General features: G+C 45.8%; 4 protein-coding genes and 2 long non-coding RNA genes across 12 annotated transcripts in view; 4 read left to right on the top strand and 2 right to left on the bottom strand.

Annotated features, from left to right (window-relative positions):
* Window positions 1-263: 263 nt before the first annotated feature.
* Window positions 264-17,696, top strand: Pigz (phosphatidylinositol glycan anchor biosynthesis class Z (Gwada blood group)). 5 transcript variants are annotated; one of them, XR_013043710.1, is made up of 4 exons: window positions 264-1,116; window positions 13,855-14,058; window positions 15,867-17,523; window positions 17,634-17,696. XR_013043710.1 is itself a non-coding variant. In XM_076548705.1 (4 exons), exons 3-4 carry the CDS (start codon window positions 13,941-13,943, stop codon window positions 17,420-17,422), a joined length of 1,674 nt encoding a protein of 557 aa, XP_076404820.1. In that variant the 5' UTR covers window positions 265-1,116; window positions 7,547-7,827; window positions 13,855-13,940; the 3' UTR covers window positions 17,423-17,696. The 5 variants fall into 5 exon arrangements, 4 of the variants coding, with proteins under 4 accessions (XP_076404820.1, XP_076404819.1, XP_076404816.1 ...); XM_076548705.1 differs by adding an exon at window positions 7,547-7,827 and having other exon boundaries at window positions 265-1,116; window positions 15,867-17,696; XM_076548704.1 differs by adding an exon at window positions 7,547-7,827 and having other exon boundaries at window positions 265-1,116; window positions 13,858-14,058; window positions 15,867-17,696.
* A 1,543-nt stretch (window positions 17,697-19,239) lies between these two features.
* Window positions 19,240-29,081, top strand: Ncbp2 (nuclear cap binding protein subunit 2). The gene is made up of 4 exons (XM_006974499.4): window positions 19,240-19,969; window positions 24,920-25,101; window positions 26,721-26,859; window positions 27,323-29,081. Exons 1-4 carry the CDS (start codon window positions 19,385-19,387, stop codon window positions 27,392-27,394), a joined length of 978 nt encoding a protein of 325 aa, XP_006974561.2. The 5' UTR covers window positions 19,240-19,384; the 3' UTR covers window positions 27,395-29,081.
* Window positions 29,082-29,112: 31 nt separating this feature from the next.
* On the top strand, window positions 29,113-36,403 carry LOC143268107 (uncharacterized). The gene is made up of 2 exons (XR_013043711.1): window positions 29,113-30,134; window positions 30,167-36,403. It is a non-coding gene; the product is annotated as an uncharacterized LOC143268107 (long non-coding RNA).
* Senp5 (SUMO specific peptidase 5) lies at window positions 31,343-69,751 on the bottom strand. 2 transcript variants are annotated; one of them, XM_006974500.4, is made up of 10 exons: window positions 69,526-69,751; window positions 58,220-59,747; window positions 52,242-52,347; window positions 51,972-52,110; window positions 51,703-51,750; window positions 47,543-47,620; window positions 40,169-40,306; window positions 37,273-37,356; window positions 35,800-35,850; window positions 31,343-35,105 (listed from the first exon to the last, which is right to left on the bottom strand). In XM_006974500.4, the coding sequence occupies exons 2-10, from the start codon at window positions 59,715-59,717 to the stop codon at window positions 34,995-34,997; spliced, it is 2,253 nt and encodes a 750-aa protein (XP_006974562.2). In that variant the 5' UTR covers window positions 59,718-59,747; window positions 69,526-69,751; the 3' UTR covers window positions 31,343-34,994. The 2 variants fall into 2 exon arrangements, with proteins under 2 accessions (XP_006974562.2, XP_042115102.2); XM_042259168.2 differs by having other exon boundaries at window positions 69,150-69,751.
* LOC121821700 (uncharacterized) lies at window positions 45,890-46,678 on the top strand. Its single transcript, XR_006062505.2, has 2 exons — window positions 45,890-46,061; window positions 46,161-46,678. It is a non-coding gene; the product is annotated as an uncharacterized LOC121821700 (long non-coding RNA).
* A 29,621-nt stretch (window positions 69,752-99,372) lies between the features above and the next one.
* Window positions 99,373-142,747, bottom strand: part of Pak2 (p21 (RAC1) activated kinase 2) — a 64,699-nt gene continuing 21,324 nt past the window's right edge. For both annotated transcript variants that reach the window (XM_042259169.2, XM_076548706.1), the window contains exons 2-15: window positions 140,717-140,924; window positions 128,581-128,681; window positions 126,113-126,260; window positions 125,182-125,213; window positions 124,189-124,296; window positions 122,278-122,410; window positions 118,905-118,968; window positions 117,074-117,122; window positions 116,219-116,331; window positions 112,691-112,808; window positions 108,101-108,200; window positions 105,348-105,544; window positions 102,896-103,033; window positions 99,373-101,264 (exon numbers count right to left, since the gene is read on the bottom strand). In XM_042259169.2, the coding sequence (XP_042115103.1) occupies window positions 101,178-101,264; window positions 102,896-103,033; window positions 105,348-105,544; window positions 108,101-108,200; window positions 112,691-112,808; window positions 116,219-116,331; window positions 117,074-117,122; window positions 118,905-118,968; window positions 122,278-122,410; window positions 124,189-124,296; window positions 125,182-125,213; window positions 126,113-126,260; window positions 128,581-128,681; window positions 140,717-140,903 (1,575 nt within the window). In that variant the 5' untranslated portion in view covers window positions 140,904-140,924 and the 3' untranslated portion in view covers window positions 99,373-101,177. The remainder of the gene's footprint in view (window positions 101,265-102,895; window positions 103,034-105,347; window positions 105,545-108,100; window positions 108,201-112,690; window positions 112,809-116,218; window positions 116,332-117,073; window positions 117,123-118,904; window positions 118,969-122,277; window positions 122,411-124,188; window positions 124,297-125,181; window positions 125,214-126,112; window positions 126,261-128,580; window positions 128,682-140,716; window positions 140,925-142,747) is intronic.

The raw sequence follows: 142,747 nt of genomic DNA on the forward strand, positions 1-142,747 counted from the left end.
AGCTACCGGATCCCGAGTGGTGCATAGATCTGCGGGGGGGAGGGGGGGAGGGGGCGAGCTGTGACGGGGCTGTGACGCGTCCCTGCGTGGTGGGCACCGCATCGCGTGGCTCCGCTCTGCGCACGGCTCTTCTCGCATAGGGCACCGATGCAAGTCGCCCCGAAGACCCCCCCCTTCCCCGCCCCGCAACACAGGCGGGGCCAAGACTCCTGCGACCCTTTTCTCTCCAGCCGGCGGTTGGGCAAGTAGCAGGTCCCCGCCTGCACCATGCACAAAGGGACAAGCATGGTCCTGCGTCCTCATGGAAGGCGCTGCCTCCGGCAATTGCCTGGAGGGCTCAGCATCCTGAGAGAACTGAACCAGCAGCGTGGGCAAGGGCCAGTTACTAGTCCCGTTCCCTTAGGCGATCGCCGCGCCTGGCACAGGAAACTCCGCGGCGTTCATCTTAGTTTGGTTTGGTTTTAGTGGGATTTGCTTTTGTTAGGGGCTAAAGAGGAGCCCAGGACCCCATACACGCTAGGCTAGCTCTCTACCCCCACCCTCACCCCCCAGCACAAGGTGATTATTTCCAACCACCAAAGAAGTGTGACCGAAAACTGGTGTGGTGGCGCACGCCTTGTAATCCAGCTCTCGGGAGGGCGAGCAGGAGGATGGCGAGTTCGAGGCCATCGAGACCCTGTCTCAAAACAAGCCAAACAGAATGTACGGCGAGAGACGCTCTGGCGTAACCATGCTAGCACTAAAAAAGGAAGCTTATCGGGCACAGGTTGACGAGGAGGGGCTGCTGACAGAACGCACTCACAGCACAGGCAAAGTGGGATCAGTCCCTCGGGAGTCCCCACCGCGACCACTGCAGACTGCGGGACTGGGGGCGGGGGCATGCACAATTGTCCCCATCCTTCTCCGCCCCGCCTAGCGAGTTCTGCCTGATCTCTTGGCCTAATTCCCTGGTGGAAGTCCAGAGCCGGCTGTGGAGAGGGAAGGCCATCGCCCCACCCCGCCCCGCGGTCCTCTGTCCCGCAGGCGCAGGGCCTTAGGGCCTCCTGGGGTGCAGGCCCTCGCTCCGGGTGACCCTGGTAGCCAGCGCGGCAGGTGCAGCCCCGAGGCAGCGCGTGGGTGAGTCAGACCCGGCCTGGGAAGAGTGGCTGGGGACGGGATGAGGGCGCAATGGGGCAGGCAAGCGGATCCACCCTGATCTTTGCTGGCAGCCCACAGACCAGCAGGGGAACCAGCAAGCTCACCCGCAGCTTTCCCCCAAAGAGATCTGCAGGCTGTGAGAGCACTGACCGGCCAGGAACCTAGGGGACAACAGGGGACTCATGATGACATTTTCCTGGAAAGGGAGGCTCAGGGTACTTTCCATTTTAGAGCACTGGCTTAGGGTCCGGAGAGGCCTAGCTAGGTATGCGTCCTCTCCTGTTACCAGACTTGTCTGGGGAGCCGGGGTTCCTGGGTGGTTTCACAGCCATACTGAGTCTCAGCGTCCCCACTTATATATAGCACAGCAGCAAGGTCTCTGTGGAACTGAAACTTAAATACGCTGCCAAGTGTGGAGAAAGGCGTCTGTGTGCACCGAGAGATTTCCCCTAATTTTAGCGAGGAAAATCAAGCCAGGCCTGCTTTTCCCGCAGAGAGAATGGGACCCAGGAGTCCCTTGGGGGGAAGGACAAGGGAGAGGGGGAACCCTGTAGGCCAGCGCAGAGCTTTCTTCGTGGTGGTCGTGGAGGTCTTTGAAACACAGTCATCATGGCAGGGACAGGTGCTGCTTCTGGTGAAGAGGACATCCTCCCCCTGTCCTCAAATGCCACACATCTCTTCCAGACACCTTTAACCTCAAACCATTGAGAAGCACTGTCAAGATGGTCAGGGCCTTGAATTTTCCTGGTACAAAGTGGAGCTCCCAGCTCCCGTTTTCTAGTCTGGAGCTGCGAGGGTGTGGATAGTTAAATGCCTAGTGGATGGGGCCACCTCGCTCTCTGCCACTCTCCTGATGTGTTGAACGCAGACGGACTGTTGTGTTCCGTGTCAATCAAAGAACAACCCGTCCCTTCTGGCAACCTAAAGAAGGTGGCTTTAGAGGCAGAGCCCCCCTGCCGAGCTCAATGCAGCCTCGGGGTCAAGGTGAGGGTGACTGAAATGCCAGCCAACAGGAAAATGGACTTAGGAGAGTCATTCTCCTTCTGTGTCGGACCTGGATCCTGGAGACTGAGCGAGTTCTTAGCCTTGAAGGACCAGGAGCATTGGGTGATCGCGCTGGGGCCCTTCTCCCGCGGCGTTAAAAATTCCTCCAAACGCTGGGTCCAGGAGGATCCATCCTAAGGACCTCCGCCCCTCCCATTAGCAAGAACCCAGCAGCTATGTCAGGGAGATTCAGTTTGAAGGTAGGGGACTTTCACTGGACTGAGCCACACAGAATTGCAGCCCCCAGAGCCGGTACGGTGCCGCACACACATTGGGCATCAGAGAAACACCAGGTACCAACCAGGAAGCGGACCCAGGTCTCAGACTCGGCGGGCAGTCTCTTGCTTCATCCCTTCTCCAGTCCCACAAATGGTGACCTCTTCCTCAGCCCCCCTCCCCCCTCCCTAACCCACCCCCACCCCGTCCCCGGCGCTGTGGTTCCCGCTTGCTGTACCCCTGCCACCAACATGGTCTCTCCCTGCTGCCTGCCCCGCACCTTGACGCGCCGGTAGTCCCCATCTTCTTGGTCATCGCACGCACCCACTCTCTCGTCCCACAGTCTCATCTTCCACGTCCCTTTAACCCAACATGTCCCCTGCTCTCGGGGAGACTCACAGTCGGGGGGCTTCGGGAGACGGGAGAAGCAAGGATTTGGACCCGAGCTCGGGGCAGATGTTTGTGTTCAGTTGCGTGAACCAGCAGACTAACCCGGGTTGGGTGAGATTTGCCAGCGCCCCCCCGGCCCCGCGTTGACTCCGCCCCTAGGATGTCTGCCGGAGACCCTAAGACCGCTTCCGTAACCTGGTGTCGACCTGGGGAGCTGCTGGGGGTGTGCTCCGGGTCTCGAGATTCTGGCACCTGTGGTCAGTGTCCCCCATCTTGCCACCTCCTCCTGGGGACCTCCTGTTATTCCTGACAGATGTCCTCAGTGGGTCCACCTAAAGTGGACTCTGGGCTAGGTCTAAGTTGAAGCCCAGCGGATCCTAACCTCGGAGGAATCTCAGCCCAGTAGGGCAAAGAAATGACCAGATTGGCAAATTCAGTGAGCCGCAGGGTTCCGCACCGGGAGCTTTGCAAGCCGGCTAACAGAGTTGAAGCAAAATGGATCCGAAATCAACTGCTTGTTACCCCTGCCTTATTTTATCTTTTTTTCTTTTCTCCACAATGCTCAGGTAGGCACTCATTCACAGCCGAGATATAAACTGGGGTTTTGAGACTGAATGCTTGTTTTACCACCAGCAAGTGACAGACAGGGCAGGGACTTGAACCCCAAGCTGCCGATGCCACAGCTGCTTTTATGCTCCATGTTATCAGTATAACAAGCAACGGCAGCAGCAGTAAGCAAAACAGCTTTGAGAAATGTCTCAGAATAGAGAAGCTGTAAAAAAAATAAAAGAGTGTGGCTGGAGCGCCAGTTCCACCTAAAAGGGCTCTCCAGAAAGCAATCTCGGCTCTGCACTGTGCCCAAGCCCTGAGCTTCCCACAGGGGTCCCATAGAGATCTGGTCTCTAGCTGCAGTTGGAAAGAGGACACAGCCAGGAGAGAGGGAGCAGAAAGTGAGGGCAAAGAGGTGGACGATGTCTGCTTCCGCTCCTCTCCACCTCTTTCTCCTTACACAAGCCTGTGTGCCGTGCATGAAGAAGAAGGCTGAGTCCAGCTCCAGGCGACCCACAGGAGGGCTTCAGCCACCCAAAGCCCTGCTTAGCCATCTCCAGGGCTGGGGAATGCCGGGCTACGTGTACAACAAGGTCATAGCACACCTGGATTCAGACAGTGGCAGTGGGATGAGGAGCCACGTTAGAGCAATCTTTAAAGCAACATTGGTGAGGGGTGAAGAAGGGGAGGAGCCTGAGTTGACTCGCTTGGGGAAGCTGGGGCTCTGCTGAGCTGGCTGTGCTCAAGGGAAGTCCAGAAAGCTGCAGGCTGGGTGCGAGGGCCTGTGTGGAGTCAGCCAGATGTGGCCCAAGTCCTGGTTTCACCACTTTAACGGTTCTGTTGGAGCTCAGGCCAAAAGACCGCGGTTTCTCTATAAGGAATAAAGCAGCTGCCGAGATGGCTCAGTGGTTGAGGACACTTGCGTCTGTTGCTCTTGCAGAGGACCCTGGGGGCTCTAAGTTGGATCCCTGTAGATCATAGGCCTCGGGGAATCCCAGCCCAGCAGAGCAGGGCAAAGAAATGATGAGACAACTGCCTAAGTCCAGGGTACCTGACACCCGGTGGTGGCTCACCGCTCTCCATTAACTCCAGCTGTGGGAGATCCTGCGCTCTTTTCTGGCCTCCATGGGCTCTACATGCATGCATGTGGTGCACACTCTTTTCTGGCCTCCATGGGCTCTGCATGCTCCTGGTGCATAGACACGTGCAAGCAAAACCCCCACACATGGTTTTTAAAGGGGGGAGGGGATGATAACAGGGCTAAACAATGTGAGAATAAACTGAAATAGTGAGCAGCGCGTGGTGGCATGTGCCTGTAGTCCCGGCTAGAGAGCTGAAGCAGGAGTTGCGAGCCCAGCCTGGACACTATAGTGAAACACCATCTTCCAAAACAAACATAAAAGAGATCATTTAAGACGGTGGTTTGGGGATAGAGGGGTGCCTCAGCAGTTAAGAGCACTGGATGCTCTTCCAGAGGACCTGGGTGTAATTCCCAGCAACCACATGGCAGCTCACAATTGTCTGTAACTCCGGTTCAGGGAGATCCTATGTCCTCCTCTGACCTCCAAGGGCACTGCATGTTCATGGCGCATAGACACACATGCGGGAAAACACCAATACATGTAAAGTTAAAATAAAGCTAAAAACTGTGTGTCTTAGTTAGGGTTTCTGTTGCTGTGATGAAACACCATCACCAAAAAGTAAGTTGGGAAGGAAAGGGTTTATTCAGCTTACATTTCCACATTGCTGTTCATTACCAAAGGAAGTCAGAACAGGAACTCAAGCAGGGCCAGAACCTAGAGGCAGGAGCTGATAGAGGCCATGGAGGGGTGCTGCTTACTGGCTTGCTCCTCATGGCTTGTTCAGCCTGCTTTCTTATAGAACCCAGGACCACCAGCCCAGGGATGGCTCCACCCACCATGGGCTGGGCCGTCCCCCATCAATCACTAATTGAGAAAATGCCTTACAGCTGGATCTCAGGGAGGCCTTTCCTCAACTGAGGCTCCTTTCTCCCTAATGACTCCAGCTTGGGCCACGCTGACAGCTTATGCATTGTGGTCACGCCTATGTGAATATTCTACAAGCCATTTTTATGTGGGTGATTTTGCATGGTATATTAACTACATCCCAATGAAGCTATTTTAAAAAGGAGATGGTCTTGCTGGGCATGGTAGCACACACATGCCTTTAATCCCAGCACTCGGGAGGCAGAGGCAGGACGATCTCTGTGAGTTCGAGGCCACCCTGGTCTACAGAGCGAGATCCAGGCCAGTCAGCCCTGCATAGTGAGACCCCGCCAAAACAAAACAACAAAAGGGGTGGCGGGGTGGGGACAGCCTCCAGCACAGGCTCTTTTCCACGTGGTCCGGTCTGCACAGGATGGCGAAACCGGTTCAGCCACCTTGCCACCAGCAGAGGAGCCTTAGATGCAGCGGCTGATCCTGGCAGCACAGTGTGACTCTGAGTTCTCATTGCTGATATTGTTTGCCAACAACTACGTATTTCAATTATAAAGGAGATGAATGTGGAGGACTGCCACTTATATGAGATGACCAAGCTCTCAGCTGTGGCTGCATCTCCTGAAATAACTCCTAGAATACCACAGAGCGGAGGGGAGGAGAGGGGATACGGTCCCTGTCTCCTATAGGAGAATGTGGGCTTAGCTCACCACCATGGGCACTATTACAGTCAAGACTACAGTGCTTTCTTTGGGGTCAAAGATCACAAAGCCACTGGCAAAGCATCAGAGCTGCCTCTGTCCCCACAGCCAGCTGCTGAATGCCATCAACTGTTCCTTCAGAACAGTGCCCTGATCACCAGGAGCGGGAAGGATGGTCCTAGTGGGAAGGGGATGGTCCTCACTTGACCTCTGTTTTCCAGATGTCTCTCAGCTACTGTCCAGCATCATTGTATTTTGCTTCCATCTCAGATGTGTTTGAAATTTGTTTTTCCATCTGTCTGATACAGACCCTTTAGAATCAGCCAAAGGTCTGCTTTTTTTGTTTGTTTGTTTTGTTTTTTTGTTTTTGTTTTTCAAGACAGGGTTTCTCTGTGTAGTTTTGAAGTCTTTCCTGGATCTCGCTCTGTAGATCAGGCTGGCCTCAGACTCACAGAGATCCATCTGGCTCTGCCTCATTGCTGTGATTAAAGGCGTGTGCCACCACCAACCAGTCAAAGGTCTGCATTTGATGATCTATGAGTTTCTGTTTCTTTGAAAATCTTGTTTTGCCCTCATTATTTGTTTGGTTCAGCTTTTTTTTTTTTTTTTTCTAGTTCTTCCGTTCTCTTTTCTCCTCTCTGGCTCGTCCTCAAGTTCTCTCATGTAACCCAGGCTGGCCCTGAACTCTCTGTGTAGCCAAAGCTGGCTTTGAACTCCTGATCCTCCTGCCTCTGCCTCCAAGCCTGCTTCACTGGCTGCCCTTCCAGAAGACCTGCGTTTACCTCCCAGCACTCACATTGGGCAGGTCATAACCGCCTGTAACCCCAGCTCGAGGGTCCGGCGCCCTCTTCTGGACTCTGCCAGCCCCTGCACAGACATACATATGTGCACATTATTAAATTATGAAAATAAATCTTGTTAAACAGGGCTTAGCAGATACAGCTCTTTTTTTTAATAGTTAGGAGTATGGGAGACAGAATGGACCTGCCACACCTACAGCCTAGAGAGATAAAGATTTGGAGCATGTGAATCAAGAAGTTTAAAAGTCATCAAGAGCTGACGCTCGCCTGCCTTGACTCCAGCACTCAGAAGGCTGAGGCAGGAAGATCGGGAGTTCAAGGCTAGCCTAGGCAACACAGTGTCTTCAACGACAGTTTGAGCTACATAATAGGGGCTTGTCTCAAAAAAAAAAAAAGAGGGGGTGGAAAGATGACCCAGCAGCTGAGAGCACTGACTGCTCTTCCAGAGGACCTGAGTTCAATTCCCGGCACCCACATGGCAGCTCACAACTGTCTGTAACTCCAGTTCCAGGGGACCTGACACCCATGGCAAAACACGAATGCACATAAAATTGAAAACAACAACAACAACAAAGACAGAACAATCAGTTCCCTCCGTGAACTTCAGTTTTAGTTCTGCCACAGAATTGCGTCCAGTCCGACTTCCCAGTGGCCTGTCCTACAGATCCGGATGTGTCCAGCCAGTCCCTTTTAATGAGGTCCCTCACAATGAGTCTGAAGGTACATTCACTATTGTGGTTCTCTGACACAGGGCAGATCTGCGGAACGGTGGAGCTGGAAGAACAGAACTCTGGGGTTCTGGGGTTAAACCTGGCGTCTTGTGCCTGCTAGGCAAGTGTCCTCTCATCAAGCTACACCCCAGGCTCTTAAAAAACCATTTGGTTGGAGACAGGGTCTTCATAAGTTGCCCAGGGTTACTTATTGTATGGACTAGGCTGGCCTCAAATATGCAATCCTCCTGCCTCAACCTTCCAAGTACCTGGAATGACAGGTGTGTGCCACCAAGCTCTACAGAGGGGCAGAAACTTAAGGGTGAGTTCCCTGAATGGGCTGTGGGATTTGGGGGAAGGGTTCTCTTGGCTGAGTAGGTTTAAAGGCCATAATGACCGTGGTGGCTGTTCTTGTTGTCATCTTGACTATATCTGGAATGAACTACAATCCAGAAATGGAGGCCACACTTGTGACCCAGACTTTGAGGCTGGAAGGCCGCACCTTCTGCTGGCAGCCTATATAAGGACAAGGGAAGAAGGACGGGTTCACTCTTCTCCTACTTACCCTCACCTTGTTAGCACGTCCATTCCTTCACTGGCACTGGAGCTGACTTCTTCGGGATTCCAGCACATACAGAAGACCAGCTGAGACTCCCAGCCGCGTGGGAGTGAGCAACCACTAGATTCTTAGACTTTCCATTCACAGCTGGCCATTGTTGGACTCAGCCAGGAAGTCATTCCAATTATATATGTGTGTGTATGTATATATATGTGTGTATATATATATGTGTATATATATATATATATATATATATATATATATATATATATATACACACATATGTATGTATATATGTAGCTAGAGTTTTCCTGCTTTGCCCACAGTCAGGACAAATCTTTGTCACCCGCCAGTCCCACAGCCGCTCAGACCCAACCAAGTAAACACAGAGACTTATATTGCTTACAAACTGTATGGCCGTGGCAGGCTTCTTGCTAACTGTTCTTTTATCTTAAATTAACCATTTCCATAAATCTATACCTTGCCACGTGGCTGGTGGCTTACCGGCATCTTCACATGCTGCTGGTCATGGCGGCGGCTACAGTGTCTCTCCGCCTCAGCCTTCCGCATCCCAGAATTCTCCTCTCTCCTTGTCCCACCTACTTCCTGCCTGGCCACTGGCCAATCAGTGTTTTATTTATTGACCAATCAGAGCAATTTGACATACAGACCGTCCCACAGCATATATATATATAATGGAGACTGTGGGGGTCCTGCTTCTCGATAATCCTCTCCCAGGGTCCAGGAAGAATCTACGACCAGCTGAAAATCTAATCTTTGATGATAAGAAATGAATCTATGTACATGAAACCCCTTAGTCCATACACTTTATTCTTCTGAGTCAGTTCTCTCTCCACAGTTTCTATTCTGCTCTCATGCCTAGCTCCTTTTCTTGCCTGATTCTCTCTACATCTTTCTGCTATCTCCTCTAAGTCCTATCTTAATTCTCTCATCTTAATTTTGCCTCATCTAAGTTCTTATCCATCTTGTTCTTTCCCATCTTATCTCCTCTCCCATCTCCTCTCTCATCTTGTTTTTCCTTATCTTGTTCTTCCCCATCTGGCTCTTCCTCATCTTCCATCTCATTCCTCTAGTCCTCTCTTGTAGCCCTTCAATCCAGTTCTTCCCATCTAGTCCATTCCTCACCAGTTCTTACCCATCTAATTCTTCCGTTCTCTTTTCTCCTCTCTGGCTCGTCCTCAAGTTCTCTCGTCAAAATCCTCCTCTAAGTCTCCTTATTCCTCTCAGTTCTCCCCAAGTCTCTGAGGTATTCAGTTATAAACCCAAGCAATAGCAATCCTCTCCCTCCAGCCAGGTCACCAGACTTGAATTCCTACAGGGTCATAAAGGCAGGTAAGAATTGTCCTCAGACAGTGACTGTCAGGCTTTCCTTCACAACCCAAAAAGGGAGTGGTTAAAGGAAGGGGTCAACTGAGAGCTAATATCGGTTGGTATATCAAAGAGGGGATCTATGTGCTCAATCTACAATCCTAGAAGTGGATAGGTAAGAAGTTAAGAGGCTGTAATGTTAGTAAGTTTGTATAAGAAAGAAGGGTCTCAGCTTATTGCACAAAAAATAAAGCTAGCTGCCTGACCTAGGAGACAGGCATGTTTCCATAAGGGAAACCTTAGTTCTGGAGATGCTTGATAGGTATTTTAGATAAATACACTGTTAGGAGTTCTTGGAAGCATACATAGCATACAAGAAAACCATTGTAGGAACCAGCTAATATATATACAAAAGCTAAAAATATCACCAAGACTTCTTTTTTTTTTTTTTTTTTTTTTCCAAGACAGGGTTTCTCTGTGTAGTTTTGCGCCTTTCCTGGGACTCACTTGGTAGCCCAGGCTGGCCTCGAACTCACAGAGATCCGCCTGGCTCTGCCTCCCGAGTGCTGGGATTAAAGGCGTGCGCCACCACCGACCGGCTCACCAAGCGTTCTTAAGCCATGACTTGACCTTTGGAAAAGTCCTTGACCTTTCCAAGTAGCAGCTTTTGTGATAGTAGCTGGATTCCATTACATTTTCCTGCGGCTTGCAGCATACGTACATACATACATACATACATACATACATACATACATACATATACATAGAGAGGTTCATTCTATAAGTTCTGTGACTCCAGAGAACCCTGACTAATATAATAATGACTATAACCCAGCACACCAGAGGACAAGGCAGAAAGACTATGAGTCCAAGGCCAGGCCAGCCTGAACTACATATCAAGACCCTACTTGTCTTAAGGTTTCCTTGTTGTGAGGAGACACCATCACCAGAGCAGAGGTGTGTGACCAGATGGAACCACACAGCAAGTTCCAGGACAGCCAGGGATGCATAGTGAGACCCTCTCTCTCTCTCTCTCTCTCAAAAAAAAAAAAAAAAAAAAAAAAGTCCAAAGTCGGTTTAGTCAGAGCAAAGTACCAGCAAAGACAGCTCACGACCATCTATCTGTCTTTCATTTCCCCCAGTTTCCAATGTTTGGGATCCCATTCCTCTACAGTTGATGTTCACCACATTCACAGCAGGCCCCTCAGATGTCCACAGCAGACCCCCAGATGTTCACAGTAGACCCCCAGATGTTTACAGCAGACCCCCAGATGTTCACAGTAGACCCTCAGATGTTCACAGTAGACCCCCAGATGTTCACAGTAGACCCCCAGATGTTCACAGTAGACCCTCAGATATTCACAGTAGACTCCTCAGATGTTCACAGTAGACCCCCAGATGTTCACAGTAGACCCTCAGATGTTCACAGTAGACCCACAGATGTTCACAGCAGACCCCCTCAGATGTTCACAGCAGGCCCCCTCAAGGCCGGGGGTTCAGTTTGATGAGGTTTGGGCGCTGGTCTCCAGCCGCCTCATCCTTCCAGCTACAGTAGAGAGAGGCGTGGAAACTTGCAGGCCATTTTCTGACTTGTTGAGATTGAGTTGTTGTTCGTGGTCCTCCTCTTCCTCTTTCTCCTGCTCTTCTCTTGTGAAAGGGCACTAAAAAAGCTTAGAGCCCAGTGTGGGGGTGCACAACTTTAATCCCAGCACTTGGAAGGCAGAGGCAGGCAGATCTCTGAGTTTGAAACCAGCCTGGTCTACAAAGCAAGTTCCAGACAGCCAAAAATGACACAAAGCTGGTGAAGATGTAATTGAATGAGGGGGCCATGTTCCAGCCCCAGTAGGCAGCAAAACTTGGCAGCTTTGGCCATGTCATCCTGGCTTTAGAGTTAAGGATAGAAGAAACGGACTGTGGAATTTCTCTCCACGCCTAAGGAAAGGCACTGAGGCCAGGCATGTGTCAGGGGCGTCCCTGAATGGAGGCCTAGAGAGGCCATTTCGTGAAGCTGTGAAGTCGAAGCCTGGACTGCTTTGGAGAGCCCAAGATGTCAGAGATGCCAGAGTCGTGGGATGCCTGCTGAGGAGAGCTGCTAACGGGGAGTGGAACCAGCCCAGGAGAAAGAAGTGTGCTGCAGTCAACAAAGCTGAAAGGAGTTGGAGACCTGAAGAGTGTTTCGACATTCCTTTAATTCCACTTGGGAGGCAGAATCAGAGGCATCTCTGTGAGTTCAAGGCCAGCCTGGTCTACAGAGTGAGTTCCAGCACAGCCAAGGCTGGCTATACAGGGAGACCCTGTCTCAAAAAAAAAAAAAAAAAAAAAGGAGGAGGAAGAAGACAAATCCAGTCTTTCCCCGATTCCTCTGTTGACTTGATGTCTTAATTAGGGTTTCTATTGCTGTGATAAAAAATGACCAAAAAGCAGCCGGGCGGTGGTGGCGCACGCCTTTAATCCCAGCACTCGGGAGGCAGAGGCAGGCGGATCTTTGTGAGTTCGAGGCCAGCCTGGGCTACCAAGTGAGTTCCAGGAAAGGCGCAAAGCTACACAGAGAAACCCTGTCTCGAAAAACCAAAAAAAAAAAAAAAAAAAAAAAAAAATGACCAAAAAGCAAGTTGGGGAGGAAAAGGTTTATTTGGCTTACACCTTCATATCACTGTTCATCACTGAAGGAAGTCGGGACAGGAACTCACACAGGGCAGGAGGCAGGAGCTGATGCAGAGGCTGTGGAGGGCTGCTTGTTTCCCCTGGCCCACTCATCCCACGCAGGACCAACGGTCCAGGAATGAGGGCTGGGTCCTCCCCCACTGATCACTAAATGAGAAAATGCCTTACAGCTGGCTCTCAAGGAGACACTTCCTCAGCCCCAGGCTCCCTCCTCTCTGATGACTCCAGCTTGGGTCTCGTTGACACACAAAACGACTCAGTACACTTGGAGTGTGGGTATGGAGAGATGCCCCCCTCCCAAATGCCCTCTAATCCCAACATCGGCAGCCTCAGTTCTGAAGAACTCATATGGGGACCCAGAGTGCGGGCGAGAAGGAAGAACGGAGGTGTACTCTCCAGCGGAAGGCAGACAGACCCAGCCCGGAATCCACAGCAAAGCGTGGCCTCCAGTGCTGAGACCTGCAAATCTTTATACGCCATGGCTCCTCCCATTGTCCATCGCTGAGGCTGTCTTGGGGACTGCTTCCTGGAAGAGGTGGAGATTTTCTTAGAAACCATCCTTTCCTACAATTCAGTCTGACACAATTAAAGGAATACGTATACAGGTGCAACAAGCCATAAAGTGGAGAAGCTGACTATGGAACGGGCAAGGGTTCTTGCAGAATATATATATGTGAAGTTAACTATCCCAAAAGCTTAGAATTTACTAGGGAAAGGACAGTGATGTTTTGTACCTGCTCCTGGAGGTGGGGTTCTTCCTGGGGGTGGCACTTTCTGGGATCCTTCCAGAGTCTGCTGGGTAGAGCCTTGCCCTTCCTACCTGGTCTGTCTCATACAAGCCCTCTTATTCACCTTCCTCAGTTTACCAACCTTGCCATTTTAACCCTTTCATTTTCTTTTTTTTTTAAATTTATTTATTATGGATACAGTGTTCTGCCTGCAGGTATCCCTGCAGGCCAGAAGAGGGCACCAGATTTCATTACAGATGATTGTGAGCCACCATGTGGTTGCTGGGAATGAACTCAGGGAATTGAACTCAGGACCTCTGGAAGAGCTGCCGGTGCTCTTAACCTCTGAACCATCTCTCCAGCCCCTAATTTTCATTTTCTTAAAAATTTATATATTTTATTTCTTTTTACATGTATGAATGTTTTGCCTGCATGTGTACCATGGTGGAGGTCAGAAGTTGTTGAAACTGGGTGGTGGTGCACGCCTGTAATCCCAGCACTCAGGAGGCAGAGCCAGGTGGATCTCTGTGAGTTCGAGACTTGCCTAGTCTACAGAGTGAGTTCCAGGACAGTCAGGGCTACACAGAGAAACCCTGTCTTGAAAAAACAAAACAAAAACAACACAAAAGAGGTCGTTGGACCCTCTGAGACTGGAGTTATAGGTGGTTATAAGCCACGCTGTGGGTGCTGAGAACCCAATCTGGGTCCCGTCCCCCCCAGGAACAAGAAGTACTCCTAACCACCCCTAACATTCATTTTCATTGTAATGTGGTTTTTGTTTTGTTGGTTTCTGACCTGAGCTTTCTACGTCTGCCTGAGGGCTGGGATTACTGGGCGCACTACCATGTCTAACTTTTTTGTTTTTCCGTTTTGTTTTGTTTGAGACAGTATTTCCCATGTATCCCAGGCTGACCTGGAACTTGAAATCCTTCTGTGTCAACCTGTCAATCTCTGCCATGCTGGGGTTACAGATGTGTACTAATCACATCTTATCATTATCATTTTTACGTTGATATCTTCAGACTGTGGTATAGTCTCCGTCACAGTAACTACCGAATGTCATTCTCAGCAGATGCAGATCTCCAGAGTGGTACCCGTGACAGCCGTGAAGTCATTCCAGGCTGTCAGCCCTGTGTTTAACCATCTGATGTGAAGATGGCAGCCAGGGTGATCTGGGGTAGCCTCGGCCTGCTTCGAGTCTTGTGGTGTCTCCTTCCCCAGACTGGCTACATACACCCAGATGAGTTCTTCCAGTCCCCCGAGGTCATGGCAGGTAAAACCCCCATGTCCTGCTAATACGATTGGGGCACCGGTCCCTATGTGGTGGGGAAGGACATGGCACGTGGGGATGCATGAACGGGCAGAGTTGCAGCCTCTCTCTGGGATTAGAACTGGAAGTGGGGAAATGGACATTTTCCTCACCTTCTGGAGGATGGTTATGAAATACCAGCCTCTTCCTGTTTTCCTGCTTGGGCCAACAAGTCATTGAGAATGATGGTTCTGCTGGACTTGCCAGCGGACTGACTTCAGAGGTAGGCTCTCCCAGTGGCTAGGGAAGCTTGCCTGGCATAGGAAAGTTGTAAAGTTGTTTCGTGTAGGCTCAGGAGGAAGCGTCTCCTCCCTTAAGACCATGTTTAGTAGTCACACACAAAACCCTTTTTCTTTTCTTTTTTTCTTCTTATTTATGTATTTTTTTTAAGGTATGAGTGCTCTGTCTGCGTGTATGCCTGCAGGCCAGAAGAGGGCATCAGATCTCATTATAGATGGCTGTGAGCCACTGTGTGGGTGCTGGGATTTGGATTCAGGTCCTCTGGAAGGGCAGTCAGTGTCCTTAAGCTCTGAGCCCTCTCTCTAGCCCTTCTTTTCTTTTTTAAGACATGGTCTATGAAGCTCTGGCTGTACTGGAGCTCACTACGGCCTCAAACTCAACAAGGTCCTCCTACACAAGGTCTCCTGCAGCCCAGAACCCCCGATTCTCTGGCCCCCACTTCTAGAGTGCTGTGATCATGCCACCATGCCTGGTTTACGCTGTACTTGGGATTGAGCCCAGGATTTTGTGCACAACGGGCAGGCAGTTTTTCGTTGTTGTTTTTTGAGACAGGGCCTTACACTGTAGCTCAGGCTTGCCCTTAAAACTCACAGCACTGTTCCTAGCAAGGTTTTTGGGAGCCATCACACACACCTGACCCTGTTCAACACTTCTATCCCACTGGCTGGAATGTATCACATGTCCACATTAGCTAAAGAAACAGCTGGGAAATAAAGTCTGTATATCCGGCCATGTGCCCAGCTAAGAGACCAAAGGAGAAAGGTTCAAAGACCCTTGGCTTGGCTTGGCTTTCTTGCCCTTTTGAGATAGCATCTGTCTAGACGGCTAAGGCTGGCCTCACACTCACTGTGCAGTCCAGGAAGGCCCCAAACTTGTAGCAATCGTGACTCGGCCCCCAAATGTTACAGGTGCGCACCAGCACACGCAGCTTGAGAACAAGAACCATGGCATGGGGGGCCTAACTCCGCCACAAGGCTCAACAGGTAGATTTGAACCGTGAGTTGGAAAATCCAGTCTCCTTTCCTGTTTTTAGATGAGTCTCTCTCACATGCCGTAGGCTAGTCACAAACTCACTAATAACCTTAAACTTTTGATCCTCCTTGCCTCTGCCTCCCATGTTCTGGAATTCTAGGCATATGCCACCATGCCTGGCTTCCAAGCTCATTCTTGTTGGCAGAATTTTATTCACTTCGCTTATGGAACCCTAGGTGTTTCTAGAGGTCAACCACATTGTCGCTGACAGCACCTTCGTCCTCAACCAGCTGGGACACATAAAATCCTTTTCCTGCTTTGTGTCTCTGCCTGTCTCCTCTGCATGCAGGTGGAGGCTCTCTGCTGTTAAAGGGCTAGGAAGAGAAGACAGCCACCTGAGACTCCCACGAAGTAGCTTTACCCAAGCATGAGTAAAGCCCACCCCGTGCAGTTCCAGGGGTTGCCCACTAGGGGGCCGTGCAATCCTGGTGCCGACCCAGAACTCTTCCCGGCACAAGCCTAAGCTTGGAAGTGGCTCACCCCTGCCTCTCTCTCTGCAGAGGACATCCTGGGAGTGCAGGCTTCGCGGCCCTGGGAGTTTTACCCCAGCAGCTCCTGCCGCACCGTGGTCTTTCCACTGCTGACCTCTGGCTCTACCTTCTGGTTGCTCAGGCTCTGGGAAGAGCTGGGGCCCTGGCCTGGTCTGGTGAGTGGCTACATGCTGCTGGTGGGGCCCCGACTCCTCCTCACTACCCTCTCCTTTGCCCTGGACTGGGCTATATACTATTTGGCCCCCGTGTGGGGGGCAGATCGCTGGAATGCCATGTGCCTGCTGTCGGGGTCCTATGTCACCCTGGTTTTCTACACAAGGACCTTCTCCAACACCATCGAGGGACTGCTCTTCACCTGGCTGCTGGTGCTGGTGTCCCCTTATGTGGCACGGGGTCCCAAATCAAAGACGCCTACCCCAGGTCCATGGTGGCACCGCTGCCTTCTTGGCGCTATCGTGGCGGCTGGCTTCTTCAATCGGCCAACCTTTCTAGCCTTTACTCTGGCCCCCCTCTCTCTCTGGGGCATCCACAGGGCCTCGGAACCTGGCGTCAAGGCCTTGATCCGGGAGGCCCTGGCGCTGCTGCCGGGGGCTGCCCTTGCTGCCATGCTGTTTATAACCACGGACAGCTGGTACTTCTCCAGCCTCTCGACATCTGGGAGCCTTGTCCTCACGCCTGTCAACTTCTTGGCCTACAACCTGGATCCCCAAAACCTTGCAAGGCACGGCACGCATGCGCGGCTCACTCACCTGGCGGTCAATGGCTTCCTGCTCTTTGGGGTGTTGCATGCTCAGGCCCTGCAGGCTGCATGGCAGCAGCTCCACCGCTGCCTCCGTGCGCTCCCGCAGACGGGCTTCTTGGGGGTGCTGGGTGCACCGTCTAGCTCCAAGTCTTATCTCCTCCTCCTCTACTTTACACCCCTGCTCCTGCTTTCTGCCTTCAGCCACCAAGAGGCCAGATTCCTGATTCCCCTCCTAGTCCCGCTGGTCCTGCTCTGCAGTCCACAAACCCACCCTGTACCCTGGAAGGGGACCCTGGTCCTCTTCAATGCTCTAGGGGCTCTCGTCTTTGGCTGCCTGCATCAGGGAGGTCTGGTACCCGGCCTGAAGTACTTGGAGCACATAGTCCACGCGCCCGTCCTGCCAGGCACGACCACCCGCTACACACTTCTCTTCGCTCACACCTACATGCCTCCCCGGCACCTCCTACACCTCTCCGGCCTGGGGTCGCCTGTGGAGGTGGTGGACATGGGTGGCGCTGAGCACTGGGTCCTGTGCCAAGCCTTGAACAACTTCAGCAGGCAACCAGCCTGCCAAGTGGCTGGTGGGCCACAGCTCTGCCGACTCTTTGTGGTAACTCCCGGGACCAACAGACACGCTCTGGAGAAGTGCAGCTTTCCTCTCAAGAACGAGACGCTCTTGTTCCCCCACCTGACCCTGGAGGACCCTCCAGCCCTGTCCTCTCTGCTCAGCCGGGCTTGGAGGAACCACCTTAGTCTCCACGTCATAGAGCTGGAGGGGAAGCCTGTCGTGACAAAGGAGCCATGGCCCAGGAGACAGCCATAGAAGGGGGCCACTCCACCTTCTACACGGGCTGCTGGGCTGGGACACCGGAACAGGACTCCCCCTGCTGTCTCTTCAGGGCACAGCCACGGGTGTTCCTCCAGGTGAGCCCACATCCCTTCCCCTTAGCACCAAAGATCTGACCAGTCCCGGTCCCAAGGCCAAGGTCCCCAAGGCAACCTGGCAATACCCACTGGCACATGTCTCTTCCCAGGCCGTCACCTCCAATCGCTGTGTCACGGTTCAAATACAGAGTAGCACTGCTTATCAAAGACAATGAACGGCTGATGACATCCCCGAGTGGCCTCTCCCAACTCCCACAATGCCTGACTTCTTGCTACCATGTCAAGAAATCCTTTGAGGGCGGTGGTGGCGCACGCCTTTAATCCCAGCACTCGGGAGGCAGAGGCAGGCGGATCTCTGTGAGTTCGAGGCCAGCCTGGGCTACCAAGTGAGTCCCAGGAAAGGCACAAAGCTACACAGAGAAACCCTGTCTCGAAAAACCAAAAAAAAAAAAAAAAAAAAAAAAAGAAATCCTTTGATGTCCCATCTGGCTTTCTAAGCAAAGGCAGTGTGAAGTAGGGACAGCAGGTAGCTCACATTCAGCTCTAGTCCCTGGTCTTTGACACACAAACTGTGATCTTAAGAAAGTCCCTTCCACTCAGTCAACCCACCACCCAATCTTACAACAGATCGGAGGGTCCTGAGGTCAGCGTCAGCCCTGGAGCCTCTAGCGCATGTCCCCTAGTTTGATAAACACATTTCTACAAGGGTCTGTAACTAGGAAACAGTGGTCCTGTCTTATTTCACGGCACCTTGGAGCCTGTGGACTCAGTGTTTGGGTATTAGCAAAGCAAACCATTCTAGAAAATACCTCCCTAGCCTCTTCTGCTTCTTTGAGGGCAGTGGAGGGATTTTTCCAGCCATTCTCTCAAAGACTGGGTAATGTAGCTCAGTGGTGGAGTTCGTATTTAGCATGCTCAAGGCTGATCACTCTCCCACAATGGAACCCAGGTGTTCTCCCTTCTTAGTGCTGTTGTGAGGCCTTCTTAGCCTGCCCCAGTGGGAACTGAGAACACAGACTGCTCAGAATCTGGTACTCAGTTTAAAAGCTTTTCCAATAGCTGCAAGCCTTCTAGATGCTAAGGTTAACTGAGGGGCTTAAATAGGTCTAGAAACTGAGTTAGGAGTCTCACAGTGACAAGGCAGGTTACATGCATGGGTTCCCTAATCACAGTTGAGTTAGCTGACCATAGCGAGGACCCCAGACAGACCCTCCAAATAGAGAAGATGAAACCAAGCATCATGTGCCACGGCATCAGAGGCCTTAGTGCTCAGTAGTGATGGAAGAGCAGCTCCTGAGTAGGGTAAATCCTGCAGAGTAGGGAGTGATCAAGAACACAGGCCTTGGAGTCACATGCCTGGGCTCACCTCACTCTGCAGGGCTTTGGGCCTCCATTTCCTCACACGAGTGGGGTTTTAAGTCATAAACCACACAGAATGCAACAGCAGATATCAATCAGCACAGAGGCTTAACGTGTTAACTATTATTAGCAAGATCCTACAGACTTATCACCAGCTTACATATTTAATCAGATTTGGCAATCTTTAGGGTTGTCATTCCATCCATCATCTTCCCTGGTATTCTCCTGAACCAGTGCGGATGCAGCAGCATTCATTCAGCTTCAGTCCCGCTTGTAGAAGGCAGGCGCTCTTTCTGGTTGTTTATCCATGGCTCTCAGTCATGCAATGTTCTGGTCTAGTCACAGGACCAGCACGCACAGGCCCATTTGACCGTAGGCATCTGCATGTTGACGATCCGAGTCAGGATTCGAAGCCGTGCACCGTGCCCGAGATAACTCACGAACACTGAGGTCGGTGTAGGTCACTGAAGGGAGGAGGGGACGTGGCTTCGGCCCGGGAGAGCCCAGTCTGTGCTTACGCGTTGGCGCCCGGGCCCTTCTGATGACCTGGGGGTGGCCCTCGACGGTCCCGGAGGCGGCGGCGGAGTTCCTGGCTGAAGGTGTCCTTGAACCGCACGACGCGGCGACCCAAGGAGCCCGGGGGCTGATCCGCGAGGGCCCGCAGGCGGCGGGCCGCGTCGTGGCCGCGCAGTTGCAGCTGCAGCAGCGCGAAGGCCGTGAGCTGCGCCGCCCGCCGGATGGGCCGCGACTCGGAAAGCCGCTCCACCAGCTGCGGGTTGTGCAGCAGGGCAGCCAGCAACCGCCGGAAAACCATCGTCCTCCGAGCTCCCCGGAACCCGGGCCACGCCGCACTCGCCTTCCCACCGGCCACGCCGGCCGACGGACAAGCCGACGCCGCATGATGACGACACCGCCGCCCCAGGATGGGCCCCGACCACGTCCGCTTCCCGCAGCAGGGCCGCACACGCTTCCGTTTCCGCCGCCGCCGCCGCAGCCGCCCGGTCCTTCCAGCCGTGGCCGCGTCGTGGTTCGTGTCTCTCTCTGCACCATGTCCGGTGGCCTCCTGAAGGCGCTGCACAGCGACTCCTACGTGGAGCTCAGCGAGTACCGGGACCAGCACTTCCGGGTGAGGCGGGCCGGGCCACGAGAGGGGCAAGCCTTGGGCCCGAATGCGAGAAACGGCTTGCACTTGCCTTACTGGGTCTTCCTGTTTTGTGGGGGGTCCTAGCAGTGTTTGGCGATCACCGAAGCCACTTTATCGCCTAGGGAACTGGAGACCTGTTTTTCCATCCTCTCAATGCCGCTGCTGGTACCAGCACCAAGGCAGGCAGGTGCGGGCAGCGCGGTGGCTGTTTGGTGGGCTTGTCTTGCTCGGGAAAGTGGCTGTCGTGAAGAGGAGGTGTCCCTGCGGCGGCCGAGCTAGACGCGCTGGCCGTTTTTGTGTTTATAATCAGCCAGACCCTGCCGTTTGGCACTGCAGTCCTTTGGGTTGTGAGACAGTCCTGCAGAGTTGGCAGTAAGGAGCCTCCACGTTGAGTCCTGTTTTGACAGGCATCAGGATGGACACGCCACACGAGTCACATGAAGCTTGCCTGGATGGCAAAATCCAGTACAGCCATTGGCTACACAGAGAAACCCTGTCTCGAAAAACAGACAAAAACCAAAAAGAAACTCAACCAGCCGGATTTGAAAATGTATACTGTGTGTCTGGGATGAGTTTCACTTCTACCGCTTTTTACAGTTCTCATTACTTTGAACAGGTCCACATCAATCACTTAACCATTTTGAATTTAAAGCATCATGCAAGGTTAAAGCCAGGAGAGGAGTCATTCATTTCTTCCGTCAAATGCCTGTAGCTCTCTTCCAGCAGTAACAATTTCTGTCATGTGCTTTTTCTAGTGTCTTCTGAATGCAATGTCCAGTGCTGTATTGAGTGTGAAATTAAGTTTCACCGACGCTGTAGACTGTTTGGATTTTACTTGTATCTGAGAAAAGAGCAGCAGTACAAAGTAAATCTGCTAGCCAGGTGTGGTGGTGGACGTCTGTAGTCCTAGCTGTTCTGGAGACTGAGGCAGAAAGATAACAAGTTTGAGACCAGCCTGCACATGTAAAAAGCAAATGGTGAAGGGATTGTTTTCTCTAATGGCTCATCTAAAGTTCTAAGACCTTATGTTCATTTGGTTTGGTGGTTTTGTTGTTTTTTTTTTTTTTTTTTTTTGAGACAGGGTTTCTCTGTGTAACCGCCCTGGCTGTCCTGGAACTCCCACTGTAGACCCAACTGGCCTCGAACTCACAGAAATCTGCCTGTCTCAGCCTCACAAATGCTGGGATTAAAGGCATTCACCACCACCACCTGGCTGTTTATTTGTTTGAGCACACAGTGACTATGGTTCCATAGACTTCACCTGTTCAGTCCTGTAGCGGTCTTAAGGCAATGCGGCAGTAGGGACAAGACCAAATTGTGCTTGTTTTGTGTTTTGAGACAAGGTCTTACTATATAGCCTTGGCTGGCCTGGAACTCAACATGTAAACTAGGCTGGCTTGGAACTCATCAGAGGCCCACCTGCTTCTGCCTGCCTGCCAAGTGCTGGGATTAAGAGTATACCACCATGCTCAGCCCAAGACTAAGTTCAAATTCTGGCTATAACTCCTGTGTTTCACCTTAGGTGACGCAACTGTTTTTTCTCACATGTAAAATGGGAGGGAATGATGCATTAGAACTTACCACATATAGTTCTGATAATTAAATAAAACAATGTATATGTAGCTTTTTGACCTGCAGTCTTTTGAGCCTTCCCCGGGGCAGGCAGAATGACTATTTTATTGTGTACAGCTGCATGTCTGTCTTTTTAAAACTGTAAAGTGGAGGGCTAGAGAGATGGCTCAGAGGTTAGCACAGGCTGTTCTTGAGGACTTGGATTTAGTCCCCAGCACCCACATGATGACTCACAACCATCTCTAATGAATTCCAGGGGATCCGATGCCCTATTCTGCTCTCTGAAGGCACGAGCCACGCACATGGTGCACAGACATACAAGCAGGCAAAACACTAATACGCATAAAATAATAATAAACCTAAACCACAAATCCGTAACTTGGAGATGGGTGTGGTGATCCATGCATTTGGGGGAGTTGGTAGCATGAATATGGAAGTTTGAGGCCAGACTGGGCTCCATGGTCCTATCTCAAAACACAAAACAAACCAATTGGGCTAATAGACATAGCTCAGTAGGTAGAATATTTGCCTGGCATGCACACATGAAGCCCTTGGGTAGATCTTGAGCTGTACATAAACCCAGAATGGTGGTGAATGCCTGTGCTTACTGGAAGGTGGAGGCAGGAGGATCAGAAATTCAGTGTCATCGTGGTTGCATTGTAGGTTCAGTAAAGCCTGAGCTACATGAAACCCTGTCTCAAAAAACAAAATAGCAAACAGGGAATCCTATGCCTCTGGCTTCCAAGGGCTACCCACACATGGCGGGGGAGGGTATAACTTTTTTTTTTTTTTTTTTGGTTTTTCCAGACAGGGTTTCTCTGTGTAGTTTTGGTGCCTGTCCTGGATCTTGCTCTGTAGCCCAGGCTGGCCTCGAACTCACAGAGATCCACCTGGCTCTGCCTCCCAAGTGCTGGGATTAAAGGTGTGCGCCACCACTGCCTGGCCGAGGGAATAACTTAAAAAGTAAACAAAACTACAGAGCTGGAGAGATGGGTCAGTGGTTAAGAGCACACACTACTCTTGCAAATGAGCCAGGTTTGGTTCCCAGTATGCACACCACATGGGTTAGAACTGCTTGTAACTCCAGCTCCAGAGGATCCAACACCCTATTCTAGCCTCCAAAGCACTGCATTCACATGGATGTTCCCCCACACAAACATACAGACATACATTTAAATTGACCCTTCTTACTCTGTCTCTTCTTTCACTTTGCACTCCAACTTGGGATAGCTCAGGGGTTAAGAGCACTTGCTGCTCTTGCAGAGGGCCAGGGTTTGGTTCCCAGCAGTCCTATGGTGGCTGACAACCATCTCTAACTGCAGTTCCAACTCCCTCTCCTGGCCTCCATGAGTACTACATGCAGGTGGTACATGTTCCTGTGCGTGTATGGGCAAAACACATTAAATAAAATTCTTTAAAAACAAAAAACCAACCAAACAAAACTCTAGCAGTTCCTAGTCCTGGAAGACTGAAGCCCCAACTAGAACAAGCTATGGTGAAGTAAGCCAGACTCTTTAGTTTCCTGTCAGTGTTTCCATGTTTCTCCAATATACCACTAAATTTGCTCACATAAATCCTACTATTCTGGGCTGGAGGTTAGGAGCACTGGTTGCTCTTCCACTTCCCAAGTTCAATTCCCAGCAATGATGTGGTGGCTCACAGCCATCTGTAATGAGATCTGGTGCCGTCTTCTGGCCTGCAGGTAAACATGCAGGCAGAACACTATATATAATAAATACTGATAGCCTGAGCTCTGTGCTACAAAGAATTCAGAAGTGATTAATGCACTCATATTCTCAGAATAAAGGGAACTGGATCAACATTTTCTAAGGACTGCTAAATGGAAAATGGAGTGTTCTTGAGTGAATGCCCTGAACATGAGTCTTCTCAGCTACTCTCCAGCTGGATTCCATCATATGGCTAATGTCTGGGCCCTCACACTAGGCTAAAAATGTCTGGTCAGTTGGTGGGCCTGTTGACCACATCTGTATATCTGTGTCCTTTCCAGCGGGAATGCTAGAAAGCGCAGGGATGACACCTAAAATACCCTGCTAGTTGAGTGTGGTAGCTCGTGTGTGATCACAGCATTCAGAGCTGAAGCAGGGTGTTGGAAGTTCAGGAGTCATCTAGGCTACAATATAAGGTCCTAGAGAACAGAAACAAACCTGGGCCTGGGCTTGTTCAGCATGCCAACCTGAGTTTGCTCCCCATCACCATAGTGACCAAATACCGGCTCTGGGCCACAGTGAACCACTATATCCCTGGAGACTGTTGTGTGTTAGCTGAAGCCCACTTAACTCCCATTCCTAGCTTTCTGGCTTCATCCTGTCTTTTAAAGAAAGTGAGTCTTGCTAGGCAGTGGTGGCGCACACCTTTAATCCCAGCACTCAGGAGGCAGAGCCAGGAGGATCTCTGTGAGTTCGAGGCCAGCCTGGTCTAAAGAGTGAGTTCCAGGACAGTCAGGATACACAGAGAAACCTTGTCTTGAAAAACCAAAAAAAAAAAAAGAAGAAGAAGAAAAAGAGTTCTCTTCCATGCCACTCCTAGGGCAGTGTGGTGTAGGAGGAGTTACATGCTCTGTTTCTCCATTAAAAGCAGGCTGTTTTAGAACGGGAATACTTCCAGGCTGGTAGAGTTCTTGCCTAATATGTCACATCTTGTGTTCAATCTCCAACGCCACCCAAAACCAATCTGCACTTTAAAATATATTTTATTTATGTACATGAGCATTGCCTGAATGTACATTTGTGCACCGTCTGCATGCCTGGTGACCAACCCCAGAAGCCAGAAGAGGGTGTTGAATCCTCTAGGACTGGAATTAGACAGTCATAAGCTGCCATGTGGGCAATGGGAATTGAGCAGTCATCTCTGCATCCACCCCAACCCCCGACCCCCCAAAACCACCTCTCATGGCAAGGAAGAGTATGCTAGGAATCAGGGTGGTGAGAGGCTTTAATTTCCAAATCAGAATGGGCTTCTTTATTATCCTTAGGAATAGGACTTTCAGCAAGGCTCAAGTCTGGTGTTCATTTTATGTATGTGTAATGCTTGCGGAGGGCACAGGAAACTTAAGGGATGGTTTCTCACCTTTCACCTCTCTGAGGATTCACTCTTGGCTCTGCTCTGTGTACTCCAGGCAAGGCTGGCCTCAAGCTTCAAGGAGAATCTGCTGTAGTTGTTCTGGGATTTCAGGTGCATGCCACCACATCCAGCTTCTTCTCACTTGGGTTCCAGGGATCAAACTCCGGTTGTCAGGCTTGCACAGCCAGTGCCTTTACCTGCTGAGCATTCGATAGCCCCAGCCCTACGCAGATCTTTTTAGGTTGTAATGTTTAACTTCGTCTCTATTTGATATTCTAGGGTGACAACGAAGAACAAGAAAAATTACTGAAGAAAAGCTGTACATTATATGTTGGAAATCTTTCCTTTTATACAACTGAAGAACAGATTTATGAACTCTTCAGCAAAAGTGGTGACATAAAGAAGATCATCATGGGTCTGGATAAAATGAAGAAGACAGCATGTGGATTCTGTTTTGTGGAGTATCCTTGGGGATCTGATATAACTGTCGAACCAGGAAGGGAAGCAAGAGCCGGAGGACCTGCCTTTTTCTTTTTCTTTTCTTTTTTGAGACAGGGTCTCACTGTGTGGCCCTGGCTAACTGGAACTCGAGCCATCACTATAATCCCTACAGGTTTCTCTCAGTTCTTCCTGTGAGTCATATTCTGTAAACTGTGAAACTGATAGTGCGTTCTTTTCAGAAATTTTGTTCACAGATGAATCTTTAAGAAAAAGTGTCTAATCCCAGCACTTGGGAGACAAAGGCAGGTGGATCTCTGGGTTCGAGGCCAGCCTGGTCCACCTAGTGAGTTCTAGGACAGCCAGGGCTACACAGAGAAACCCTGTCTCAAAAAACCAAAAAAGAGTTCTAGCCATGGTGACCCACACCTTGAATCACTTTAATCCTGGCACTCAAGGTAGTCAGGTGGGTCTCTGTGAGTTTGGGCTCAGCTTGGTCTCTATAATGAGTTCAGGACAGCTGGAGATACAGACCGTCTCCAAAGGGGAAAAAAAGGCATCTTATGTTGTTTCGCTCTCCACTCTTGGGATAAGCCTCCAGGCGGGGGGGGGGGGGGGGGGGGGGGGGGGCACCACAATTTCATGATAAGTGGACAAAAGAAGCCTGCTCTTGCTCACTGGTGTGCTCTTTGTCGAGCATTCATGAAACAAGTCATTAAATGCCTACTGCTTGCTAGGCATTGTCTAGGTGTCGGTGCTGGAATTTCACCAAAGATTTCCCTATCTAAAGACAAGGAAAGACTAATTTAAACCAGCAAGTCCAGCTGTGAATTATAATTGCTTAAGTCAGTAATTAGGATTTTTTAAATTTATATATGTATAAGCATGTATATGTTTATGCATGTATATGAGTAAGATTTTTCTTTTTTGGTGGTGGTTCTTAAACTTTTTATTATATTTAACTTTCTATGTTAGTGCTTTGCCTGCATGTATGTCTGTGCACTACGTGCATACCTGATGCCCTCTGAGGTCCTAAGAAGGCATCAGATCTGGGACCTGGAGTTCTGGTTGTAAACCACCACAGAGGTTCTGGGAATCAAGCCCGAGTCCCCAGAAGAAGCAAGTGCTCTTAACCATCGAGCCATCTCTCCAGCCGCCACCCCCACCCCCTTTTGACATTGTTTTTGTTTTGAGACAGAATCTTGGTCTGTAGTCCAGGCTGGCCTCACACTCACAGCAATCCCACTGCTTCAGCCTCCTGAGTGCTAGGATTATGGACATGAACCACTACGTCCAACTTTATCATTGTTCTAGCATAAGAAGTTTGTGGTCGAATATTACATTGACCATATTTTTCTATTTGCAAATCAAAACATGGACCAAATAATTATTAGCAGATATACCTAGGAAATCATGACTGACCCAGGTCCGGACAAATGTCATTTACCTATCCTTTGTGTGTCCCTAAGTGCAGTTGGAACAAGGTTGAACTGGCTTCTACAAAATGAGTATCTGTAATTAGTCTGGTTGGGCTAGCTTTTCACTTTTCATTTTTTTTAGCAACTCTGCATCGTTAGATGTGTTGCTTCCTGTCTCTTGTTTGAAGCAATGCTGGTGGTGTTCCTTAATACTTCCACTTAAGATACTATTCGAGAGCGGACGCAGAGAATGCCATGCGGTACATAAACGGGACTCGTCTGGATGACCGGCTCATCCGCACAGACTGGGATGCAGGCTTTAAGGAGGGCAGGCAGTATGGACGTGGACGATCTGGGGGTCAGGTATGCATCTGAGCTCATCTGCCTGGGGTTCCAGTTGTAATACAGGTGCTCTGTCAATGTGTGGAAGTCCTTTTCTATGAGCTTGTGCTTGTTATTATTGATGGGGTGTTCCTGAGACAAGATCTTGGCCATGTAGCCAGACTGGCATCAAACTTGAGACCCTCTTGCCTCTGCCTCCTGAATCTTTAAATCACTGATGGGTGTGCACCAGGGCCAATGATAAGGAAATTTCAGACTTTGAAATATTCTGTACATTTCTTTAAGTGTTACTGAACTCATGCTAGGGGCCTTCCTCCTGCAACAAGGTCTGGAACAAAAGCAGAATGCACGTAAATGAGTTTTACTTTAATTTTTATGCCCTGCTCGTTCGTGGACATCTGAAAGGGTTTAGCTATGCTGCCATGATTGTTTGTTGTATCAACAGCCCATGGTGCTCTGTTCTTGTTTGTTTGTTTTCAATTAGGTTCGAGATGAGTATCGGGAAGACTACGATGCTGGCAGAGGCGGCTATGGCAAACTGGCACAAAAACAGTGAGTGGAGAGAGCCCAGTACAGCTCACTCTTGACTGTTGATGAGCGCGACCCAAGGATCGGTCAGATCTCTGTGGCATGGAAGCCACTTCCGGTTTTCTTCTGAAATATTAAAAGACAGAATCCAAAAGAATGCCTTTAATTCTGGTCTTATTAGGTTGACTTTCTGTTACTAGGTCAAAAACTGTAATCCTGGGCAACAAACTCATTCTGTGCTGATTAAACTGTCAGCCGGAATCTACACTTCATTTTAAGAACTGACTTTATAGCCGGGCGGTGGTGGCGCACGCCTTTAATCCCCGCACTTGGGAGGCAGAGGCAGGCGGATCTCTGTGAGTTCAAGGCCAGCCTGGGCTACAGAGTGAGTTCCAGGACAGGCTCCAAAAGCTACACAGAGAAACCCTGTTCAAAAAACAAGACAAAAAAAAGAATTGACTTTACAAGTAGTCTGGTAATCTTCATGGGGAGTGATGTCATTTTTTACATTTTAGGTTTGCATGTGTATTGCTGAGATTTTGCTATAGTCTGTAGCTTTGCTCTAAATTAGGAACAGGTACTTTCAACTGGATTTGCTTTTTATATTTCAATATGGCTGGCACAAAAGTCAGCCTTAATTACGGTCCTAGGATGCTACCTGCTTCTGTGCTTTATATTGTCAGGTCAGTATCAGGACTTGAAGAATGGTCACTAAACACATTCCTCAAAAGATACAAATGTTTCACTGACAATTTAAAACAAAACAAGAAACAACAACAGAAAACCCAGAAACAAACAAAAACCCTCAAGGACTTTGTTAGAGAGTCTCTGTTATCCTAAGAAGTCGGGGAAAGACACTTGTCAGCAGGGAATGGAATGAAAGTTCAAACACTGTCTGGACATGGAAGCTGTGATTGGGCCATTGGATTATTGTTTCCTATTTTCAAAATGACTTGGACTAGAATGGGCTTTTAAAGGGGGCTTCAGCCAGGCCTATAATCCTGGCTACTTAGGAGGCTGAAGCAAGAGAATCAAAAGTTCAAGGCCAGCTGGGGAACCTTTGAGTCTGCCTCAAAATAGGAACAGAAAAAGGGTGGGTGGGGGGCACAGTGGTTAGGTACTTATGTGAGTGGTTCTGGGTTTAGGACTGCCTAAACAATAAGAGTTTGAAACTGGGAGTGTTTAACAACAGAAAGCCTCCTCCAGGAAATGTCTGTTGTAACTGGTACAATTTCTTCAGTCTGTTTTCTTTTTTTCCCTCAAATTGTGCTTGCTGAGGCCCGTGCATTAACAGTAAGCTGGAGGTCTCTACAGAGAGAGTCTAGAGGATTTTGCATGTTCTTTCTAATACTACATATGAGTAATTTTTCAAGATACAAAAAAAAAAGGGGGAAATCTTTTCATCTGTTACTTTTTTACTAAAGCATCTTCTAATTCTCACTAGTTTTTCAAAGTTGGGGCAGAACATCTTTGAGGCTGAATTAAGTGTGGTTTCTTGGAGCTGTAACTACTGCAATGGACCAGCTTAGGAAGCCCGTTTGCAAACTTAATGAGGAGACACTTGAGTTTTAAAATAAAGGTTTTTGTACTGTAGTTTGAACCGTTTATCATATTCTTTTGTAGTAAAATATAACTCAGATTTCTATAATCTTGTGACCCAAAACAGTGGACATTTTATCTTCTGTAACAAGTTTCAATAAATTTAGACCAACTTATTCTGTGTATATTTCCTTGCCTATAAAAAAGGATGTTTTGGGCCGGGCGGTGGTGGCGCACGCCTTTAATCCCAGCACTCGGGAGGCAGAGCCAGGCGGATCGCTGTGAGTTCGAGGCCAGCCTGGGCTACCAAGTGAGCTCCAGGAAAGGCGCAAAGCTACACAGAGAAACCCTGTCTCGAAAAACCAAAAAAAAAAAAAAAAAGGATGTTTTGATGCCCTGTACCCTGGGAGAGATAATGTACAGAACTCGTATGTCCATTTCAGTCCGACATTTGTAACTACGACGGCAGGGCAAGAGAGGAAGTGTGGGTCCCCTGTGAAGACAAGACGCACCAAGTAACTACTGATGGAGGAGGGCAGAGAGGCCAGTTTTCCCCAGGATGCAGACTCCAGATGATGGGACAGGAAGGAGATGGGGCTGAATTAAGAGGATGATTCTTGGGCTTGAGGATGCTAATTTTGACAGTCTTTTTCTATTACATCTGTTGTTGTAGGGTTTCTATTGCTGTGCAGAGACACCATGACCACGGCAACTCTTATAAAGGAAAACATTTAATGGAGTGGCTTACAGTTTCAGGGGTTTAGTTCATTATCATCATGGTGGCATGCAGGCAGACATGGTGCTGGAGAAGGAGCTGAGAATTCTGTATCTTGACCCGTAGGCAGCAGGAATCTGTGTTCCACACTGGGTATAGCTTAGGCATAGGAGACCTCAAAGTCCAAGCCCACAGTGACACACTTCCTCCCACAAGGCCACACCTCCTCAGCCAATCCCTATGGGGACCGTCTTCTTTCAAACCACCACACTCTTCTTTCCTACTGCAGACACAGTATCTGAACTACATCCCATTTTAATCCAAGAAAGTGAGCTCTCAGAGATGTATGCTAAGCTGGGCGTGGTGACACATGCCTGTAATCCTAATTCTTGGGAAGCTGAGGGAAAAAAACTAGCCAAGGTTACATAGCAAGAACCTATCTCAAAAGGCACAGTCCATCTCTAGCCCAAACAACAGCAACAAAACTACAAAGAAGTACAGTCCACAGAGACAGGTAGGCTGCAGTGTGTAAGTCCACAGAGACAGGTAGGCTGCAGTGTGTGAGTGAAGAGCAGAGCAGCCGTCCTGAGACCTGAGTGTCAATAGCTTCCTATGCACTGTAAGATGAGGTATAAACTTGAGACTTGGATTAGAGCTCTGCTACCCAGTATGGTGGCAGAACATCACCGGTGGCTATTTAAAAATCATACAGTGGGGGCTGAAGCAATGGCTCAGTGGCACCTGCTTCTGCCAGAGGACCTGGGTTCACTTCCCAACACTGATGGGGTGGCTCACAACTCTATGTAACTCTAGTTTCATGGGATCCAATGACCCCCATGAGTACCGACTACATATGCCATGGTACACTTATGTGCAGGCAGAACACTCATAAGTAAACTGTAATGACTTAGCCAGACGTGGTGGTGCACATCTTTATCCCAGCTCTAGGGGTTAGTGGAAGGCAGAGGTAGGTGAGTCTAGAAAATTGAGTTCCAGGACAGCCAAGGCTACACAAAAACCTTGTCTCCGAAAAACCAAAATAAATAAATAATTGTTGTGATTCTTTGTTGTTTTGAGACAATATCTCTCTAGTTAGTCCTGGCTAGCCTGCAAGTCACTCTGTAGACCAGGCTGGCCTCGAACTCAGAGGTCCTCCTGCCTCTGCCTCCTGGGTGCTGGGATTAAAGGCGTGCACCACCACACACTGTAAAAAAAAAAAAAGAATAAAATTAGCTGGGGAGTGGTAGCACATGCCAAAGGCAGGTGGGTCTCTGTGACTTTGAGGCCAGCCTGGTCTACAAAGCAAGTTCTAGGACAGCCAGGGCTATTAAACAGAGGAACCTTATCTTGAAAAACCAAAAATGAAAAGAAAAAAAAAAAAAGAAGAGAAAATTGAACCCTGAGTTTTCAGTCACACCAAGAGAGAATCTGAACCCTGAGTTTTCAGTCACACCAAGAGAGAATTGAACCCTGGGTTTTCAGTCATGCCAAGCACATTTTCTGTACTCGGCAGCTGCATGTTGGCAAGTAGCTATGGTATCAGATAAACTGGGCCGCATCCATCCAGGAAGGCGCTCCTGCTGCAGTGCCCAGCTCCATGGCTAGAGCTAGGTAGGGCTTCCGATGGTCACTGTTCTCCAGTGAGCCTCGTTACCACTGGAATGACCCCAAGAAATACTATCCACCAAGCATTACATGTTATTCAACACGAGAGAACACATGTTTATAAAGGCATTTAGTTTATTTTTCAAAAAAATAGTTTGCTAGAAGGGTTGAGTACTGACTGTAATTTTACATGATCATAATCTTTCAAGTGAACAACTTGTCTAGGCCTGCTTTTGTAACCCCAAGTACAATAGCACTTCTTAGATGCTGTTCCCCAGATCTTAGATATCTACCAGCCAGGAGGCAGAGCCTAGCACACAGCAGAAGTATGTGCTGTATAACTGTTGATTAACCTGGTCTCTTAACAATGAAGCAGAGCAGATAATCAGTGTATTTAAAGCACAGTATGAACTCACTGTTTCTGACCCTGACCCACTCAGACCCCCGATTGCTTCTAATGCATGGACGAAGCAGTTTACCACAACTGCAGAGAAAAGGGATAACTCACATTAGGCAAGTACTGGCTGTGTCCCCAGTTAGGTCTGTTGTCGTATTCCAACGATCAATTCAAGATGACCATGTTATTCATATTCAATAGTAAACAGAGTACAGTGCGAAGTCAACCCGCACTGTGAAGTTATTGGCAGCAACTGCTCTGCTCTTCCTTGAGCAGCCAACTGAAAGTTAATTCTCATGATGCCTACGGAAACTAAAAGATGAATTAAACCTATAGTCATTACTAGAAATTTAACAAAAGGAAAGACCACTGGACAGAAGCAACTACAGCCAGGTAAGTTTGCCGTGAGGACTGGGCAGCTTATTGAAGACTCATCCTATCTACATGAATAGCTCTAAGTCTGTGCAGGGTTTACATTCATCCCAGTGACACAGTCTGCCTACTTTATGGGATCAACAGTTCGGTGCCAAGCCAGTGACAGAAAGCATTCCTGCAAACATCAAGACAAAAAAAATTACAACCTAGGACTTGAAAGCTAAACAGAAATTTACATGTAGTCGCAAAAAGACAAAGAGCAACTATGTATTCTGAAACCAAGTCTCACTAATGACAGAAAGACTTAGAACATACTCAAAACATCCAGCATTTAGGCCAAAGCAAGCTGAGCAGGACACTTGACAGTGCCCTATCCTTTAGAAGGGAAGAGTAACTGGACCTGGACGGCTGAGTTCCTGCATGCCTCAGTGCTGACATGACCATTTCTCAGTCGGGAGATGAGGCAACTCAGGCTCTGGACATTAAGATTCTCCCAGGATTGAAAATGCTAGTGCACCCACGTAATCCAAACATCAGGGAGGCTGAGGCGGAAGGACTGTAAATTTAAGGCCAGCCTGGGCTAAACAAAGACCCTGTTTCAGCAAGATTCTCAAAGGAATACAACTGTAACTTCTCCTGATGGGTCTGTTATTGGGGAAGTGAGATAGATACTTCCTCACTCAAGACACCAAGTACGTCACCTCATTGCTGGCTATTTCAGGATAGGCACAGCAGCGAAAACCCATGCTGTATCTCAGGTATACATTTGGAAGATGCTCATGTTGGTGTGATTATGTCTGAAAGTCTTAAGACCACATCTTTAGCTGGGCATGGTGACACAAATCTCTAATCCTAGCACCGAGAGAGAACTGGGAATTGGAGGTCATCTTCAGCTACGTAATGAGTTTGAGGCTAGCCTGACATTGAGACCCTGTTTCCCAAGCCCCTTCCCTAAGAGATCTTCAAGCAGTCTGGCCTGCAGGGCTGGCCTGTAATTCTAGCTACTCAGGTGTCAGGAGTGTAAACAAGGCCAGGCTCAGGCACAGGGTGAATTCAAAACCAACGAGAACTTCATGAGACCATGTCTCAAAATACAAAAGCTCAAAGAGGGCTAAGGTGGTAGGTAGCTCAGTGGTAGAGCACCTGCCTAGCATACAGACAGACAACCCTGGGTTCGATCCCCAGTACTACAAGAATGGAAGAGACATCTCCCCCATCTAACTTCATCTTCCCAAGTGGTGACCACCTTACCTGTGATAATGACCTCTACTCTCAGGCTCTTTAATAGCCTGAAGCACAACACTGCCTGGTTCTATGCGAAGGACTTTGGAGTCTGGATGACAGAGAGGAGAGTGCCAGGGCCGCTGCCCAGTGTCCATGCTGCGGCAGGGAATCGTGCAGGCAAACTGCAGTTTGATCCAGCCCTCACCTGCGGCAGCAAGCCCTGCTCAGCCATTTCCCCTGTTCTGGTTTTCAAACAGCTCACGCCTAACGAGGCACTCACCTTCTGCCATTTACTTGTAGTTTTCTGCACAAGTTTATTGCTCTCCCTCCTTCAATTCGGAAAAAAACTGACTGGTTAGGCTTAATCTGCATCTTACTTCTTTTCTTGAAAACGTGTCACAAAAGACCAGATTAAAGATGCAGGGTCTACCACTTTCTTCCTAGTCCACAGAACAGGCTACTCTACAGCCGTCCCCAGGGGACGGAGTTAAATAAACAGGGAGTTCTTAAGTACAGGATTCAGACTGCTCTTGCAGAAGCTAAAGACCCCTCGAGCTGCTGGGCCACCAGAGAAGATGGAGGAAAACATTCCTCGTGTGCTCTCTCCCCAGAGACCTCCTCCGTGTCGCCCCTCTCTCCTCCCACCATCTGCAGAAGAACTTGGCCAGTCTTCTACTGTGATGCTTGTATTTCAGATACCTTCAAGTAGAGCCATTCCTGTAATTCTTAAATACCCTGGAGTGCGTGCGTGAGAGGCAACAAAGACAAGTGGGACTAGCAAATTACTTCTATGAAAAGCCAAATTCTCATTTATGAGTTTGATGGATGCTAAGGATTTTGTTTTTTTTTTCCACAAGTCAAACCCAGGAAAAAAATCCAAGAAAATTCAGTGTCCCAAGAAAAGCCTTTATGAGATTTAATCCATGTATTTTAATCCTTAAGACCAAAATGGAAATCTTATTGTAGAGTGTATTGGTATGTACCTATATTACCAGCCCTGGGGAGACAGAGACAGGATTAGCTTGAGTTTGAGTCCAGCCTAGCTACTGTGAGTTCCAGGACAGCTTGGGCTACACAGTGAGACCTTGTCTCAAAACAACAAAACGAAAGAAACCTTTAAGTTAACTGGCCTTCAAGGACGCTTTTTCCCCCTCTCATACCTTAACTCTTCTCAAATCAGCACTGCGCTTGCAAGCACTGTGTCCCTAAGCAGACCAGCCCCTCTCGCCCTCGAAAGGAATGCATCTCATGCTCAGAGACTCGTCTGAGGGACATCAGGCAAAGTGCTGCTGGGATAAGTAAAATGTGACTGGCTTTTTTACAACCACTCCGAGCTCCCCTTTATGCCATAGGGAACATCTATTCTGAGCTACACTGCATCAAAAACATCCTGCAGTTTTAAGTTCTGGGGTTAAATTTTAAACCTGTATTCAGTTCACATCTAACTATGTTTCAAAAGCTGCACCAAATCTACTAGGCTTTTTTTTAATACTCTTTACTGCATGCTCTGTCTATATGCATGCGTTTGGATAATAAATATTAAATATGGGAGGGATGTATGGAATCCATAAAGTTAAAATGAAACTAAACTGAACATTAAAAAAGTACATGATAGCAGGAGAAATGAAGGAGGGCAAAAATAAACTTGAGGTAACAACAGTGGCCCGATACCACCAATCCGAAAGATCTGTAAAAACTCAGTAAGTGTCTGGAGATTCAAGTAACAAGCTCTCTGCTCCAACACGGCCAGCCTTGCGGAGTCCCTGCTGAGCCTCAGTCCAGGAGCCGGCACTCACACAGCTCTTTATAGATTCTCTTCCGCACTCGAGGCATGTCTTCTTGGGAAAACTGGAAAGGCTGCTCTAAGGCGAGGCACTTGCAGTACTGAAAAAAAAAAAAAAAAATGCACTCTGTCCCAGAGACACCGGGTGGCATGTGCGCCTGTGCTCCCCGCCACTGCCTTGTAGACACACACACACACACACACACACACACACACACACACACACACACACACACACCTAACAGTCGAAGGCTGCAGAGTCATGTTTTTGGTTCTTGGAAAATCATGTTGTTGTTTTTCAAGATGGTTTTTCTGTGTAACAGCCCAGGCTGTCCTGGAACTCTGTAGACCAGGCTGGCCTCAGAGCTCTGCCGCCGAGTGCCGGGTTTAAAGGGTTAGGCGGCCATGCTCAACCTGAGAATCAGATGCGAGTCAGCTCTCCAGGCCCGTGGACAGCTGGGCATCCTTCCTCTCTGCCCAAGTGCAGTGTGCCGGTCTGCACTCGGACCTCCCAGGGGAACAAAGTGCAAACTTGAGTTTCCTTATAAGGTGTGAGGTGTACAGTGGGGTTACCCCCCAAGGTCTTGTAAAGCTGAGGTCATATATTTTCCCATAAACACATGTACTTCTCTGACGCTGCTTACTAAGGGCCTTAGGGGGCAGGGGGAGCTCTTCCTAATGCAAATACAGCCACAACAAAGGGAAAGGGATGCCTTCCCTAATACTGGATACAAAGGACTACCATTCTCTCAGAACAAAACAACCAATTCACACACAGTAAACAATAGTATTTACCTGGAGCACAAAGACTCCACAGTCACTGTCATTTTTCTGTTGTGGAATACACTGAAGAGAAAAAAAAAGATGGTCATTAACATAAATCAAGTATCTCTTCACATAAGAAAACTGTTTCCATGGGTAAATGAACAAGAGATGGAAAAACTCGCTCTCTCCCAGATAGCTGGTCTATGTCTCCACTATCCGAATACCTTTATAAGGGAGGCCTATGGCCACATGAAAAGATCTTTCAAGTGGCCACCACAATTTAAATGTGGGAAATGAGAAAACCAAAATTTAAAATCATTTTAAAGACCTAGCTAATTAGCTGTGCTCTCAATTCAATGGGGATCTGGGACATGCTGGGACACGGACTTCCATACCTCTGGGTAGAGACACCATGTGACCTCTGCTGCCAGCTACAGATACAATGTGACCTCTGCTGCCGGCTACAGACACAATGTGACCTCTGCTGCCAGCATCCCCCCCACCGCCGAGAAGACTGTACTCTCAGACTGTGAGCCACATGAAGACTTTTCTCCCTTATCTGACAAGTATGTTGTCACAGCAATGGAAAAAAATTACCTAATAAAGTTCTCTGTTGTCTTAACTTTTCACCTCAGATTATACAATTGTCTGTTTTATTCTTTGAAGTAAATCATAAAGGCAAAGACTGTGTTTCCAAAAGAATTGGTTACTGTATCTAAGGCAGGAATATGAAAGACTCTGGAGGGATGTAGTATACCCAGCCGAGCAGGATGCGTGAATCAGACAGTTTTTCAAAAATAAAACTCTACAAGTTCATTTCTCATGTGAACTAGTATGTAAATTATTAGAAACATAAAACTATGGCTCAGTTTTAAAGTTTAGTATTTGGCTCAGTTCAAAGATGAACTAATCTTCATCTTTTGAGCTTGGGTTCAACATTTGTCAAGACCCTGCCTCTAAAACTGGGCCAATAACCTAGACAGACCTGAGTTCAAGGACCTACCTCTAACAACAGTTCCGTATCCAGTTTTCTTGTCTATAAAATGAAGAGGCTTCCTAGCCCTAAAGAACTGCCCACCACACGGGCTGGAAGGATCACATGAGATCATCACAAGGAAAAAACTGGGGTTCCATTTGCCCCGGCACTTCTGCTCCACGGAGAGCTGCTGTACTGTCTCCGGGCCAGACACACTGGGTCTTAACTACATTGGTGGAAAGTACCCATCCAGGTCCCTTTGTGGGCCCCAACAGTCATTTTAGCGTATGTTCGAGTCTTTATGTATCACACGGAAATATAGATGACATGATTTATGCTACCTGCTCCCAGCAAGGACTGGGAAACGGAGCCTCACGATGATTAAGTACTAAATAAGCTTTATTCTGAGTCGCCGTAATCTCCCGGAGGCTCTTCATCCCCAGGCTTCAGATCTCTCAGCAGGCACCCCCACTTGGGTCACTGCCCCCCATGCACATGCTGGGGTTTCATTTTTATCACACTCTTACCTTTGTAACAGCAGTCTGCCAACCCTGCAGAAATTCAGGTCTGTTTTTTTCTCTGGCTTCAGTCAGCAAATACTTCCTTATATTCTGGTGAAAAAGAAACCACAACACACATCTTGTGTTCCATTAGTTGGTGAAAACGTGGAAACTGCCCACCACCAGACAGAAACCAAGGTGGAGGCTACAGTCTCCAGCTGCGTGACACCTGTATTCAAGTTTCCACTCAGCCTGTACTGAAGTAGGCACTCAAGACTTGGACACTGTATTAGCGCATTTTATGAGGGTCAACTTGCTACATCTCAAACCTTGTCTTACATCTAAAGACAGAAGAAAAACATGCTGAAATCATTAATAATGAAAGTGAAATGAACGTTCCAGCTCTCGTCTATTTCTTTCTTCTTTTTTTAAAATGTGCATTATTGTTTTGGCCACATGTCTGTCTGTGTGAGGGTATCGGGTCCCCTGGAACTGGAGTTATAAACAGTAGTGAGCTGTCATGTGGGTGCCGGAAATTGAACCCGGGTCCTCTGGAAGAGCAGCCAGTGCTCTTAACCCCTGAGCCATCTCTCCAGCCTCTCTCTTACCTCTTTCTCAGGCCTTTTCTCAACCCTTACTCATTTGTAGAGATTCGGTTAGTATCACAAACATTTCTCCAGGTCTGCCACTTGTCTGTTAACTTTATGAACCGTGGGCTATGTGTATGGAAAGTCTGTACTCTACCACTGAGCTATAACTCCAAATCTGACATAGACACAGATTTTGTGATACAGTTAAATTTATCAAGCGGTTTCTTGGTGTTTTCTTCTTCTTTTGTGTAAGAAGGCCATCCCTGCTCCCTGAATGAATAAAACATTTTCTATATTTTACCCAAGATTTCATGCTTTTTTTCTTTTGAGTTAGGGTCTCACTGTGTAGCCCTGAACTGGAACTTAGCAAATCCATTTGTATCTGTCTCCTGAATGCTGGGGTTAAAGGCATGGCCCACCATGCCCAGCTTGTGCACGTTCTATCTGTTCTTATAAACAGTACAATGCAAGCCTCTGTAACTTTTCCAAATAGCAACTAGTTTTTCCAGGGCCATAACTGAAAAATTGGTCTTTTCTCAATTTTACTACATATTAATTCTATACACAGACACACTTTTATTGATGGTGGATGTTCCAAACAATCTAAATCCCTAAGCCAATTAAGTAACATTTTAATTTTAAAAATTTGGTAACATGCTCTCACATTTACCAGATGAGTCTCCTTCACTGTTCCAGTTCCAGCTCATGCACATGAATTTTAGAAGCTCATCGGGCCTTTCAAAGTTCTGTTAATGGGCTGGGGATGTAGCTCAGTGAAGTGCTTGCCTAGCATGCCTAGAGCTCTGGATTCAATTCAGCACCATATAAGCCAGATGTGGTGACACACCCCGAACATCTCAGCACTTGGGTGGTAAGGGCAGAACCAGGCATTCAAAGATATCCTTGGCACATAGCAAGCTGAAGGCCAGCCTGGGCTATATTCGACCTCTTCTCAACACCAAGCATGGTATTGTCTACTTATAATCCCAGGACTTGGGAGGCTGAGGGCAGGGTGATCTTATGTTTGGTGCCAGCATGGGCTACACAGCAGTCCTTCTCTGAACAAAACAAAACAAAATCTTGGGGAATTGATGAGATGAAAATTACTAGAAGTTAGTCTGGTAAAAATGGATCTCTTTTCAATACTGAGGCTGCTTGTTTCTCGAGCTACTGAGATTTCCTCCAAACAATAAGCTTTAAATTCTTCACCCTAGAGGCTCTGTACATTCCTCAGTGCAGAAAACCCCAAATGATGGGCTCCAGTACTTTAGTAATAGAACCTGCTTCTTTTTGGTTTTCCAAGACAGGGTTTCTCTGTGTAGTCCTAGCTGGCCTTGAACTTAAGAGATCTACCTGCCTCTGCCTCCCAAGTGTTGGGATTAAAGTTGTGTGCCACCACCACCCAGCATCAGGCATACTTTTCTAACTGGTTCTTCATTATGCAGAAAACCCAGGAAAGCTGATTTTTCTGACTCCCCATCTTGTTGCACTCTTATTGACATTAGATGAACTCCACAGTGTATGATGTCACACCACTACAATTCCCATTTGGGAAGTAGACACAAACCCAGCAAGAGTTCAAGGTCATCTGACCAGCTCTGAGACCAGGCTGGGCTATGCAAGATCATGTCTTTACCTGAACTCTAATAGTTTGTTCCAGAATAACAGTTATTTTGAAGATCTAAGACAATCTTAGCTCTAAAAGAAAGAAGAAAAAATAGTTTCTATCCACACTCAATGAATTTTGTTTTTAAGGAAATGCAGGAAAAAATGAATTTTTCTGTGTTTCCTTAAAAATGCTAAATCCCGGGGCTGGAGAGATGGCTCTCTGGTTAAGAGCAATGACTGCTCTTCCAGGGAACCCAGGTTCGATTCTCAGCACCCACATGGCAGCTCACAGCTGTCTGTAACTCAAGTTCCAAAGAACCTGACACCCTCATGCAGGCAAAACACTAATGCACATAAATTTTAAAAAAAGGTGAATCCAGCTGGGTGGTGGTGGCACACACCTTTAATCCCAGCACTCAGGAGGCAGAGGCAGGCAGATCTCTGAGTTCTAAGCCAGCCTGGTCTACAGAGTGAGATCCAGGACAGCCAGGGCTACACAGAAAAACCCTGTCAAAAAACTAAATTAATAAATTAATTAATTAATTAATTTTTAAAAAATGCTCAATCTCCAAAGGAGGCCCCAGATCTGACAGCTCAGTGGCCCTGCCCTGACCTATGGCCTCTTACCACCCTGAAGCAGCTCTGATGTCTACTGCTCTGCTAGAGCTGTGCTCTATCTTGGTCAATCACAGATGAAAAATAAAATAGACAGAATATTAACTTACCTCTACACAAAATTTAAAATGAATGCCTTGGGAATCATAAAATGAAATAATTCGATTGGAGAGTGTCACAGTGATGAGAGACCAGTGGACCTCCAGGTGGATGGGAATCAACAGAAGGCTCTTTTTAAACAAATCCACCTGATTAAGAGGAAGAAAAGGAGCTATCACCACAGGACCAACAACAGCACTCATCGACCGACCTCTGCCCTGCTAAGAAGTGGTAAGGCAGAACTTGAACCTGCCTCATCTGAAGCCCATGTCTGTAATCACTAAGTGAAAATACTCAAAAGTAAGACAAATATAAAAATGTTCTCTTTCACTTAATCTACAAAAGCCACTTTTGTCATTTGTCTGATATGACTTAGCTTATTGATTATTAATGTGTGAATGTACATGCGTAATGTGTATGTGTGTCAGAGGACAACTTTGTGGGGTTGGTTCTCTTCTTCCACCTTTATGTGGGTTCTGGCTTTTGTTTTAAAACAGGGCTAGGGATCCTAGCATATACTAGGGATAGTATTAAATAGTACTAAAAAGCAACACAGTTTTAAAAAGTAAAATTAAAAAGTAAAGATCATGCAACCTCAAGCAAATCTGATTAAATTCAAATACTGATTCTTCTCCTTTGGCTCTATCTGTTTTATATGCCCTTTATACCCTGATTTCCTAGAGTGTAACATGTAGGAAACAACAGTACCTACTTTATGCAGTTCTAAAGAATACGAGAAGAACATGAATACACATACAAATGTACTTCAGCACACATGAACCCTGCAGTCTTGTCTCTGATGTTAAAAGGGAGAAAATATTCTTGATAATACTATACACCTTTTAGTTCAAATAAATCCTTAAATCCTAACATAGTCAGGCAGAGGTGGCGCATGCCTTTAATCCTAGCACTTGGGAAGCAGAGGCAGGCGGATTTCTTTTGAGTTTCAGGACAGCCTGGTCTACAGAGCGAGTTCCAGGACAGCCAGGGCTACACAGAGAAACTGTCTTGAAAAACAAGCAAACGAAAAGCTCCTAACATGCCCTTTATATTCTAAAACCTGCCTTTTATAACCTGGAAAGGTTGCTATTCTGCTCAGACTTCCAATGGATGGAGACAGTGAGATGGTTCTGCAGATAAAGGCACCTGCCACCAAGCTGAAGATCCGAGTTCAGTCCAGAGAAGGGACTCCCACAAGCTGTCCTCTGACTACCCACACACTCACACATAATGAAGAAATTGGTGTAATGAAAAATTCCAAAGGATAACTCCATAAACACCTATAAAAAGTGAGTGAGCTGGACATCAGCACATCATGTAATCCCAGATTCTGGGAGGTGATAGCAAGAGTTGTCCAAAGTCACCCTCTGCTACAGGAGAGTTCCAGGAGAGTGGGCTCCAAGAGACCCTATCTAAATGGACGCAGTGTCACGTGCCTGGAGTGGGGCAGCACATACGTGGGGCCCGCCTGTGTCACTGCGAACTCCTATGGTAAAGTAAACGTCTGGGGTGCTTGCTGGGCCTGACGACCAGTTCTGACCCGAAAGGTGGGAGAAGAGAGCCTAGTCCGTAGAGCTGTCCCCTGCCCTCCCCGTGTGTGCTGTAGTGTGCAGGCACCAAGCACACTGGAACACACACACACACACAGAAACACCACTTTAAACTAAAAGCTCCTCCCACATTTTGTTACTACTTTATTGTGTCTTCTTTCCCACCTGTTCAAATCCTGGTTGACTTACATGTCTTTCTGGAATTGAATTTGGTGACTACTAGATAATAACGAGATTTAAGGCCATTCATTTTTTTCTCTTCATGTGTTTGGGAAGAACTCACTGTACAGATGATGACCACCATGAACTCCTTTATAACCCTCCTGCTTCTACCTGCTTAGTTTGGATTAGAGGTGTGACCCTATGGCTCCACCAGGAGAATCTTAGGGGTTTTTTGTTTTGTTTTTTGGTTATTTTTTTTATTTGTTTTTGTTTTGTTTTGTTTTTTTGAGACAGGGTTTCTCTGTAGCTTTGGAGCCTGTCCTGGAACTTGCTCTGTAGACCAGGCTGGCCTCGAATTCACAGAGATCTGCCTGCCTCTGCCTCCCCAGTGCTGGGATTAAAGATGTGCTCTAGGGCTGGAGAGATGCCTTAGAGGTTAACAGCGCTGACTGATAGGGGCTGGAGAGATGGCTCAGGGGTTAAGAGCGCTGCCTGTTTTTCCAGAGTTTTTGAGTTCAATACCCAGCGACCACATGATGGCTTACAATCATCCATAATGAGAACTGGTGCCCCCTTCTGGCATGTAGGCATTCCTGTATGGAGAATACTGTACATACGATAAATAAAATCTTTTTAACAAACAAAATAAATTAAAAAATGAAGACATGCTCTACCATGCTGGGCTTTTTTTTTTTTACATTTTAAAATTTACGTGTGTGTGTGTGTGTGTGTGTGTGTGTGTGTGTATGTGTGTGTGTGTGTGTGTGTGTGTGTGTATACAATGCAAGTCACAGGTCATGTGTGGTCAGATGACTATTTCTAGACTGAGTTCTCTCCTTCTACAATGTGGGTTCCAGGTACTGAACTCAGGTTGTCAGGCTTGGAGGTAATCACCTTTCCCATGAGCGATCTCATGAGCGATCTCACTGGCCCACATATTCTCTTTTTAAGGGATATAATGATCTATTAATAATATACCTATGCAAGTCTACTGAATGTATTAAGTTTTGCGAACTTATTTTCTACGAGGTTTACTCATGAGAGACATCTCCCACTAGCAATGTAATTTTTTAAAAAGATTTGTTTTTATTAGTGTGTATCTGAGTGTGTTAAGTACAAGCATATGTGTGCGTATTAGCATGTGAGTGTAGGTGTCTGAGAGGGTCAGAAGGTACTATGTAGACAAGGCTATCCTCCAGTTCTCAGGGATCCATCCGCACGCCTCTGTCTGAGTGCTGGGCAGTGGGGATTAAAGGCACGAATCACCACACCGGCCTCCCTGCTACTTCAGTTTGGTTTGCTTTGCCCAGAACATCAGTTAAGTGTCATTTATTTTTCAAACATTCATTTTCATATTATTTTGTTAATTTCTTAGCATTTAGCATATGGCTGGAATATTTTTAGTTACCCTAATTGGAGAATTCACAGAATAGAATAATATCTTTTCATTTAACAAAGTAATGTTTATTTTGCAAATATTTCCTATGAACATGACCAATGGTCTCTAAGCAATCATGCCTACATAATGACTCTAATGATGGTAGTGTTTGGGGAGCCAAGCATTATATGTCTCCAAAAAAAAACAAAAAGAAAAAACCCAACAACAAAAACACATGTCCTGTGACATGAATTATCCACACACAAAAATATAAATTTTAAAATGTGAAAAAAAAAAAGCCAGGCATGGTGGAACATGTCTTTAATCCTAGCACTGGGGAGGCAGAGACAGGCCGAGTTCGAGGTCAGCCTGGTCTACAGAGCTAGTTCCAGGACAGCCAGGGCTACACAGAGAAACGTTGTCTCAAAAAACAAAAGCCAAAGTGACACTCCCCTTGCGTCTGTTCACTGTCTCCGCAGGCAATCACACTACATTACCCACTCTCATTGGCTTTGTTTCCTGGTTGATCTGTAAGCGCCATGAGACAGAGCAAGGGCTTTATTTTCCCCATCTACTCCTAGAAGAGTGTCCAGCACCCCTCAGCTGGGGCGGGCAGGAGGCAAGTGCTTGTTCGGAGATTGCTCTCCAGGCCACATGGAAGAAGCTGGGTGTGTAAGACACATTTCAAGTCCCAGCTGGAGAGACTGACAGTTACATCCTTAAAGCACACTGCTCAAACAGCTCAGCCTACTTGACAAGATCCGGCCAGTAAGGAGGCCCTGTCTCAAAATACAAGGGGGGCCAGGAGCATGCCTTTAATCCCAGCACCAGGAGGTAGACAGAGGCAGGTGGATCTCTACATACCGAGTTCCAGGCCATCCAAGGCAACATAAACAGCCTGCCTCAAGAACGACAAACAAAGCAACCAGAAAGCAAGGCAGACGGCCCCTGGAAGAACAATACCCCATTCTGTCTCAGGCCTCTACAGACATGTGCACACACAAAAACCAAGGTAGCGGGACTCACTCAGTGTTGAACGACTGAAAGTTGAATTCCAGTGGTGAGAGCCAGAAAAACACTACTAGTACAATGAGCACGGAGGTCTTGCTTTGGGCCTCCTGCATGTTAGGATTGCAGGTAGACCCATGCCACCATACCCAGTTACCTAGGGTGTGTTTTCAGTTCTTACCAGTGCCTACCTTCATGGCATTCACTGCTCTGACATCACTACCTAACACAAAGCCTGCCATGAAAAGTTCACCGCAAGAGAGAGAAGGACAATAAATGCATTCTACAAGCCAGGCAGTGAAATAGACTGGGAAGGAAAATAAGTGAAGGGTAAGAGGAGCCAGGGGAGGTGGCCAGTGATGGCACCTGGCATCCCAGCACTGGGAGGCCAAGCCAAGAGAATGACGAGTTCAAGAGCAGCCTAAGCTACACACAGAGATCCTAGTTTGAGGGAGAAGATAGAAGACAGTAAAGGAGAGAATGAGCCGTTTGTGTGTCTGTGTATACAGACACACTTCTCACAGGAAGTGAGGCGTCTCTGGGACAAAGCCGAGTGTTTCAAGAAGGCAAACAGAGCTGCAGCATGTGGCTGAGGAAGGAGGTACAAGTGAGGTGTGATTTAGCCTTTGGTTTTCAAATTCCAGAAATAAAACTGTTGCCTTCCAACTGTGAAAGAAGGCAGGGTACAGAGGCTGGAGACGCGGTGCGACAGTTCAGTGATTAGGAGTGCTCACTGCTTTTCCACAGCACCCACACGGTGGCTCCTGACCACCCCTAACTCTGCTTCTAGGGCACCTTTGTTTTTACAGATTTATTTATTTTATTTTGTGTGGTGAGTGTTTCACCTGCATAATGTAAGTGTTTTGCATCTATGCCCGGTGCCCACAGAGGCAAGAGAGGCACCAGATCCCCAGGAACGGGAGCTACAGATGGTTGTAGGCTATCATGTGGATGATGGGAACCAAACCACTGCGCCATCTCTCCAGTTCCACTAAAAATAATAAATTAAATTAAAATTAAAAACCTTTAAGAATTAATGACATAGGTGGATCTTTGTGAGTTCGAGGCCAGCCTGGTCTACAGATCGAGATCCAGGAGAGGCACCAAAACGACACAGAGAAACCCTATCTTGGAAAAAAAAAAAAAAAAAAAAAAAAAGATTTAATGGCATGTCTTTAACTTCTGGCTTTGTTAAAACTTTTATCATTTTAAAATATATTTATTGCCCAGTGGTGGCAGTAGCAAACACCTTTAATCCCAGCACTCAAGAGGCAGAGGCAGGCAGATCTCTGAGTTTGAAGCCAGTCTGATCTACAGAGTGAGTTCCAGGACAGTTAGGGCTACACAGGAAACGCCATCTCAAAAAAAAAAAAACAAAAAAAAAAACCAACCAAACAAATATATATATATATACTATAAGAAATAGTGGGGGCTGGAGAGATGGCTCAGTGGTTAAGAGCACTGGCTACTCTTCCGAAGGTTCTGAGTTCAATTCCCAGCAACCACATGGTGGCTCAAAAACCATCTGTAATGAGATCTGGTGCCCTCTTCTGGCCTGCAGGCATACATGCAGACAGAACACTATATACATAATAAATAAATAAATCTTTAAAAGAAAGAAAAGAAATAGTGACTAAAAACCATAAAAAAACTGAAATTCCATGAAGCTGAAGTACCAGTTTATTTAAAATTTTAATTTTACTAAAATTAGCAATCTCATAAGCATCTTTCTACAAATCTTTTTCCAGATTTCTTTAGAATAAAGACCTAGTAATTGGATCATCAAAAAACTGAAATGAGCACTTGGTGAGTTTCCATGTACATCATGACAATCAGCATCTTACTGTGTATTTTACAATGTGTTTAGTGGTTTGCTAAATATAATCTCATTTATTCTCCCAACAGAATAAATACCTTGTAAACCTCTTGATCTACAGAGAAGACTGACTTTCAGGATAATTAAGCAAGTGTGCTCAAGTCACGGCTAGTTAAGTCACCAAACTGGCATATGAATTCTCTCTCTCTTAGATTTGTATACTTCAGACATTGTACTTGATATAATTTATTTCCAGGTCTGGGGACATGGCTCCCTTGGTAAAGTGTTTGCCTCAAATCCACAAAGCCCTGGATTCGATCCCCAGCACTACATAAGGCAGATGTGGTGCTCACACTGGGAATCCTAGCAGTCTGAGGTAGAGGCAGAAGGATCAGGAATTCAAGGTCATTCCAGCTATGCAGGGAATTCCAGGCAAGCTTGGGATGTCTAAATGAAGAAATGAATCTTATTTCCATCGAGTTATTCTTGGTTTTGTTTGGTTGGTTTGAGATAGGATCTCACTGCATAGCACTGGCTGGTCCTAACTCACAAAAATCCACTTGCCTCTACCTCTTAAGTACTAGAATTAAAGGCATGTGTCACCTTGCCTGGCTTCTTTTTAAAATGACAACAAACACAGAGAGAGGTTCACACAGCCCAGACCAGCCTCAACCTTCTGGTCTTTCTACCTCCACACAGGCTACAGAGTCCAGTGAGGACTCACCCTCACTTCCTGAGTTCTCCCAATCAGCTTAAAAGTGAAAAGTATGCCGGGCACAGTGGCCCACATCTACCTAGTACTCAGGAGTTTGAGGCAAGACCATCAGGCCAACTCTGGCTACATATCGAGTGTCAGAGCAGCTTGAGCTACATGAGTCTAAGCCCTTTTGTAAAAAACAAACAAAACACAAAATTATTTCGATATTTATTGTTTGAGTTTGAATGTATTGGTAACTCTGTCAAAAGTGTTTCCACTCAGGCCTCATGAAGAACACCAGTAACCAACACTTGGGAGTCTGGACCAGGAAGACTGCAAGTCAGAGACCAGCCCTAACTACATAAACCAAGGCTAGAGCTGGAGCTCAGTGACAAAGCACCTGCCTAGCTTACGAAAGGCCCTGGGTTCAATCCCTAGTTCACCACCACAAAAAAAAAAAAAAAAAAAAAAGGTTCTGATAGAGTCACTGAAGGCACATTAGATATTTTAGCATTTTATTCTAACACTCAGCAATCTAATTAGACAAGTTAAATGTCCTGTCCAAGTTGTCCAGCAGGCTAAGAGTATTGCTGTAATCATGAACTCCCAGACTGGTACTCCTTCCTTACAGCACATTCTAACCCACATTAAGATAAAAGATATTCAGCAGTCACATGAAGGTTCTAACAGACACCATAATGTTATTAAAGCTCTGATCCTCCAACCAAGAGTAGCTCATCCATTTCAAATTCAGTATAAAAGGAAACCAAATACCTTTTTGGTCCATCTCTTAACTCCATTGTAGCCTTTGGTTACCAGCTGTCGATGAAAAAAGCTGTTGAAGAAGTGGACCTGGGGGAGCAAACACAATCAGCCAGGTTACGGTACGCCACGCTCAGAGTCAACGTCACAAGAAATGGGAACTGAAGAATCGCAAAACACAAAATCAACAAGAGAGGAATGAAAAGTGTTTTCCTTCCTTCCTTCCTTCCTTCCTTTCCTTCCTTCCTTCCTTCCTTCCTTCCTCCCTCCCTCCCTCCCTCCCTCCCTCCCACTCTTCCTCCCTCCCTCCCTCCCTTCCTTCCTTCCTTTCTTATTAAATGTGAGATACGGTGTTTCTGTGTAGCTGTGGGTCTCTTGGAACTCGTTCTGTAGACCAGGCTGGCCTGGAACTCAGAGATCTGTCTACCTCTGTCCCATCACTGCCCCTCGCCCTCATCTCCCCCAGCGCTGGGACTGAAGGTGTGATCTGCCATGCCCAGCTTTGTCTTTTTTTGAATGAAAAGTTGTTTTGTTTTGTTTTTTATTAAAAACCTAGCCCTGGACAGGTGTGGATAAATGCCTTTAATCTTACACTCACGAGGTACAGGCAGGTGGATCTCTGTGAGTTAGAGTCCAACCTGATCTACATAGTGATATCCAGGCTAGCTAAGGCTACACAGAGACCCTGTCTCAAAAACAAAATAAAATAAAACAAATGAGAAAAAAACTCAAGGCCTAGGAATGTGGCCTAACTGGAAGAGTCCTTGCCTCATAGGCACACAACCCTGGATTTGATCTCCAGGACCACAAAAGCTGGGTGCGGCCCCACACACCTGCAATCCTAACCTTTAGAGACAGGTACTGTGGATATCGCTCTGTATAAATAAAATGCTGATTGGCCAGTAGCCAGGCAGGAAGTATAGGCGGGACAAGCAGAGAAGAGAATTCTGGGAAGTGGAAGGCTGAGTGAGTCAGGGAGACGCTGCCAGCCGCCGCCATGACAAGCAAGATGTAAGGTATCGGTAAGCCAGGAGCCATGTGGCAACTTACAGATTAATAGAAATGGGTTAATTTAAGATATAAGAAGAGTTAGCAAGAAGCCTGCCACAGCCATACAGTTTGTAAATTATAAGTGTCTGTGTGTTTTATAAGTGGGCTGTTGGACTGCTGGGGTTTGGCGGGACCGGAGAGAAAACTCCAGCTACAGACAGGAGGTTCAGAAGTTCAAAACCATCCTCAGCTACAGCAGATTCTGAGGTCAGTCCAAGCTACATGAGATCGTCTCACGTAGCTATAAGAGAGGTGGGGGCAAGGGAGGGAAGGAGGAGGAATGTAGGTAGGTCGGTCCAGAGGAAGAAAATAGATTACACAGCTAACAGAAGGGTCTATTCCAAATGTTCATTAACATGATTATTAGCACCCCTTTAGTCCCAGCACTCAGGAGGCAGAGGCAGGTGGATCTCTCTGAGTTCGAGGTCTATAGAGCAAGTTCCAGGACAGCCAGGGCTAGACAGAGAGACTCTGTCTCAAAAATACAAACAAGCAAGCAAAAAGAATTAATGATTACCTTAAACTCCAGGGTAGGAATTATGAAGCTAACCCAATCTGAAGGGTGTAGATTTGGAGATTTCTCTCTAATACCTATGAACACTATCATTTCTTTTCTTTCTCCCTTCCTTCCTTCCTTCCTTCCTTCCTTCCTTCCTTCCTTCCTTCCTTCCTTCCTTCCTTCCTTCCTTCCTTCCTTCCTTTTTATTTTTGAGACAAGATTTCTCAGTGTAACAGCCTGGAACTCTATCTGTAGACCAGGTTGGCCTCAAACTCACTCAGAGATCCACCTGCCTCTGCCTCCTAGTGTTGGGATTAAAGGCGTGCACAATCATCTCTAGCTACAAGAATTACCTTGGCCAATGAAACAGCAAGTCTTACATGCTAAACTTAGAGTTCTTGTTTTAAAGCAGTATCTGCTCATCTGAGGGCATACTCATTACAATTGTTGCCGTGTATTGAGTGCTGGAGACTGAACACAGGCTCTTGTGTATAGTACACAAAGGCTCTATCACTGAGCTCAATCTCCGGTCCCACCGAGTTCTCCTAAAGTGTTCCCTCAAACTTTAACTCCCTTTCTAGTATAGAACTATCCATCCCCTGGGTGCTTGTGAATCTCAGGGTATGGTCATCAGACCAAAATAATCACATCGCTTGGGAATGTAAAAAAATCAAAACTCTCAGGCCCATCCAAGACCTAGTAAAGCTGAAACTCCAGGGTAGGTCACAGCAACCTGCTTTTATATGCCTTCAGGTTAGGTCTAAAGCAAATTCTTTTAAGAACTATGTAACCTGGGCATGGTGGTTCTAGCCTTTAATCCTAGCACTGGAGAAGATGAGGCAGGAGGATCCCAAGGCCAATCCGGATACACAGTGAACACTGTCTCAAAAAAAAAAAAAAAAAGAGCTAGGAGCTGGGCAGTGGTGGCGCACGCCTTTAATCCCAGCACTTGGGAGGCAGAGGCAGGTGGATATCTGCGAGTTCAAGGCCAGCCCAGTCTACAAAGTGAGTTCCAGGACAGTTAGACAGAGAAACCCTGTCTCAAAAGAAAAAAATATATATCCTTAAAAAAGAGCTAGGAGCCCAGCAATTGGGAGGCAGAGGCAGGTGAATTTCTGTGAGTTTGAGGCCAGCCTGGTCTACATAGTAAGACCCTGTCTCAAAAACAAACAAACAAAGAAACAAGAAGAGTTGGGTGCATTGGGGTACATCTATCACTCCAGCATTTCAGCAGGGGCAGGAAGATGGCCTAAAGTTCAATGCCAGCTGACCTACAATAGTGAGTTCCAGGCCAGCCAGAGCTTTATAGCAAGACCCTGTCACAAAAATCCAAATCAAAAACAAAAAAAAGAGCCATTCTGCTTATCATTGGATTTTATTTTATTCTTTGATGTTTTGGTTTTTTGGGACAGTTTCTCTGTATTGCCCTGGCTGTGAGGGGACTCAGAAGGCATCTGTCTGCCTCTGCATCCGGTGTCCACAGAGGTCAGAAGAGGGCATCAGATCTCCTGAAACTGGAGTTATAGACAGTTATAAGACACTATGTGGGTGCTTGGAATTCAACCCAGGTTTCTTGAAAAAGCAACCAGGGCACTTAACCATTTCTCTAGCCCCAAGACTATTATTTAAAATCTGTAATAACTCTTGTTGAAGATATCTTAAAAAAAAAAAAAAAAAAAAAAGCTCAGTTTGGGTGCAAATAAACACACACAAGTAAATAAGGAAGAAAATATGAACACTGTTATTTTATTTTATTTTTTGTATTTTCAAAACAGTGTTTCTCTGTGTAACAGTTCTGGCTGTTCTGGAACTTGCTTTGTAGGCCAGGCTGGCCTCAAACTCACAGAGATCCTCCTGCTTCTGCCTCCTGAGTGCTGGGGATTAAAGGCGTGTGCCACCACCACCTGGCAGAACATTGATATAAAGCAAAAAAATTTTTTTAAAACTTTATTTTATGTACATTGGTGTTTTGCCATGGAGGTCGGGTCCCCTAGAACTGGAGTTACAGAGAGTTGTGAGCTGCCATTTGGGTGCTGGGAATTGAACCCAGGTCCTCTGGAAGAACAGGCGCTGCTCTTAACCACTGAGCCATCTCTCCAGCCCCGCAAAAATGTTTTGTTTTGTTCTTTTTTGAAACATAGTCTTTTAAAGGCCACACTGGCCTCAAATTTGCTATGAACCAAAGGATGATCTTGAACTTCTGACCTTCCTGCTCTACCTCCCTAAGTGCTGGGATAAAAGGTGGTATACAATTGCACTCAGCTTAAGCGAAAAATGATCTCAGAAAATTTGGCAGACTCTAATGTACAATCAAGACATAATCCAACCATTTAATCTAAAGATATCAGATAATTATGTACTGTTTAAAAGTAAAAACAAGCCGGGCGGCGGCGTACGCCTATAATCCCAGCACTCGGGAGGCAGAGGCAGGTGGATCTCTGTGAGTTCGAGACCAGCCTGGTCTACAGAGTGAGATCCAGGACAGGCTCCAAAGCTACAGAGAAACCCTGTCTCGAAAAACCAAAAAAAAAAAAAAAAAAAAAAAAGTGAAAACAAAATAACCCAACACCCACCTCACTATTAATAACACAAGCACACTGGTGAAGAGGGAGCTCCCACTTACTTTGTCTGGGACGGCATCCATTATCAGCTCACCATACATATTAATAACCTGTAAAATTAAAACCTGCTGATGAGTCTTGTACAATTCAGAACATCCCCAGCAGTATGAGTTAACAGGTTGACAGTAGTGAAGGTAATAAAACCTGAGTCACTTCAGTAGAAATTAGAGACCTTGTTTCTAAAGATTAATGGAAAGGCGACCCAAAAGATAGGTTTTGTTGGCCAACATCCTGTGCAAGTTTCTACCCTGAAAGCCCACGATGCACTGACCTGGTCATTCAACCAATTCTGACCATCCAGGGTCACCAGATCATCCATGTCTAGCATGTGCTTATTGTAGAAGATCCGGAAGTTGCACTTCTGATGTCTGGCCCGGTAGTTAGTTATTTCTCTATTGATAAATGGTTTTCTAAAACAGATTTTGAAAGAAAAGGTTAAAATGCATTTTTTCAACATATAATTATTTCTTTTCTCTTAAGGGAAAAGTCATTTTTGGCAGTAACTATCTTTAAGGACTTAACTGTTGCATCACTGACATACCTATTAGAAAAGTCTTCATTAAAGACATCTTTTAATCTCCCAAGGACATCTTTTTCACTGAGTGGGACCAAACTTCCATACTTTTTCATAACCTCATCTAGGAATCCTTACATAAAGGAAAAAGAAAAACATGGGAAATTTTTTTCAGCAAAGTTGTTCTCATAACACATAATACTTACATTTGTTATAGCATACAACCATCATCTGTAAAAACACAGTTACGTCATTTTTTTTTAAAAAGGTGCGTGTTTGGACCTTCACCACTGCGATTCACAAAGAAATGCTTGCAACTATTATTTCACATTGGGTTTTGAGTTATTTCACGGTTGGTCTTAGCGAAAAGCTGGGCAAGCAGTTCGGAGGTGGGGGTGGAGGTGGGGGGTTGGCTGTTTTTCTTTTTTGGAGCCAGGTTCCATATATAAAACAGACAGGGTCTCAATCTCATCTGCCTCCTTGCATGCTAGGGTTACAGGTGTGTGCCACCATGCCCAGCTCAGACTCTATTTTTAAACTACGGACACAGTTAGAGGGGCTAGTCAAGACTAAAGAGAGACACACTGCCACCGTGTGACTTGAAGTGGAAACCTCTCCTAGGACTTGTAAATAGTGCAATGCTCCTGTGGTTCCAGCTCTCGAGAGGCTGATCACTAGAAAATTCTGGGATATGCCGGGCAGTGGTAGCGCATGCCTTTAATCCCAACACTCGGGAGGCAGAAGCAGGCGGATATCTGTGAGTTCGAGGCCAGCCTGGTCTCCAAAGCGAGTTCCAGGAAAGGCGCAAAGCTACACAGAGAAACTCTGTCTGGGGGGGTGGGGTGGAGAAAGAGAAAATTCTGGGATAGCCAGGTGTGGTTTGCACAAGAATGGCCCCTATAGCTCTGGAGAGGCTGATCACTAGGGAATTCTGGGATAGCCAGGTGTGGTTTGCACAAGAATGGCCCCTACAAGCTCATGTATTTGAAAGGATTAGGAGGCTGGAAGAAGTATGTCACTGGAGGAGGGGTTTGAGGTTTCAAAAGCCCATGCCAAACCATGCCTTGCTGCCTGCAGATCAGGATGTAGAACTCCCGGTTACTTCTCCAGCACCATGTCTACCTGTGTGCTGCTACCATGCTTCTCATCATAATGGACTAAACCTCTAAAACTGTAAGCAAGCCCCTATTAAATACTTTTATAAGTTACCTTGGTCCACAGAACAGCGACTAAGACACCACGGTAACATAGCAAGATGCTATATCTCTTAAACAGGAAGAGGAAGGGAGGATGAGAGCTAATCACTTGGTTAAATATGTCCTTTTTCCCTCCAGTAATTAAAGGAGTCATTTCTTTAAAAAAAAAAAAAAATGATTGTCATTGATCATTGTTAATACAACAATGAATTGGTCTCAGTGGCACATGCCTGTAATCCCAGCACTAAGGCGGCCCAGGCAGAAAGATGGGAAGTCTGAGGGCAACTTCATCCACACAGCAAATTTTAGACCACATGGTAAGACCTTGTCTCCAAACAAAGAGCAAACCCACTAACTACTATGAGGGAAGCCTGACAAGGTTAACAGTGAGCAAGGCCTTTCCCTCAGGTGCCTAGGCTGACCTAAGACCTCCCACCTCAGCCTCCATGGCACCTGGGATTACAGACCAGGCCTAGCTCTAGAGGGACCTGGGATTTTTTGTTTTGTTTTGTTTGGTTTGGTTTTTCAAGACAGAATTTCTGTGTAGCTTTGGGGCCTTTCCTGGAACTCACTCTGTAGCCCAGGTTAGCCTGGAACTCACAGAAATCCACCTGCCTCTGCCTCCCAAGTGCTGGACAGCTCAAGAGACCTGTTTTAAAACAGGGAATTTTTAAAAACAATTTTTTATTATTTATTTAGCTGTGGTATAAGAGTTCTCCCAATAGAGCTACATCTACAGCCAAGGAAACAATTTCAAAAGGGACCTTTCAGCCAGATTATAAGGCCATCTTCCAGTCAATTTATGTATATATTCATTCAATGGTTTCAATGATGGCCACTGAGCAAGCCCCAGGAAATAGAACCCCAACATTACTTCTCCAGGTAACAAGAGCTGAGGAAGGTGTAGGGGGTCACAGAGGAAGAAACATGGTTGGGGGCTGAAAAGGAGGGCAACAGCCTCCCAGGCTGACAATTAAATTAAAAAGGGGAAATCGTAACCAGCTCCTCCTGTGGCTCCAAACAGCGGTTTCTGCTAGGCTGTCAATTCAGAATGGACAGGACTCTCTTGCACAGGAAAACACAGGTGAGAACCCTGTGAATCTCCCACCAGAGTGGCTCCCAACTTTCTGCAATGCTGGGAACCCAACCCAGGGCCGCAAACATCTGGACAAACCACAGCCCTGCAGCCCAGCCCTGCCTTCCTCTCTTCATTACATTCATTCACTGTGTGTGTAGAGTGAGGGACACCTGCCAGCAGCACAGGCAGAGGACAAAGGACGGCGTGTGGGAGGTGGCTCTCAGGCCATCAGGCTTGGCAGCAACGCCTTTACCCTTCGCCACGGGGCCATCTCCCCAGCCCAGCCCTACGTTTATAAAAAGCATTACCTCTGATTCTCCACCCACTCTACTGGAGGTTCTAAGAATAAAACACATAACATTTTTAAATTTTTATTTTATTATTTTATGCATATGGGTATTCTGTCTGTATGTATGTCTGTGCACCACAGGCATGCCTGACACCCAAGGAGGCCAGAAGAGGGTATCAGATCCCCTGGAACTGGAGTTACAGATGTGAGCTGTCATGGGGGGAGAGGGGGCTAGGATATATCCTGGGTGTCAGCATAAGCCAGGTCTGTTAACCACAGAGCTAGTTCTCCAGTCCTGGGAGTACTGATGTTTGCTATACTCCCAGCCTGTCCATCTTTTTTTTTTTTTTTTTTTTTTTTTTTTTTTTTTTTTTGGTTTTTCGAGACAGGGTTTCTCTGTGTAGCTTTGCACCTTTCCTGGAACTCGCTTTGGAGACCAGGCTGGCCTCGAACTCACAGAGATCGCCTGGCTCTGCCTCCCGAGTGCTGGGATTAAAGGCATGCGCCACCACCGCCCGGCATCAGCCTGTCCATCTTAATAGCCATCTTGTTTCTACACAGGGGTCTTATGTCTACATGAAAGAACGGCCCCAACAGAAGTCAAGAAACCTTAGTATTTGGAAAGACTGCATTTAAGTGGAGAATTATATACAGGTAGAAAGAGAATATTAACTCCACAAAACTGTCCTCTGACCTTCACCTGGATATGCCCTGCCCACATAGAAACACCATGTATGGTTATACAATAATAAAATAAAAATAAAAATTTGGGGGTTGGGAATTTAGCTCAGTGGTAGAGCACTTGCCTAGCAACCGCAAGGCCCTGGGTTCGTATCCTCAGCTCCAAAAAAATAAAAATAAAAAAATACAAATAAAAATAAAAATTTGAATTGTTTTAAAATGTAATAAGGTTGGAAGGCTAAGCTCAGAGGTTAAGAGAGTCTATTCTTCTTCACAGGACCACAGTTCAGTTCTCAGCACCCTTATTGGGTAGCTCACAATCGCCCGTGAATCCAGTTCCAGAGAATCTGATGCCTCTGGCCTCTACTGGCACCTACACTTGCATGGCGTATACTTACACAGACACACGCATATATATGATTAAAAATAAATTAAAAATAGGGTTGGGGATTTAGCACAGTGGCAGAGCGCTTGCCTAGGAAGCACAAGGCCCTGGGTTCGGTCCTCAGCTCCAGGAAATTAATTAAATTAAAATATATAAATATTTTTAAAATGTAATAATGAAACCCATTAGTTTGTATGCTAACTTATAACAAATATTTTAAATTACAAAATGAAGCCATAAAGAAATTTTACCCCAAAGAAAAATGGAGGGATATCCCAAACAACAACAAAAATTAAATTTTAGGTTCTACAATCTTGATTGATGTTCCTTAAATTAAAAAAAGCAGTCTTCTCATAGAGAAATCAAGCTGGAACTGGCTGCTTTCAGAGTGCTGTGCAGGCTACAGGGAAAGAAAAACTATCAGGGGTCTTGCCAGCACTTGGCCCTGGGCCCTGACTGCTACATTACTGACAGTGGCACCAAGGAAGGCTACGATGTAACCACCGCCTTTCTGGCTGGGTCTGAGCCCACTCCACAGCAAAGGAATTCATCCGTGATACTGAAAACCTGATCAAAAGCCCGTGGGCTGGGAGGTTAAGGCTTAGTGGGGAGCCTCCTACTGTTTGTTTTCTAAATGAACAAGCTGTCAAAGTGCCTTCTAAATATTTATGTTTAGAACCATGGATTAGAACTAAATCTCAGAGAAGAAGATTCTTTTTGCTGTGAACTGTGTTTAACGTAGAGACTCCTAACTGATCAAAATGCTGAGAATAGGCTTGGCGGTGGTGGCTCACACCAGCACTTGGGAGGCAGAGGCAGGTGGGATCTCTGTGAGTTTGAGGCCAGCCTGGGCTACAAAGTGAGTTCCAGGACAGCCAAGGCTACACAGAGAAACCCTGTCTTGGGGGGAAAATGATGCTGAGAATAAATGTCTCTTACGTGCTCAGTCAGCCACAACTGGGACATCTATCACAATTCCTCTAATGCTCAGGGAACGCTGAGGAAGAGGGGGCGGAAAGAATGTAAGGCCAAAGGATGGGAAGAAATGCTGAGAAATGCTGTCTTCTGGACCAGTTATGACCACTGCACCTGCAAGCTCACTGCAGCTATGGTTACCAGCACAAGGCCAGGCCAACAGAATCAGTCAACATCCCAACAGGCAGCACTCTCCAGTCAGGACTCAGTGGGGGGGGGGGGGGAAGCAAAGAGGGCAGAGGGGGGCTGCTGGGGGTCCTAGGGAGAAGGTTAGGTTGTATATGATCAAGTACATTGTAGAACACCAGACGTGGTGGTGCACATCTTTAATCCCAGCACTTGAGAGGCAGAGGCAGGAGGATCTCTGTGAGTTCAAGGCTAGCCTGATCTACATAGCAAATCCCAGGACAGCAAGAGATATAGTAAGATCCCAATTTAAAAAAAAAAAAAAAAAAAAGACACTGTATTGTCAAAGAAATAACAAACAACACTCTATTTAAAAAAAAAAACAGAAGAACAACTAAAATTTCTGTTAAAGCAACAATAAACAACATTGTGGTATTAAAGAATGTTATATTTTGGGAGTGACAATCCTTGGCAATTACAATTAATTTAGCATCTTCACAATTAGACTGATATGGTGTTCCATGGAAGCAGAGATCAGTGTATTCTGCTTGTTGCTATGTTCATAGAAACCAGAACACTGGCTGGTATACAGGAACTTCTCATATATTAATAAAAGAGAAACAATGCAAAGGAAAACTAGGAAAGGAAAAACTATGTACCAATAAAATGCAGTCAAACACACACACAGAAGTCCTCATGGCTGGGGAGAGAGCTCAGTTGATAGAATGTCTGTCTGCCTAGCATGCATGAGGTCCTGAGTTCAATCCACAGCCCCCCCCACCCCCCCAGATCGTGTATGGTGGTAATATACCTGTAATCCCAGCACTTGAGAGGATCACAAGTTCACAGTCATCCTCGATTACATGGCAAGTTTGAGGCCAGACTGGGCTACCTGGACACCCAATCTTACAACATTCTCATCTGTAATCTGTAAGACTGACTGGTAAAACTTAAGTTTAAAAGGTAATTTGGCCACCCAATTAAAATGTTTAAGTATCAATATTCTTTACTGGCAATTAGAATGAAAATTTAACTTAAACAATTGGACAAGAGAGTTCATTGAATCCTTATAGCAAAATCGATACAACTGTCCATCAACAAACCAAGAAGGGAGCTAAGCAACATCTCCATAACGGAGCATCGTAAAAGGCATCACGAACATCGAATGGCTTAAAGGGAAAGCCATGTGTGGGAGGTAAACCAAGACTCTTCTGGAAAGGAAAATGGACACCAAGCGTGGCCAGAGGCTGGAGGGCAACAAGGAACAGCGCATACCCGAAAGGCAGGTGGAGAGCTGCTCGTCATCCACGGGAGAAGCCTTCTGGCTGCTCTTGCCACCCGCCACTTGGCTCTCTACTCTGAGTTCACTGCACACCGCGGGAGCGTCCAGAGGACTTTTACAGTAGGGGTGGTCCAGCAGCTCAGAACTAAGAATGTTCTGCTTGAGAGATCCATCCTCCTCCATCTGGCAGTTCTCACTCTGAGCAGGCTCTTCAGACACAGGCCCATCGACACGGCTCACAGACGCGTCTGCTCCAGACACGGACAGCGCGCCTCTGTCGTCACCGGCAGCGCTTGTCCCACCTTCCCGACCCAGGGTCAGACTCGCTCTGCCCGTTTCCGGAGGGAACTGGGTGCTAGAAGGAAGCTCGGTTGGAGGGGTTTCAGGAACTTGCTCTGTGCACCCCCACTGAGGAGAAGCGGGGGACTGGTCCCAGGCGTATGTGGCACTGCCATTCTGTTGGTCAGGGAATGCTTCATCTAAACTGTGCTCCTTGTCCAAGAAAGGGCTTTCTTTAGTGTGGCCATCAGGCACATGGGAGTTCTTCCCCTTCACCGCAACACTGGCCTCCATGTCTGCAAAGTATGGCTGGCACTGACAAGGGTCTTTAGCTTCTGGGGAAGGGACCGGGCTGCAACTGCTGCCACCCTCAGTGTTACCCCTAAGGTTCTCTTGATGGTCCCCAGTGACCTTCTGCACCCAGCTTCGCTGGGCTTTTCTTAGCTTGCAAACTCTGTTTTTCGTTCTGAAGTGCTGGGATCTCAAAACCCTATACCGAAATCTAATCATGGATAATTTCTCATACATCATAAGAGACACTTTGACTCTTCGATGTTGATTAAGTTGGAACTTTTTTGGAATCAACGGTTTCCCATTCCTGTGGTGCTCTAGCCCTTGGTAGCAGCCGTAGCAAATGCGTTTTCTATGTTTGTTCAAGACCACAATCTCGCCACTCTCCCTTGGACTCTGGCTCTCCCCATTGAACTTCATGGGAAAGTCGGACGCTTGTGCGCCTGTCCGAGGTTTGTGCCCACTGGCCTTACCAAAGACAGTACTTGCTGACAGGCCAGTAACTGCCTTCAGGAGACTTTCCTCTCTGCAGTACTCATGGTCCGAGGTCTTTGCTGACGACAGTACCTTATCTGCTTGGTGTCTCAGGAGACGGCTGGAGGAAGAAGCGAAGTGCTTGGGGTCCTTTCTTTTCACTTTGGCATACAAAGTACTACCACTGTGAGTGGCCCCTCCAGACCCCGCCCTTGCACAAGGCAGGACATCCCGGACCCACGATTTCTGGATGTGAAGAGCCTTCTTACCACACTGGATATGCTTCAGCTGTCCACCCCAAACAACTGGCCTTCCCACCTTAGCTTTCAGAAAGCACAAGTTTTGAGGAAAATAGAACTTCTTAAAGCTTCCAAACCCAGTATTCCATTTCTCAGAAAAAGCTAAGTGAATTCCCTTTTTCCATAGAATTTTCTTCTGCTTTTTCATTTTTCTGATGCATAATGAGAACTGATGTACCTATACAGAAAAAAAAAAATGTAAAGTTAAATTTCAATGTAAATATGTCATAGAGGTACATAGCAGTTCAGATTTTGAACAGGGTAGTGGTGGCGCACGCCTTTCATCCCAGCACTTGGGAGGCAGAGGCAGGCAGATCTCTGTGAGTTCAAGGTCAGCCTGGTCAGAGTGAGTTCCAGGACAGGCTCCAAAAACTACACAGAGAAACCCTGTCTTGAAAAACCAAAAAAAAAAAAGGGGGGGGGGCAGTGCTGGAGAGATGGCTCAGAGGTTAAGAGCACTGGCTGCTCTTCCAGAGGTCCTGAGTTCAATTCCCAGCAACCACATGGTGGCTCACAACCATCTGTAATGGGATCTGGTGCCCTCTTCTGGTGTGTAGGAATACAAGTAGGCAGAATACTATGTACACAATAAATACATTTTCAAAAAAGATTTAAAAAAATGAAAAAGAACATATGCACTCCAATTTATTCTATCAGCCATAAAGAAATCCTACCTTGGGCTGGAGAGATGGCTCAGAGGTTAAGAGCACTGGTTGTTCTTCCGGAGGTCCTAAGTTCAATTCCCAGCAACCACATGGTGGCTCACAGCTATCTATAATCAGATCTGGCATGCAGGTATACATGCAGGCAGAATGTTGTATACATAATAAATAAATCTTTTTAAAAAAAAAAAGGAAGAAAAGAAAAGAAAAAGAAATCCTACCTGATGGAGGTTCCCACTGCAAGGAGAACTGGGAAGAAGGAAGATGTGAGCATTTAACGAGGCCCCATTTTCTCTATACCTGCCACTGATAGGGATGTTTCAAGAATCATTTCTGGCAGGATATGGTCACACATGCCTTTAACACCGGCATTGGGGAAGCTGAGGCCAGGCGGACCTCAATCTCTGTGAGTTCAAGACCAGCCTCTTCTACATACTGAGTTCTAGGTCAGCCAGGGCTGTATAGTGACACCTTGCAACAAAAAAACAAAACTTGCTGGGCAGTGGTGGTGCACACCTTTGATTCCAGCACTCAGGAGGCAGAGGCAGGCTGATCTCTGTGAGTTCGAGGCCAGCCTGGGCTACCAAGTGAGTTCCAGGACAGCCAGGGCTAAACAGAGAAACCCTGTCTCGAAAAACAAATGAACAAAAACAAAACAAACAAAATTTTCTCAGTCTACACCAGTTTTTGTTTCTGTGATCACTTTTATTTTATGTGCATGTCTTTGTCTGCGTATATGCGGTGCACCACTTCCGTGCCTACTGCCCGAGGAGGCCACAAGAGGATGTTGGATCCTCTTGAACTGTAATTATGGATGGTTGTGAGCTGCCATGGGGTGCCGGGAATTGAACCCAGGTCCTCTGCAAAAGCAACGAGTGGTCTGAAATGCTGAGCCATCTCTTCAGCCCACTGCACACCAGTTCCTAATACAACACACAGGCGGCGATTCAGAAGAGAATTGCTGGGCTGTCACAGAATTTCTTGTGTTGACTCTGTTCCTCATTAGCTAAGTGACTTTCAGCAAGTCATTCAGATTCTGTGTTCTCAAGTGCAGAGTGAAAGACAGTAAAGCGAGAGGGACCAGAAACCACTTCAGACAGATTTCATATCTATTTATAACTTGCCCACAGAAAAACAACTTTCGATGGCAGATTTTTTAAGGGGAAAGTATCTTTGGCCCACATAGCCCTCACCCGCAAGGAGACCAGGCTCTGCTTTACACGTCAGAGTCTAAGTGTCCATAAGGAAGAAGACTTCATGTCCGCTGCTCTCATCCAGTGCTACTGGCTCTCAAGTGAATATAAGGACCACAGACACACACACACACACACACACACACACACACACACACACACACACACACACACACACATTTCAGGAACAGCTCATAGAGGTGAGAGGTGAGGAGGAATAAATGAAAATCAGACACAAAGCCAGACTAGTCAGTGCCAGCCTAGCATGCACAGGGCCCTCTGTTCAATAAACAAAACAGGACGGGGCTGCAGACAGAATTCTTGCCTAGAATGCATGAAGCCCTGGATTCAATCCCCAGCACCACATAAAACCAGCCATAAAGGCACACACACGTAATCAACCCTAACACTCAGGGAACGAGGTAGGAAGATCAGTTTAAGGTCTGTGAGAGAAGGTTCGTGAGTCTTACACAGCTGTGAACCCTGTAAGCGACAGCCTGCCAGGCAAGACATGCCTACTGGAGTGGGAATGGCACGAAGGTTGTGAGGACACCAGCCACTCACTTTTCAGTGAGAGCTGAGGTTTGCCCCCACAGAAGGGAATTCATGCCTGGTACTGTGCACCTGGTCCAGGACTGGGGAGGGGACAGGCCCAACAAGTAGCAGAGCTCTGACTAATGCACACAGTATCACACTGCCTTCTGGCTACTTCTGTCCATACCTGAGCCTGGGTCAGAGAGGCTTCTAGACCAGCAGGCAACAGTTAATGCAGACTCCTAAGTGACCAAAGTGGCATAAGTGACTCTCAAAGGGACCTCTGTATCACACCCTCCAAGGCTCAGGGAACACGGAGGAAGAAGGGACAAAAGGTAAGTGCCGTGGAACGCTGTCTTCTGGATGTGACGAGGCTGCTGCCCCCAGGAGCTCACAGCAGTGATGGTTATCTACTTAGGACCTGTAGAGACTGGGCCCGTCAACATTCCACCAGGGATGGAGGACAGGCTCACCCACTCTGCCCTGAGGAGCTAGAGATAATGAAAGGTTACTGGGCGAGGGGATCATATTCTTCAGCAATGCAGCCCCTGGGTAAGTTATTCTTTCTCAAGTAATAACCCCTCACCCATGCTCCTGTAAGCAACTGCAATTAAATGTAGTGGGACTGGGGGGGGGGGATGGTAGCACATACCTGAAATCCCAGCACTAGGAAGGCAGAGGCAGGAGGATCTCTGTGAGTTCGAGGCCAGCCTGGTCTGCAGAGCCAGTTCCAGGACAGCCAGGACTAAAAAGAAAAACCCTGGAGGGAGGGAGGGAGGGAGGGAGGGAGGGAGGGAGGGAGGGAGGGAGGGAGGGAGGGAGGGAGGGAAAAAAGAGAAAGAGAGAGGGGAGGGGGGAGGAGAGATATGAAGTAGGAGGCAGACTTGCAGAGAAGAAGGAGTTCTATGACAGGGGATAAGAAAGGATAATGAGAGATGAATACAATCAAAGTATACTGTGAGTGTTTGTTTATGTATCTAAAATTTCAAAACAAGTAAATAAAGGAAGAGGGGAAAAGGTCATCCTCAGCCACAGAGTTCTAAGTCAGCCTGGGGTATATAGCCTGTCTCCAAACATGAAAAAGAAAAACCGAACACACAATTTCAGAAATTAATAATGTCTCCTATTACTAAAAGTTCTGCAGACACTAGCCACCAAGAGGAGTGGAAGAAACAGCAGACTGTGAACCAGAAACCAACACATGAGACATAATTTAAGTTTGCTAACAATGTATTAAGAAAAGGGCCCGTCTCCACTCCCCCACATACCACCACACACACATTACACCCCCCACCCCCCCACCCCCACTCTGTTGTCATTGTTGTTGTTGTTGAGACAAAGGTTTCTCTGTGTAGCCCTGGCTATTCTAGAACTTGCTCTGTAGATCAGGCTGGTCTCCAACTCGCAGAGATCCGCCTGCCTCTGCCTCCTGAGTGCTGGGATTAAAAGTGTGTACCACCACCGCCAAGCCATATTACCTTTCTAGACATCATTTTCCTGTGAGGGAAAAAACATGGGGGACTAAATATATATTTACCTCGGTCCCTTCTCCAAATCAACTGATAAACACTGGGCTGGGGGAGGGGCAACATCTTTAAGTTACCCAGGCTCGCCTTGAATGAGCCAACCTACTGCCTCTGCCTCACAGATGCTGGAGTTGTATGCAGGCCACCATGCACAGCGAGAGGTAGAGTTCCGTGTGTGTTCATGTGGTTTTGGAGACAAGGTTCCTCTCTGTAACAGTCCTGGCTGTCCTGGACCTCACTCTATAGTTCAGGCTGGCCTTGAACTCTCAGAGATCCTCCTGCCTCTGCCTCCCGAGTGCTGGGATTAAAGGCATAGGCCACCACCAGCCCGATGGAAGTTAGATCTTAAAAAGGCAAAACTCCACTATGTGCAGCAAGCACACACTCCGATAATCCCAGCAGCCAGGAAGCAGAAGCAAGAGGATCACAAATTAAAGACCAGTTTTGGTGCTATATAATGAGACCCTGTCAATCATAAAAATGCATGAATGAATGGGTGAATGAATGAATGAATGAGCAAAAGCCCCAGGGTCAAAGATAATGAAAGAGGAGACAAGACTAATTAAATTTCTAAAAGAAAGTCACACTTGATGGCATACACCTTTAAAATCTCAGCAGAGTCTGAAGAATCTCCAAGTTCAAATCTCTAATGAGTTCAAGGCCAGCCTGGTCTACATAGCAAGTTTCAGGACAGTTAAGGCCATATAGTGAGACCTTGTTTCAAAAAATAAAAAGCAGATAATGAGTAACACACTCAGCAGATCAAGAAAGGCGATGCCATGAAGTAAGCTCCATGACCTCAGAAAGGCCCCAAATTAGAGGTAACAAATACCTATGAAGGTTAGGAACACGGACAGAGCTGAAAAAGGAAGGTCCCAGGAAGTCTGAAGAGGAAGTTCCACCCCAATCCTGCCTTCTACCCTGAGAGAGAACCTGTTCCCTTTCTTGGTGAAGATGAGTCAGGAGAGTCACGCCAGCAGGAAAGCACAGTGCAGAGCGAGCTAAGTGAGTTCATGCTGTGAACTTGCCCTCCTCACCACCACACTGTAAGGATACACTGCCGTGAGGAGACCACTCCAACGGGACAAGAGAAGGTCATTTAAAGAGGAAAGATCATATCTGATGCTCCCCCAAAAGGCCGAACAACTATTCTTCAATGTCTTCTGACGTCAAAGAAATGTATTAGACTCCAGATCCTAATTCCACTGCTCCTTTCTCCCCCAAGAATACAAGTTTACCCTTCAAAAAGGGTAAACAGATGTGAGGACAATTTGAAGGAGAATGATACAGTCAATGAGACACACACTCTCGTTCAACTCATCCTCTGAGACTGTGGCAATCACTGGTTCATCCTCTAGAAAAGTTGGTTAGTTTGTGAAAAAATCCGTAAATCAACACACAGCTATCCCCCAAGTTGGAACCCCATCAGCTAGCCCACTGAGTCCCTGCATTAACTTTTCAGAATGTGATGTGAAGTGTCTTCTAATGAATACTAGCCACCGCACTGGTTCCTTCCATCAACTAACACACTAAGAAACACACACTGTAACCACCACAAAGATGACAAGCCTAGAAAATACAAAAGTTGTATCAATGAAAATTCTATAAAAAGCTTATGGGCGGTTTAATCCTGTGCCTTTAATGCCAGCACTCGGGAGGCAGAGGCAGACAGATCTCTGTGAGTTCCACCAGGCCAGCCTGGTCTACAGAGTGAGATCCAGGACAGGCACCAAAACTACATGGAGAAACCCTGTCTCGAAACCTCACCCCCCCACCGACCCCCCCCACACACACACACAAAAAAAAAAAAAACATAAAAATATCTTCCACTTTACTCTTAAGAAAAAGGTCATGGTTGGGACTATGCTCAAAGAGAGTGTTAACCCACATGTGTCGAAGGTCCAGGTTTGATCAACACTGGCAAAGAAAAAGTAGCACATTCTCCTTCAGGAGATAAGTTACTTTCTTTACAGCTGGCCATCTCTCCAGCCAAAAGATACTTTGTTTTGAACGTATCACTCTGTAGCCCAGACCTACCTCAAATATACAATCTCCTCCCTCTGCCACCTGACTGAAAAGGGCATTTTCAAACTTGGCTGATGGAATTCCAAACTGACATAATCATTATGGAAGAGAATTTGGTAAGATTTCATAAAAACCACAAAAGTATTTATCCTCCAATCTGACACGCTTACTTTAAGCAATCTGAACAGAAGACGCGGCTGTAACGATGACAAGGCTATCTATTGCAATACTGATTACAATAGCAAACACTTAATGCCCACAAGCAAGAGCATGGCTGAATAAACTAGGTTATCGACATGAATGAAGCTTCACTGGAGTGAGGATTCTTTCAGCAACCAGCATGCAGTGCTTTAGAGATCCATCCTTAGGTGACAAAGGTGAATTCAGGTGAGTTCTAAAGGGGTAAGAGGAGGAAATGAGAAGGGAAGGGCTCTTTCTCTGTACGTCGTGTTCCCTGGTCTGGCTTTAGGACAAACCTGCTGCTCCGCATCTCCAATGAACCTAGCTCGCTTGCTTCTCCCCTGCAGCACTGGACTAGGGCCTCATGAATGCCCCGCAGGCGCTCCACCACTGAGCTGTATCTCTTAGCCCCTGGATTTCAAATGACTAATACAACCACACCACAAAAGGAGAAAATGAACAGACCTTAGAAAACAACATTCTGACTACATCAAGAGCTAAAGACAGAGAGTGCTTACAGAAACTGCACAAAGCCCAGCAAATGTGTTTTTCCACTGAAGTAGGAGTCAATTCTGATATTATCAGTATTCAAAGTGGAGCAAATAAGTAAAAGATGCTGTGGATAGTTAAAGCTAGACTTTCCACACTAGAGAAACAATGACTTGTGACATGATGAGAGACAAACTGGAGGTACCACTATGGACCCAGCTAGATACAGATACACACACAGACCTGTCAGTGAAGCAGCGCACTCCCAGCAGAAAGTGAACACCCTGACAACCAGACCTTGGTTTCTAAATATACTCATCTACGGCAAGAAATGGCAGCGTGGTGACTCAAGCCTGAAATCCCAGCACTCTGGAGGCTGAGACAGGAATATAAGGAAATCAAGTCATCACTGGTAACACAGACCATTGGAAAGCCAGCCTGAACTGTAGTCTCCAAAAAAAAAAAAAAAAAAAGATTTCAGAACTGAGCAGAGAAAGCAGAATATGAACCTGAAATGTCACTGTGGTGCCAGAACATACACATAAATAATCTGAGTGACAGAGACAGACAGACAGGATTTCACTATGTAGCCTTGGCTGGCCTAAAACTTGCTATGTAGACCATGCTGACCTCGAACTCTTAGAGATTAGCTTGCTTCTGCCTCTGGAGTGCTGGGATTAAAGACATGTATTACTATGTCCTGTATAATTTTAAAGAGTAGCAAAACTGGTAGAAGGGACATCTTCCTTATACATAATTTCAAATTAAAAAAATACAGAATAAGCCAGGCATGGTGGTACAGGCCTTTAATCCCAGCACTGAGGATGGGGATGGAGAGATTAGAGGCTGGTGGACCTCTGAGTTCAAGGCCAGGCTGGTCTACAAAGTGAGTTCCAAGACAGCTAAGACTGTTACACAGAGAAACATTGTCTCAAAAAACAAACACAAAAACAGAATGAATAAAAGAAATAGAAAAAATAAGATCTGCCATCTCTGTAAGAAGTAACTGACTAGCCTCGAGTGGTGGCCCCAGCCTTTAGTCCCATCACTAGGGAGGCAGAGGCAGGTGGATCGCTGTGAGTTTGAGACCAGTCTGGTCTACAGAGTGAGTTCCAGGATAGGCTCCAAAAGCTACACAGAGAAACCCTGTCTCGAAAAACCAAAATAAATAAAATAAAATAAGTAACTGACTCAGCCAGGTGTAACTACACTCCTATAATCCAAGTACTCAGGAAGCTAAGGTGGACAGATCACAGGATTAGCTAAATCTCCAGATTCTATCTCAGTTAAAAAAGAAAGGAAGGGAGGGAGGGAGGAAGGAAGGAAGGAAGGAAGGAAGGAAAGAAGGAAGGAAGGAAGAAAGGAAGGAGGCTAGGAGATGGATGCCTCAGTGGGAAAAATGGTTGCTACACAAACATGAAGACCTGATATTGGGTCCCCAGGATCCACATAAAAGCTGAGAACAGCAACACATAATCCCAGAACTGGGTAGTAACAGAAGATGGATCCCTAGGGCTTGATGGTCAGCCAGTCAGCCAAATGGGTGAGTCCCACATTTAGTGAGAGGTCCTGTCTCGATACATAGCGTGTAGAAGTGATTCAGGAAGATATCCTAACTTTCACATCATGCATCCCCACACATGCACCCCACCCCACTTGACTAGAAACTAGAAAACAGTGAAGAAATGTCTTCCAAGTTCTGAGGGAAAATTATTCAACATGAGAATTTTAGGCCCATCTAAGAACTAATGACTGAAAACAGAAAAAGGTTTTCAGACAGGTGATTTATCAAAGTATATACCTCCCATATACCTTTTTCAAAGAGCCACAAGATAAGAAGTACCATGACAAAATGAGGGAGTAAATCAAGAAGACATGGGAACTAGGGGCTGGGGAACCGGGCTCAGTGCTCACCTAGCACGTGCAATGCCCTGGGGTCACTCAAAAGTAATAATAACAACAGCAGTAATAATAACAATAATAAAATTAAAGGAGAGGGAGAACGGCAAAGAAAACAAGGACAAAGGTGGGAAGGCAGGGGAGCCAGCTCAGGGGTTAAGAACACTTGTTCTGTTCCCAGCACTCACACAGTGCCTCGCAAACACGCATAACACCAGGTCCAGGGGACCCAACACCCTCTTCGGCTCCCCACAGGCACCAGACAAGCATGTGGTGCACACAGATGCAGGTAACACATGCATGTACAATTTTTAATATAAAAGATGGTGAGGTGGCAGAAATGAGAGCAAAAGAGAGAAGATGTACAAACTGGGCTAGTAATCCCAACAGTAGGGAGGCTGAGACAGGGGGACCACTGCAAGTTCAAGGCCAGCATAATCCACACAGCAAACTGCCTCCCAGCCTGAGCTACACACGAAATGTTTTAGGAGCAGAGTATCGGCAATCTGAGATATAGGTGCAAAGCCCTCCTAAATGGGACAAAATTTCAATCAATCATCTCCCGGGCCTTTTCTAAAGAAATGTGACAGAAACTTACGAGTTATCCTTGCAATACCAGTGTTTTATCAATAAGCACAAGGCATCTGAGTGACTAGGTTTCTTGGATGCTGCACACTCAAAGCACAGATTGCAGTTAAGTTCCAAACACACAAGATTCTGGTATCTCTCCTGGCACCCTTCTCGATACTAAGCTTATTCTGGACAAAAGGCAAAAGCATAATTAGGAATGTACCATGTGTCCTGAATATTCTTTAACGGCGTTTTAACCAGGGCCCCCCAAAATTTCATTCAATTATTCCAACTAATTTGTATAGGTATAAGAACATGCCTATGTTCAGGTGGTGAATTAAAAACAATACCAAATGGCAGGCGAACGCTTCAATTCAGCTTCTCCAGACTCTTAAGTACGAACTCCCATGACCTTTCTGCATCCCACTTGAATGGCCCCACAGTGGAATCGGAGTTAATACTGCCCAGCACAGACAGAATAAAAAAGTAGCGTCACACCAACCTAAAGCCCAAGAGTATCATGCTTAAGCACGGTAGGAAGGAACCAAAGCAAGGAGCAAGCGGAGCTGTCGGATCAACTCAACCCCCCTCGACTTCCGATTCGGCAGGAGCTGGGGAGCCTGACAGCGGATCTTCAGGCAAAGCTTCCCCTGGCTTGGGAAGGAGCGGCCCGAGGAGTGGGTTTTCTGGCTGGCTGGCCCTCGGGGCTCGTGCTGCGGAGGCAGGAGGAGGGCCGCGGTCCCCGGAGACCAGCGCCCACTCGGCGGCCTGCGGCGCGGCCGTGGGGAAGCGTGCGGGCCTCGGGCGGCGCTGAGCTGGCGCGGGGAAGGGCTGGTCAGCAGCGCTGCGGACGCCCGGGCTGCCCCGCTCCGGCTTACCTACGTTCTCTGCTCCCGGCACCGAACCCGCGGCCTGCACGAGCGCCGCAGCGGCCGGGACCGCTGCCTCGCCCACGCCCACACCGGGGGAAGCCCGGCCAGAGACCGGACTCCGGCCTGCTCACGGCCGGCGGGGCTGCCGAGCTTCCTCCCAGCCGCTGCGCGAGCCGGGCGCCCGCTTTGCGCGTCACCTCCTCCTCCTCCTCCTTCCGTGCCCTTCCGCCAGAAGCTCCGCCTACGCCCAGGGCGAGGGGCGTGGCTTCGAGGCGCCTGCTCCTAGAAGCTGGGTGAGCTGCTCGCTGGATCGGCACGGGAAAATGGGGAGGCACTGCAATCTAGAGTTAGCCCAGGCGCCCCAAGGCAGGTTCCCGACTTCCGGGTCGTCAGCTCCCTTCAAGCTTTTGCCGTCAGAAAGGCTAAAACAAGCCGGGCGGTGGTGGCGCACGCCTTCAATCCCAGCACCCAGGAGGCAGAGGCAGGCAGATCTCAGTGAGTTCGAGGCCAGCCTGGTCTGCAAAGCGAGTTCCAGGACAGCCAGAACTATTTCATAGAGAAACCCTGTCTCGAAAAAACAGAAGAAAAAAAAAAAAGAAAGAAAGAAAGCTGAAATAGACCACAGCCGATGTATTATCCACTGAGCCCTCACACTCGTGCTCTGGATTGGTCCCGGCTGCCCCATTCTACTTTCCCGTGTTGATCTTACCCCTTAGTAATGTAACTTTAACATTTCCCCAGGAGGGCAGGGCCTCCAGCTTCATGGTAATTGGCCTACCAGAACTCAGGAAGTCTACAATAAAACTTCTCTTTCTGATAGGGTGCTTCGGCATTCACCCATCACTCAAAAGACTGTTTCTTTAAAGACAGTCTCACTATGCAGCACTGACTAGCCTGGGACTTGGATCCTCCTGCCTCAGCCTCCTAAGTGCTGGGATTAATTACCGGTGTGCACCACTACATTCAACTCAATGAAATGGTTGCGGAAATCTTTCTAGAACAAGCAGTCCAATACTAATGAGAGAGGAAGAGAGGGAGGTATCCCGGGAAACCTAAGCCAGGACTGCTCCAGACAGGTTCAATCTCAGGTCCAGTTTGTATATACTCTAAAACCACAAGGTGGAAAGCAAGCAAGGTTTTGTGTAAGAGTACCTGGCAGTTAGGTAGTTTAGAGCAACAACAAACCATTGTTTCAGCAGGTCGTTCTGTTTCCCTTAGGAGTAAAGTCATGCTCGGCAAATTAGCACTACAAATAGTAAATCACTAGTTAGCCAACAAATACATATCTAATAATTGGTCTTTTTACCTTATTCTATTTCAAAACTATTTTTCATTTTTAAGTCCAGCGTGGTCTCACATAACTGTAATCCCATAGTCAAAGGGCTGAGGTAGGAGGATTGTCATGAAATTGAGGGCTAGCCTGGTCTACCAAGTGAGACTGATGATAATTTCAATTGTGAACTTGATGGGATTAATAAACAGGTAGCCGGGTGGCGGCGGTGGTGCACACCTTTAATCCCAGCACTTGGGAGGCAGAGGCAGGCGGATTTCTGTGAGTTCGAGGCCAGCCTGGTCTACAGAGCGAGATCCAGGACAGGCACCAAAACAACACAGAGGAAAAAAACAAAAATAAACAGCTAGGAAGGAGTGTTGTCATATGCTTTTAATCCCAACACTCAAGAGGAAGAGACAGATGGATCTCTTGAGTTCCTGGCCAGTCTAGTCTACATAGTGAGTTCCAGGCCAGCCTGGAAAATATTTTCAAAAGAATCATAGAAAATTTCCCAGAGTTAAGAAACACGATGCCAATCCAGATACGGGAGGTATTTACTACCCCAAACAGACAAGATCAGAATAGAACTTCCCTTCAAAATACTACAATTAAAACATCAAATATACAGAACAAAGAAAATGTATGGAAGTGGCAAGAGAAAACATCAATTCATGACAAACTCAAGAAGAACTTGGAATGACCTATTTCAAGTTCTGAAAACTAGAAACTGGGGCTGGGGAGTTTGCTCAGTGGTTAATACCACATGTTGCTGTTGCAGAGGACCCAGGTTCAATTTCTAGCACCCACATGAAGGCTCACAACCATCTGCAACTCCAGTTCCAGGAGACCTGGTGCCCTCTTCTGACCTCAGTTACCAGGTACTCCTGCGATGCACACACATACATGCAGACAAAATACTCATACACATAAAATAATGAGATAACTAAATCTAAAAAAAATTTAATAAGGAAACTAACGACTGCTAACCTAGAATACTAAAACCAGCAAAACTGTCATAACTGAAGAAAAATAACTTTTCACCATAAGAGTAGACTAAAGGGAGGTATAGCACTATACCAGTTCTACAGAAGATACTTGAGTGGATCCTTAGGACTGAAGGAAAAAAATAACAAATCCATCCATGAGGCCACAGGAAAGAATAGCCCATATCAGAAGAACAGTTAAGGAAGAAGGGGAGAGCAAAAACCCCAAACTCGATCAGCTCAACAAAATGGCAGGAATCAATCACTGGCCTCTGCTGGGTGTGGTGGCACACGCTTTTAATCCCAGCACTCAGGAGGCAGAGCCAGCTGGATCTCTGTGAGTTCGAGTCCAGCCTGGTCTACAGATCAAGATCCAGGACAGGCTCCAAAGCCACGCAGAGAAACCCTGACCCCCCCAAAAAAAAAAAAAAACCCAAAACAAAACAAAAGTTCTAGTTTTTGAAAGCTATTATAAACTATATAGGACAATCAAGAAGCATAGGTCAGTAGTTAGTTTTTTATAACAAATTTATAGATATGTTAGGTCTGTTTTCTAGGTTAAATAGATATATTTTAGGTAGATGGTCTTCAAATACTTCAAAGACCTATAGAATATGACATTTAAAATGTTTTGTTGCCGGGTGGTGGCACACGCCTTTAATCCTGTCACTCAGGAGGCAGAGCCAGGCGGATCTCTGTGAGTTCGAGGCCAGCCTGGGGTACAGAGCGAGTACTAGGAAAGGCACCAAAGCTACACAGAGAAAACCTGTCTTGAAAAACCAAAATTAATTAATTAATTAATTGAATAAAATAAAATGTTTTGTTAACTTAAGGTTTTTTATGACAATGAGACACATTGGCTCCTGGCAGGTGGGCATTAAAGAAACTCCTGATGGAGTTTGCTTTCACTGTGGCAATGTTAGCCACTGGGCAAAGAAACTGCTCTTTCTTTCTTTCTTTCTTTTTTTTTTTTTTTTTTTTTTTTTTTTGGTTTTTCGAGACAGGGTTTCTCTGTGTAGCTTTGCGCCTTTCCTGGGACTCACTTGGTAGCCCAGGCTGGCCTCGAACTCACAGAGATCCACCTGGCTCTGCCTCCCGAGTGCTGGGATTAAAGGCGTGAGCCACCACCGCCCGGCCTGCTCTTTCTTTTTATTGCTGACAATTTCTGTGCAGCCTGGACATGCAGGGCACACAGGAAAAAAAAAAAAAACTGTTCAAATTTGCCAAAACAAGTCAGGATAGTCTTTCAAAATTCCTACTTCAGCGGGCAGTGGTGGCGCTCTCCTTTAATCCCAGCACTCAGGAGGCAGAGGCAGGGTGATCTCTGTGAGTTCGAGGCCAGCCTGGTCTAAAGGGTGAGTTCCAGCACAGGGTCCAAAGCTACACAAAGAAATCCTGCCTCAGGAAAAAAAAAAGTCCTGCTTCACAGAGGAGTCTGCCAGATGTTCTGCAGGACACGGAGGAAAGTGACTGATGAACATTGCCAACACAAGGCAGGACAGTCCTTAAAATTTCCTGCTTCACTGAAAAGTTTGCCAGGTATTCCGTGCCTGTAGGCTGAAGTATACCCAATGTTGCAGAGGAAATTTGGGTCACTGTCCAGGCAGTCATATGTCTCTGTCATTGCTAGAGTTTTGGAAGTTGTTTACAATGCACTTTTTATTTATTCAAATAATATCATATCTTTTTGGGGATCTTTAGTGGAGTTGAAGACTAAATAGTTATAGTTGTAGTTTTCCTTAGTTATGATAGAGAGTAAATTAGGTGTAAAATTTTGGATTCGCTAAGATAGGATAGATAATGAATTATTTTCTCTGAATATGCTAACTACAAATGGACAGAATATTGTGAATGTAATCCTTACTTGATAATTGTTATTGTATATAGTCTTACTATGTTTAAGTTAAAACCCTTTCATTTTTATTTAGATAAAAAGGGGGAAATGTTGCAGAATATTATTTTAAGGTTTTGTTACTTTTGTTTACGTTGCATTTATTTAACTCTCTGAAGCTGTGTTACTGTGCCTGTCTAAAACACCTGACTGGTTGAATAAAGAACTGAATGGCCAATAGCAAGGTAGGAGAAAGAATAGGCAGGGCTGGCGGGCAGAAAGAAGATATGGAAGGAGAAATCTGGGAGAAAAAAAAGGAGAGAAGTTGTAGCTGGAGAGTTTCTCTCCGGGTCCCGCCAAGTCCCGGCAGTCCTGCAGCCCACTTATAAAATAAACACACAGAGGCTTATATTATTTAAATTGTTTGGCCTAATGGCTCAGGCTTCTAGCCAGCTGCTCTTATATCTTAAATTAACCCATTTCTATTAATCTATACTTTGTCATGTGGCTTGTGGCTTACCAGTATCTTAACATCTTCTGGTGGCAGCTGCTGGCAGTACCTCTCTGCCTCAGCCTTCCACTTCCCAGACCTCTCCTCTCTCTTTGTCCCGCCTATACTTCCTGTCTGGCTACTGGCCAATCAGCTACCCAGCCAGCAATGGAGTAAGAAAGAAAGGCACACAAAAATAGAGAAAGGTAAAAGCCCAGAGGCAAAAGACAGATGGGTTAGTTTAAAGTTAAGAAAAGCTGGCAAGAAACAAGCCAAGCTAGCCAGGCGGTGGTGGCGCACACCTTTAATCCCAGCACTTGGGAGGCAGAGACAGACGGATCTCTGTGAGTTCAAGGCCAGCCTGGGCTACCAAGTGAGTCCCAGGAAAGGCGCAAAGCTACACAGAGAAACCCTGTCTCGAAAAACCAAAAAAAAAAAAAAAAGCAAGGGCATCCTCCCAAGTTAGACACTCTGCTCAGTGAGATGCCCATGTAGAGGAAGAGGGCCGTGTCCACTGGTCTCCGTGACAGGAATAGCATGGTCAGGGGGAAGCTCTGTCTGGCACCAAGGATTCTGGGAAGTCTACCTGGTGGATGATCAGAATGTCAGTTTTCAGAGAAGAGAGAAAAATCTCAAAACTCACTGGGTCTCTAGTGTGTGACAGGGAACCAGGCCCTCGTTACAGAGCAGAGACACAGGAATGGGAAGAAGACTACAATTTTCTCTTTTTGGCCCATGGTTGGTCGTTGCTAGGGGTATCTAGGGAAACAAGATGAGCAGCAGGTTAAAGAATGTCAAGTGATAGACAAACATCTCCCTTGGGCAACCATCACTGGGGGAAGAATCTAGACAAACGAGTTACTTTAGTTTTGGGAACTGTCATTATTTAGCCAAAATGGAGACAGTTTACAAAATGGCATTGTCATGGTGAACATACATACATTTTTACACACACACACACACACACACACACACGGGGGGGGGGGGGGAGACAGAAACAGAGAGATAGAGAGATTAAATTTTCTTTGTTAATGATTTCTTAGCCTGTTATACCCATTTCTCGAAACCCCCAGAGACCACCAAGGAGCCCGTTTCCAATGCAAGCACACAAAGGTCCTTTTATTCAGGTTCAACCTGGGCCGCACACACTGCAGATGGAAGGAAATGAGACAGCAGCCGCGAGCCCAGGTGTAGAGGGTTTTTATAGGGAAAAACCACAAGTCGGGAATTGGCAACTTGGGATTGGGCAGAAGGGATGTGGGGCAAGATGATTTTTTGAAACTATTGGTCTAGACTTTTCATGCAAAACCACATTTGAAACCATTGGGTTAGACTGTTGGCGAGGAACCACAACCCGCTGAGCAGGATTATCTGGGCTGCTCAGCAGGATTATCTAGATATCTCCAAGGGCCATAAACCGCAGACAGGATGTCTGCAGGAGGATACTGCTCTGTATCTGTTCAATTTGTCATTCCTGAGGTCCTTCCTGGAACTGAGTACAGCAGGTGGTCTGAGATGGTGGCCCTTTCCCTAAAATGGGCCTGTAGAGTCAAGTCTAGGCCTTCACAAGCCACTTTGTCACCAATGGCAGGGTCCTGAAGCAAACATTTACAAGCTTTTGCCAAGCAGCATTGGTTACTAGCCTGTACCAAAAATGTACGGAAAAGCTGAAGTAAAGTTTGCCGTCTTCTGCCTTCATTTTGGTCTGGAGTCTGATGGGAGGCACAGTGGTAAGTTTCTTCTTAAAACTTGAATTCTAAGAACAAAACCTTACAGAACAGAGCCCACCCCCACCCCTATGTGGAGACTAGGTGCTTCTCAACCTTCCCAAGTTCCTTCCACCCTTTAATACAGTTCCTCACATTGTAGTGATGCCAGCCATAAAATGATTTCCATTGCTACTTAATAACTGCCATTTTGCTACTGTTACCAATTGTAATGTAAATATCTGTATTTTCCCGATGGTCTTAGGTGGCCCCTGTGAAAGGGTCATTTGACCCCCAAGGGAGTCACAACCCACAGGTTGAGAACCACTGATTTTTTGTTTGTTTGTTTGTTTTGAGACAGGGTTTCTCTGTGTAGCTTTGCTCCTTTCCTGGAACTGCTTTGGAGACCAGGCTGGCCTCGAACTCACAGAGATCCGCCTGGCTCTGCCTCTCGAGTGCTGGGATTAAAGGCGTGCGCCACCACCGCCCGGCCAGAACCACTGATTTATGCGGTTAGCACTGTCCCCTCTCAGACTGACAAGCAATTTAACAATGTATCCTAGCACCCCGCAGGCAGGAAGGCCCGGACCTGACAACAGCTCTAGGGTGGCCGGGACTCCATCTTAACCAGGACCGTTTAATTAGGCACACCACTCGATTTCTATTTAACCGCAGCCCTCATATCAGAGCCTGGGAGACGAACACTGGACTCTCAATACAGATGTGGAACCACTGAGCTCCACTTATTCCCTTTCTTGCTGAGACCACAATGAGTTAAGTCTGCTCTCTGCTTTTCACCATCACACATCTCTGGAATTGGTGTCCAAGAGACAGGAAGCAGAGCCTGGCTTCCGAGGGCTGTTGCCCTAAGAAACTTCAACCTCTTTTATGAGATCTTTGTTTTGTAGACAAAAGATACTCAGAAGGAAACCCAGGAAGGACAATTTTATTGGAATTTAAGAAAGATGCTGGGCAGTGGGGGCACATGCCTTTAATCCCGGCACTTGGTGGCCAAAGGCAGATGGATCTCTGAGTTCAGGGCCAGCCTGGTCTACAAAGCAAGTTCCAGAACAGCCAGGGCTACATATAGTGAAATTCTGTCTCAGAAAACCAAAACAGAAAACAAAAAAAAAAAAAAAAGAAGGAGGAGGAGGAGGAGGAGGAGGAAGAGGAGGAGGGAGGAGGAAGGAAGAAAGGAAGGAAGGAAGGAAGAAGACAGACTGACACACACTTTTAATCCCAGCACACAGGAGACAGAGGCAGGCTGCTCTGTGAGTTTGAGGCCAGCCTGGTCTACAGAGTGAGTTCCTGGACAGCCAGTGCTACACAGAGAAACCTTGTCTTGAAGGGAAAAAGAAAAGAAAGAAAGAAAGAAAGAAAGAAAGAAAGAAAGAAAGAAAGAAAGAAAGAAAGAAAGAAAGAAAGAAAGAAAGAAAGAAAGGGAAGGAAGGAAGGAAGGAAGGAAGGAAGGAAGGAAGGAAGGAAGGAAGGAAGGAAGGAAGGAAGGAAGGAAGGAAGGAAGGAAGGAAGACAGGCATGATGGTGCACACCTGTAATCCCAGCCCTTGGGAACTATATGGAAGTAGAAAGATCTGGAGTTTAAGTCTAGCCTGGGCTACATAACACCCTCTCTAAAAAAGAAAGAAGAAATAAGAGCAAGAGTAAAGATAGAGTGTATTGGGGTCACCTCCAGGAGTGTGGATGAGGAGTCACCTCCAGGAGTGTGGCTGAGGGGTCACCTCCAGGAGTGTGGATAAGGAGTCACCTCCAGGAGTGTGGGTGAGGAGTCACCTCCAGGAGTGTGGGTGAGGAGTCACCTCCAGGAGTGTGGGGGAAGAGTCACCTCCAGGAGTGTGGGTGAGGGATCACCTCCAGGAGTGTGGGTGAGGAGTCACCTCCAGGAGTGTGGGGGAAGAGTCACCTCCAGGAGTGTGGGTGAGGGATCACCTCCAGGAGTGTGGGTGAGGGGTCACCTCCAGGAGTGTGGGGGAAGAGTCACCTCCAGGAGTGTGGGTGAGGAGTCACCTCCAGGAGTGTGGGTGAGGGATCACCTTCAGGAGTGTGGGTGAGGAGTCACCTCCAGGAGTGTGGGGGAAGAGTCACCTCCAGGAGTGTGGGTGAGGGATCACCTCCAGGAGTGTGGGTGAGGAGTCACCTCCAGGAGTGTGGGTGTGGGATCACCTCCAGGAGTGTGGGGGAGGAGTCACCTCCAGGAGTGTGGGGGAGGAGTCACCTCCAGGAGTGTGGGGGAGGAGTCACCTCCAGGAGTGTGGGTGAGGAGTCACCTCCAGGAGTGTGGGTGAGGAGTCACCTCCAGGAGTGTGGGGGAGGAGTCACCTCCAGGAGTGTGGGTGAGGAGTCACCTCCAGGAGTGTGGGGGAGGAGTCACCTCCAGGAGTGTGGGGGAGGAGTCACCTCCAGGAGTGTGGGTGTGGGATCACCTCCAGGAGTGTGGGGGAGGAGTCACCTCCAGGAGTGTGGGTGAGGAGTCACCTCCAGGAGTGTGGGGGAGGAGTCACCTCCAGGAGTGTGGGTGAGGAGTCACCTCCAGGAGTGTGGGTGAGGAGTCACCTCCAGGAGTGTGGATAAGGAGTCACCTCCAGGAGTGTGGGTGAGGAGTCACCTCCAGGAGTGTGGGGGAGGAGTCACCTCCAGGAGTGTGGGTGAGGAGTCACCTCCAGGAGTGTGGGTGAGGGATCACCTCCAGGAGTGTGGGTGAGGGATCACCTCCAGGAGTGTGGGTGAGGAGTCACCTCCAGGAGTGTGGGTGTGGGATCACCTCCAGGAGTGTGGGTGAGGGATCACCTCCAGGAGTGTGGGGGAAGAGTCACCTCCAGGAGTGTGGGTGAGGAGTCACCTCCAGGAGTGTGGGTGTGGGATCACCTCCAGGAGTGTGGGTGAGGGATCACCTCCAGGAGTGTGGGGGAAGAGTCACCTCCAGGAGTGTGGGTGAGGAGTCACCTCCAGGAGTGTGGGGGAAGAGTCACCTCCAGGAGTGTGGGTGTGGGATCACCTCCAGGAGTGTGGAGAAGGAGTCACCTCCAGGAGTGTGGGTGAGGGATCACCTCCAGGAGTGTGGGTGAGGAGTCACCTCCAGGAGTGTGGGGGAAGAGTCACCTCCAGGAGTGTGGGTGAGGGATCACCTCCAGGAGTGTGGGTGAGGAGTCACCTCCAGGAGTGTGGGTGTGGGATCACCTCCAGGAGTGTGGGGGAGGAGTCACCTCCAGGAGTGTGGATGAGGAGTCACCTCCAGGAGTGTGGGGGAGGAGTCACCTCCAGGAGTGTGGGTGAGGAGTCACCTCCAGGAGTGTGGGGGAGGAGTCACCTCCAGGAGTGTGGGGGAGGAGTCACCTCCAGGAGTGTGGGGGAGGAGTCACCTCCAGGAGTGTGGGTGAGGAGTCACCTCCAGGAGTGTGGGGGAGGAGTCACCTCCAGGAGTGTGGGGGAGGGGTCACCTCCAGGAGTGTGGAGAAGGAGTCACCTCCAGGAGTGTGGGTGAGGAGTCACCTCCAGGAGTGTGGGGGAGGGATCACCTCCAGGAGTGTGGGTGAGGAGTCACCTCCAGGAGTGTGGGTGAGGGGTCACCTCCAGGAGTGTGGGTGAGGAGTCACCTCCAGGAGTGTGGGTGAGGGATCACCTCCAGGAGTGTGGGGGAAGAGTCACCTCCAGGAGTGTGGGTGTGGGATCACCTCCAGGAGTGTGGGTGAGGGATCACCTCCAGGAGTGTGGGGGAAGAGTCACCTCCAGGAGTGTGGGTGTGGGATCACCTCCAGGAGTGTGGGTGAGGGATCACCTCCAGGAGTGTGGGTGAGGAGTCACCTCCAGGAGTGTGGAGAAGGAGTCACCTCCAGGAGTGTGGGTGTGGGATCACCTCCAGGAGTGTGGGTGAGGGATCACCTCCAGGAGTGTGGGGGAAGAGTCACCTCCAGGAGTGTAGGTGTGGGATCACCTCCAGGAGTGTGGGTGAGGAGTCACCTCCAGGAGTGTGGGGGAGGAGTCACCTCCAGGAGTGTGGGGGAGGAGTCACCTCCAGGAGTGTGGGTGTGGGATCACCTCCAGGAGTGTGGGGGAAGAGTCACCTCCAGGAGTGTGGGGGAAGAGTCACCTCCAGGAGTGTGGGGGAGGAGTCACCTCCAGGAGTGTGGGTGAGGGATCACCTCCAGGAGTGTGGAGAAGGAGTCACCTCCAGGAGTGTGGGTGAGGAGTCACCTCCAGGAGTGTGGGTGAGGAGTCACCTCCAGGAGTGTGGGGGAAGAGTCACCTCCAGGAGTGTAGGTGTGGGATCACCTCCAGGAGTGTGGGTGAGGAGTCACCTCCAGGAGTGTGGGGGAAGAGTCACCTCCAGGAGTGTGGGTGAGGGGTCACCTCCAGGAGTGTGGCTGAGGGGTCACCTCCAGGAGTGTGGATGAGGAGTCACCTCCAGGAGTGTGGATGAGGAGTCACCTCCAGGAGTGTGGGTGAGGGGTCACTTACAGGAACAGAAATGACTCAGACGCTGCATCACCGGAGCACCTCCTCCCCAGCAGGAATGGCAGCTCACAAAGCTGGGAACCTGGAGCACACTGCACAGCCTGCGGGCAGCTGAACAGAGTGGAGAGCGTCTCTCCTCAGGAAGCTCTGCTGCTCTGAGCATCTCTGATCTCAGTCCTCGCTGCTGCTTATATACGCTTGGGGAGGGTGGGGCCGAACTTGGTTCGTTGAGCTAGACTTGGGTGGTACCCTGACTTTCATCTGTCCATGGTTATCTATCTGGAGGGAGTAGTTGCTTGTTGACATCTCCCTGGGAATATTGTCACACAACACATGTGCACACACACACACACACACACACACACACACACACACACTGACCTGGTTAGCATTGTTAACTTGACGCAGCCTAGAGCCATTGAAGAGGAGAAGCCTCAGCTAAGGAATTGCCTTGATCAGATTCAGCTATGGGGGTCGTCTGAACTGCTGATGGATGAAGGAGGGCACAATCCACCCCAAGTGGCGCCATCCCTTAGCAAGTGGTCCCGGGTTGTATAAGAAAGCTAGCAGAGCATGAGTGAGCCAGCAAGCAGCGTTCCTGGATAGTTTCTACTGCACTTCCTGCAAGTGAGTGCCCTGGTCAGAGGTCATGCTGAATGGAACTGCAAGAAGTCCTGCCTTCAGCCACTTGGAGTTCCTGCCCTGACTTCCTTCAGTGACAGACTGTGACCTCAAGTCTAACATGAAATAAACCCTCTTCCTTCCGTAGGCTACTTTTGGTCAGAGTGTTTTATCACAGCAACAGCAAGGGAACCAGAAACACACACACACACACACACACACACACACACACACACACACACACACACACACACACAATACATGTCATGTTTTTGTTTGTTTGTGAGACAGGGTTTCACTATTTAGCTCTGGTTGTCCTGGAACTCACTATGTAGCTCAGACTAGTCTTGAACTCATAGAGATCTGCCTGCCTCTGCTTCTAGAGTGCTAGGATTAAAGACATGTGCCACTATGCCTGGCAATACATGTAATTTTTAAATTTTTTGTTGTTTCAAGACAGGGTTTCTTTGTGTAGCTTTGGCAGTCCTGGAACTCTCTCTGGCATTAAACTCAGAGATCCGCCTGCCTCTGCCTCCCAAGTGCTGGGATTAAAGGTGCATCACCACGGCCTAGCTAATTTTTTAAAAATTAGAAGAAACGTCCTGGTTTGGGGTTCAAGAGGGACACTGAGGTGCTGAGTTTTCTTTTTGCATGAGAAATTCATTAGAAGAGTTATTTTATAACTTATTATACTTACTTAGGGAGGGATAGATTCCAGAGCATGTGTGTGGTGGTCAGAGACAGCTTGTGGGAGTCAGTTCTCTCCTTCCATCATATGGGTCTTAGGAATTGAACTCAGGAAGTTAGGCTGGACAACGAAAGCCTTTATCCGCTGAGCCGTCCCACCCACCCTGTCTTCTAAAGACACACATTTGTCGGAAGGGCCCTTCACTTCCACACTGTAAATGACTCGGCATGGGCACCCCCTAACGGTTTGTCTGCTCTGACTGAACCCAGGTGATGCCTCAGAAGGATGCTAAGTCTCAGCGGCTGTGGGAGCAGGCAAGTTCTACGGCAGAGACCATCATGAGAGGGAGGGTGTAGGAGATAAAAATGAGAGACACCACCACCACCAGGAATCTCAGAGACAAGGCTAACTACCTGACCAGAGAGGCAAAACGAAACTTTGGAATGACTGGCTGCCTTGGCTCCCATCCTTATAAAACTCAGCATGTTTTTGTTTGTTTCGTTTTGGAGGCAGCCTCACATAGCCCAGGTGGCCTTGAACACACCACATAGCCGACTATGACCTTGAACTCCTGATCCTCCTGCCTCCACTTTTCAGATTCTGGGATTACATCCGGGTGTGTACCACTGCACCTGGCGTATTTGGTAGTTGCTAATGAGCCAATCCAGAGCCTCATCTCTCCCATGAGAGCACCCCACCCACTAAGCTACAGCCCAAGGTGGAGCGGCGCTTTAAAGATGTTAGTGTGTCACCTTCTCACACGGCCAGCTCTCTGGAATCGAGGACCAGCTCAAGGATTCAATGCCTTTCTCTGCTCACTGTGCTGACAGGCCACGCACACTCTGGTACCATGGTTACAGTTACGGGACGCCATCTTTAAAGGTAACAGAATCCAGGCTTCTGTTTCCTTCTCTGCCTCAGCTGAACTTTCAGACTGGAGATGGACAGAGTACTAAGAGGCCTGAGGAGCTGGCCAAGGAATGGTCAGACAGGCTGGGCTCGTACTTCTGCTATTGCCTCCTAGATGTGTGACAGAATCGAGGCCAGACATTTTTTCTTCCACCCTCCCCTTCTCTCTCTCCCTCCCTTCCTCCCTCCCTCCCTTCCTTTTTTCTTTTCTTTCTGAGCTAGGATCCCTTGTATCCCAGGCTGGTCTCAATCTATGTAGCCAAGTGTCTTAGTTTGGGTTTCTATTGCTGCGATGAAACACCGTGACCAAAAGCAAGTTGGGGAGGAAAGAGTTTATTTGGTTTACACTTCCATACTACTGTTCATCATCCAAGGAAGTCAGGACAGGAACTTAAACAGGGCAAGCACCTGGAGGAGCTGGTGCAGAGGCCATGGATGCGTGTTGCTTACTGGCTTGTGTTGTACACGTTTGTTGAAACCCCCAGAGACCGCCAAGGAGCCAGTTTTCGATGCAAGCACATAAGGGTCCTTTTATTGTCAGGTTCGAACCTGGGCAACTGCAAGGCAGGTGGAGGGAAATGTGGCAGCTGTGGCGGGCCCAGGGGTACAGAGTTTTTACAGGGAAAAACCACAAGCCAGGAATTACATGCTTTGGCAATTTGGGATTGGGTAGGAGGGATATGGGGCAAGGTGATTTTTTGAAACTATTGGTCTAGACTTTTGGTGCAAAACCACATTTGAAACTATTGGGTTGGATTTTTGGTGGAGAATCACAACTTGCCAAGCAGGATTATCTGGGCTGCTCAGCAGGATTATCTAGATATCTTCAAGGGCCATAAACCGCGCAGACAGGATGTCTGCAGGAGCATACTGCCCTGTATCTGTTAGAGTTGTCCTGGTACATTCCTGAGATCCTTCCTGCAACTGAGTACAGCAGGTGGTCTAAGATGGTGGCTCTTCTCTAAGATGGAGTCGGTATTGCCTCCATAGCTTGCTCCTCATGGTTTGCTCAGCCTGCTTTCTTATAGAACCCAGGACCACCAGGGATGGCATCATTCACAATGGGCTGGGTCCTCCCAGATCAATCCCTAATTAAGAAAATGCCCTATGGGGCTGGGGAGATGGCTCTGAGGTTAAGAGCGTGGCTACTCTTGTAAAGGACCCGGGTTCAATTCCCAGCACCCACATGGCAGCTCACAACTATCTGTAACTCCAGTTCCAGGGGATCTGACACCCTCACACAGACATACATAAGGCCAAACACTAATGTTCATAAAATGACCAAAAGAAAGAAAAAAAAAAGAAAAGAAAAAAGAAAAAAATGCCTACAGCCCAATGTTATGGAGACATTTTCTTAATTGAGGTTCCCTCCTCTCAGATGACTCCAGCTCCTGTCAATTTGACATAAAAGTATCCAGCACATCAAGGATGACCGAGGACATTTGATTCTCCACTGTGTAAGTGACAGAATTGTAGATGTGTGCCATCACCTCATCCCATTTAGGAGGCGTGCAGAATCACACATCCTTTGTCTTCCCTTCTGGTTTCCTTTCCTTTCTGTCTTGAAACTTTTGTTATTTTTAGCTTGTTAACGTTTATTTATTTCTGTGGGCCGGTGACTGTGTATGCAGTGTGGTGCGCTTGTAGAGGTCAGAGAACGGTTATAGGAACTGGTTCTTGCTGGGTGGCGGTGGCGCACGCCTTTAATCCCAGCACTGGGGAGGCAGAGGCAGGCGGATCTCTGTGAGTTCGAGGCCAGCCTGGTCTCCAAAGGGAGTACTAAGACTGTTTCAAAAAGTGGGGGGGAAAAGGTAGGATTAACATAGTAAAAATGGCAATCTTACCAAAAGCAATCTACAGATTCAATGCAATCCCCATCAAAATCCCAACACACTTCTTCACAGACTTGGAAAGAAAAATACTCAACTTTATATGGAAAAACAAAAGACCCAGAATAGCTAAAAGAATCCTATACGATAAAGCAACCCTTGGAGGCATCACCATCCCTGACCTCAAACTCTACTATAGAGCTATAGTAATAAAAACAGCTTGGTACTGGTACAAAAACCGACACACGGACCAATGGAATCGAATTGAAGACCTTGACATTAATCCATTCACATATGAACACCTGGTTTTTGACAAAGGAGCCAAAACTATACAATGGAAAAAAGAAAGTATCTTCAACAAATGGTGCTGGCATAACTGGATGTCAATATGTAAAAGATTACAAATAGATCCATATCTGTCACCATGCACAAAACTCAAGTCCAAGTGGATCAAAGACCTAAACATAAATCCAGTTACACTAAACTTAATAGAAAAGAAAATAGGAAGCACTCTTGAACGCATTGGCACCGGAGACCATTTCCTAAATAAAACACCAACAGCACAGACCCTGAGCACAACAATTAATAAATGGGACCTCTTGAAACTGAGAAGCTTTTGCAGGGCAAAAGACACAGTCAGTAAGACAAAAAGGCAGCCAACAGATTGGGAAAAGATCTTCACCAACCCCACATCTGACAGAGGATTGATCTCCACAGTATATAAAGAACTCGAGAAACTAGACATCAAAATGCTGAACAGTCCAATTAAAAAATGGGCTAAAGAGCTAAACAGAGAATTCACAAAATAAGAACTACAAATGGCTGAAAGACATTTAAAGAAATGCTCAACATCCTTAATCATCAGAGAAATGCAAATCAAAACGACTCTGAGATACCACCTTACACCTGTTAGAATGGCTAAGATCAAAAACACCAATGACAACCAATGTTGGAGAGGATGTGGAGCAAAGGGAACACTCCTCCACTGTTGGTGGGAATGTAAACTTGTACAACCACTGTGGAAATCAGTATGGCAGTTTCTCAGAAAATTAGGAATCGAACTACCTCAAGACCCAGCCATCCCACTCTTGGGCAAATACCCAAGGAATGCTGATTCATACCATAAAGATACATGCTCAGCTATGTTTATAGCAGCACTATTTGTAATAGCCAGAACCTGGAAACAACCTAGATGCCCATCAACGGAAGAATGGATGAAAAAAATGTGGTACATATACACAATGGAGTACTACTCAGCAGAGAAAAACAATGAAAGCATGAAATTTGCAGGCAAATGGATGGAACTAGAAAAAATCATCCTGAGTGAGGTAACTCAAACCCAGAAAGACAGTCATGGTATGTACTCACTCATAGGTGGATTCTAGATATAAAATAAAGAACAATCAGACCACAACCCATAGAACCATAGAGGCTATACATATAGCATGGAGGTCCCTAGGACGACTGTGGCTTATAATAAATTTCAGTTTTACTCAATTATTGAAAAAAAATAGCCAAATGAATGGAAACACATGAACTATGAACCAAAGGTTGAGGGGCCCCCAGCTGGATCACGCCCTCTGAATAGATGAGACAGTTGATTGGCTTGATCAGTTTGGGAGGCAACTAGGCAGTGGGACTGAGTCCTGTGCTCATTGCATGAGTTGGCTGTTTGAAACCTGGAGCTTATGCAGGGACACTTGGCTCAGTCTGGGAGGAAGGGACTGGACCTGCCTGGACTGAATCTACCAGGTTGATCGCAGTCCTCGGGGGAGGACTTGTCCTGGAGGAGGTGGGAATGGGAGGTAGGCTGGGGGTAAGGGGAGGGGGTGGGAAGGGGGAGAATAGGGGAACCCGTGGCTGATATGTAGAACTGAATGGTATTGTAAAATATATATATATATATATAAAGTGGTGGGGAAAAGGTGCTGGGAATCTAGTTTAGGGGTAGAGTACTTGCCTAGCATGTGTGAGAGCCTAGGTTCACACATGTCCTAAGGGATCTAGGACACCTAAGCGTAAACAAACTGAGTGCAAATCCGAACTTTCTTTCTGCTCCCTCCCTTCAGAGTCTACACAGTCTCAAAAGTGTCTGTGAGGGCCGTGACAGGGCACAGTGCGTAAAAGTGTTTGTTGCTAAGCCTGAAGATCTCGGTTCAATTCCCGGAATTCACATGGTGGGAGGTGTGAACCCACTTGGGCAAGTTGTCTTACAGGAAGTTGATGTCCACATTTACAATGTGAGATGGGAACACACACACACACACACACACACACACACACACACACACACACAGAGGCGGGGGGGGGGGGAGATTGAGAGAGAGAATAAATAATTTTAAAAGTGATTGTGTAGCCGGGCGGTGGTGGCGCACGCCTTTAATCCCAGCACTCGGGAGGCAGAGCCAGGCGGATCTCTGTGAGTTCGAGGCCAGCCTGGGCTACCAAGTGAGCTCCAGGAAAGGCGCAAAGCTACGCAGAGAAACCCTGTCTCGAAAAACCAAAAAAAAAAAAAAAAAAAAAAAAAAAAAAAAAAAAAAAAAGTGATTGTGAAATCAGCTATGGTACTCTGCAATTCTGAACAGGGCCAGTCTTCAAACTCAGTTTGTGCCTTCTTTCTCTGTTGGAGAAGAGTTTCCTCTGAGATCAAAACATTGCATCCTGTAGGGAAGTTCCTTAGACTTCAGGAAGTCCCTGAAACTGACCGGATATCTGGAAGAAGCAGAAACCAGCTGCCTGGAAGTTTCGACCAACTGAGTCACTTGGAAAGGACACCGTCCGGTCTGTTGAGCTGTCTGTCAGCTGTGCAGTGAGCTCCAGGTCCTCAGCTTTGTGAGCTGTCTGTCAGCCATGCTGGGGTGTTGCAGCTGCCTTTGAGTCATTTCTGTTCTTGTAAGTAACCCTTCACCCATAATAACCTGTAAATAACTCCAACAAAACTCACTGGTTCAGGGCTGGAGAGATGGCTTAGTGGTTAAGAACACTGGCTGCTCTTCAGAGGACCTAGGTTCAATTCCCAGCATCCACATGGCAGCTCACAACTGTCCATAACTCTGGTTCCAGGGGATCCAACACCCTCACACAGACACACATGCAGACTGACGCAAATGAAATTAAATCATGAAAAAAAAAAAAAAAAGAAACTCATTGGTTCACACAGTTGGACTTGGACTTCTGTGGGACCCACACTTTGGTTTATCGTGGGCTCGGATATCCAGGTGAGTAGAGGTGCGTTGTGTCTCCCCAGGGCAAGTTTTGTCACACGACATTCGCTGCCCCACAGGACAGGCTCACAACAGACCATACATGTTCACCACAGATGAAAGTAATAAGAAATTAAAACTCTGATAAAGAAATGGCTAGATCCCGGCTGGTGAAACGCTTGGCTGACATTCACAAAGGTCTGGTCCTGGTATTGTCTAAACTGGGCATTGCTGCACTTGTTTGTGATCCCTTCTTTGCAAGGCAGAGGCAGGAGGGTCAAAAGTTCAAGGTCATCTTCAGCCACACAGTAAGTTTCAGGTCAGCCTGGGATACTTGAGCCTCTGTCTTAGAAATGAATAAAAATGGAAGTGTGGCCGGGGTGGGGGTGGGGGTCTGGTTATGCAGCTTACTAGGTAAAGCGCTTGACTAGCAAGGGGGTCTGGTTATGTATCTTACTAGGTAAAGCGCTTGACTAGCATGCACAGAGCCCTGGCCAGCCTCCAGCACCGTACACATGGTATTGGTGGCACATGCCTGCAATCTCAACCCTTGGGAGGTGGAAGCAGGAAGATCAGCTAGTCAAGCTCATCCTTAGCTACATACCAGGACAGACCAGGCTAGATATACCGTAAAAACAAAAGCAAAGCCTGGCATGGTGGCACGTGCCTTTGGTCCCAGCACTCTGGAGTTAGAGGCAGGTGGATCTCTGTGAGTTTGAGGCCAGCCTGGTCTACATAACAAGCTCCAGGCCACTCAACATAGAGAGACCCTGTCTCAAAATGAAACCAAAACCAAGCAGAAGACACTGGAGAGGAAAAACTGGCTAGATTATTATGGGTAACTTTTACGGCTTTTAGGATCTTGTCTTCCAGGGATTATGTATCCTGACTTCAAGCTAGTATTTCAGGCTGATTCTTGGTTTTGTGTGCAGTGCTAAGGATCAAACCCAGGGCCCTGAGCAAGCTTGGCACCATCTACGTACCACCATGCCACGTGCCCAGTCCCCGGTTGTACCATACTACATTTTCTCTTCAATAAGCCCAATTTAAACTTTCCTACCCATAGGCAGTTCCCAGTACAAATTACATCTGCTAACCAAATCCTCATTCTCTGTAAAGTGTCATATACTTAAATTTTATCTATCATCTATCTATCTATCTATCTATTTATCATCTATCTATCTATCTATCTATCTATCTATCTATCTATCTATCTATCCATCTACTGTGTATGAGGATTTTGCCTGCATGTGTGGTACATTTGTGGTGCTTGTGGAGGCCAGGAGATGTCATCAGTTCCTCTGATGTCACTTCTGAGCTGCCATCGTGGGTACTAGGAGTTGAACCCTGGTCCTCTGGAAGAACAGCCAGGGCTCTTAACTGCTGGGTCAACTCTCCAACCCAAGTGTTACACATTTTTTGGTTACTTATTTCTAGATGATTCGTAGTGTTGGTCTGTTATAGAATTTTTTGGGACACAACCCTCCTGCCTCAGTCTCCTATGTAACAGCTATCTGCCTCCTGAGTGCTGAGATTAAGTGTACCACCGCATGTACATGACTCCAGCTCTTTCTTCCATATAGCTGGGATTGAGGCCAGGACCTCACAACACTATGCACATGCTTTATTATTAAGCAATATTCTCACCCCACTCCTTACTCCTCCCCTTTTCTTTCTTTCTTTTCTTTCTTTCTTTCTTCCTTTCTCTCTCTCTCTCTCTCTCTCTCTCTCTCTCTCTCTCTCTCTCTCTCTCTCTCTCTCTCTCTCTCTCTCTCTCTCTCTTTTTCTTTCCTTGGCTGTTCTGGAACTCCTTCTGTAGCCCAGGCTGGCCTCAAACTCACAGAGATCCACCTGGTTCTGCCTCCCGAGTCCTGGCACTAAAGGCGTGTGCCACCGCCGGCTCACTTCTCCCCTTTCTAAGGGAGGGTCTCTCTCTAACTCATGCTAACCTAGACTCCCTCTATAGCCCAAGCTGTCATGGGATTTGCCATCCCCCTGTTTCAGCATCCTGAGTAGCAGGGATTAAGACCTGAACCACCATGCTGCCTACAAATTCTTACTGTGGTTTTTGTTTTTATAGAGTCACTTCATCCTGTAAATGATGTTGACCCCAGTCCGCTTAAATATGTATTTTAAGTTGTAATTGAGTTTAAATTTTATTTTTATGAATGGAATTATGAATTCTTTTTTCAAATGTCATGAGCTTTGCACAATCCTGCTTCACTCGAGATATTCTATACTATCTTTTAAACACACTGCTAGACTTGGCTCACTAGTGATCTGTTGTTGGGGGCCGTTGCCTCACAATTCTCCCTTGCCTGTATGGCTTTGCTCGTATCAGAATGTGGGTGTCCCCTCTGCCCCTGCGTATTCTGAACTAGTTTGGCAGGACTGTAATGGCTTTTCCTTTGAGTATTTGCACCACTTGATAGTAAAACTGCTTGACTTCTCGCTCCAAAGTTCGTCCCAGGAATAAGAAAACACTATCCCCACAGCTAAGACTGAGCAGAGGCAAAGGAAAAGGGGGGGTACACCGCACTGTGTGGGGAGCTGCACACCGCACGCAGCTGCTCAGCGCCCAGAGGTAGGTGAGGCCCCAGTCACATGCCTCTGGGTTGTCCTCTTCTCTTGGCCAGCGTTTGTGGGTCTTTTCTAAAGAGCCAACTCTTCTGTCTCGTTGGTTCTTCGTATTGTCTGGTCGCCGCATCACTGACTCCCGCCCTGGGCCCTTCCCCTTTCCTCTACTTCCTTCCCTCCCCCACTGTCCTCCTGTTTCCTGAGACAGGGTTTCTCAGTGTAGCCCTGGCTGTCTGGGAACTGCTTTTGAGACAAACTCGAATGTAGCCAGGCTGGCCTCAAACTTCCTATGCACCTGATGGTGACCTTGAACTCGTAAACATTTTAATTTTTGTATGTATGGGTGTCTTGCCTGCATGTATGTCTGTGCACCACATGCATGCCTGGTGCCTGAAGAAGCCAGAGAGGGTGTCAGATCCCCTGAGACTGGAGTTGTAGGCAGCTGTGAGCTGCCATGTGGGTGCTGGGAATTGAGCGTGGGTCCTCTGGAAGAGCAGCCAGTATTCTTGACCACTGAGCCGTCTCTCTGGCCTAAAACTAGAACTCAGAACTCTTTTCTTCTTTCTTCTTTTTCTTCCCCTTCCTCCTCCTCTTTTCTGGTTTTTCAAGATAGGATTTCTCTGTGTAGCCCTGGCTGTCCTGGAACTCCCTCTGTAGACCAGTCTGGCCTCTGCCTCCCGAGTTCCGGGATTAAAGTTATGTGCCCTCACCAGACCTTCACCTCTTGGCCTTCCTTTACTGCTATGATTACAGGCATGCACCACTATGCCCAACTAGGCAACCCTTGATCTTATATAAGGCCCACATGGTTTTGTTGAGATAAGATGGTGATCTGTCTCTCTCTGGTCTCAATCAGTAGTCCAGGCTGGCCTCAGACCTGCAGCAAAGCTCCTGTTTCAACCCCCTCAATACTGAGATTACAGGCACGAGCCACTATGCCTGGCTTTAAGCAGTTTTTGAAAAGGGTGCACTTTTTTTTTAATTTTTTTTTTTTTTAACTGAGGGGTTTTTAAATATAGGAAGAGGAAGTGAAGAAACTGAGGGGTCAGCAAGATGGCTCAGTGTGTTAAGGAGCTTGTCGCCAAGGCAAATTGAGTTTAATCCCCACAGCCTACCTGATGGAAGGAGAGAATGGACTCCCAAAAGCCGTCCTGTGATCTCCACATGCGTGCTGTGGCAGACTCATGCCCATACTTAGTAAATAAATGTAAACGCAAACAAGGGAACTGAGAAAGACTGCAATGTGGGTGGGGTGCCATGCCTATAATCCCAGCACTCAGGAAGGAGCCCATAATAGGATTGCTGAGAGCTTGAGACCATTTTAGATACACAGTGAGACTACGTCCAAAAAACCAAAGAGGCCAGGCATAATGGCAACACGCCTTTAATCCCAGCACTCCAGAGCAGAGAAAGGTGGATCTCTTGAGTTCAATGTCTGCTTGGTCTAGTTGCAAGGTAGCCAGGGCTACATAAAGAGGCCCTGTCTCAAAACGAAAATAATAAACCCACTTTTTTATTTATTTATTTTTGCATTTTGTTGTTGTTGACAGTGTCTCACCATGTAGCCCTGGCTGGACTGGAACTCACTGTGCAGAGCAGGCTAGCTTTGGACTCACAGAACATCTGTCTACCTCTGTTTTCATAATACTGCTTTCTGCAACCCCGCCCAGCTGGCAATGCATTTTTTTTTTTTTTTTTTGGTTTTTCGAGACAGGATTTCTCTGTGTAGCTTTGCGCCTTTCCTGGAGCTCACTTGGTAGCCCAGGCTGGCCTCGAACTCACAGAGATCCGCCTGGCTCTGCCTCCCGAGTGCTGGGATTAAAGGCGTGCGCCACCACCGCCCGGCTTGGCAATGCATTTTTAAATGTTTTGTTTAGAGAGATGTGGAAGGGAGAGAAGTGGGGGAGGGCGGGAGGTGAACCATGGGCACATGTGTGTGAAAGCAAGCAGGTGTACCTGCGCCATGGCGAACGTGGAAATCACGTCGGCTTTCTCAGGAGTCTTTTCCGCTGTAGATTTAGGGAACTGAATTCAGGTCTTTAGGCTCAAATGGTGTTCTAGTGTGCTTTCTCAAGCTGGGATAAACACTATGGCCAAAGCAACTCGGGGAAGAGAGGGCTTATTTCATTTCACAGTTTATAATCCATCATGAAGAGAGGCCAGGGAGAAGCAGAGGCCATGGATGGATCTGATTACTGACTTGCTCCCCATGGCGTTCTCAGTTTGCTGTATACAACACAGGACCACCCGCCTGGGAGTGGTGCTGCCCCCAGGAGGCTGGGCTCTCTCACCAGCCATTAATCAAGAAAATGCCCCAGTCTTGTCTACAGACTAATCTGATGGAGGGATTTTCTCAATTGCAGTTCTCTCTTTCCAGATGATTTTAGCAACTTTCAAAGAACAAATCAGCATCCATGGCAGTTTTTTAAAAACCCACTGAGCTAGATCTTGCTGGCAGAGCTATGCATTTTTTAAAAAAAGATTATTTATGTGTCTGTGTTGTGTGTCATGAGTGTGCAGGTCACATAAGAGGGCACACATGTAATTCGACCAGAGGCAGGGGGCTCTTAAGTTGAAGGCAACATAGTGAGACCCTGTCTCAAAAGCAAAACCGAACCTAAGCGTGAAGACACTAAGTGTGCATGGCAGTCTTCCTGTTTGCATTTTTAGAAGGCAGCAGAGCAGGAAATGGGACATAGCCAGGCAAAGGGACAGCAGGTGACGTACAGGCAGCTTTGGGGAACAGGTTAAGCAGCCCCAATCAGAAATCCAGAATGGCCCAAATCCAAAACTGTTTTGAGCACTGACGTGGCACCACAAAACCTCACACCTGGCTCTCATGTGACATGTCAGACACAGGTGTACTAAAAATATCACATAAAATTCCCTGTAGACTGTATGTGTGTAAGGTATATATGAAACATCAGATGTCTGAACTGGACCATGAGAGGGGGGTGGAAGGCAAGAGAGGGAGAGAAGAGTGTAAAAAGGAGAGGGGGCCAAGAACTATTTATTTATGAAGACTGTGTCTATGGATCCTTGGCTAGCATTGAACTTAGAGATCTGAGTGTCTCTGCCTTTTAAGTGCTGGGATTAAAGGCATGCGCCACCATCTCTGGTTTTACAGCCTTTTCAAGTTTTTACTGACTGAGCCATTTCTCCAAACTTCCTCTCCTGCTCGCCCCTTTTAAGTTGTGCATGCTGGGCAGTCGTGCATGGCTTTGCTCAGGACTTGGGTGGCGGAGGCAGGTGGTGTACACACCCAGTTCCAGGACAGCCAGGGCTATGTCGAGTCTTTGTCTCACACAATCTGCGCTGGTACACCATGTGTGTTGTGTTGAGTAGTTGTAAAGGTGGGCACATACGTCACAGTGAGCAGGTGGAGCTCCGAGGACAACAGCAGGTGTTGGTCAACTTCTGCCTTCAGACAGTCTTTCTTTCCAAAGAAAACAAAAACTTCTTGCCAGGCAGTGGTGCCGCACACCTTTAGCCCAACACTCGGGAGGCAGAGGCTGGTGGATCTCTGTGAGTTCAAGGCCAGCCTGCACTACAGAGCGAGATCCAGGACAGCCAGCGCTACACAGAGAAACCCTGTCTCCAAAACAAAACCACCAACCATCTTTACTTGAGACAGGGTGTTCTTTTCTGCTGTGTACACCAAACCAGCAAGCCCCATTAGCTTCTGGGATAATCTTGTCTCTACCTCCCACCTGCACATGGCATGCTGGGATTACAAATGCTCCTGCTTACACTTCCAGACCCCCCCTTCTCCCCCACACCACAGGATTTCTCTGTGTAGCCCTGGCTGTCCTGGAACTCAGAGAGATCTGCCTGCCTCTGCCTCCTGAGTGCTGGGATTAAAGGCGTGCGCCACCGCTGCCTGGCTACACATCTGGCCTTTATGTGGGTTCTGGGTATCTGAACTCAGGCCATGCTTACTTTAACCCACTGGCCCATCTCTCCTGCCCAGCAACAGCTTTAATCTTTTTTTTTTTTTTGAGTCAGTCAGCTATGCCCAAGGTGACAGAAGTCACTCAGAAAGACTGAAGAGAGCTGGTGAAGGGCCAGGGAGATGGCTCAATGGTAAATGCTCTGATGCTCAAACCTCAAGACCTGAGTTCAATCTCAGAACCCGCAGTGGAAGGAGAACTGACTCCTGCAAGTTGTTGTCTCACTTCCTGATGGTGCGCACACACACAACAACAACAAAGGGCTGGTAAGCTTAACTAGGAGCTAACTGGTGATGTTGGCTAGTGTGGTTTTGCTGAGATAGAGGGAAAATGTCCGAGACATCACGGAGAAGCACACCGTAAGCCACAGAAATAGTTGGTATCAACCACTGAGGCACTTTCTAACCTTTCTTAGGCAAATGCTTTGAGAGCCGTAAAGTTAGACGTCTGTGCCTATGGCCCTGGCTACTTGGGAAGCTGAGGTAAGGGCGCTACTTAGTTCTAGGAGCTTAAGGTCAGTCTGGGGAGCACAGAAAAGACCTTGCTGCAAGGCCACTAAAACAAAATTATGCATGCACTCTTGAATGTATGCAAATGTGGCTTATTAGCACCCCACCTCCAGGACTTGCAGGCAGTTAATGTCTGCTGGGGGAAGAGAGACATTTTCTTCATGGTTAGTCACTGGTAAGGTGTCTATAAGCAACCATAATTAAGTTCATTAGGGTCTTTTCCCCAAGATAAAACCAAACCTGAAGTAGAACAGGGACTAGTGACATGAGAGGTATGAGACATGTGTGACTAGGATCAGGGACATTATATAGAGTAAGGAAATATCATCACGAAATCCATTATGTATAATATATGCTAACAAAACTTTAAAGAAACACATGCACAAATAAAGTTATAACATATGTTAAGAACATGCATTAATTCATCTAAGTTCCCCATCCCCAAAATGTATATAATGTTAGAATAGAACAAACCCAATAGTGTAATGAGCACACCATAAGTAATCATTGCTTATACCTTGTACCCCAGCCTAAAACAATACACATTTTCTGCTTTTTCATAGTGGACTTTTTGTGTTACAGGTGTTACACTCAAGTTATACTATCCATTACAAATGACATGTCTTAAGTAATATACTCTTAAGGAGATTCTTGGTGTACAACAGAAATTCTGGCCAGATCCTTAGTACCACACCCAGGTAAATATTAGTTTCTAAGGTGCTCAAGCACATCAAAAATGCTTCCCCCAGCAGCCAGGCCAATGGGTCATGTGTCCACATGTGCACTAGGAGGCCAGAGGTTGATCTAAGATGTCTCTCTCAGCTACTCTTTGCCTTGTATTTTGAGGTAGTGTGTCTAGCACTCACTGCATCTGTGGCTTACGGAATTGGCTAGAGCGGCTGCCAGAGAGCCCTAGGCATCTGCCCATCTCCACCCCATCTTCAGCCCTAGGATTTGAAGGACAGGGCCCCCCCCCCACACACACACAGCTCTTTTTGTGGGTGCCAGGACTCCATCCCCATGCTTGTTTGGCAGGCGCTTTACTGACTAAAGTAAAGCACTTTACTGACTAGCTGGGCTACAACTATTTTTAAGAAGTTTATTCTGAATCAGATTTAGAATAGAGAAGGACTGTGTTTTCTGTCTAACCATAGTTTATTTTTTAAAACTGTATGTTCATGAGTGTTTGGCTTGCACGAATGTATGTATACTATGTGCATGCCTGGTGGCCAGGGAAGTCAGAAGGCGGCATCAGATCCCCTGGATGTGGAGTTACAGATGGTTGTGAGAATGCTCTACAGGATTAAGTACTCTTCATCCCTGGACGTCTCTCCAGTCCCCTGCTCAAGCTCTAAAGACTCTTCCTAATGTGGAGCTTTGGTAGAGTCAAGATAGCGCCAAGTGTGGCGGCACAGCCTGTAATCTCAGCTCTTGGAAGGTGGGGCAGGAGGATGATCAGGAGTTCAAGACAAGCCATGGCTATATATCAAGTTCCAGGCCAGCTCGGGCTACAAACAAACAAATAGGGTACCATGACACCATGAACTGGTTGTGAACAGTTTATCCTTAAAGACACTAACAACGCACAGGGTGGGGATCTAGTTCAGTTGGTAGAGTACTTGTTACATAGTACAAATTCCTTGCACTGTGTGAAACTGAATGTGGTGGTATATGCCTGTAATCTCAGCACTCGGGAACAGGAGGGAGGGGAAGTTTGTCATCCTAGGCTACACAGCAAGTTTGAAGACAGCCTGGGCTATGTGAAACTCTGCCCCCCCCCTTCAAAATGCTAATATTTTCTCTGAAAACCTTTTTTTCTTTTTGTTTTTTTGAGACAGGATTTCTCTGTGTAGCCCTGGCTGTCCTGGAACTCACTCTGTAGATCGGGCTGGCCTTAAACTCAGAGATCTGCCTGCCTTTGCCTCCTGAGAGCTGGATTTAAAGGTGTGCGCCGCGCCACCACTGCCTGGCTGGAAACCTACTAAGACTTTTAAATATTCTTTGATGCTATTCTGACAAAAAGTGGATGGATATTTAAGAAAAGAAAAAATGGACATGAAATTTTATTTCTAGCCCTGAAATAGCAAAATTATTCTTCCATGAGATACAGCAGTTAATAGCAAAGTACAGTTAATTATGTGGGATTAAATTAAAAATAGAAGGCAACATAAAATTTGAAGACGCCGGGCAGTGGTGGCGACAACTTTAATCCCAGCACTCAGGAGGCAGAGGCAGGAGGATCTCTGTGAGTTCGAGGCCAGCCTGGCCTACAAAGTGAGTTCCAGGAAAGGCGCAAAACTACACAGAGAAACCCTGTCTCGGAAAAAAACCAAAAACCAAAAACCAAAAACCAAAAACCAACAGAAACAGGTTACTTTTTTAATCCAACTCAATTTCTACCTACCATAACAAGAAAACAAAAAATAAAAAAAGTGATTATTTTCCAAGCAAAAATTTGGAATTTCAGCCATTTTTTTTTTTTTTTTTGGACGCAGAATGAACACGTTTGACAAGGTTCTGTGTCTTTTCTTCTGCTCTTTGGGTAACACAGAGCAGGGAAGGAGAAAGACTTGAGCTCTTACAAGGGCAAGCCAGTGCTTGATTCTGCCCCTAACTCCAGCATCACCTAACAGCATCTTTGCCAGAGTGGTTGCCGAATGGACTGACAAGGGGGTAAGCAAGTATGGAGTTTCCTTACAGAGGCTACAGAAGACCCCTGGAATATCTATCACAGGCACAGGGGTGGCACCGAAGACCCACCTGTTTTGTATAGTGCTACGAGATTCTGTTAGAAAAACCAAATACAAGTGTTTAACTGGATTTTAGCAATAATTAATTTTTTTTATATTTGAAATTATGCAATAATGTCAAATAGTGGCCTAGATTCTGTTTTTATTGGAGCTAGGGAATCAAGCCTGGAGCTTTGTGCATGGTAGGCAAGTAAGTAAGCTACCACAGAGCTACACCTCCAGTCCCATTAACCACAGTCTGAAATTACATTAGAAACTGTTTAAGTGTAGGACATGGTGGCGCACGCCTTTCATCCCACTACTTGGAAGGCAGAGGCAGGTGGATCTCTGTGAGTTTGAGACCAGCCTCATCTACATGAGTTGTTGTTGTTGTTGTTCTTCTTCTTTTTTTTTTTTTTGGTTTTTCGGAGACAGGTTTCTCTGTGTAGCTTTGTTCCTTTCCTGGAACTCACTCTGTAGCCCAGGCTGGCCTTGAACTCACAGAGATCTGCCTGGCTCTGCCTCCCGAGTGCTGGGATTAAAGGCGTGCGCCATCACCACCCGGCCTACATGAGTTCTAAGCTAGCCAGGCCTATATAGTGAGACCCTGTCTCAAAAAGGAAAGAACAATTACATTTACCCATGTGACACTGTGCGTGCGTGCGTGTGTGTGTGTGTGTGTGTGTGTGTGTGTGTGCGCGTTCGCGCGTGTGCGTGCGTGTGTGTGTGTGTGTGTGTGTGTGTGTGTGTGTGTGTGTGTAGAGGTCAGATAACAACTCGTAGGAGTCAGTTCTTTCAAATCCTAGTGGCTAGGCTCAGCAGAAAATGTCCTTAGCCACTGCTTGCTGGCCCCATAACATTGACAGTTTACTGACTACAGATCTCAGTTTACTTCAAACATTTTCATATTCAAAACCAGATGCACGCTGTTTAAACACCTACCTGCCTGCTAACTCTAACCATGGTCTGATAAGGCGTAGCAGCATTCTGATAAGAACATAGTGCATACACAGGAGCTCATGAAGAAATACTTCTAGGCAGCTTCAAGTTGCCTGTCAACCCAGCATGTTTAGGATACATTTCAAGCAGCTTAATATTTTCCTACTTTGTTCCAGGAACTCAACCCATGAAGGAAGGCAGAGCTGTGCCGGTCATGGTGTGGAACACTGCAGTCACTCTTACTGTTCTAGGTAGGACACCATGTTCTGTAAGGGCAGCAAAAGGAACAAGAGAAGACACCTGTGGGACCACCACCAAGTAAGACCACAGACAAGCAAAGGGCAGAGGATGACCTACCCACTAAAGCAGGTTCAATGGGGCTTCTTCCATCTCAGAGATGATGAGAGGGGAGTACAGAAGGGAATTATTAAAAAATATGAATCTCAATTCATACAATTGTCTTTCAACAAGATCTCAACATTTTAATTTAAAATTAACTAATAAATCACAATTCTCTATTGCTTTAAAGATTATTTGTTTAAAAATGACACATCTCAAATGAACCATTACTATTAACTAGTACAGGTTAGTCTGTCCAGGTCAGGAGAGAATAAAAGCAGTGCAGCTCCCTTAACCTCGGAGTCAGGTCTGAGTGACAGAGTCCGTCGCCAGCAATGGACATGCAGATAACCACCCAAGAAACTGTAACTACAAACCCCAAACTGCTTCTGTTGAGGGAAGGCCCTGTGGAGTCCCAGCATAAGGTGGGGGCATTGGCATGTGTCACACGGGGTCTCGATGACTTAGGAATGGAGTGCCTTCCTGCGCAGTCCTGAGACAGACAACCAGTTCCATCATCTCCTTTGTGGGCAGCATCCCCATCATAATCTATCCAGACAACTGTTCACAAATAATACTCACATCTGGAACTCAAGAGGCACCACGGCATCCCACCCGAAATCAACCAGTTTGTTCCTGCAATCTAGTGACAGTTGTAGAAGGCCAAATATAGTCCAGAGAAAAACGAAATCACATGGAAAACAGGTCATTAAGTGCTCTAGATGTTGAGTTTCACTAAAAACCTTTTCCTTATGAAAACCCCGGAGACCTCTTCTTATCCCTGTTTTTTTTTTGGGGGGGGGGGGGTTTCGAGACAGGGTTTCTCTGTGTAACAGTCTTGGCTGTCCTGGGACTCACTTGTAGCCCAGGCTGGCCTTGAACTCACTGAGATCTGCCTGCCTCTGCCTCCCAAGTGCTAGGATTAAAGCCGTGTGCCACCACCGCCCAGCTTTTCCCTGTATCTTAATGGGCACAACAGGAAATGAAACTCTGACCCTTTTCCCAAGTATCCCCAAGAGCAAACTTATTCAATCATAATCTGTATTGTGCAGAGTGGTGAGCATGTGTCAAGTTCTTTGAAAGGGGACAGAGGGGACAGGCATCTGAACCAACCACACTGCTTTCTCTTCTGTGGCCCCAGGAACGCAGAACGGACAATTTCTCCTCCACAGGCCAAACAACAACACAATAAGGAGAGGCAGAGGAAAGACTGGAGGGGAGGGCAGGCTAACAGCTAATGCTACAGGTCGCAGACCTTTCATTAAATCTTTAAAATAAAAGTAGTACTATCAATGTGCACATTGCGGTTTTCTTTCTCCAGTTTTTTACATCAATACTCTACTCATCCGGAAGAACAAAAACTCAAGTACCCCCAACACCTCAAGTGACCCGCCACATGCTTTGCAGTTTCATCTCTCACAGTAAAACATTGATAATGGGTTGGGAACACTGTAAACCAGATGAATCTTTACAGGTTACTGCCGTGAGCCTCATCTCTACAATATTAACATTTCATTATTACAACTAGCCTAGAACTTAGCAAGGTTCAAATCGCTCTTGGTGTTTGCTACTCCCAAATACTTTTCCTTTTAAATAGAAAAAAGTTCTTAACTTTTAAATTCTGAAAATTCAATGGTTATTACTTGCCCTAGAGGGTGGAGGGGTGTATATGAAATAAGGGCTGATTCAAACAAAAACCGACACCTAGAATCACAACATATACAGACACTCATTTCCAAGGGAAGAGAGGGAAGGGGCGGCACCAGAGGCTGGCATAAAGCCGGAGCGGAAGAACAGCAAATCACTTTGGTTCCTAAAGCCAAATCTGGACAAACAGGCAGAAAAGAAGACAAAAATGGTAAGAACATACAGTCAGTGGGATTTTCTCTGTATCAATGATTTAGTTATAAATATAGATTATTAGTCCTCTTTCTATACATGTAACAAATGTCAAACTCACTACCATGAGATTTCTAAAGTTGACTCTTTCACATTTGTTAAAAAAGGTAAAAATCACATACGTTCCCCCTTTCAGTTTAAGCTCTAAACTGAACTACTACATGTACAACACTGGTCCTAACTTCTATACAAAGTTAAATCATGTCACGCTCCTTTGCCAATATAAAGAGCTACATAATTCCTATCACACTTGCCTTGAATTTAGGCACGAGAAAAACTCAAAGCAACAACTCAAAAGGAACGGGTCAGAGAAGGGAAGGCTACAGAGGAGGGAGAGAGAAGACCAGCAGATGAAATACTCAGACAACTCGAATCTGCCATTCAAGTATGAAAATACCCCAAAGGAGACAACAGACAGGATCTACTGTAGTGGCAGTCATCAGAACAGTATGCAAACGTCAAGCGCTGTCTGCTGGAAATGTAAGGCTAGCGATGCAGTCCACGATTCCTTTTGGACCCTACAGCAGGGGCTCATCTGAAGTCATAATTCTCTCACTGCAATTTTCTCTTGGTCATCTTTAGAAAATAGTAGTTTGCTTGTTTTCTCCATGTGATGCAGACTGTCTCTTTACACCCCTCAGAGTAACAATTTCATGTTTTAAAAAACTTCTTTTAGAAAATGGATAGAAGAATATGAGGCCTCAGTGACAACGTTAGCGGTTGCTCTTCATTGCTTCTTTAGCTGCCAGGATGAGTGGCGTCAAGCTAGACAATGGTTTGGCCAGTTTCAGGAAGGGATGCTGTGAGAAGGAGGGAAAAGGAAGTGCAGACATGTTACTCAGTTAGAAACTAAAGCCCCCCCAGTTACCTATGGACCATTATTTAATAAACTAAACATGTACTTTGATTCCTAAAATTCTCACACTCAGTGCATCACTTTTACACCTTCAAGGGGAGTTGGTTTGTGTGTATGCATGAGCTTGTTTGTGTCTGTACGTTGTTTTCATATTTATGTGTATGTGTGGAGGCCAGAGTTCAATGTCAGGAGCCCTCCTCTATCCCTTTTCCTTGTGTCCTTCACTGACTCTGGTGTCCACTGATTGGCTACAAGCTCCAGGGATCTGTCTGTTTCACCAGCACTGGAGTGTGCGGACACATAAAGTGTACAGACACACAGACATCTCCCGACTCCCCAAGAAGTTGCTCCCTTCCCTTCTTCTCTTTTTGGCTTTTAGAGACGAGGTTTCAGTGTAGCCCTGGCTGTCCTCTTCACTTAGAGATCCTCTGAATGCTGGGATTAAAGGCGGGAACTCTCATGCCTAGCTCTCTTTTTTTTTAAATTTTTTAAAAATTTATTTTATGTCTATGAGTGCGATCTGTATGTACACCTTTTTGCCAGAGTAGGGCATCAGATCTCACTAGAGATGGTTGTGAGCTACCAAGTGGTTGCTGGGAATTGAACTCAGGACTTCTGGAAGAGCACCAATGCTCTTAACCACTGAGCCATCTCTCCAGCCTGTCCTCCCCCCACTTAAATTACATTGTGTGTGTGTGTGTGTGTGTGTGTGTGTCTGTCTGTCTAGAGATAGAACTTAGGTATTCAGGCTTGATGGAAAGTACTTTCACCAAGAGAGCCATGTCATCAACCCCCAGTAAGTTTTCCTAATTGCATAACATCTACGGATTGCAGGGGCCAGGAGTATAGCTCAGAAGGCAGAGTGCCTGCCTTCCATGCAGAAAGCCCCAGGTTCAGCCCCTAGCGCTGCTCAGGAGGATGGTGGTACATCTCTGTAATCCAGTACTTGGGAGGCTCAAGATCATTGTCCATCTTCAGCCACATTGGTGAGCTGTAGGCCAGCCTGGGCCATATATACATAAATGAATAAAGACATAAAATAGTTCTACAGAGTTAAGACCCATAAATATACTCATGACAGCAATGAACAGGTCCAAGGTGTGATTAGTATAGAAAACTTACTGTTATGATTAAAACGTCATGCAATTAAAAATTGTTTTGTAAGGGCTGAAGAGATGGTTCAGCAGGTAAAGGCACTTGCTGGCAAGTCTAATGGCCTGTACCGACGACCCCTGAGACCTACTTGGTGGAAAGAGAGAACCAACTCTTGCAAGTTTTCTCTGACCTCCATAATGTCTGTCTACATATGCAAATGTGCATGCACGAGACAGACAGACAGACAGACACGCACACATTAAATATTTTGTTTTTCAAGACAGGGTTTCTCTGTGTAGCTCTGGCTGTCCTCAAACTCACGGAGACCCACTGCCTCTGCCTCCCGAGTCCTGGGAATAAAGGCGTGCACCATCACTGCCCCGCCATCACAGTTAAGTTTTTAAAAAACTTCATTGCTGGAAATGAAAGCCTGCAGTGGAGGGACTGCCGGACACGTATGAAGTTCACCCCCAAATTTACCTGTAACAGTTCTTTGGCTGAACCCCTTTTCTCCACATCCATCTCCAAACACCGATTTAAGAAATCCCGAAATATCGGGGAAAGTTTCTCTGGATTCTGAAGTTCAGGAGTCCCATTTGTTGCTATCAGGTACAAAGCCTAAAACACAGAAGATTTGGCATATTAAAGCCACTCACAAAATGATACTGCACCACGCTTCATGCTCTGGCCAGTCGCCCTGGCTCTCCAGGGCACTAGAGGCTGGGGGCTTTCGGCTCCTCCCTGCTCTCAGACCTTCACCATCTACCCTAACTCATGCTCTGATGGTGCACAGATCTTTGTTTCAACATCCAGGGACTCCAGGCGCCTCCTCCTCCTCCTCACTTCTTCACTATAGCTCTTTACACTGCAATCGCCAATGTTGCTCCTAACCTGTGGTGATTTCTGTAGCCAGAGAAGCACATCACATTCCCTGACCCTTTCTCCCCTGGCGCTTCCTCAGATGTATGTTTATGGGCACACACTCTCTTCACCAGGACTAGTAACTACACTAACTCATTTACTCGACAGCTTGTCTTTTTCACTCTTAGTACCCCAACACCAGCAACTATTCCTTCCTTCCTTCCTTCCTTCCTTCCTTCCTTCCTTCCTTCCTTCCTTCCTTCCTTCCTTCCTTCCTTCCTTCCTTCCTATATCTATCTATCTATCTATCTATCTATCTATCTATCTATCTATCTATCTATCTATCTATCTATCTATCTATCTAGGTTTTTCGAGAAAGGGTTTCTCCGTGTAGTTTTGGTGCCAGGCTGGCCTGGAACTCACAGAGATCTGCCTGGCTCTGCCTCCCGTGTGCTGGGATTAAAGGTGTGCGCCACCACCGCCCAGCCAATGCCAGCAATTCTAACCCAGGTTCCACTGATCTTTCCAGTGTCCATCATGTCCTTTTTGTGTGTGTGGGGTGCACAGTGGGGATAGAACCCAGGGCCTCGTGCTTGTTAGACAAGCGCTTTGCTGTGGGGGCCAACCTGGACTAGAGTTCCAGGACAGCTAGGGCTATTACACAGAGAAACACTGTTTTGAAAACCCAAAAGAAAAGGCAAAACCATTCCGGCTGACATCCCTTAAACCTGACATCTGCTTATACTGGGCATGGAATCTCAGCATTCCAGATGCAGAGGCAGAGGTTTACTTGGTCTATGCATAGCAAGTTCTAGGCCAGGCTGGACACACAAAACAACCCAAATAAAGTAAAAACACCACTTACTACCCCATATAGGTTCTTAGTGCTTCCAATCAAGAATCTTCCAAACAAGACCCCCCTCCCCCTACTCCATTTATTCTCCCTCCTGTTATTTATTTATCTTGGGGTTTAGGGGGAGGTTTTGAGACAGGGTTTCTCTGTGTAGCCCTGGCTGTCCTGGATCTCACTCTGTAGACCAGGCAGACTTGAACTCAGAGATCCACCTGCCTCTGCCTCCCGAGTGCTGGGACTAAAGTAAAGGTCCTATGGACCGCTGAGCCACCTCTCCTGACCCTCTCTCTGTCTCTTGAGACAGGACCTTGGCCTTTAGCTCTGGCTACTCAATATACAGCTGAGCCTGGCTTCAAACTTGTGGCTATCCTCCTGCCTCAGCCTCTTGATACCACATTACAGGCCTGAGCTACTGTTAGGAAATTTAAAGGTTGGAGAGAGGGGCAGAGTCATCCCTTTAGCTTCTGGAGCACTCAGTGCAGTCTGCTCTTTTGTCTGAATACAGGCTTTAACATTACCATTTAGGCATCTTACCTCAGAGAACTAACTTTCCTCATCCTTGGGACTTAGGAGCCAAGAGTCATTGGTGATAACCTTGCGATACCCAGGGCACCTAAATGTGTAGGGCTGGGGATGTGGCTCAGTCGATAGTGTTTAGCATGCATGATGCCATGGGTTCAGTTCTCAGCACCACATAAAACTGGGTGGTAGTGGTACACACCTGCATGTCTAGTGTTTGGGAGGTAGAGGCAGGAAAATCAGAAACTCATGGTCATCTTCAGCTACAAAGCAGCCCCCCCCCCAACAACAAGGGAAAAACCAACTATCTAGGGTACTTCAACTCTGTAGAAAAGCAATTCCATTCACATTAACAAAACTGTATGACTTATTACCCCAAATCTACAGACTTTTGAACTCTACTCTGTAACTCAGAGACAATACAATTTTTAGATACAGAGATTAGATCTCATCAACCGTATTCTAAATCCTTGTCCAATGGCTGACATAAGCCAAGCACACAGTGTGTTATGAAGAAAAGGACTCTTCCTGGCCCTAAGTGATGGCTCCACGTAAGACACTCCCTGCCAAGTCCGACAGCCGGAGTTAAGGGGAGAAACCATCCCACCAGTTGTCCTCTGACCTCCAACATGCACTGTGGTGCGCACACGCACGCGCGCACACACACACTCCCCCACACACACACCTCGCTGGTCTTACCCTCAGAGGATTTTCATTGAGGTATGGAGGCTCTCCCTCAACCATCTCGATAGCCATGATGCCCAGAGACCAGATGTCAACTTTGGGGCCATAGGCTTTTCGTGTAACCACCTCTGGTGCCATCCAGTATGGCGTTCCAACCATAGTACTGCGTTTGCTCTGCTCAGGGGTGATCTGGGCACAGAAGCCAAAGTCAGCTACAGAGAAAGCAAAGCACCAAGGTTATTGGCTTCAACGGAAGCTTCCATCCTGTTCACCTCAGCAGGCGCGGCTGCACCCTCACCATCCACCTTCCTCTTTGCAAAGAGTTTGAAAATAAAGCAAAACAGCAAGTTTAAAACTTGAGGATGTTATTTACTAATAATTTTCACATTTACTTTTGACAACAACATATACAGTATCAGGTCTTTTTCTTCTGAGTAACTAATTCTTTTCTACAGAGTTAAAATTGAAAGTGGTAAAAAAAAAAAATTATCCAAAGTGAACAATAAAACTAAATGCAGTGAGCCAGATGGTGGTGGCACATGCAATTTAACCCAGCACTCAGGGGGCAGAGGCAGGGGGATCTGAGTTTGTGGCCAGCCTGGTCTACAGAGTGAGTTCCAGGACAGCTAGGGATACACAGAGAAACCCTGTCTCGAAAATCCAAAACAAACAAATCCAAAAACCTAAATGCAGTGATTAAACCTGGCAATGTTCAAGACATGGAAACTACATCTCTTTCTTTTTTTGGTCGGCTACTGTTTCTTAATACTTTCTTTTAACATTTATTTTGTGTATGTAGGGTACATGCGTCATAGAGCATGTGGGAGTTCAGAGGACAATATTCAAGAGTTCCCTTTCTCTCACCATGTGGGTTCTGGGAACTGAACTCAGGGTGTCATGCTTGGTAGCAAACACCTTTACTGGCTGAACCACCTGGCCAGCAGGAATTGAAATTTTAATAAAACAGCCAGAGCTAGAATCATTATGCATCCAACTCGGCAGAAGGCCTAGAAAAAGTCCACACTTAACTGTAACTGCACCGGGAAGGTGCTCCAGCTGTCTCATTGCGCTCAAAGAACAAGATGCCTGCTGTAGCACCTGATACTACACTAGCTGGGATGAGAATTTATAACTTTGTTTCTTTCCTTCTGTTGTTAAGCCCATTTAACTCCTAATTTTTTGGATTTTATTCAGATAGGGTTTCATGTAGCCTAGGCCGGCTTTGAACTCAAGATGTAGTCAGGAATGACCTTGAAGGCCAGTCAAGGTGGTACATGCCTTTCAATCGCAGCAATCAATAGGGAGCCAGAGACAAATCTATCTCTGTGAGTTTGAGGCTAGCCTGTTTATATAGTGAGTGCCAGGACAGCCAAGCTAAGTAGTGAGATCCTGTCTCACAATAACATCAACAACAAATCCCCCCAAATGAATTTGTGAGACTCCTAACAGCCTTCTGAGTGCTGAGATGACAGGGATGCACTACCATGTGACTCCTTACATAACCTGTTAGCAAGAGGCCTTCTTACCCTTAGACTTGACTGTTACTATGTATAAAAACCATCAAAGATAGTTTTTGCTTTTTTTTTAGTTTATAACTTTTTAAAACAAAACAAAACAAAAACAGGGTTTCTCTGTGTAACAGTCCAGGCTGTCCTGGAACTTGCTTTGTAGACCAGGCTGGCCTTGAACTCAAGAAATCCGACTACCTCTGCCTCCTGAGTGCTGGGATTAAAGGAGTGTTGGGATCCAGTCTTACAGTATAGACAAGACTGGCCTGGAACTCACTGGAAAAAAAGGTTGTGTCATCACACCTGGCTTTATTTCTGGCTTTGTGAAGACAGGGTCTCATATTTATAAGATGAATACATATATAGCTTGAGGCCAGATGAGATACATGATATTGTCTCAAAAACATGGGGTGTGGGGGAGGCACAGTTTGGTACTCTGGGTTTAATCCTAAACTGCATAATACTGGGTGTGGTGGCACACTCGTACCCTCAGCACGGGAGGCAAGAGGCAGGGCTTCTGCAGGTTCAGTCAGCCTGGGCTATGTAGTGACTTTACGGCCCGGCCAGGCTACAGAGCAGGCCCCACTGCAAAAGAATAACAAGTGTTTCGACCATCTGATTATCAAACAACATTTCAGAGAGTATGGCTAAGGGGGTGGGGAGGGGAGAAGGCCCTTTTAGCAGATGAGATTTAAAATAAAAAAAGCTTTTGGTTTCTTGATTCAAGATAACGCTTTGAAGTTTTGAAAGTGGTCCTCCAGGGGAGTAGTTGGGACTGTGGCCCTGGAAAAAGTCTGGCTGCTTCATGACTTCCTGTGTCTGACAGATAAGGTTTTAGGAAAGGAGACTATTCCATGTCACTCTGAGGTCAAGATCACAGTCTTTCTCTGATTAGGCTGTCTCCAAAAATTCTATAAGGGTGAAGGGGCAGGCTGAGAAAAATACGCCAAACAATTACACCCAGTCACATTTCCTACAAAGCAGAATCCTATCAGGGTAGCCCAGATACCAGTCCTCTGCATATCATTTTGTTTTATTTTAATCTCCAAAAATAATTCCCAACATTAGTATTTTCCCTATTGCTCATATGAACAAACAAAACAAAACAAAGAACAAAGACATATCAAGTAATTTACGCAAAATACTCATCAAGTAGTAAGATAAACACAGGTTGTCAGTTCACAATGCACATTTAACAGGTCCCCACCCTTCACACAGTAAACCACAGATATATTAAAACGTCACTTCATTGCTACTCACTAAGTTTAACTGAGCCTTCCATTCCCAAGAGCACGTTGTCACTTTTGATGTCTCTGTGGATCACTTGATTAGCATGTAAAAACTCCAAGGCCTGTAAACACTGAATACAGAGAACACCTATCAATAAAACATCCCAACAAGTCCAAGGGAGGTCACATACAGTGCAAGGGTCTGAGCACTGCTCTGCCCAGGAGGAGGCCCTCCACGATTTAACATCTGGAGAGAAAAGATATCCTTTCACCTGCAAAGTCAGGAAAAACAAACAAAAGCTTCGACTCTGGCTGGGCATGACACATGCCTGTCTTCTCAGCACTGGCAGGCTGAAGGAGAAGGATGGAGCGCTCCGAGAGAGCCCAAGCTGGGTGTACAAAGCAACACTGCTTTAAAAAGGGCAGTGGCTCACGCCTTTAATCAAGCACTCAGCAGGCATAGGTAGATGAGCTCTGAATTTTGAGTCCAGCCTGGTCTACAGAGTTCCAGGACAGCTAGGGCTACACAGAGAAATCCTGCCTCTGACAAATAAATAAATAGTCTAAAAAACAAACAAACAAACAAACAAACAAACAAAACAACCCAAGATATTCTTCCATTGTCTGCCCTTGAACGCTATTGTATAGCAAAACATGATCAGAACTCCTGATCCTCTGCCTCTACTTCCACAGTGCTGGGATTGCAGGGATGGGCCAGTGTGTTAGGCTTATTAACTAATGCCTCATCTGTTTGCTTGGTCACTGCTTTTCCTGGGGGGAGTGGGAGGGTTTTTGTTCTGTACCCCATGTTGGCTGGGAGCTCCTCATAAGCCTGCTGCCCCAGTCTCACAAAGCATGAGGACTACAGGTGCAAAGCACCGTACCTGGAGATTGAGTCTCCCCGCTGACCTCTGATTATGTGTGGGGATAGCTGTGTACCTGGGTTCAATGCTTTTGGAGGCCAGAAGAGGGAATGGGATCCCCTGAAGCAGGAATTACAGGCAGATGAAAGTTGCCAGACATTGGTGCTGGAAACTAAACTCCAGTTCCCTGGAAGAGCAGGAAGCATTTTTCTTGTTTTTTGTTTTTTTGTCTGTCTGTCTGTCTGTCTGTCTCTCTCTCTCTCTCTCTCTCTCTCTCTCTTTCGAGACAGGGTTTCTCTTGTGTAGCTTTGAGCCTTTCCTGGAACTCACTTGGTAGCCCAGGCTGGCCTCGAACTCAGAGAGATCCACCTGCCTCTACCTCCCGAGTGCTGGGATTAAAGGCGTGTGCCACTACCGCCCGGCCTAGCATTTTTAACCAGTGAGCCATCTTTCCAAGCTCCACTTCTCACTGATTTTCTGAAGGTAGTTTTCAGTGGATCACTTATAAAATGAAGACTGGGTCTATATAACTTCTAGGCCTTTTCAGGTTTAAATGTCTAAAGCTGCACCGCACTTGGTAAGCGCGCGCGCACACACACACACACACACACACACACACACACACACACACACACACACAGGTTTAAAGGTCTAAAGCTGCACCGCACTCGGTAAGCACACATACACAGGTGTAAATGTCTAAAGCTGCACTGTACTTGGTAAGCACACACACACACACACACACACACACACAGGTTTAAATGTCTAAAGCTGCACCACACTTGTAAGCACACACATACACATACACACACACACACACACACACACACACACACACACACACACACGTTTAAATGTCTAAAGCTGCACCGCACTTGGTAAACACACACAGATTTTTGAGTAATGATCTCAACCTTAAGTGGATTGTGACCAGGCATAACCATGGGGGTGCACACCTTTAATCCCAGCATTCAGGAGGCAGAAGAAGGAGGATTTCTGTAAAGCTAGGCAGAGCTACATAGTAAGATCTTGTGTCTGTGTCTCTCTCTCTCTCTCTCTCTCTCTCTCTCTCTCTCACACACACACACACACACACACACACACACACACACACAAACACACACACACACAGTTTATTTGTGATTACTCCTACTAGAACCTGAGCCACCCCAGAGTCTTGGTTTGAACTACAGATAAGTAGTTAGGATTTGCTCCGGCTTCAATGTGGTCTGAGCAGACGTCCTCATACGGTCATGGCGGAGCTATCAAACTTCATCCACAGCCTGGTGGAAGGAGAGGGCGGTGGCAGGGCTCAGTGGCACAGCACCAGCATTCATGAGGCTCTGAGGTTCAATGCCAGCACCGCAAAAACAAAATAAAGAATCCTTAGTAGAAAAGAGTCACTTTCCGAGACTGGAGAGATGGCTCAGCAGTTAAGAGCACTGACTGCTCTTCTAGAGGACCCAGGTTCAGTTCCCAGCACCCACATGGCAGCCCACAAGTGTCTCTAACTCCAGGATCCAATATCCTCACACAGACATACAGACATACATGCAGGCAAAAACCAATGCACATAAAAGTAAAAATAAATAAATTTAAAAAAAAAAACAAAAAAAACACTTTTCCTCTGATGCCTCATACCAGAAAGCATTGAGTAAAAAGACTAAGTTTCTCCCTTCCTTAAACAGAAAATGATATTTTTGGGGATCAGAGAGATGGCTCAGCCACTAAAAGCACTGGCCGCTTTTCCAGAGAACCTGGGTCACAGTAGCTCATAACTCTAACTCCAATCCCAATGCCCTCTCCTGGCCTCCTCGGGTACTGCATGCATGCACTGCACAGGCAAATATGCAGACAAAACACCTCCCCCCCCACAAAATACAATACACAAAATCTCAAACAAACTCTGATCTAGTGTTTTTAAATATAAAAGGAGACCGAACTGTAAATCTGAGAAAACTCAGTTGTATTTTTTATTATTCCCATCAGAGTAGGTAAAAAATTGTATACCATTTACAACAACTAAAAATCTTATTCCAAAATCTCAACTACCGCTCCCCCCGCCCCCCCTTTTTTTTTTGGCTTTTTGAGACAGGGTCTCTTGTGTAGCCCTGGCTGTCCTTGTACTTAGAGATCCACCTGCCTCTGCCTCCCAAGTGCTGGGATTAAAGGTGTATCACCATGCCTGGTTTTGAACTGTTCATTTAAGTGGGGGAGATAGATCTGTGTCAGTACACTTAATCAGGTTCTTGGGAAGGATAAAGGGTAGGGAAATATTTATACAAATTTACAAATTTGTCATAGTTGTAAAATTCTGGCACAAAAAGAAAATCAAAGTGAATGGGCAACAAAACTTTTATTTTTTATTATGTATACAGTGTTCTGTCTGCATGTATGCCTGCAGACCAGAAGAGGGCAACAGATGGTTGTGAGCCACCAAGTAGTTGCTGGGAATTGAACTCAGGACCTGTGGAAGAGCAGCCAGTGCTCTTAACTGCTGAGCCATCTCTCCAGGTAGATAATAGAACTTCTAAAACTGTTAGGTCAACTGAGCAGAACTGCTAGAAAAACCAATGGAACACAAATTTGTAAATTTTAGCCAGCTTTTAAGTGACACAATGTACTCTTTAAGGGATGTGTGCTATTTGGAACTATTAAAGAGCTCCGTGTGACACCAGGCACAGTGGTGCACGCCTGTAATTCCAGCACCTAGGAGTACCACAATGAAGTCATCCTCCTGCATATTGCTTGAGGCCAGCCAGGACCACAGGAGGCCCGATCTCACAGAGCAGCCAGTTGATATTTTCTAAGAATTGGGTTTTAAATACCTTTGGTAAAAGCTGAAAAAGAAAGATCTCCTATATGCAATCTTTCCTGTTCACATTTGTATCACTGTACATTGCTGAAGGCTAAAGACAAACCACAAAGAACACAAAATAGTCCTATGAACTTAGCCCAAACCTCCACAAGTTGTCCTCTGACTTCCATGTATGTGTCATGGTATGCACATGCCCACACATACGCATACACATACAAGTAAAAATGTAATAAAAATTTAAAATATATGTATATAAGAAAATAACTAGTTTCATCACCTTCAGTGGTCTTACTAAAGCCAAGGGCATTGCAGATATTTAAGCATATACATCTTGTCACATTGGTTCTAGTTTCTACTACTGACTCATACATTTTTGTTTGTTTTTGTGTTTGGAGATAGGGTTTCTCTGTGTAGTTTTGTGTCTGTCCTAGATCTTACTCTGTAGCCCAGGCTTCCCTCAAGCTCACAGAGATCCGCCTGGCTCTGCCTCCCGAGTACTGGGATTAAAAGCATGCACCACCACTGCCCAGCTTTGATTCACACACTTTTAATGGTATTCCATTTTCCTATCTAGATAATCACACTGTTAAAGTCTGCCTGTGACTTCTATACCTCACAGGACCATGTTTTGTCCCCAAATTATCTTCCACAGGAAGGAAAGGGCTAAAGTTCTTTTTTTTTGTTTTTTGTTTTTATTGGAGACAGGGTCTCACTATGCAGTCCTGGCTGGCCTCACATTTATAGAGCTCTCCCTATGCATCCCTATGCCCAGCAGGATTGAAGCTCTTATCTGGGGTGAAATAATAGAGGAAAAACTTGCAAAAAAAGAACACACAAAATGTATACAGAGAAAAAGTCTCTGCACATACACACAAAAAAAATCTTTCTTTCTTCATCCTTGCTAAGTACACACTCTAACATCCAAAGGACGCAGACTCACCTCTCTGCACACAGCTGCAATTTGTGCTTCATCCATACAGGTTTCTGTTACAACATCAGTGAGGGACCCACCAGCAAGGTACTCCATTACCACAAACAACTCATCTCCTACCAGGTAACTGAAAACAGAACATACAAAAAACATGTGAGTTTTTATTTTTTCTAAGAACATGGCTCTCTGCACGGAGGAATTAAAATGCCAAGCATATTAACAATAAAAGCAAAGAGCCAACAGTTTGAGAACTAGGAAGAGCACTAGGTAGGTACAGCAGCACAGATTTAGATGTTCTCAGCTGGGCGGAGTGGTGCACACCTTTAGTCCCAGCACTGGATCTCTGTGAGTTTGAGGCCAGCCTCATCTACATAGTGGGTTTCTGAACAGCCAGAGCTACATAACGAGACCCCATATGAAAAAAATAAAACAAACAAACAAAAAATGAAGATGTCCTTAGCTGAAAGCAATCTACAATCCCAACACTCAAGAAGCAGTTAGGAAGATGGCCCTGAACTGGAGGAGCTATAGATAAGACACAGTCTCATGCAAAACAAATGAAAGCCAGAAAACAAAAATGTCTCAGAATCATTTTAAAGTTATAGTTTTCCCACATTGTTAGAGTATATAAATGTTATTGCAATTAGAATAATCCAATATAATTGCTCTAAAAAAAGAATCATTTCATTGGGGCAAGCTAGGCATGGTAGTCACTGAGGGAGGGAGCTGCAAGTTCAAAACCCTGTCTCAAAAAATAAAAAACAAACAAAAAGAAAAAACAAGACCCCCCCCCCCCCAATCCCCGTATGTGTGTGAGAAGGGGAATGAACAAGGGGGAGATCTGGAAATGTTCAGTAACTCATCCGAGGTCACACATATAGATATTGACATATCCTCAGCCAAGTCAACCAGTAACCCCAAAGCCTAGGCTTTGTCTAAGCTTTCATGCTGTGCTGATGGGGAACAATATTTTATTTTTAAAAAAATTTAAATTAATTTATGCATATGGATGTTTTGTCTGTGTATGTGTGTGAGTACCAATCAACATGCCTAGAGGCAAGAAGAGGGTGCTGAGAACTGAACCCAGGTCCTCTGGAAGAGCAGCCAGTGATCCTAACCACTGAGCAATCTCTCCAGCTCTGTGAAATTGATAGTTCAAAAAAGCAAAAATGGGTGGCTGGAGTGTTAAGAGAAGCTGTCTTTCCAGAGGACTCACACCTGGATGCTCAAAACCACTCTACCCAGTTCTAGGCTCTCTAGATATCATCATTCGAAGCAGTGCACACAGACAAGCAGGCACACACATTCACATAAGTAAAAAAATTCTTAAAAGGAGAAGACATAGGTAATATAATCATAATTTCAAAAAACAAAAAAGATTTCAAAAAGCAAGCAAGGAAATGAATCTGAAAATTTTGTTTCTTTGAATAAAGTCCTTACAAATAAGGGTCAAAGTCTCCTATTCTAAGCAAATTTAAATGTAGAACAAAATCATCTGCAATCTATCATATCTAATGCAACCCATGCTATCATTCACTAAAGATTATATCTAATACAATCTGTTATCATTCACTAAAGTCTTACTATCTAATACAACCTACGTGGTCATTCACTCAAGTAAATGAGATTCCTTTTTAAAAAAAAAAATCAGTTGTAGGGCCAGAGAGATGGCTCAGTGGTTAAGAGCACTGGCTGCTCTTCCAGAGGACCCAGGTTCATTCCCTGCATCCGAATGGCAGCTGTCTTTAACTCCAGTTCCAGGGGATCTGGCACCCTCACAGACATACATGTAGGCAAAACACCAATGCACATAAAAATAAATAAATCTGTAAAGAAAACCAGTTGTAACATACACAATTTTATATTTTGCCCTTTATTTGTTGTTTACCACAACAGCTAAGCTCAGAGATCTTTTGACAGCAACTTGAAATGGAAACATGAAAAGTAACACCTGTAATAAAAACTGTCTTGCCGGACGGTGGTGGCGCACACCTTTAATCCAAGCACTTGGGAAGCAGAGGTAGGCCTGGTCTACAGAGCGAGATCCAGGAAAGGTGCAAAGCTACACAGAGAAACCCTGTCTCAAAAAATCAAAAACAAACAAACAAACAAAAACTGTCTGGCCATGGTGACACATGCTCTGACCCCAGCTTCCTGAGAGGCCAAAGCAGGCCCACCGCAGGCTTGAGGCTTTCCTCCTGGGTTACATAAAATAAAAACTAATCTCACAGTTGAAAACCTATGGCTAGTCATCTCTGAGGTAGATCACAGCACGAAACCCAGCCAGCCATTTCCTAACGTTTCTGCTCTGCTCATTTCAGTGAGGACAAGCTCCACCAGCAACCCTTCACTGAGATGTCCTCTCCCCTGCCCAGTGAGATCCTTTCAGAAAAGGCCCTCTCTGCAGTGTGTGGTTTTCACCTTTCTTCCCCGCCTCCTCGGGCTTCCTTTTCAGCATTGGTATTTCAGTCTCAAATGCTGTATGTATGCAGAGTCTGGAAGAGGGAGCTGACTGCCCTAGACCAGAGTCACAGTGGGTATGAGCCATTATGTGGGTCCTCTAGAAGGCAGCAAGAGCTCTTAATTGTTCAGCCCTCTCTCCAGCCCTAAATGTCCACACTTTTATCCCAGTGTATCTTTGTTTCTTTGCTCATTAATTCTTTATGTTTTAAGATTTATCTATGTAATTTACCTGTGTATGTTTGCTACAGTGAGTTTATGTGCACTATGTGAGTGCTAACAGAGGCCAAAACAGGGCATGGATCCTCTGAAGTGGAGTTACAGGCAGCTCTAAGTTACCATGTGGGTGCTGGGTCCTCCCCAAGAACAGTAAGTGCTCAGCAAGAGCACAAATCATTTCTCTAGCCTCCTTTTCTCGTTTCTTTCTTTCTTTCTTCACTCTCCTTTTAGGACAGGGCCTAATTAGGCTTGCCCTGCACCCTTCCATCCTCCTGTCTTAGCTCTCCAATGCTGGAATCACAGCCATGAATCACTACCCAAGTTGATCTCAATTTTATTTTATTTTTTCCTTTTATTTTATTTTCCAATACCATTCAGTTCTACATATCAGCCACAGATTCCCTTGTTCTCCCCGCTCCTGGCCCCTCCCCTTCCCCCCAGCCCACTCCCCATTCCCACCTCCTCCAGGGCAAAGCCTCCCCCGAGGACTGAGATGGACCTGATAGACTCAGTCCAGGCAGGTCCAGTCCCCTCCTTCCAGACTGAGCCAAGCGTCCCTGCCTAAGTCCCAGGTTTCAAACAGCCAACTCATGCAGTGAGCACAGGACCCAGTCCCACTGCCTAGATGCCTCCCAAACAGATCAAGCCAATCAACTGTCTCACCTATTCAGAGGGCCTGATCCAGTTGGGGGCCCCTCAGCCTTTTGTTCATAATTCATGTGTTTCCATTTGTTTGGCTATTTGTCCCTGTGCTTTATCCAACCTTGGTTTCAACAATTCTCCCTCATATAAACCCTCCGCTTTCTCGCCAATCAGACTCCCGGAGATCTCAATTTTAAAGAACACATTCGTATTTACCTGTCCAAGAAGTTGACTATGTTGGGATTCTTTAATTCTTTCATCACCAGAATTTCATTAATGATCAATTCCTTCTTTGGTTGTTTCTGTAAATTAATCTGCTTAATAGCAACCTATAATAAAAACATATTTGAAACATCAAAACAGCAATCCTAATTCTCTGACAAAGTTACAAGCACCAATTGGCTAGTTAAATAAGTATACCTCACACAGAGAGACTGTAATTTACTCATACATGATGTTTTTACATGTTTATTGCCTATGCACAATGTTTTGTGATACAGATTCTAAATTACATTTGAATTTGTTTTTAAAATGGCATTCTGTTTGTTTTATGTGTGTCGTTATGCATGTGCCATGTTGCACATGCTGAAACCAGAGGGAATGAACTCAGGGTGGTGAGTGACTTTATCTGATGAGCTATCTCACTGACCCTAGATTTATCTTCAAGTTTACTAACCAACTAAGGTCAGTCTATACAAGGAATTACTCTTAAAATTCGAAACTGGCAAATATTTTTAAAATATTCCCTAACATAATAACTGTTGCTAAGACTGACAGATCAACTCTTATAATACATTCTAGGGCTGGGCCGACAGCTCAGCTACTAAAGCACTTCCAAGTACAAAGATCTGAGTTCCTTCTGTCCCCAAACCTGCTGTGGGGGCATGGATTTATAAATCCAGTGCTTGGGAAGTCCACATAGGCAGACCCCTAGTTCCCTGGTCAGCCAGCCTCACTTATTTGGTGAGGACAGCCTCTGGCTGCTACACATTTATGCACACGAAAGCACACAGCCCCATGTACCCACAGCATGGTTCGCCCTACACAAAGAGCTGATGGAACAGTGGCTACCTCTTGTCCTAGTGCCACATCAGTCGCAGTAAAAACGGTGCCAGAAGCCCTGGAGGAGAAAAGACGGAACAGAATTAAGTTCTTGAGTTACACCCTTCACACTATTCCAACACTGTGAACAAGTGAAAAATTATTTAACATCTTAAGACTCAAGACTTCTAAAACAAAAAGAGGGGAAAAACAATGAGGCAATCCCTGTGGCTAAAACTTACCCAGGAAATATTTCAGAACTATGAAACTCTAAGGGAAGAAAAAGAAGAAAACAGCACACACTCACAAATCTACTTCTATGCTTAAGAAACTAAGAAGTGGCAGGGCATGACGGCCCACACCTTCAATCCCAGCACTCGGGAGGCAGAGGCAGGAGGATCTCTGTGGGTTTGAGGCCAGCCTGGGCTACAGAGTGAGTTCCAGGACAGCCAGGGCTATGTAGAGAGATCCTGTCATACAAAAAAACAAAAACAAAACAAAACAAAAAAACCAAACCAAACCAAAATAACACAAAAACCAACCAACCAACTAAACAACCAAAAACCCCCAGGTGAAAAACAACAAACACCACCCCCATGAACAAGTAAGCCAGGGTGTCTATGTCTATGAGCCCCCACTCAGGAGATTAAGGCAGGAGGGTGACGCTAGCTCAGTGCTAGTTTGGGCTTCAGAGAGTTTGTCTCAAGAAAGCAAAATTCAAACCAAACAACAAAATCAAACACTAAACTATAACAAAACTTGAAGGCTGTCTCTCTATCCTTTGTAACAGGACCTACTGGCCTGCGTTCTGTGTGTATTCTGTCTGGGTTTGATATGTACCATTCCTAAACACGTTTCTGAACTTCTAATCACAAAAAGACATGGATATGTTTCTGAAGAAAATATACTTCACTTCATTTTTAAACTTCACAAAGTTTTGTTTCAAGGATTTCTCTTCAATTTCAACACTAGATTTGTGATTGTCATTCATATGTATAAGTATTATTCTTATTTATTCATCATCATTACTATGTAATTAATTATTTATTGTTATTCAAAAGTACAAACATAAAAAAGGCTGGAGATGGAGCTCAGTAGCAGAACCCTTGCCTGGCAGGCACAAGTTTCTAGGTTTAATCTCCAGCACTGAAAACAGTGACTTCCAATTTTTTGTTACTAAAATCCGTGTTAAATTAAGATTGGAAGAGGAAACAAAACAAAAAAACCAAAAATTCAATACTTGATTTAAAGATTTTTTTTACTGCCAATAGCCTGCAAAAAATATTTTAATTATCTTTAAAATACATTATATATGTAATTTTTCTACCTATCTGATCCCTCATCACCTACGGGAAAAAGCAATGAAAGCCACACATGGTGACACACACTTTTAGTCCTAGCACCAGAGAAGCTAAGGATGGAGGATCACTAAGACTTGGATTACACAGTGAGTGTGGGGCCAGCCTGGGCTACATAGTTCCCTATTGAAGAAGGTGATGGAGGAAGTGAAGGGGAGGAGAACAGGTTGAGAGAAAGAGGAGGAGGGAGGAGAGGCAACATAAAGTTACTATTTACCAGTGCTGGGTTACTTTTATTTTTTGAGACAGGGTCTTGCTATGGGCTCAGGCTAGCCTCCAATCTGTAGCAATCCTGCCCCAGCATCAAGTGATAGGGTTACAAGTATGTATCATTATACCCAACTCAGAAGTACAGTTCTGCTTTAACATCTCTACACACAACTGTGTTATGTATTTACACAAGCTCCCAAGGTAACACCCAGAAGAGTTAAGTACTCAGTGTCTGAGGGAAGATTCTGTACACCTAGGAGGACTGAATATGAAACCAACAGACTCAAACTTACCCTTGTCCAATTTTTTCATATCTTGTGTATTTTTTCTTAGGGTCACCTATGCTCACAATAGTTCCTATTTTAAACAAACAAAAATTAGAAGCCAGTCAAGCAAACTAAATGTAAATAAAATTTGGTAATTATTCCTTTTAATAATCTGCACTGATTATAAAGGTGCTTTTCCATACACCAAGTTTCAAAAGTAATTTGCTTTAAACAATCAACACTGAAGAAAAATAAGCAGGGGCTGGAGAAATGTCTCAACAGTTAAAACCACAGGACCTGGGTTCAGTTTCCAGCACCCGCATAATAGCTTACATACACCCATAACTCCAGTTCCAGGGGATCCAACATCCACTCCTGACCACTGCTGACACTAAGGCATACACGTGATGCACATACATACATACATACATACATACATACATACATACATATAAGCAAAACACTCAATACACATAAAATTTTAAAGTTGAAAAGAAACCAAAAAAAAAAAGCAATAAAAGGTGGTGACACTCTTCTCCATTGGGTTAGACCTGACCGACACCCCGACACCCCCTCCCAACACACACACACACACACACACACACACACACACACACACACACACACATACACAAAGTTTCTCTGTGTAGCTCTGGCCGTCCTGGAACTCACTTCTGTATACCAGGCTGGCCTAGGATTCAGAGATCCACCTGCCTCTGCCTCCTGAATGCTGGGATTAAAGATGTTTGCCACCACTGGTTAGACCAGGTTAGACATTTTAATCACTTTCTTAAAAATCACGACATTTAGCCAGGTGGTGGTGGTGCACACCATTAATCCCAGCACTCAGGAGGCAGAGCCAGGCGGATCTGTGAGTTTGAGGACAGCCTGGTCTACAAAGCAAGTTCCAGGACAGACTCCAAAGACACCCCCCACCACCACCACCAAAAAAAATCATGCCATTTGCCAGGCAGTGGTGGCGCACGCCTTTAAACCCAGCACTCGGGAGGCAGAGGCAGGCAGATCTCTGAGGTCTGCCTGGTCTACAGACTAAGTGCCAGAACAGCCAGGACTACACAGAGAAATCCTATCTCAAAACACAAAAACAAACAAAAAAAGACATTTTAGTATAACCAACTATCTCAGCCAGCCTGAAACTCATGGGGTTCTCAGGATGCAGGGGGTATTGTGTGTGTGTGTGTGTGTGTGTGTGTGTGTGTGTGTGTGTGTGTGTGTGTAAAGACAAAAACAAAACCCAGGCTCATGTATCACAGGCTAGTCTTGAACTCACTAAGTAGTTGAGGATGATCTTAAACTTTTGACCCTCTTACTTCTACCTCACAGATGCTGGGATGCAAGTATGCATCATCCTGTCCCATTTATGTAGTGCTGGATATCAAACATCTTAGGGCATTGATGGGAGAATTCCCACAAAGCTATAACCAGTTTGAAACTGGAGTGTTAGTACCTGGCTTTGATCTGCCTTTTGTGATTGCTACCCCAGCTCCATACCTTCTGTTTGAAGTCTTTTTTTTTTTTTTTTTTTTTAAAAGATTTATTTATTTATTGTATATACAGAAGAGGGCGCCAGATCTCATTACAGATGGTTGTGAGCCACCATGTGGGTGCTGGGAATTGAACTCAGGACCTCTGGATGAGCAGTTGGTGCTCTTAACCTCTGAGCCATCTCTCCAGCCCCTGTTTGAAGTCTTATCTGAGAATTTTCCTATGCAAACTTACTAACAAGCCGGAAAACTGTGGTATTGTTACTGAGAATTTGCATCTGGCTTTGGTATATGGAAATTGACTTGTTAAAGTTGTGATTTGTGTAACAATAAAAGGGTCCTTTGCTGAGCAAGGGTGATTCAGTCCTGAGGGGCGAATTCACCCTGCAGCTGGAAAGGATCAAAGTTCATCCTTCAGGTGCCTCAGTGAACCCAGTTATACAACAGGGCATGCTAGGTAAGCACTCTACCAGCTCAGCTCCACCCCAGCCCTTTTCTTAATTGTTTGAGATAGCCTTGGCTAACCCAGAACCTATTCTGTGGTCCAGGCTAGCTTTGAACTCACACCAGTACTCCTGGCTCAGCTTTCTAAATGCTGAGATGACAGGTAGAAGCCACCATGACTGCCTATGACTGTGATGAGCTGTGGAATGACTTACTGTCAGAAATAATAAATGAGTAAACGCTAACTGAATGACCCTTAAGTGGCCTTTCAAACTCTTCCAGTCCATCTTTCACCATTTGTTTGGTTTTGTTTTAAAGACAGGGTTTCTCTGTGTAGCCCTGGCTGTCCTGGAACTCATTCTCTAGACCAAGCTGGTTGATTCCCCTGCCTCTGCCTCCCGGAGTGCTGGGATTAAAGGCTTGCACCACCACCGCCCAGAAAAACTGAGTATTTTGAAAAAAACTTCAATATACTAAGAAATAAATATTAAATTCAAGAAATTGAAAAAAAAAACTTAATTTAAACTCATATTTACTACTAAGTCAAAACAGGAGAAAATGACTCAGCATTGTCAGTTGCTTAGGTGAGACATGAGTATATGAAGCAAAGTTATAATCTACCTAAGTACTGCACCGCTCCAAGCTATAAACACAAAGCCAAGGCCCCCAGTGAGACACTGGAAAAAGAACTGCGGCAAAGAGGGGCGGTAACTGGAGGTCATGACGAAATGGTGGCAGCCACGGTCCTGGTCTAGGGTTCGAAAGGAGCAGCTTGCCCAAGAGAAGGATATTATGCATTTCCACAAACGGCCGGGGAAAGCAGGTTCATACTTGAAAGTGTTGAGGAATAAAAGCAGTGACTAGAGCTACACCCACGATTTCAACACTAGCTACAGGGAATCTTTCCTTGACTCCTAGGTCAGTGCTCTGTGAAGCTGCTGTAGATTTGTCAACAGATACTATTGTTACCTTTTAATGCTTGACCTAAGCCAACAATGGTGGACTATAAGGAAAGAAAAAGAACCCCCTATACTGTATGCTGACACACATTACAGAAAGTCACACTCTTTAGAACATTTTATGTTTCTTTTTTGTTTAGTATGTATGTACATGTGTGGGTGCATGCACGTGTCTGCACACACACGAGTCAGAAAATTGGGGGGGGGGGCGTTCTCTTTCCTCCGTGTGGATGCTAGGGACTGAACTCAGTCATCAGGCTTGGTGGCAAGTGTCCTTTCCCACTGAGCCATCTCACCAGCACACAGGGACATTTTTATAGGTTTGTATTGAGAAGCTACACACAAGGCCCTTTGAAAGGGTTTTAAACTATGTCCTTTGGATGTGGCTGGCAGGGACCAAGGGTTTTACACACACTCAGCAAATGCTTCCCCTGGGCAGCAATTATCCCCAGCTTTGGGCCAAATGTTTTTAAGAAAATATAGACTGCATACTTAATTTCTCCATAATCTCTTCATCTGTCATCTTGGCTTTCTTTTTCTGTTTGTCTGAAGACTTGGCACCACCATCAACATTAGAATCACCAACTGGAGCAGGAATAGGGTCGATAACAGACCGTGTGTAAATCTGTAGAAATATAGTTCACTGTTGAGACTTGAGAAAAAAAAACATTTTCAGATGGTCTTAGTAGCAGAAAATGCGTTCTTTTTTTTTTTTTTTTTTAAATAGCAAAACTAAGTTATCTTTCCCACTGTTTTGAAGAATGGGACAGTATATTCACACAACAAACACATAACTGCCAGGCATATTGACGCATGTCTGTAATCCTAGCACTCAGGAGGTAGACACAGGAAGTCAAAGGACAGATACTTTGGGCTACTGTAAGACCCTTTTACCTCCCCACAACATGTAACCAGGAAAACAACATTTAACTTTTTTTGTCACAGCATGTATGTGTTTTGAAAGTATCTAGCAAAATATAGGTCTATGAAATTCCAGTGTGACTATATCTAAAGTACTGAGAACAATGTAATGAAAAGAAGTACACTTGTGGGGATGGAGAGATGGCTGAGTGATTAAGAGCACTAGTTACTTCTCCAAAGGACCCAGGTTCAATTCCCAATACCCACATGGCTGCTCATAACTATCTTTAACTCAGTTCCAGAGGATTTGATGCCCCGATCTGACCTCCATAGGCAACAGGTACAACTTGGTGTACAGATATATACCCAGGAAAATATCCACACACATAAAATAAAAATAATAAATAAATAAAAAGCACACCTTAGTAACAGAAAAGAATAGTCTTGGTGTTGAAATAACTAGAACCACATCCCCTCGGTGAGTTCCACACAAACTCGACATTGATCATTTCCTCTCAGCCAGCCAGTTCTGACTCTAAGAAAACAGTCCTCTCCCACTGCATCAGTCTCAGCTCTGTCTGCCAAGTGGGGCGGAGTCCCGGGGCAGCACAAGCACCATCCTGCACTCTACCTCATCACAGCAGGAAGGACAGTACGGGAGCGGGTTCTCACTGCTGGCACCACTAAGGCTCCAACTCTTAAAATTCTCTTAGTAAGTAATTTCACTCCTAAATGCCTCTTGAATAAACATACAGTCTTTGAGAGCAAGGTCAAATACATAACCCAGGGAACAGCAATGATTTAGTTTGAGATATAATAGCTATCTATATTGAGAAAGCTAAAGAAACAGATCTTTAGAACAGAGGAAAAAATATAGGAAAACCCACTGGGCTAAGTACTTTTAACTTTAACTTTAAGCTGTTAATTGTCTTTTTTGTTTGCTTTTCAAGATGAGGTTCAGGGCCTTAGTATGCAGCTCTAGTTGGCCTAGAACTCACTAAAATGTGGCCTCCAGCTCCCAGAGATCCACCTATCATGCTGGGATTAAGGATAGGCACCACCACGCCTACTCAAGATATTACTTTTCTGAGTAGTTTTTATTAGTTTTAATTTACTTATTGTGTGTATATGCACATGCACCATAATGTGCAGCAGGCGGTCAGAGGGCAACTGGTAGGAGTTACTTCTCCCTCTACCATGTGGGTCCTGGGATTGAATGTACGCTGTCAGGCTTGGTAGTAAACACCTTTACCTGCCGAGTCACTCCATCAGCTCCAAAAAGTACATTTTGATAAATAACCAAGTTTCTCCACACTACAATATATATATATATATATATATTTGGAGACAGGGCTTCTCTCTGTAGTTTTGGAGCCTGTCCTGGATCTCGCTCTGTAGACCAGGCTGGCCTCGAACTCAGAGATCCACCTGCACCTGCCTCCCGACCACCGCCCAGCCCATACTACAATATTTTAAGCTTGAGGGCCTTTAAGCATCTTGACTACGCTTTAAAACATCCAGTGCAGGTCATCAGTCACTCACTGATTTCGTATGATCTGGCCGAGGGGCAATGACAGGAGGAGCAGCATCTTCATCATCGTCATCTTCCTCTGTCACTGCTGCTGATGTTTCTGATCCCTTGGTATTCAGCTGCACTCATCACAGGAGCAAAAAAGGAGGATAAGCCAAAAAAATTAAAAGGTTAAAATGTGATGTCCCTTTAAAAATATTTTTAAAAGTTTCTTTCTTCAACAGTTCATTTAAAAACATATAAATTTCACTGGATCTGATACAACCAATCACAAAGTAAATGAATACATACAGTGAGTATCATTTTTAGTGGGGAGGCGGCTCTGCTAAGGCTTGAACCCAAGGCCTGTGTATGGTGTAACTGCTCTACCACTGAGCTCCATCCATGGCTCTCAAGTATACTGGAGTACTATTCCTGCCCTTTACAGAAGCACACACAGTGCTCTGTAAGGAAGCAATCTACTCACAGAACAAAAGCAAAGGTCCTCAGATGCTGTAGACACAAACCTCACTTTGAGGCATTAAAGATCCAGGTTAATAAAGCAAGAAAAGGAGCGGACATGTTTCAGCTACTTAGAAAGTGCCACAGTTTACCATACTCAGAATGGTACTGATAGGCGGTTTGGGGAGAAGACAGTAAGCCACCCAGTTCACCATATTCAAGTTCCATACTGCAACACTGGAGAAGTGGCTAAATTGCTCTGGAGGGCTTTACAAAGTTTAGTTGCTTCAGAGTGCCCGCCAAAATCCTATTTACTTAATATGGCTTCTGTCCTTCAACTAACCAAGTAGCTAACTTAAAACAAAAGCAAAAACTACATAGGTATTTATCTGATGGCTAATTTTATGTCTTTGGAGACATGGTCCTTCAAACTCACAGTGAGTTCACCACTTTGGCTTCTTGAGTGATGAGGTTAGAGACATGGGCTATCACATCTAACTGTTTTATATTTTAGCAAGCAAAATAAAAAGATTAGAACATAAACTAATAAATTATTAACTTACTGCTGGTGTTCCAGAAGGAAAGCCATCTTTCTCTAAATGTGAAACAGAAAAGATATTACCAATTTGAAAGAGAAAACCAGGATATGACCAGCAAAAAGCCCAAAAAACAAACAAACAACAGAACAAAACAAAAGGCAGAGAGGGTTTTGGTATGTAGCTCTGGCTGGCCTGGTATTTGCCATATGGTCCCTGCTAGTCGTTCTTTCTTTCTCTCCACCCCACACGTAGATTTTATTTATTTTGTGTACACCAGTGTTTTGCCTTCATGCAGGTATGTGCACCACACCTGTCTGGTGCCCCCAGAGGTCAGAAGAAGGCACTGGATTTCTTGGAACTAGAGTTAGGAATGGTTTAAGCCACTGTGTGGATGCTGAGAACTGAACCTGGGTCTTCTAAGAACAACAAGTGCTCTTAATCCCTGAGCCATTTTCCCAGTGCAGAAAGTTTCCATTTTTTAATAGAAAAGCACTTTTTTTTTTTTTTTTTTGGACAGGATCTTAGGGTGGTGTGGAGCTCAAAATGTAGACCAGAGTGGCCTTGAACTCACAGAGATCTGCCTATCTCTGCCACCCAGATGGGATTAAGGGTGTTTTTCAGCACACCCAGCTGAGTAGAAAAACACTTTTCATTTCAAAGCCTGCCATTTATTTATATAAAAAAACTTCCATTTTATCCCACTAACAATAGCCATCTCCAGCATGAGCTTGTCTATAAATTCAGACCTTTTGCGCCTTCTATCACTGGCAGTCATTTAAAAGCACCAAAGAGGAAAAGACTGAATGAACAGAGCCAAAACATCCTACTCCGTTTCTGACAGCGATGAGGTCCCTGTGCCCTGCAGACCCCGTCCTCACTCTCTGAAGGCAGATGTAGGCAGGAGAGGAGGACAGCAGCTGCCCCGTCCCCTCCTCCCCGCTGGCTGCCATCTCACCAGGGGGAGTGAAGCTCAGGTACTTCTGCTTCACAGTGTTCGAGTCGTAGAACTTCAGGACGTCCAGCACGGCCTGAGGGTTCTTCTTCTGCTCCAGTTTGGTGATGTTGGAGGTCTGCAGCAGCCTCGCCCACTGTTCTGGCATGCCCTAATGAGAAGAAATTTTTAAGTCAGTTATGATGTGAATTGCTCTGATAAAGAACATTTTCATAGACCAATGATAACCAACCAATACACATACATTTTAGGCTTCGCTAAAAAAAAGTTTTCTAAAAACAATGTATTATTCTTTTTTGGATTTATGTATGAATGTTTTGCCCACATATATGTCGGTCTATACAGCACATGTCATGGGTGGTTGTGAACTTTGATGTGAGTGTAGGAACTGGACCCAGGTCCTCTGCAAGAATAAGTGCTCTTAACTACTGAGCAGCTCTACAGCCCCTATTTAATTTAGTTTTTTGTTTTTGTTTTTTTGTTTTTTTTTTTTTGTTTTTCAAGACAGGGTTTCTCTGTGTAGCTTTGGTGCCTGTCCTGGAACTCACTCTGTAGACCAGGCTGGCCTCAAACTCACAAAGATCCGCCTGCCTCGGCCTCCCAAGTGCTGGGATTAAAGGCAAGCGGCACCTCCGCCCTAATTTACTTTTTAAACAAAGTTTTAACTATATAGCTCCTCCTGGCCTGGAATTCACAATACTTCCCTTAGGTGCCTTGGTACTGGAATTACAAAGATATAGTTTTTTTGAGATAGGATTTCTCCATGTAGCTCTGGTTGTCCTGGAACTCACTCTGTACATTAGGCTGGCCTCCAATTCAGAGATCGGCCTGCCTCTGCCTCCTAAGTGCTGGGATTAAAGGTGTACACCACCACATCCTGCCAAAAGTATAGTTTTTTTAAAAGGACTATGTGGTCAAAGAACAGACTCTAGTGTGGCCCTCAGGTGGCTTCCACTTTTGTTTGAGATAGGGTCTTCAACAGACCTAGAATGTTACAAGCAGGCTGGGAGTGCAGGATCACAGCACAACATCAGGCTTTTTGAGTTTTAGGGACCTGAATTCAGGTCAACTGAGTCAACTGAGCCATTACTCAGCCCTAAAAGTCCATTTCTCTGTATCTGTTTTTTTGTAACTATAATTGATAGGCTCAGCTCTCTAGAGAAAAAGGTCATCCAACTACTAATTTATTTAAAGGTTATTATTATTATTATTTTCGAGACAGGGTTTCTCCATGTAGTTTTGGTGCCTGTCCTGGATCTCACTCTGTAGACCAGGCTGACCTTGAACTCACAGAGATCCGCCTGGCTCTGCCTCCTGAGTGCTGGGATTAAAGGCGTGCGCCACCGCCACCGCCACCACACAGCTAAAGGTTATTTTATGTATATGAATGTTTTGCCTGCATTTATGTAGTTCTGAACCACCTCTCCAGCCTCAATTACTAATATTTTTATGATAAACATAAAACAGTAAGAACTGACAACTAATGCTAGTTATAACAGTCAGCATGTAACCCCACACTCTCAGGAGGATTCAGAGTTCCAGGCTCTACTGGGATCATAGCAAGAATTTGCTTTAAACAAACAACAACAAAGGAAAAAACAAAAACTAATAAACACATGGGATAGAAAAGCTCAACACCAGTCACGTTAGCCCACAGCTATCACCCCAGCACATGCGAGGCAGAAACAGGAGGGCTGAGTATAGCTAGAATTTCCCTGCCTTGCCCACAGTAGGACAAATCTGTCACCCGCCAGTCCCACAGCCGCTCAGACCCAACCAAGTAAACACAGAGACTTATTTTTCTTACAAACTGTATGGCCGTGGCAGGCTTCTTGCTGTTCTAATATCTTAAATTAACCCATTTCTATTAATCTATACCTTGCCACGTGGCTCACCGGTGTCTTCACATGCAGCTTGTCCTGGCGGTGGCTGGCAGTGATTCCTTCTGCCTTCCTGTTCTCTCTTTTCTCCTCTCTGTTAGTCCCGCCTATACTTCCTGCCTAGCCACGGCCCAATCAGTGTTTTATTTATTAACCAATCAGAGCAATTTGACATACAGACCATCCCACAGCAACTGAGTTCAAGACCAGTCTCAAAAATAAAATGAGTTCACAGGAGGCCAGCCTGGGCTATATAAAAATCCTGTCTCAAAAAACCAGAGAAAAACTGATTTCAAACTTAAATACTAAAAATGTCATGTCAGACATCACTGTCTTCCACCTGGAGACAAGGTCTCTTGTTTTTACAACTTATATACCACACTAGCTGCCCCATGAGCCTTCCGATTCTCTAGTCTCCTATCATACTGTAGGAGTACTACAATTACTTCTGTATTCTGTGTTGTGTCCATTCTGGGGATTTAAACTTGGGTCCTCACACTTGTACAGTAAGTGCTTCTATCACTGAACAATCCCTGCAGCCCTTCAGCACTGTTTCATTGTCACAAACAAACCTCCCTCAGGTCAACTTACAGTGAACTCTCCAGTAACAGCGTCAAAGCCAACATGGATGGTGTGTTCAAAATCAGATGGAGGAGAAATCTCTGGCCGTTCTTTTTCTTTCTTTTTACTTCCTAGAGGGCATGGGGGAAGGGAGAGAAAATAATCTCTTTAAACAAAGCTAATTATGGCATTTGTTATTGTTTGTATTTTTCCTGAAATTGATGAGGAAGGAAACTATTGCAGAAGAATCTTCCACTGGGAGCAGTGGCTGACTGACTGACACACACACACACACACACACACACACACACACACACACACACACACACACACACACACACACACACACACACGGCCTGCATCCTGCTGGAGGGGCCTCCACATTTATAGAGGCCACTTGAGCAAACTGAAGTCCTTCTTCTCTCCCTCCTCCAACTTGCTTTTCTGAGACAGGGCCTTATTCTCCAGTCTACACTGGCCTCAAATTCACGATAATTCTTCTGTATCAACCTATAGATATTAAGGTTGAACGCATGAGCCACCACACATGGCTTACACTTTCCTTTTTATTATAGTTTGTAAATGTAACATCTTTAAATTACCCAACTTTCCTATGGTTCCACTGCAAAAAAATTTTTTTCAACACTCTTGCTGCATCACTATAACATCTTTTGCAAATCCAAACACACCAATGCCTTTCCTCCCCAGCCCTCCTCCTCTAACCTACAGCTCCTAAACCTGTGGGTCTATTCCTGGATGCTCTGCTCTCTTCAAATCATGTCTATCATTATGCCAACCCTGGTACCTTGATTACTGTCATCTTTATACAAACACTGAAAGTACAGTCTAAGTCCTTTTTTTTTTCTTTTCTTACTTTTTTCAAATCTGCTGGAATTATTTCAGGTTCTTTACATTACTATATGAAATTAAGAGTATTTTAAATTTCTACAAAAAGCCTTCTAGGGCTGTGACAGGAATTGCATTTAATCTATAAATCAATTTAGAGTTTATTGACACCTTGCCTTCTGATCCTTGACCAACAGCAAATCTCCATAAATTAGGTCTTTAATTTCTCTTAGCAATGTTTGCTGGTACAGGGAGACAGAATACAGATCCTGCCACTACTTTATCATACTTCTGCACAGGAAGACTTATTAATTTTTGATGCTACTAAAAATGGTAGTTTTGGGGTTTGGGATGCAGCTCAGAGGTTGCTTGTGCTCATCTAGCATGCTTGCATTTTGGATCAGCCCCACCAGGAAATACAAAAGGACTGAGAAACCCACCCCTGGGGTTTCTCTGTGAAAGTCCTGGCTGTCCTGGAACTCACTCTGTAGACCAGGCTGGCCTTGAACTCACAGAGATCCCCCTACCACTGCATCCCAAGTGCTGGGATTAAAGGTGTGTGCCACCCCCCCACCCCCCAGCTTTGAGGCATCACAGGATTTTCTATAAAGTAATATTCTGTGGTAAACTAAGGAAAGGCTTGCATGTCTTTCCTAATTTGGATAATTTTATTTTATTTTTTTCCTTCCATTTCTTTAAGAGAAATTATTTTCTCTTTAAGGGAGGTTTTCATTTCCTCTTTAAGGGCCTCTATCATCTTCTTAAAGTCATTTTAAGGATTGATTTCTTCTGCTTCTTGGTATGTTCTTCTGCCTTGGTATGTTCAGGTCTTGCAGGTGTAGAATCCCTAGGTTCTGATGGTGTCATATAGGTCTTTATGTTGTTGCCTGTATTTTTGCACTGGCGTCTACTCATCTCTTCCTCCGATCGGTGTAGGCAGTGTCTATGTCTGGAGGTGCCTCTCTTGTTCTAATTTTTAGTCTTGGTCCACTAGGTGTTCTTGGTTAAATCAGTGCTGTTAGGCTCTGTTTCTCCCGGAGCAGCTTAGTCCAATCAGTGTTAGTGGGTTCTGTTTCAGGGAGCAGTTGTTCCCAGTTGGTACACGGTGTGCTTATGGTTCCAGTGGTTGTTAGGTTCACAGGAGTTGATTTTTTTTGTTGTTGGTGGTGGGGGAGCAGGGAAAGGTAGCTGTCTGGTCCCTGGTAGCTGTCTGGTCCCTGGGACTCCGATGGGTAGGGCCTAGGGGCTAGAGACCTGATCTGCCAGTCCGGAGATGGGGGCTTGCCTGTTCCCAGTTTGTGTAAGGTAGGCTTATGATTCTGGTGATCTGGTTCAGTGGCTGGGCAGCACCTTCTTTTGTGTTCTCAGGTCGTGTTTTTGCTCATTTGTCAACTCCTCAGCTGATTTTGTTTCCTCAGACTGTAGATTGTAGGCTTCTGAAACCTCTCCCGAATGGATCTCAGCTGAGCAGGTTGTTCAGGAGGGCAATCTCACCAACACCTCCAAGTTGTTGGGTTTTGAAAGATCAGCAGCTGGGCCCTGGGTTGGCCTCAGGCAGAATGTTCGGATCTGTTCTGGTAGCGTCCCCCACTGAGATGGCTCCTTCCCCGGGTGCTGGGATTAAAGGCGTCCCTGTCCCAAACTCTTAATCTCCATGTTTTTACTAACTCCTCAGCGGGTAAAAGCTCAGTTTCTGGTCTTTATTATGACCACGTCTCTGCCTGCCTCTGCTGCTGCTCTAATTTTTTTTTATTTTACTTACTTAACCTTATTGAACTGGCTAGTCTGTAGTCTACAACATGGTTCAATAAAGGTGGTAACAGGAACTTTTGTGTTTTACTGATCCAGGGAGTAAAAACAGTCACTGTTTTTTAGTTTAATATCAACAGTCAATGTTTCTAACATGCCCTTATCAAATTTAGTACATTTCCTTCAAATACAAGTTTGCTCAACACTTACATCAGAAATGAATATTGGGCGCCGGGCGGTGGTGGCACACGCCTTTAATCCCAGCACTCGGGAGGCAGAGCCAGGCAGATCTCTGTGAGTTCGAGGCCAGCCTGGGCTACCAAGTGAGTTCCAGGAAAAGGCGCAAAGCTACACAGAGAAACCCTGTCTCGAAAAACCCAAAAAAAAAAAAAAAAAAAAAAATGGATTATGTCAAATGTCTTTTCTGCATCTACTTAAATGATCATATTGCTTATCCTAAGTTACACCAATTTTCAAATGTTTAGGCTTGCAGTCCTGGGATCTATTGCCTTTTTTATACACTGTTGGATTACCACTATTAAGACTTTGCCAAGACTGTCTATGTTCAAGAAATGTATAGCTCTTTCTCTTTTTTGGTTTTTTGAGACAGGGCTTCTCTGTGTGGCTTTGGAGCCTTTTCTGGAACTCATTTTGTAGCCCGGGCTGGCCTCAAACTCACAGAGATCCACCTGCCTCTGCCTCCTGAGTACTGAGTACTGGGATTAAAGGCATGTGCCACTACTGCCCGGCTAATCTTTTTTTTTTTTTTTTTTTTTCAAGTAAGCTTTGGAAATCTGTATCTTTTTTTTTTTTTTTTTTTTTTTTTTTGGTTTTTCGAGACAGGGTTTCTCTGTGTAGCTTTGCGCCTTTCCTGGAGCTCACTTGGTAGCCCAGACTGGCCTCGAACTCACAGAGATCCGCCTGGCTCTGCCTCCCGAGTGCTGGGATTAAAGGCGTGCGCCACCACCGCCCGGCTGGGAAATCTGTATTTTAAGGAAAGAAATTTCAGTGGGGTGGTAGTTGCTCATGCCTTTAATCCCAGCAAGTGGGAGGCAGAGGCAGATGGATCTCTGTGAGTTCGAGGCCAGCCTGGTCTACAGACTCCAGAGAGTGTTCCAGGACAGCCAGGACTACACAGAGAAACTCTGTCAGTATATACCTGTACACAATATTACCTCTGTCTTCTTAGTGGAGAATGAACCTGGAACTCATACGTTCTACCCTGACTTTTACCCCCAACCCCAGCAAACCTTTGAATCTAACCTAACATGCAAGTTCATACAGAAACGAAGTCGATTTCCTTGAGGATGTAGTTTCACCTGCTTTACTGATGTTTTTATTACAATCGTTTGAATCAAGTTTTATTATTCTCCTTCATCTCCTGTGTCATGTTTACCTGTTTAAATTGTACAATCCAACGAATTTTAGTATATTCAGAATTCCATAGACATTATCACCATGTAACTAGCATATTTTCATCATCCCCTGAAGAAACCTTGTATCCATTAGCAATTACTCCTTATTCTACTCCTGCTTTATTGTAACCCTTCATCAAATAATAATCTTCTCAGTATCGTATTTAGTTTTATGTGTATGTGTGCAGGTAACCTCAACGGCCAAAAGAAGACATCAGAGTTACAGGTAGACGTGATGCTGGTAACCAAACCTAGGTCCTCTGCAAGAACAGCAGTGTTCAGTGCTCTCAACTGCAGGCTCGTCTCTTCAGCCTTCCTTAGTGTGCACTAGTGTTTTACACATGCAGGCTGAGTGCACCACCTATGTGAAGTGTCCACGGGGTCAGAAAATAGCACTGGCTATCCCTAGACCTGGAGTTTCAGATGGCTGGGAACATCCTGTGGGTAGGAACCAAAAAGAACCAAGCCCAGGTCTCTGCAGGAGCAGCAAGTGCTCTTAAACACTACGCCCCCTCTCCAGCCCTGCGTTTCTCATTATGTATTTCCTGAATTCTATTTAATTTGTCCATTATTTGCAACATTATAATTGTGTTCGTTTACATTTCCTATCTGAGTGGTTTTTTGTTTTGGGAGAATTTTCTTGATAATCCTTTCACCCCTCTATTGATATCACATTTATTCTGTTAATTTTAAATAGTGATTTTCCAAGAATTATTTCTCATCATTCTTTGATCATTTTTTTCCCTCTGAAAATCGAACACTTTTTTTCCTCTGAAAACTCTTTTATTTCATGAATTTGTCTTCTTTGCTCAAAGATTATGCTGTATATACATGTTTGCTGGCAGATGGATTTTCTGGTTTGTTGGTTTTCTCCTGAAGTGGAATGCTTCTTCTAAACTTGTTTAATAACAATTACCTGATTCTTGGAGGCAGGGTCTTGCTATCTGGCCACGGCTAGCCTTGATTTCACTTAGTTATCCAGGTAGGCCTCACAGGCATGTGCCATCTGGTACTTCCCATTGTTCTGGGCTCTAGTGTCTAAGTGTTTTCTTCAGATGTCTGGTGACCCTCTGCTGTTCATTCTTACAGAAAAACATTACACAACTAACTGGGAGACAAGCTAGATCAAAGATGAGGATAAGGCTCAGGGCATCTAAAGTATTTTCCCCCAGAACATTCTGTTTATCCAGAGGAAAGCCTCCCAGTGTCTGGTCTGAGGGCCAGGACAGGCAAAAAGTACTCTGTACGTTCACAAAGTAGAGGAAAGGAGTTTTGTGTGATCATTTGGACCAAATCTGCATTTTTTATTCTGATGCTTCAACTTTCAGGATCTGCAATGAGAATATCTGTATGGCCGGCTCTCTGGAGTGAACCAGTGCGATCAATGGATAACTTCCTATGTAGATTTGAGCAATCCCCCTCGTTTACCCTGGATGTCCCATTCTCCCCTCCCTGCAGTCTCCCATCCAGAGTCACGGAGACTCCTAGAGGAAAGGGGACCCTTCTCTCCTACACACAGGCCACTCTGCAACCACGGTCTCTCTGTCCACTTAGGCAGGCACGTCCCTTCCCACTGCAATCCTCTAAGCGCCTGTTAACACCTCCTGGACATGGCTGCTGCTCCTGTCCTTTACCCTCATAGTGACTTTAAAGACAAATGACTTTTCAACTGACACTTTAGTTGGATCTTGAGGTTTGGCATATGCATGTAGACACAATGCAAATATTTAAAAATAAAATATTGCAATATCTTAAAACCCAAATCTGTTTGACTCCACTTGTTTCTCACAAGTATTTGCTGTATTTTAGTAGTCTCAGGGGAAAGAGCGAAGTGTTTTTTTTTAAAAAGAATCTGAGTAATTAAAAATGTGGTTAATATGCCATGTTTAACCAAAAAGATCCTACTGCACTGCTGTTTGTTCAATCTGTACATAGACATACTAGCACATGCTTTTCTTTGTTCATAAAGACACTACGAACCTAGCACTCACAGGAAACAATACCATGTTTTGACTAATATTGACACAATTCTGCAAAATGTCCATGCTTCCTCTAGATTCTCCAGGTGTACATATTTACAAACAAGAGTTGTGGCAAGAAGACAGGTCACATCCATTGTGGAAAGGAGCAGAAGGAAAGGCAATTATTAAGCTCACATAAAATTGTGTTGTCTTTACTACAACACATAATTACATCTATCATAAGCAACCTTTCATTTTCCACCAGACTGACTTGAGTAATCTGAGGTCAGGACCTCTAGTTCTCTTTATGTCCCTGGGCTTCTAACTCATTATACTGCAAACAGGAGAAAGCATTTGTTGGCTATGAACTAATAGTTTACTTTGTATATCATTTTTGTAAAGATGACAGAGAAACAAAACCCTGTGTATTATGAAAATATCTGCTTCTTCTTTTTAAAAAGTCAGTTGCAGAGGCTTTTTTCCTGTTACCTGATGAATTTCTTCACTATTTCCCAATGTGTATTGTATGACCGGAAAAAATGCCATTTCCTTAGATGACCTAAGATGACAGATGCCTAATCCAAGGTGGGCATCAACTTCAGGCCACATTAGTCCCAGTCCCCCATCTAACATTCCAGCCAACTACATCACAGGGTGACTGAGCTATGCCAGACTTACAGAAAATCATCGTGGCTCCAGTGACCAGATTATAAGGAAGGCCAGCTGGTGTTGAAAGCTCCCTTTCCTAACACAAGGAAAAAGTCCAGTCTAAATCAGCAAAGGACAGCAAACAAGTACGGGGAAGAGGAAAGCAAAAACATCCCTGGGTCTTGTTGTATCTAAGGTCCAGCCAGTTTTGGGATTTGAAGAATAAAAAAATATATGAAAGAACATTTCATAAATGTTAGTGATGTAGAACAAAAAGTTATAGGAAGACATGAATGTAATTAAGCAGCTAAGAGATGTACCTGGATATATCAGTCCACTCAAAGGGAAACTGTGGGAGCCAGGTAGCTCAGTGGTAAAGATGCCTGCTGCCAGTCCTGATAACTGAGCTCCATCTCCACACATTGTGGAAGGAGACAGACAACTCTCACAAAGTGTCCTCTGACCCCTACACATGCACCACAGTCTGCAGGTACATGCATACAGACACCCACAATAAATACAAATCTTTGTTTGTTTTTTGAGGCAGGGTCTCTCTATATATAGCCATGGCTGTGGTCAAACTCAAGAGATCTGCTGCTAAGTGCAAGAATTAGAGACATGTGTCACCTGGCTTAATTATAATAATTTTTTTTTTTTTTTTTTTTTGAGAAAGTGTTTCTCTGTGTAGCTCTGGCCGTCCCAGAACTCACTATGTAGAACAGGCTGGCCTCAAACTCACAGAGAGATCCACTTGCCTCGGCCTCCTGAGTGCTGGGATTAAAGCGTGGGCCACTACACCTTTTTGTTTGTGCTTATTTTTTTTAATTAAAAAAAGAGAATGACACGATATCCTAAAACTAAAAATCTATTTAATCGACTTGTTTTTTCACAAGCCATATTTTAGTAGCACCTGGGTGAGGATCGAAGTTTTAGAAACAGCACCTGAAACATATGAAAGAAAGCCTCAGAATGAACATGTACTAGACAAACCTGCTCTACAGATTGGCTGCAACTCTAGATGCCAACATTGGGAAGAAATTAATAATTATGCAAGACACCCTAGCTTTGGAGAAGAAATCTACTCATGTTTAAAAAATAAGTCAACTTCCCACTTTTGCTTGTCAAACATAATAATCTAAGATGTCTACAGATAGCAGATCACTTGATGGGAAATAATGGACCACGGAAACTTCTTTGAATCACTTCTGAAACCTATTAAATTAAACCTATTGAAAACAGTAACTGCAGGACGGAGGGAAGTAAAATTCTGAGCCACATGCTGACAGGGGATCTTGGGGCCACTGCCTTTTTCTCATTTGACCCAGCTGGAGTCACAATTAAGAACCGCCTCCTGTGAAACCAGGCCCGGGGGCTCATGCCTACCACCCCAGCACTTGGCAGAATGAGGCACAAGACTTCTGTGCATTCCAGAACAGAAAAGAGGAAGAAAGAACAATTATCTACTTAAATGGAAGACTCCTCAGTTTCTAGTCTAACATCCAGTGATGGAATCTCCAAATCAGTGAACGTAAACTTGTTCCATCACACAGAAGTGTCTTTATTCTCAAGTATTAATATTAATACTGAACTTCTGGACAAGAAAGGATGTTTACATATCATCTTCATAATCCATCGGATATGAAAAGTGCACACAGGCTGAATTATTGGGTGTAAACTGACTCCACTGATGAACACTACAACTCAACACTAGATATCTATATTATCTATAGACTAGAGCCTATAATAAGCCATTTTCATTATGAAAACTACTAAATTGGCTAAAGTCTCCTGCAAAAGCCTGACAGTTTCCACAGTAGTCTCAGACCTCCAAGAAAACCTGACTTCTGTATGGCTACCAGTCTCTTGTACCTCAAACAGAAATGTGGCCAGCTCTTGTCCTGGTTTACATTCTGCAATGGTTCCTTAGGAAACAAGAAAAATCTGAGATTTTTTTTTTTTTTTTTTTTTTTTTTTTTTTTTTGGTTTTTCGAGACAGGATTTCTCTGTAGTTTCGGTGTCTGTTCTAGATCTCACTCTGTAGACCAGGCTGGCCTCTAACTCACAAAGATCCGCCTGGCTCTGCTCCCCAGTGCTGGGATTAAAGGCGTGCGCCACCACTGCCCGGCTGTATCACAGAAGGCCCTTTGTGACCAGATCTTTTCCCACTTTTTCAGTTTCTGCTGTGTGCAGTTCCATGTGAACATCACACTTGCCTGTAATTATCACATGCCCTCTCTGTTTTTTTTTTTTTGGTTTTTCGAGACAGGGTTTCTCTGTGTAGCTTTGCGCCTTTCCTGGAACTCACTTGGTAGCCCAGGCTGGCCTCGAACTCACAGAGATCCGCCTGGCTCTGCCTCCCGAGTGCTGGGATTAAAGGCGTGCGCCACCAACGCTCGGCGCCCTCTCTGTTTTTAAATCACATTGGCTTGTATTCAGTCCCATGAGTATACCATGACCCTGTGGCCAGGCCACTGATGATTCTTTTCTAGGCATAGACTACACTTTAACCATTGCTTCATTCTAACCTTTTAGTTTTAAGCTCTGTTTTCATGTCCTTAGAAAGCCCTTCCTAGGGGGCTGGAGAAATGGCTCAGCGGTTAAGAACACTGCTTGCTCTTCTAGAGGTCCTGAGTTCAATTCCCAGCAACCACACGATAATAGGATGCGATTCCCTCTTCTGGTGTGCATGAAGACAAGTCATTCATATACATAAAATAAATATTTAAAAAAAAGGAAGCCTTCCTAAACACTCCAAATTAGTCAGACATCTTACACTACCACTGTGTCAGCTTTCACAATTCAATTACATGCTACAGGACACTCCATCCATCACCCAAAATGAACCTCGGAACCTCACAACATGCTAGGCAAGTGCACCACCCACAAGTTCTAGTCCCAGCTCCACGAGCTTTTGGACTAGTGTTGTAAGGGTAGGGACACCATCTGCTTTGCTTATCATTTAATTCCTGGTGATTCACACAGAGCAAAAAAATAGGCAAGAAAAAGGGATCCCTTCAGTGAATTTGTTATAAAAGGTATAATTCCAGGGGATTATATCAAACTGACAAGCTTTTCCAACACAAAGAAAACAGTCAACAGAGTGAGGAAACAACCTGCTGAATGGGGGAAAATATTCAAACTATTTAATCAACAAGGGATCAATATTCAGAGTATATGAGGAACTCAACAATAAAAAAAAAAAAAAACAAAAAAACAAAGCAAAACAACAAAAAAAAAAAAAAAAAAAAAACCCTACCAAAAAAAACTGACTAAAGATGGACAGGTGATCTGAACAGACTGTTTGGGATTTTGTTTGCTTGTTTTGCTTTGGCTGGCCTGGAACTCACAGAGACCTGCCTGTCTCTGCCTCTCAGTGCTGGCACTATGAGACTAAGGGTGTGTGCCACAACTTTCAGCCCTGACAGACATGCTTAAAAGACTTGTGGAAGCTGCATTAGTTACTTCTGACTACGACAGAACATAGGACAAAATGGTACATCACCACTGAAAAATAAGAAACATTCTTAATTTCAAATCACAGCTGAGTAAAGATTTCAGACGACTGTGACCTCCTATATTGTCCATCTTTTTTATGTGTATGTGAGCATAGCTTGGAGGCCAGAGGTCTACACACTGTGCTCATCAACCGGCTAGACTGACTGGACTGCCTGTCCCTCCTGCCCCTCCCCTCCCCCCCCTCCCAATGCTGGGGTTACAGGCACACACTGCACACCTGGCCTTTTATGTGGTGCTGAGGACAGAGCTCAGACCTTCACGCTTGCATAAGGACTTTGCCCACTGATTCCATCCCACACTGCCTCTTTGTTTTCTTTTAATGTACGCATGCATGTGGTGTGGGAGTTTGTTCTCTTCATTATGTATAGGGTGCTGGGACTTGAACTCAGGCTTCTGTATTGCCATTCTTACACCAGCACTGTCTCAGTTTCATTTTCTTTTACTGTCATGTTGTAACTACAACCAGAAACCAAAAAGGATGAAAGCTTCCTTCGGCTCAGCTCCCTTTTCCCACTTACACAGTCCAGGATCCCAGGCAGGGAACAGTGCAGCCCACAGGGGGCAGGTGTTTCCATCTCGGTTCTAGATCAAGCTGACAACTGAGATTAACCATCATGAGCATGGACCTCAAAAATGTCATTGCTATGGTTTAGATATGGCTTGTTCTCTAACGGTTCATATCTTGGAGGCTTGATCCTCAGTCAGCAGTACATGGTTCTGAGCAGGGCATGGTTCTGCATGCCTGTAATCATTCATGTTCTTTAGGAGGTGGAGGCAGGAGGATTAGCAGTCAGAAGGCCTGTCTCTCCATGAGTTTGAGGCCAGCCTCAACTCTAAGAGAATGTCTAAACACAAGGAAAAACAAAAAATCAACCAAACAACAATAAAAATAGTACAGAAAAGTAGTTGGAACTTTAAGAAGGACCTTATAGGAGGTAATGACAACCTTCAGAAGAGATTAATGCTGTCAGAGAGCACAATGATTTCTCAGGAAGCAGGTTCCCACAAAGGGTGACTGGCCCCTCCTGACTCTTCTGCTTCTGGATCTTGAACATTCCCATAAGCAGCTGGCTCCTCTTCTGAATCTTCACCACCTGTGACACTGACCTCCTCAGACACTAGGGTTGTGCTGTTTGAAGTTTCTAGCCACCAGAAGCATAGATAAAATAAATCTTTTCAGGGAGTGGGGTGAGAACTGAGACAGTTCACTATATAGTCTTAGATCACTGGAACTTAATATGTAGACCAGGCTGGCCTCAAACTCATGGAGAACCACTTGCCTCTGCCTCCTGAGTGCTGGGATTATAGGTGTGTGCCACCAGGCCTACATAAAGTGCCCAGTCTCAGGTACTTTGTTGAAGCCACACAAAACAGACTAGGGCAATCACAAATCTCACTATGTCAGGAAGCTGTATAAAGGTCTCAGGAAATGAAGGCACAAATGGAAACACGCTGTCTGTAGCAAGCAGACTGAACCAGCAACTGCACTCACCAGGGAGTTTTGCTAGGCACGACAGCACACCCTGCAGGCAGAAGGACCAAAAGCTCGGACTACACAGTAAGATGTTGCATGAATGAGTAAGTCCTGTTTGTTTGTGTTCTCCTCTAGGCTGGCTTTGAATCCCTGAGTTCAAGTGATCCTCCTGTACTCAGTAAGGGTTTGGGCCATCAAGCCCATGAGAGTCTGTTTAATGGTGCCTATTATCAGCCTTTTTTAAAAAGGTTTATTTATTTTATTTTATGTGTATGGGTGTTGGCCTGTGTGTATGTATGTGCACCATATGTATGCCTGTTGTGGGTGGAGGCTGGAGTCCAGAAAAAGGTGTTAGATTCCCTGGGAAACTGCCATGGCTGTTGGGAATCAAACCTGGGTCACCTCTCCAAGAGCAGCAAGTGATCCTTACTACTGGGCCATCTCTCCAGCTCGAAAGTGTTTTCGTAGGTCTGTTTATTATTCACCACAGAAGATATCAAGATGGGAAGCATATCATAAGCAAATGTGAAGCTTCTGAAATTATAGCAGCTGCTTACCTTTTTCTGTGCCTGAGAATATGGAGATGATTTTGTTCCTGGGTTTTTTTTCCTCTGGAACAGAAGGCAAAGGTTTCAAACTGTGATTGGCCGATAAAGGATCTTTTCCTCCAGTGCTAAAAATGGTACTGCTCATTCGCACAGGAGGTGCTGGGGGCTTGTCTTCTAGTTCTCCGTTATCAGACATGATTCAGAATTACGAAATGGCCTGCAAAAGAGCAACCCCAAACACTCAATTAATAACAAGGTTAACGACAACACAGACAGTAATTACCCCCACCACAGCTGCAAATGAGAAGATGTGACTCTGTTAGGGACATTAGCAAAATTCGGACAAACAAATGATAAAAGATAAAACAAATCGGTCTCAATAAAACCAATCTCCACTAAATAGACACAGAAATGCTTGAAGAACATGTTCACACTAACACATCACAAGCGATTTAACTAACCAACGGCTCTGAGATGATCCAAAATAAAAACGGACCTGTTTGCATGTTGCCTCATTTTGGTCAACACGACACAAACCAGTCACCTGGGAAGAGGAAAGTAAGTGAAGAACTGCCTCCATCAGACTGGCCTGTGGGCAGGTCTGTGGGTGGCTCCTTAGCTGATGACCGAGGTGGGAGGGCCCAGCCCCCTGTGCAGTTCCTCCATGGGTAGATCCTGGGTCAGAGGAAAGCAAGCTCTGCAAGCCACGGGGAACAAGTCAATAAGCAGCATTCCTCATGGTCAGGCTCCTGCCTGACTTTCCCTGATAATAGACTGAAATATAATTTATATTATATTATAAAAATGGCCACCTTACCAAAAGCAATCTACTGATGCAAGGCAATCATCAAAATTCCAATGCCACTTTTCACAAAAATAGGAAAAATAAACCTGGTGGGGGTGGCGCACACCTTTAATCCCAACACTTGGGAGGCAGAGGCAAGTGGATCTCTGTGAGGCCAGCCTGGGCTACAGAGTGAGTTCCAGAACAGCCAGGGACGAATGGACACACACACACACATACACACACACACACATACCCCTCCTAATATTTTAACTAAGTTTAATACTTTTGTTTTGGGTCTCTTTCTACCCATGTGGCCCATGAACTGCAGGTTGGACATGCCTGACAGACTATACAAACAACTAAAAAACAAAACAAAACAAAACAAAACAAAAAACCCTAAATAACAAGAAATCAATCAGCCTGATCAATAAGTAGGCTAATGAAATTAACAGTTCTCAAAAAACAAAATCCAGGAGCAGTGGGGTGGCTCAGTGGGTGGAGGTGCTTGCATCCAGGTCTGACAACACTCTGATAGAACCCTGTAAGCTGACAGGAAGCAAACTGAATTCCAAACATGTCCTCTGGCACTGCTGCATTCACAAACACTTGCACACAAAACAAATCTGAAATACAAACAGCAATAAACATATAAAGAATATCCAACCTCAATAAACCATCAGGGAAACACAAATTAAAGCTAGGCTGAGATTCCACTATCAGTAATTAGAATGGCAGTCATTAGAAAACAACAATAAATGCTATCCAAGGGTCCAAATGGAGCCCTTGAGGATTATTACTGGTGGGAGTGTGGACTGGTCCAGCCATTATGAAAGTAACCGTGGAGGTTTCTCCCAAAACCAGAACAAGAACTTCTGTTAAGACCCAGTGACATCACTGATGGTTTTACCAACGGACCCCAAGTCAGTATGTCACAGAGGCACTTGAAGGCCAGTGCTCACCACAGCACTATTCCGGAGCTACACTACGGCACAGACATAGGCATCCAAGTGTCTGAAGGGCAGAGGGAACTAAGGGATAGGCGAGGAAAAGGGAGCACGGCATTCTAGGGAGTCAAGGGTTCAAATACAATCTACACTTGCACAACAACTTGTGTGCTATGGACGCAAGAGTCAGTCTCTGAAAATCTGACACATGGGACCTGAATGATCCAAGTACAGTGATAAAGGTAAATGTATAGCATGCCCAAGAATCAGTGTGGCTGTAATGCCAAGACTCCATCTGTCACCTTGCAA

This window comes from Peromyscus maniculatus, chromosome 12 (assembly GCF_049852395.1).
Source record: "Peromyscus maniculatus bairdii isolate BWxNUB_F1_BW_parent chromosome 12, HU_Pman_BW_mat_3.1, whole genome shotgun sequence".
In the NCBI taxonomy this organism is placed as follows: domain Eukaryota; kingdom Metazoa; phylum Chordata; class Mammalia; order Rodentia; family Cricetidae; genus Peromyscus; species Peromyscus maniculatus.

Coding starts and splice junctions, on each gene's coding strand:
- Pigz (XM_076548705.1), top strand. CDS start 13,941: ATGGCAGCCAGGGTGATCTGGGGTAGCCTCGGCCTGCTTCGAGTCTTG. Junction 14,059..15,866: donor GTCCCCCGAGGTCATGGCAG/GTAAAACCCCCA, acceptor CTCTCTCTGCAG/AGGACATCCTGGGAGTGCAG.
- Ncbp2 (XM_006974499.4), top strand. CDS start 19,385: ATGACCTGGGGGTGGCCCTCGACGGTCCCGGAGGCGGCGGCGGAGTTC. Junction 25,102..26,720: donor TGTGGATTCTGTTTTGTGGA/GTATCCTTGGGG, acceptor CTTCCACTTAAG/ATACTATTCGAGAGCGGACG. Junction 26,860..27,322: donor GTGGACGATCTGGGGGTCAG/GTATGCATCTGA, acceptor GTTTTCAATTAG/GTTCGAGATGAGTATCGGGA.
- Senp5 (XM_006974500.4), bottom strand. CDS start 59,717: ATGAAAAAGCAGAAGAAAATTCTATGGAAAAAGGGAATTCACTTAGCT. Junction 52,111..52,241: donor AATGAAGACTTTTCTAATAG/GTATGTCAGTGA, acceptor AATCTGTTTTAG/AAAACCATTTATCAATAGAG. Junction 47,621..51,702: donor TGGATGCCGTCCCAGACAAA/GTAAGTGGGAGC, acceptor TTGCTCCCCCAG/GTCCACTTCTTCAACAGCTT.